Below are 135,071 nucleotides of genomic sequence, written 5' to 3' on the forward strand. Positions count from 1 at the left end.
ACAGCAGTATTTCTCAAGAAACGACAGGATACATATGGATTGTGCCTAATGTCATGTGTACTCAGCTTCAAACACCAGCTGTGGGAGCACACTGGAGCCAGAGTAAATGGTAATGTGTACACAACCTAAGTCTGGGGGTGTTTTCAAACTTTTCTGCTGCTGCTTCTCTTTGCGAAAGCAGGGAGACCTTATGCAAGAGAAGCTGATCTGGACATAACGATTCCTTGCTTATAATAATGACTGCATTGACTTGTATTATTTATGCTTAATGACTGCTTTAAGCTGATTATTTCTTTGGTGGGGTGGGGCAGAACAGTGAGGGGGCCTGTCCTTCCCTTTCAGGTAAACAGGACTTTATGACAGGAAACCAGAGCAGGCTAATGTAAACAACATATTTTGCCTACCTTTGTGTTTCAGCTCAGTAGCTCGATACAACCACATTTCTCCACAGACACGTCTTCCCTTATTGAAAGGTAATGGTGGGAACCAACCTAAGGACATGCAAAATGCAAGATTTTTTAATCAATGAGAAGCTATTAATTTAACCAACTCTTCCTGTAATAATATTGAGACAGACTGTCTGCCTGTTTTTACATTATAGCTAGCTTTGCAATCTGTGTGGAACGTAATGAGGTGTGTAATTTTTGTGAATTTATTGATTGTGAATAAGTAGTAAGAATTTAAAGCTGACAGATTGTAGCACTTTTCTCACTTAGTTCTTTAAAAATTAGCTCGTTTAGTATCAGCTGTTGACTTTTGCCACCGCATATGGAATTCATTTTGATGGGGGGGGGGTTGGCGGGGGGGGGGAGATAAGTTATATTCGAATAGAGTCTTGCTCTTATTCAACAGATCAGGGAAAAGCTTGAAATGTATGTAAAATCTCCACTGCTGCTTCAAGTGCTCCATTAACAGCATGATCCTATGCATGCTTTCTAAGAAGAAGAAGAAGAAGAGTTTGGATTTGATATCCCGCCTTTCACTCCCCTTCAGGAGTCTCAAAGCGGCTAACATTCTCCTTTCCCTTCCTCCCCCACAACAAACCCTCTGTGAGGTGAGTGGGGCTGAGAGACTTCACAGAAGTGTGACTGGCCCAAGGTCACCCAGCAGCTGCATGTGGAGGAGCAGAGACGCGAACCCGGTTTCCCAGATTACGTGGCTACCGCTCTTAACCACTACACCACACTGGCTCTCTAAAAAGTAAGTCTCATTGTGCTTACTCCTAGGAAAAGGAATACAGGATTGCCGCCTATATAATGGAATATAGGGGTACAGCCTGGTGGCATTACAAGTGTTGGCTTAATAGTGTATAAAATAATGGATGAGCTCATCTGTACATACAGAACATAAGATGAGTTTATTGGTTCAGGCCAATGGCCATCTAATCCAGCATCTCCCAGTGGCCAACCAGAGGCCTATGGGAAGTTTGAAAGCTGAACATAAACAACAGCACTCTACTGTTCGAGCAACAGACCCTTGCTCCAAATCTCTTATTTATGTCACATTAGGCTGAAAGAGATGAGAAATAAAACCATTTTTGTGGTGGCAACCTCGTCATGAAACTCCCTTTCCTGGGGAGCCTTTCCAGAGCCTTGTGATTTTATTGATTTGTTTTGACAAATATTGGCAGTCTATTAACAATGTTCTCTGGCTGGTTCAGTTCTCCGAATAGGGAGTTAGCTACCTCTGGTCTAGTTGTAATGGTCTAGTTGTTACCTGCTGTCAGGGATTGGGCTCAAGAGAGGGAGATGGAGGAGGAGGAGTGGTGGAGATCACGCCCCCCTTCTCCTGACGCTGCAGGAAAGGGGGAAGGCAGCGCTGAATTACAGCAGGGCTTTGAGGAGTTTGAGGAAGGTCACAGCTCAGAAATAGACAAACAGAGAAGTTGGGCAGTGTTGGAAGAATAGGGGGGGGGGCTGCAGAGGGGCAACTAAATGACACATTGTCACTGGAGAGCATTTCTGATCCCCCTTCTCCCAGAATGTGACGTTTGTTAAGAGTACAGGAACAAAGGACTCGGAGACATTTGGCCACAAGTGGCCGCCGTAAAGGAAGATGCTGTTGCTAGGATGGAGGGAGGAGGAGCCCAGTTTGGAGCAACACCATTGTTGAGGCTTGTTGCGTTCTTTTGCCTCTCGCTATTCGGATTGAATAAAACTCATTAAAAATACAGTCATACCTCGGGTTGTGAGCGTGATCCGTGCGGGAGGCACATTCGCAACTCGCAGAGCTGTGTCTGCGCACGCATGCGCATGATGCAATTTGGTGCTTCTGAGCATGCTCTTGACATCATTTTGTGCTTCTGCACATGCAGCGAAACCTGGAAGTAACCCATTCCAGTACTTCCGGGTTTGGTGCAGTCCACAACCCGAAAATGCGCAACCCGCAGAGTTCGCAGCCCAAGGTATGACTGTACCTTGTTTTCTCTGCTGCAACTGGGGGAGGAATAGCTTTCCTAAGCCTTGGCAGAGCCTTGACACCTGCTTTACCCCTTCAGGCAGGGAAACATGAAGAAGGACCTCTGGTCAAAATGTGGACAAGTGGAGGTGATCCTTCAGGAAACTTGGCTCCAAGTCATTTAGAAAATGGGGCAGTGGGAACAGTTCACAGAAGCTGACAGCATCAAATTTGTGTAGGAGTGGGTGAATTTGTCCATTTTGGTTTCTCTTGTTTTCACATTGTTCCAGTCTTAACATTCAGTTCTCCACATTTCCACCTCGGTCTGAGTTTTCTATTTTTAAAGCATTTCTCCTAATATGCACATTTTTATTTTTTTTTTTGGTATGTGATTTTGCCTATTACGAACATTTTTGCAAAATATTTCCCCTAGCACATGCTAAAAACATTTGTGTTTAGATAAGCCTACCCCGATGCTTAGAAAGCTGAGGTAATTTCAATCTGTTTTTGTATTTTAGCTTTTGTACGTTTTAAAGTAGGGGTTGTGGGTTTTTCTTCATCTCAATGTTTTTGCTCTCAAAAAAATGCTTTGACATTTATTTAATTTTTTACAAGCAAGCAGTGTATACATTCTATGAAATAATAAATAAATATATATATGTATGCATGTCATTTTCACGAATATACGGTACACATTTTTATGCACACTTTACCACAGTACATGGATATTTGTACACATTACTTGTCTGGAGAACTGCACAGCAAAATTCAGAGAAGTGTGGATTTTGAAGGATGGTTGCATTTCAGCTCTTTTACTGTTTCAGAGAGCATGAGTTGCGTAGATTTGCCTTTAAAAGTGAATCAAATTTCTCCTTCATTGCTAGGTATGATACACGAGGCAATATCAGCAAGCCAGCTGTAGTTTAGAGCATAAAATGATTCCAACTAATAGCTGAATAGGCAGACTTTAAAAAAATATGAGCACATACCTAATGTATAACTACATCATTTTAAGAAGAAGATTTTCTAAATCAGTTTAAACTGCTCTCCCCCCATCCATGCTAAGTTATGGCATATTTCTACAATAAACTTAAAAATAAGTATTCAAAGAAGGAACCTGCTGTCAGCAGATGGTTACAGGATTTTGCAGTTCTTGATTGATCTATTATCTCTGCAATATTTCTCTGATCTTTTCATCTGCATTCTGCACACCATCTAACACCTTATGACATTATGTGTGATAGCTGTGGTACTTCTATAGCTAGCACTTATATTTTCTGACAGGTACAGATCTGTCTCGAAACAATTTTTGCAAAGTCTTGAACATTTTAATGTATTTTTGTCAGGATTTTCAAACCTGATATTAAGTGAGTAGTCAACAGCTGTTGATTCAAATTGTGTGCGCGTGCGTGTTTTAAAACACACACACACTTTCTTTCTTTCTTTTCTTTCTTTTGCTTTTTGATGTATCTTTTCTCAGATATCAAGGAATGCCAGCACAGCTTTGCAATTAACTCACATATTACTTTCTGCATAATGTACTTGAAGTCCTAATTAAAGAGTTTAATCAGATAGAGTTAGCTCTGCTTATGTCCATTGAACTCATGCACTCTGATGGTAGCTGATTGGTACACTGTGTGTTTATTTAAGCACCACATGTATGCCCAATATGTTTTCATTTGTGTAAGGGACATACATGCAGAAGTATGTTGTCATGATTTCTTAAATACACTTATATGCTGTCTTTTATCATGATGAAAGAAGGGCTTTAACTCATTTGTGGAGTATCTGCTTTGCTTGAAAAAAAGTCCCAGTTTAAATCTCTGGCATCTCCAAGCAGGTTTGGAGAGATGGTAATCCAAAATCCTGGAGAACCCCTGGGCCAATAGTCTGACTTTTGTATAAGGCAGCTAGGGTTTTAGTGCATTTGCTTGAAAGCAGAGCTGTTAAAAAGACATACGGTAATCAGCAGATCAAGTTGATGGACTATGCCGAAATGGCAAAATTAACTGGGAAGCTCAGGAAACAAGAAGACAAGAAATTGAAAAAAGAATGGGAAATGTTGATAATGTATATACAAAATCATTGCAAACAGGTCAAAACATTAGCAGGATTTTAAATACACTTGTAATGTAATAGAAACTACAGATAATTTAGGAAGATGAAAAATTTGGAGAAGTATTGATGTATGCAGATGAAAACAGAATTAAGAGGACCCATGGATGGGATGGCGGGAAATCAGGAGATGCAGAGTACGGTAATCTTGATATGTGAATATGTATGACATTTTGATGTAACTTTTTCTTTTTTCTTCTTTTTTCTTTTTATTTTTTGTTCTTCTTTCTTTTCTTTCTTTTTGAAAATCAAATTAATTTTTTTAAAAAGACATAATCAAACTTTGTACTTTTGTCTCTAGTTGTTCTGAAATAAAAGTGAGGTCAGAGTTGCTGAAATACTTTTTTGTGAAATCTCTGGCGCTTCCCCTTTTTTCATGATGGGTTATTATTTTCTCATAAACATATACAAGTGCAGATCACTTAATATCAGTAGACAGAGGAATAACATGGTGGAAATTGTACCACTGATGAGCTAATCAAAAAGATTTAACGAGATTGCCACTGAGTCACAGATTTGAGGTTGCCTGTTTACACGACAAATTAAAACTGAACAGGCTACTGTACAATGCTGACCTGATATATTTAAAAGAGCACTAAATGAATAAGCAGGTAAAACTATTATGAGATGAACAAGAGTTAATGTGACCAGGCATATAATATAAACTACATCTAAAAAATCTGTTGGATATAAATCAATGGGTCATGAAAATTTAAGGAAATTTAACTTGCCTAACTCCCTTTCCGATTTAATAGGATCCATTAAATAGGAAACAGTATAGCTAGCTAATGAAAAGAACACCAAAGTTATCACGTTCTGTTGTGTCCTCCCTGGGTCCTTTTGTCCTTTGATTGCACTGGTAGATAATATTATTTTGTTCCCAAGGAAATATGTCCCTTTGATTAGGTTGTAGATATTCTCTCATTTGTCATTGTTCTATCGAGCTCTGCCATATAACAGCAGGAACCCTTGATTATTTAATTGCTTGTAAGAACTCATTAAATCTTACTATCAATCATGGGACATATGGTAAATATCACCCAATGGTACAAGAGATTGTTACAGAGACCTGTCACTAGGGCATACCATTTGCTTTTATATTATGAGTCTATTGTTTGGTTGCCCGGCCACAATTATTTTTAATTACTAATGATTTACAGAGAATAGTTCATCTACTGATATGAGCATGTTCTTAGAAAGAACACAAAAAACACTGGCAATTTAAAAAATAGGCATTTCTGGACAGCTGATATAGTAGCTAAGAGAATTAACTTTGATCCATGAACTTGCTGGTTCAAGGCTCACCTCAGCCATAACCTCACTAAGTAGGGCTTCTTCTGCAATGCAGGAATGATGAATATGGCTTTGCAGGTCTGTTTTTAAGTATTACTATGTTAGCATATGTGATGCATTTTGAGCATGCTTAAATTATTGTACATTTTCATTCGCTTTACGAATGCTGGTCCTAGGCCAATGAATATCTGATCTTTATACCAACTTGCTGGCTTGAATGTGGATGGAGAGTTGAATAAAAAGTAAAGCCAAAGAGGTCACAATGACAGACCAAAGGTTTCCACCTTCCAGGAAGTTAATTGCTGATACCATATTGGCCTGAATATAAGCTGCACCTTTAAAATTAAAGGGAGGAAAAGAAAAAAAGGCAATACACAAATATAAGCCGTTCCCTTAAAATTACGCAGGCACTCACACCCGTAAATGGCAAATGTAGAAGAAAATCCTACAGCAATATTGTAAAAGCCAATTTTTGTACGGTCACAAATTTAAGCCACACTTTAATTTTTCATGGTCAGAATTTTTTTTGGGGGGGGGGGAAGTGTGCCAATACAATATTTCAATTAATTGAGCATATTAATATTATTATTATTTATTCAACTTATACACTGCCCTATACCCAGAGGTCTCAGGGCGGTTCACAACAAGACCACAACATATAAAATCAAAAGCAATAACCCAATAACGCTCCCCCCCAAGCCACATTCTAAAAGGGTGTTGGATGTCAACCAAAGGCCTGGTTAAAAAGGAACATTTTTGCCTGACGCCTAAAGGTGTATGTCAGGGGTACAGGGACAGAGGCACAGGAAATGGAGAGCGATGGAGAGGAATCCCAGGACAGCGAGGAAGAGGATGACAATGACGCAAGGGATTCCATGAGTCTCTCCAGCGAATCAGAGGATTCCCAGAAAGGGGCGCCTGCGGTCAGGGCAAGGGGAGCCCCAGGGGGAAAGTGTCAGGAGCGGGGGGCCAGCAGGGGACCCCAAAGCGGCAGCTGGGAATCAGGGCCAGCTTCCCCACCAGAGCGCAGCGAAGGGGGGGGGGAGGTTCCAATGTGTCAGGGGAAACAGCTCCGGCAGCAGAGAAGGAGGAGGGGTCAGAGCAAGCCATTCTCCCGGAAGGGGAGGAGGGCAGTGAGGGGAGTAGCATAACTGTCAAAAGGAAGGTTAGAGGTTGGGCGCGCACGCCAAGTTCAAATGTGGAGGCGCGCGGAGGTACAGGGAGCCCGGAGGAGGAGCCAGGTCCCAAAGCACGCAGGAGGGGGGAAGAGCAGTCTGAGGATTCAGCGTCAGGGGAATCCAGGAGGAGTGGAACCCCAGCGGGCAGAAGGACCCTGCGGAAAAGGAAGGAGAGAAAGAGGTGGAGCAGCGTAAGCCTCTTAAACTGGTGTGGGGAAGGGACTGATTCAGAGGGGACTTCTACCGTCTAATGTTAACAGACGTGGGGGCTGCACGCCTCGCTTGTGGAACTTACTATGAACTGCAATAAACATCCTTGTATATAAGAAGAACTTGGCGTTGGTCTTTGGTGAGCTGAGACCTGAGGCAGCCCTGACAGTGTATATGTGATTTCTGAACATGAAGGAAATCTAGAGAGTTCTGAGGAAAGAGATCGGGTTGTACACAGCCCCCCCCCCCCCATCCCAAATCTAGGACTGGAGTGAGTAGCTTAATTTTATGCCAATGACCTTTTACTTTGAAATAAGAAATAAATACAAATTGGTGACGCTCTGGTTAAACATTCAGTTTTATCCATTTCAAAGGCAGTTAAGCAACACAGTCATCCTACAGTCATCCTAGATCGCACCTTTTGCCTTCTGCTGGGACATGCTAGGCCTGATGAGTGGCTTTTATTGATAATTTGAAAGTAGTTACCAGATCACTTGCCTTTTTTTCTCTGGTACCAAATCGACTGCTTCAAAAGTGGGTTGAGGACTATTGTTTTAACCACGTTTGAGATCATTGTGTGAGAGATTTATCACAAACAACTATTTTGAAAAAGGGTGCCCACTAATAAGATATCATCCAATATAATATTATAGTATTATGTTAACCTCAAATGTAACTTTAATCACAAATTGTTACTGTGTCTAAGACATCAAAACATTTTATACAGTGTGAAATGCTTTCAAATTTATGGATGGCAGTACTACTTAGGAGGCAATCATACTACAGAGCTGATGTATATGCTTCACTCTTAACAGTCGAATGGCTTTAACTAAAGGGACTCCTACCATCATCTATTGATGAGAACTTCTTTACATTGCAGTAACATTATTACTTTATGGAGTTGGGCCAAAGAGGTCAACTCAGGAGTAATGAATAATGCCTTTCAGTAAAACCAGAAAATGATTGTTTGTGTGGCAATCTCTCGGTGAAAGTTTTCCAAAGAGGCTGTGAGCTTATGCCACAAAGTACAGAAAGTCTTCCAGGAAAGAAGTGCTGAAGCTTAGATCAGGGAGCAGAACCCATTAAAAGCCATTAAAGAAACCCAAACTATAGTCTGAAGGTAAAAAATGGATTGATCTCCTGCAGCTGTAAAAGCAATAGAATTTCCATTTATTAATTAAAAGTGCATTTTATGTAGTTTGATGTGATAAATTGTTTGACTGTTTAGATTAATTCTTTCAGAAATGCCCCAAAGGCTATTAACATTGATAAATTATGCACTACTCCTTGTTAGGTTTGATTGACAGCTTTCACAGGTAGGCTGCATTTTTCTTTGGGGATATAGGCGGTTATCTGTAGTTAGCAGCAGTGAGAATTGCAGCTTGTCCTGCTTTCTCAGCTAGAAAGAAACAAAAGATCCCAATCCACATCAACACTCTTTTGGGTGCGATTCTCGTTTCATCCTTTGAGGATGAAAGGTCCTTAGTCTTAGGCTATCCCGTCTGGAATCTCCCATCTTGCCCGGTAATGTATTCTGGAGAACAAATGGATGATTTGGTACAAATCTCATAGGAGCCCTGTTCACATATTACTCACACAGGGATTAGTCATGATTCACCTTCAACCCCGATATCATGGAATGCAGCTAGACGATGCCAGAGAACTTGTGACCCTCTAGATGCTATTGGACTCCAACTCCTATCATCTATAACTATTGACAATGCTGGCTCATAGAATCATGGGATTTGGAGTCCAACATCATCTGGAGGGCCACAGGTTTTCAATCCTTCCATCAGGGCATCAAGGCAGATGCTCTTGCATTAGGGTAACATGCTCTTTGAGGTCCCACTACGTAAGATATCAAATGCTGGGTTAATATTTGGGAAATATTCAATGACTGGCAAATATTAAAGAGCAAAAATCTGCATTTTTGAGAATTTTGGGGAGCAAATTCATTTCAGCTCCAGTTAGAACTGATTGTTTCAAATCAACCCGTGAAGTGTAGCTGTATTCACTGCCATCTTTTAGATGCCCATTCAAAACGATGTTTATCCAGGTAGTTATGCAGGTATTGAAATGCAGTTTTACAGGAACGCCAGTGTAATTTCAGGAGGGATGGTGCCACAAAGATCTTGAGTGTGACTGTACAATGCATCATTTATCAAACAATCCATCCAAAATTGGTTCGGAAAATGCAATATTTAGGGCTTTCATGTTTAATGTACTGTCTCTTATTGTTTACATTGTTGATTTTAACCAACGGGTTGTACATCCCCCTGTGTGCAGTTTAGTATCTGGCATCCACTGTCATTTGAGGCCAAATGTACCAGTGGCAAATGTACCATTTTGGCAGCAGCACATGGCTGCCTATTGATTCTGAATTGTTAGCTGTTGCTGGCTTGTTGGCACAATTGAATACTAGTCCCAAATGAGTATTTTGTGCTGTCGAATGCTTTCCAGTACACAAGCAGCCAGCCAAGAAGAGAATGATAATTCTGGAACCTTTTCCTCATGTTTTGTGCTGCTTTTTAAAGTCCAGCATGAGTTGGACCATTGTAAAGCTAAACTTTCATAATACAGTGTATATTTCTAATTGTCAAGTGCCTGTGCTTCCAAGAAACCTTTATATGTTTTATAATGTAATAGATAATATTGGGGGGAGGGGGGAACATGCTTTGTCTTGTCCTTCTAGTTAGCTAACCAAGCTGAAACAAAGAGAAATGGATGAGTGTTATAATAGCCTAATTCATCCTCGCATCGCACATATCAACACATTGCTATTGACATTTCTATGAACTGAAGCCCCATTGAGCAAAATAGTTTTGCATGTATATTTAAGGTGAAAATGCATTCATTCTGCTCTTTCTCCCAAGGCAGGGGTAGCCAATGTACTGCCCTCCAGATGTTGTTGGACTTCAGCTTCCTTCAGCTGCAGCCAGCATGATTAATGGTGAGGGATTATGGAAGAGTTAAACAGCATTTTGGAGGGCCCTATGTTGTCTACCCTTAGAGAATCTCAATGCAGTATATCTCACTTTCTAAATCCAATAGACGAACCAGTTCTTCTTAATATGGGAGTCTACCTATAAAGACTGAAAGAGTCAGATAAATGCATCCTTCAAATATCTCAGTTTTTTTACATGTAAAAAATGTGACACAGTCAGAAAGCATGTGAATTTGGAGTTGCATCATTTTTCCCATCAGGCATAAATGATAGAAGATAAGAACAGAGCTGGAGTCAACACTTGGAATCTTTGGGCAACACCCACGGTCTCATCACCTCACCCTTGATCTTCCCTTTTGAATCAAAATTCTTCCTGGCACTACATGCTCCGTAAGGTAGATAGATCAAGCCACCATTTAAATTTTTCCCAGTACCTCAGAGTGCCACGACATCACAAGAATCAGATGATATTTCTATTGCAGCTAGACTGCCCATGACTGCTTAGAACAGGGTGGATAATCTTAGATATAGGGTCTGAATTTGGCCCTCTCGTCCTCGCTATCCATCTCTGGGGATTCTCTTCCAGTCAACCTCCCCAGGACAACACTCCTTACTCCCCCTACTGTAGACCCTAATCAAGTGACCCTGCCTGTCTGGAATGTGTCCTTAACATACCCCACAAGTGTCCTGGAAGAGCTTTGTCATCTTGTTTTTTTATCGTGAGAGAATAGCGGCCATTTTGGCTGCTGCGATTTTGCGTGATTTTGCAGTGAGACCCCCTCCACCATAAAAAAATGCTTTCTTCGGGGTCACAACACCCCCAAAGTATGTGGCTTTTGCCACTGTGTCTGAAAAAAAAGCTTTATATGTGTGTGAGGGGTAGGAAACTGTGGCGCAAAATCGCACGGGATTACAGCAACCAAAATGGCCGCCATGCTCTCGCGATAAAAAATGGGAAGATGGAGCCTGGGAATATGGCACCCAAGATTTTGGCCTCAAAGTGGAGAATGGAAAGTGTTCACATGTTTGTGTAACCCTTTGGCTTCGGTATTGGTAGAATCCAGCCTAGGACAAAGACTAGAGACACATCCATTGTTTTGTTTACTTATGCATCTGGCTCTGCCTACCACAGACATGTGGCCCCTGGCAGTGGTGAAGCTACGTGCTCTGGTTTCAGTGGGACTTACCTTCATTTACTTCTTTGTGCTGGATAAGGACCTTCATGAGGGTGTCTTGTGTTGTGATGGTATGTGCCCAATGACACAACTTGCCTTTCCACACTCCCTTTCTCCTAATATGTGCACCAGCACTTCAAAAGTCACCCTAGTTGCTCAAAACTCTCTAATTGAAAAACTCCGCAACTCTCTGTGACCCCCTTTTAAAGTACGTATCAACAAACAACACAAACAGGACTTGTCAGCGCAGCAGAAAATAAAGCTGCCTGTTACATGCACAGTGTATCTTTAATGATGTTTAAAAAGGAGCTAAACATCTCCATGGGAATTCTAAAAACACTTATCTCTGAGGCAGTTATTTAGCTTCACAAGGCTTTGTTGTTTAACAAGCTGGAGAAATGGGTCACCTAATGTTATATTAATCAGTAAATTAATATTTTAATTTGATTTTCTTTATAGTTGAGATGCTTGCAGCATCTCCAGTGTTTTCTCTCTGTATGTGCTGGTGTTAAGTGGTATCATTATCATATTGTACCTTGGGGTGGTGAGATAACAGGGTCCAGTGATAGCTCTATTCTTGGGAGAAAAGGAGGCTCATCATAACACATGTGCGCTTTTTAATGGTGTGCGAGGACTCTTACAAATCAAAGTTCTTTCAGATGACTCATAAGCTTTCTAGCCTAGGGATGGGGTAATAATTTAGAAGGGTGCTAGAATATGCTCGAATTACAGCGATCTAGAAGGGTGACCATTTACATATTTCTATTTATATATTGCCCCCAAGAGGACCTGCACGACCAAAACAGTGGACATAGTTTTGCATAAAATTTGCATATGCTAATTTATATGCATCGGTGAAATAATTACTACAATTCACATTGAAATACAGTATATCTCACTGTAGAGGGGATGATTGTGTCTGTTGGGCCTGGCTCAGTCTACTGTCCAGGAGCTTACAGCTGGGCCCCTGCTGTCCTGTCTTAATGTCCTTTATCTTTATCATTGGACCAGAGAGCCCTTCTGACGAAGAAGAAGAGAGAAGAAGAGTTTGGATTTGATATCCCACTTTATCACTACCCGAAGGAGTCTCAAAGCGGCTAACATTCTCCTTTCCCTTCCTCCCCCACAACAAACACTCTGTGAGGTAAGTGGGGCTGAGAGACTTCAGAGAAGTGTGACTAGCCTGAGGTCACCCAGCAGCTGCATGTGGAGGAGCGGAGACGCAAACCCGGTTCACCAGATTACAAGTCTACTGCTCTTAACCACTACACCACACTGTCACACTGGATTGTCTTCTCTAGAATAGGACTCATGGTCATACTAAGTGGGTAGAGGTCCTATCAAACATGCCAGCCTGGAATTCATTCATGTCCCACTCTTTTCTTCTCTCTCTCTCTCTCTCTCTCTGCTGACCTTTTGCACTTTCCTTTGGAGGGTGAGGGGGAAGAGAAATTGGCTGCAAAGAAAAGCCACCTCATTGGACACAGAGCTGCTCCACAGGGAGAAAATGAAACTCTTAGCATATTTTCTATCAGTGGAATCATCAGGTTTGACTGCACACCCAATGATTCCCTGCAGGGAATGGCATTTTAAGAGCGATCCAAACCCAGGATACACCAGAAAGAAAGAGTTTAGATTTGGTGGGTCTTGGGCTTTCCTGGGACTGAGCTGTGTTAAGTCTCTTGTTTCTGGCTCAGCCAGGCCTCAGCCAGCAGAATTTGAGACAGTGTAGTTTATCCTGGCCTAAGTCCCCCAAAAGCACATTGCAGGGGTGTGGCAGGATAGGACCAGGGGATATTTGTGCCTATTGCAAGAGTCCTTTCAGCTCAGCCATGTGACCTGGCAATGCAGTGAAACTTAGGAAGTGTAAGTAAAATTCCTCCAAATTTCTCCTAAACAGATTCTGGAATAAGGGTAATATGAGCTGGTGTAATTTATGCCAGTTTTCTATAGTTAGCATCGCTCTGTCTGTATGTAACTGGTGACCAAGAATGAAGCCACATGGGACCTTTCCGTGACTGCAAATAACACACATCTTTGTGCTGGGAACCACACTGCACAGCATTAGCATTCTGCCAGGATTTCTGGGATTTGTAGTCCTAGAACCCAGCAGGAAATGATGCTTTGCTGGGGCGTGGATTGAACACACGGTCAATGTTTTGTCCCAGCATAAAAAGGATTTGTAAGGAGGGTGGAGTTGTCAGTAGTAGATACTTCTCAAAACTCACTCAGGGCTCCATTTGCTTGGAAGGTACACAAAGCCTTGACACAGCCCACCCCTTGGGGAGAAGTTGTGAGATGCCCATGTAACCCTACTAAAAAGTAGACAAATTAGCATCATTTGAAGAAAGAAACTACACATCATTTCTTTTCTTTCTATTTTTTTTTATTGGATTATTATGCAGATACAAATGAAATAAAGTATACAAACATTTCAACTGAATACAAAAAGAAAAGAAAACAAAAAAAGAAAACAGAGCAAACACAAAAAGTAAGAACATAAGTATAATACAAGGTAACTATAATAGACATCCCAGAATGTCATTTCTCTACTGAGATACTGACCCTTCTGGGGTGAATCTCTTTTTATTATATTTTTGGTTTTTTTTTACTTCCATCGACCTCACGGTGATTCATTTCCTATAACTAAAGCAATTTCTCTGTATTTCAATATATTCTTCATCTTGGTATAAGGAGACATTTTCCCACTTATGGGTTTATTCTAAACACAACCAAATCTGCATGTCATTTCTATGCCTCATAGCTGAGCCCCATTTTGTATCACTTCATTATCAATCTCCTTTAGTCTAAACAATCCTATATAAGATCAAAATATCTTTGCAGCACAGATTTAATCTCTTTAACATATCAATGCCATTGCATTGTTCTCCCCATTGATATTTTTGGATACTGAAGGTAAATCAATATTATTAATATAAACCCCAAATTGATTCACTTTTCCTATTAAAAATGTGAAGGCTGAAAAAAAGTCAGGAGCTAATGATTTCTCTTAAGTCTGCAGCAACCCTTTAATTAAATCGGAAGTGGGTGGGTGGGGGGGAATACATTTAAAGAAATATCTAAGCCTCACTTAGGTCAACCAATTTTTAGAAGTGAATGTTCTATCATTAATAAACTGGAGGAAGATCAGAGTAATAAAAGAACAAAAAGATGGAAGTGTATTGAAATGATTAGGAAGGACTTAATAAAACAATATGCAATCCCCAGCTTTCAGTGTCATTCAGAATCTAGCATTTCATTACTTCAGCTGTATTGACATTTCATAATCTATTTAAATTATGCAGGGATAAAGAACCTGTGGTGTCCCAGATGTTGTTGGACTTCAACACCCATCAGCCCCAGCCAGCATGGCCACTGAACAGGGATGGTGGGAGCTATAGTCCCGCAACATAGAATAGAATCATAGAATCATAGACTTGGAAGAGACCACAAGGGCCATCAAGTCCAACCCCCTGCCAAGCAGGAAACACCATCAGAGCACTCCTGACATATGGTTGTCAAGCCTCTGCTTAAAGACCTCCAAAGAAGGAGACTCCACCACACTCCTTGGCAGCAAATTCCACTGTCGAACAGCTCTTACTGTCAGGAAGTTCTTCCTAATGTTTAGGTGGAATCTTCTTTCTTGTAGTTTGGATCTCGAAGGTCTCCTGTTCCCCTCCTTGTAATAACAGCATTTGTGCAACAATCCTTACCTGTCTTGACCCCACCCAAGTACCAACCTTGACCGAGCCCACCTCTGACCCCTAAGCAGAAAGATGAGAAGCTAACATGGATAGAGCACTTAGAAGTAGCAACAGAGGTGGCAACCAGTTGCTTGCTAGATAACACTAATTCCAGGGTATATGCAGAACTGAACTAAGGCCTCAGCCTTTCTGAGGGCCATATTTAATAAATCAGGCTGGTCGATAAATAATTTTGCGCAGCTGTCTTCACAAATTCTAAGCTATTCCTCCTCAACATCCTTATAAGCATTGATTGTGAGCTGTTGAAGCAGCACTTCATGTTCATTTCCTTTGATGTACTTTTATTTTACACGGGGGAGCATTTGCACCAGTCTTGTATTGTTGGGTTCCTGCCTTAAGCCATGTGAAAAACATTTTATATATTTATAAAAACTCATACCTTCTTGAACACAGCAGTAACTTCTGCATCCAGCCTTCAGCAACTTTGTGCTATATTTCCAGAAATGCGGGCCAAAAAGGAAAGGACGCAAAACCAGTATTTATTTTAATTGATATTTTAAAACTACTGGCAATCTGTTCTAGTCAAAGCAGTATGGTACAGTATTCATTTATAAAAATGCCAGGTGTAAAATGATGGCAAGCATGTATATTAAATTAATCACTTAAGTGTTGGGGGGGGGGAAGGATCAGAATTACTACACAGAGCTGAAAGCCTCTAAGTCAATCCTTACTGTCAAGCTTAATGTGATACAATATACTTGTACAGAGGAATAGGAAGGAAATGTCTACACCGCATGCTGAAATAAAGAGAACCAACTAGCCATTTACACTCATTTATTTAGTAACCTTCGGGATGAGATCATCGAATATCATCTCCCTTTTGGAATCGTATAACACACATTCCACTATAACAGTGTTCCAACTCATTACTCTGTACAGCTCAGTGTCTCCAGCAGACCTTTATGTGGAAACTGTAGAAAGTAGTTCAGCTACGTCCCAAAGAACAATATTATAGAGGGCGCACTGCATTTTAACTCTTGCTAAGGGCCAACTTTAAACAATGCTATATTCGTCCATAGATGGACAAATATGGTATAGACCTGGGATATCCAACATGGGGTCCATGAGATGCTGTGGACCAGAACTCCCATCAGCCCCAGTCAGCATGGTCAGTGGATGGGGATGATGAGAGCTGTAGTCCAACAACACTGGTAGGGCACCATTTTGGCTATCCCATGTCTAGATGAACTTGGGATAAGGCAGCTTCCTGGATGCCTTAGTCTAAGAAAATCATTGAAACTAGAGCTGAGCCAATATTTTCCAGAAGACACTCCCCCCGCCCCCGGATAATATCCTTTTCTTTTTCTCAGATCTCTAGAAAAACAAGGCCACTTGGCATAATTTTCTCCACCATGTTTTTTTTTTAGCGGCAGGTGTCATTTTCTTCTCCAATGCCCCAGAATGGATACTACACCCAGGGCATCCTGGAAGATGCCAAATGATGGCTGCAATTACAGTTCCTGCTACTGCTACTTGCAGAAATGATGTGAAAAGAGGTCCTCCCAATTTCTCTGCCCACAAATAGGGTGAAGAATTTTGAGTGCTTATTTGTGCATAACTGTAACCAAGCAAGCATTGCTACACATACATTCGGAGTGAATTTACACTGAAAGCTGAACACAACTTGATTTGGGTGAACACTTTTTCATGTTCACCTCTCAGTCTAATATCTCTAAGAGCCTCTTTCACATACATTCACCATTGCATGCATCCCTATGTTGCAATCGTACACAATCACGCTCCACAAGTCATAGAGCTAGCTGTTCTTGTGGTCCTTTCCCATCACTGCCCATCTTGGTGAGGTGCTGACTGAGAGGGAAAGGTCTATGGCAGCTTTCCTCAATCTGATGCCCTACAAGTTTTGTCATCGCTGACCATTGCTGGCTGGGGTTGATGGAACTTGTAGTCCAAAACTTCTGGAGGGCACCTAGTTAAGGAAGGTTGGCTTATGCAATTGACCCAAACAATGTGGTTATGGTAATTCACAAACATAGCGCAGCTGAGTAGGAATCACAACATGAGGAACTGCTTCCCAATCTCTGAATTTCCTCCTCCACAAATAATAACCTGTAGCCAACCAGAGCATTGCTGTCAACTTTTCCTTTTTCTTGCAAGGAATCCTTTTCGGAATAAGGGAATTTCCCTTAAAAAAGGCAAACGTTGACAGCTATGAACCAGAGTAACTGTTGATAATAGTACAAGGAAGGAGTAAAAACCATTTGCCTATTGGAATGACTTAGGTTGCTTTGCAGTGCAAAGATGCTTTTGCAGAGCTTTGTAGATTGCACATGGTTGTAACTGGTCTTCGTATCTCAGGATAATGCTTAATTTTATGCAGCATCCGTGCAATTAGAGATGGGTGAATAATTCATAGTGAATAAATTATCCCCCCACCAACGAATTCATTTTTCTTTGTTTATAAAATCTTTGTGCAAACTCTTGTATCTTGATTAAATGTGTTCAGTACAAACAACTTTTCATATGAGCTGTTTGGGAGGTTCGTTTTCTTGCAAGCGCTGTTCTGTTATAGTCACAGTGTCAATTCTGTGGCTGTCAATTATAGTGTACTTATTTTACCTTATTTAAATTACCGTATTTTTCGCTTTATAAGACGCACCAGACCACAAGACGCACCTAGTTTTTGGAGGAGGAAAACAAGGAAAAAAATATTCTGAATCTCAGAAGCCAGAACAGCAAGAGAGATCACTGTGCAGTGAAAGCAGCAATCCCTCTTGTTGTTCTGGCTTCTGGGATAGCTGCACAGCCTGCACTCTCTCCATAAGACGCACACACATTTCCCCTTACTTCTTAGGAGGGGAAAAGTGAGTCTTATAGAGCAAAAAACACGGTACTTGCCTGCTACTTATTGGGCAGGAATTTTAGAGCAGGTTACAACTAAAACGGTTCCAAGTTCACAATGCTAGAAACAAGCCAGGAAAGTCACAACCAACTAACTACAAACATCATTGCTGGTATTAAGAGTCCACTAAAAACCCAGGCAACTAATGATGTCTTCAGCTGGCATCTAAAACTTTGAAAAGTAGGCAACAGCCATGTCACAAATGGGAAAGAGTTCAAAAACTGGGGCACCACCACCAAGAAGGTTCTCCTTGCATTGCCATTTAACAGACTGAACAGGGATTAGACTGAAAAAAATCTTTGACTAGCCCAACAAAATAGTTAATGTGTGCTCCCCATATATATCACAGACTGGGCCCCTTGGCCCTCCAGAGATGTTGATAGGAGTACTCCACCTCCTATCAGCTCCAGCCAGCATTGCCAGTGGTCAAGGATAATGGGAGTTGTAGTCCAACAACACCTATAGGGTCTCTGGTCTCCCATTCCTGATATATGTTTATATATGTATCTGTTATGCATCTCTACCAACTTTTTCACTTGGCCTCACCCACCTTTAGCATGGAGCCCCCTGGATGGTTTCCAGTGGCGCAGTGGTGTAAAAGAAGATAAGCTGGTCCAGAATAACTTGCACAGAAGCACATGGATGTCCTGAAATCCAGAAAACAGGAAGGCACAATAAACTTAGATCCAACTTCTCTGATTGGACCAGTTTGAAGGTCAGGCTGCAACAAAGACAAAGCCTTTGTATGTAGAGCCATTGTATGTATAAACATATACACCTTAACCAGCTTTAGCCTGAAAACAAACCCACTTGCTTTATTAAATCACCATGCCTTTAGTACATTAAAAAATAAAATAAATGGATGAAATTGGTGTTAGCAGATTTCGTCACCATCTGTGAGTCCTATTGGAATCACTTGTTCTTAAAATGCATCCTTAATTACTTCTACACATAATGCATTTGTCAGAAGACTAATTGGAAAAATGACTTCACTGAATGAGTCATACCATGACCTCTGAGGTCCTCATTAGACTTCCTGAAAAGACTAAAGCCCAAGGCTGTCATTTTAAGCACAGCTATTTACTGGTAAAGATCTTCCACTAGTAATGTTGATAACCAACCATGAACAGTGGTGGTGTGTGAACTAATGCCTGGAATGTTGTTACTTTCTTTCTTTCTGCTTTATTTTTTAGGAAACTTAAGCACACATGATATCCTTACACATGATATCTTTCTCTTGTTGAGAACCCTTCCCACCTTGGAAGATGTGGTTAATGGGAGCTCTTATGCTTAAAGATTGTCTTCAAATTAGTAAATCTATTTAGGAATGGCATCTATCAGTCTTCAAACAGGTTGTTAGGGAGCTTCCTGTTACAGATGGGTGAATATGTCAATTTATGCTTCACACAGTTTCTCATTTTTCCAATCATAACTTCAGTTCTCAACATTTCTACATCAGTTTGCATTTTTTTTAAGGAAAGTCCTCTTGAAATGTTGTCAGCATATTTGTGCAAATTTCACCTGCTGTACACAATGTTATATGCAATTTCCTCTAAAATATAAATATTGTTGCAAAGCAATTTTCCTCAATATAATGCATTTTGTATGTTACAGTGGTACCTCGAGTTACAGACGCTTCAGGTTGCAGACTCCGCTAACCCAGAAATAGTACCTCGGGTTAAGAACTTTACCTCAGGATGAGAACAGAAATCACACGGTGGCGGTGTGGTGGCAGTGGGAGGCCCCATTAGCTAAAGTGATACCTCAGGTTAAGAGCAGTTTCAGGTTAAGAACAGAACTCCAGAACGAATTAAGTTCTTAACCCGAGGTACCACTGTATTTTCACTGTCAGATGCATCTATCTGCACACTTTACCACGATATATGGATTTTTGCATATTGTACATTACTTGGCGCGCGCTCTCTCTCCTCTCTCTCCCCAGGCTTCCACCAGCAGATTTATTTTCATAAGCCTCAGAGGCAGTATGGACATGATGCTTAATTTTATCCTGAAAGATCACCAGTTTGACCTTTTATGAAGGTCCACTAAATATTTATCTGCATCTGAAACTTGGAAGGACTGCACATTTCACATCTCTATGTCTCTTGTTGCTCAACACACCTCATAAAATGTTTGACCTTGAAGTATGGATGGATGAAGGGAACAGTTATACAGTTGACAGGTTACTACAGACATGCAGGAATGAAATAGGAGGCTGGGCGGAGGGGAGAACACAACACTCTCTCGCACAATCTTTAACCAAACATTAGTCTGGGAGAGAAGATGAAGTGAGGTTACTGACAACAAGCTGTAGATGTTGACATTCTCATCACCACAGAGCAGGCAGAATTGCATCTACACAATGCCTCTTGCTTACATGATAAAAAGCGGAGGGGGGGGGGAACAGATTTTTCGCTGAAGAAAATGGATGGAAGCAAACCATTTCCCAGCATCTTAAACTGCCAGAGCAGTTTTTGACAACTTTGAATTGCCTCAAAATTTTGGATTAAGAGAAGGATAACTCCCCAAATGGATTAAAAGAAAGATAACATCTCCAAACTCCACAGTTGTTCAAAAATGTACACTGCCATACAAGGCATTTTATAGCATTTTATAACATTCAGACCATTTATTTAAGTTATTTTTTAATGTGTTTATTTTAACTACCTTGAAAGCTACTTTGTATGTTACTTTTTCAGATAAACTTAATCCAAAATGTCTGGAGGGCTTGGTGAAGACTGGTGTCGTAGATCTGAATTGCATTATATTTCTGCAACGAAGAACTTCTGCTGTAAATAGTTCGAATGTGGGACTTCGGTTTGGATGATAAATTGTGTAGGCTGTTGGGTCAAACCTTTCACTTTTTGAAATGAGATGCCCCATAAGTGAAACTTAAGCCGCAGGTGTTAATATTGCAGGAACCTGTTTGTCTTACAAAATAAAACCATGTGAGATAAGAACCTAGTGCTTTGTATTTCCCAGTTTCCTGTATTTTTTTTACCCTCCCCTTTCATTTTTGTTTTTAAAAAGTCCTTTTGTTGGTTTTGTCTGTTTATAACCAGTATCTATATTTTAGTATTTTACCCCCTTTGAATTTTGTTTTATTTTAAGTGACAAGATTTCATCTCAGTTTGTTAAAGAGAACCAGCTGTTTTCCTCCAATATAATTTTCTGGAGCTGTTGTTTGCCATAATTACACTGCAATTACACAGTCATATCCATAAAAGCAGATGAGGGTTTTCTATGTGTCCTTCTAAGTCATTGGAAGTCACAAAAATGATAGATGTGGGTTTGTCATAGCTTGACTGTTGCCCTCTGTTGGCAAGATGTCAAAACTTTTCTTAAGCGTGTGTTTTAGGGAGAGAGAGAGGGGGAAAAAGCAGGAAGAAATAACTTTTCAAACATATTCACATATCCTGCCTTAGTCATGGGCTCTTCCCGATGACAATGGAATCTTATGCGGTTAGACTATGTCCAGTCTTTATTGAGCGTCCATTCTGATTTGTTTTCAGAGAAGTTAAATAGAAACGAAAATTTTTCCTGATTTGCTTGCATGTGTTGCATGTCAACTTGTTAATCATTCATTCATCCCACACTTTTCAGTGCATTTTTTCCATCACTTTCCTAATCGGAAAAGTTTCTTTGTTAGAAAAAAAAAGAGTGGATTTGTTGTGACAGGGTGACAGAGCAGTGCAATCCACTTTAAGTACTTTCTTTCTTCCTTTCTTTGGTGAACACTCGTAGTTGAGTAAGATTGTCTTCCATAAACACGGTTTTAAAAGTGAGTCCATAAGTGACTGTGGAGGCCAATTCTGGATCCACAAGTCCTTCCACAGTGGGGACATAGGTTTCTGGGCAGGAGTTGATCACGGTGTGGATTTGCCAAGTGTGCCTCCCTCTTAGCATGTTTTTCCCTTGTGTCCTGAGTTTGAGTGTCTTCAAAGCCCATGACACCTTTGGTAAAGGCTGTTCTCCAATTGGAGTGCTTGCAGGCAAGTGTTTCCCAAGCTAAGAGCCATAGTCAAATGTCTTGTGCTAGAGCGGGATGTCCGTGGTCAATCCTGGTTGATCATGGGATCGTCAGCTAATCCGCCCCCCCCCATGAAAAAAGCTCAACAACTCTGGCTCCCTAAAAAAAAAAGTGGGAGTAGATCACAGTCTCTCGGAAGTTGTACAGCCCTGTGCTAGAGGGGCCCAGTGTAAGGATACCTGATTGCACAGTGGGAATCACTCCCACTGTTTCCCGTCTTCCATGTGCATAATGTGCCATCCCCAAATCTATTCCAGAGAGTGAGGGAAGACCCCAGAAGATATTTGCTGGAGGGAGAGAGTGGGGAGAAGGTTCTATCATGCAAGGAAAATCCTCACACTAAGGGCACCTTAGCCTTATTACGTCACCGAATACAAGCCGAAAGTTCCAGAATGTGCTTGAACCTCTCTCACAAAACATTGACAGTCTGGAGGTGACTGATAGGAACTCTTTAAAATAATAATAATAACAACAACAACAACAACAACAACAACAACAGCAGCAGCAGCAGCAGCAACAACAACAACAACAATTCATTTAACAGAATTTATACACCACATACTCATCAAAACTTACTGATTTACATAAAATATAAAAATGCTGATAAAACCAGGTGTTTAAAAACAAGCTGAAATCATCATCATCATCATCATCATCATCATCAAATAAAGGGTTGTGTTCAATGCTAGTCTGACTCAGAATATACCCACTGAAGTTAATGGACATGATTAACTTAGGTTCATTAATTTCACGGGGTTTACTCTGAGTTGGGCTTAGGGGCCCAAATCAGCATATATATATATATTTAAAAATACACATAAAGAGAAGAATTCAATGTAGTGCTTTAGCAGTGCTCCATCAGCACAGTACTCAAGGTTGTTTAACAATGAACCACACTTCACAGGGAACTCTGGGAGGAGAATAGGGGATTTCTAATAGCTCTCAGCACCCTTAAACTGCAGCTCCCAGAATTCATTGGGGGAGGGAACGACTGGTTTAAATTACTATCATACCACTTAAAATGGATGGTGTGAATCACTTGGGGAGCCTACATGTTTGGAGTAGGTTCCCTGCTTCCTATCTTCTCCACCAGCATGTGGACTGCAGAATGGCTGGTTTAGAGAGATGTGATGGCGTGGGCCTCAGTGGGCCTCACTCTCTCCATGAGGACCTTAATAAGGGCTTAAGTTTCAGCAATGTTCTTGGAGGAATGAGATTTTCATCATTATTTCTGACAAATGGGAATGCTCCTTTCTAAGGTGGAGCGGGGTGGTTAGGGGGCGAGGATTTAGTTGGGAGATAGGCTTCTGTAGGCCCCTACAAATGTGAGCTTTGTGGAAGGAGGCACAGGAAAAAGAATAAGCGCATTAAATCCACAGGTCACACCATCCTTTTAAACAAGAGTTGAGAAATATGATTTTTTTTTTAAAAAAAAAAAAAGCAACATTTATACTGGCATGAAGTACTTTGGCCTTGCAAGCAGCTGAAATACCAAAGGATAAATGTGCCTCTGTTAGCCTACCAACTCTCAACATGCTACTAAACTCACATAAATAGTGGAAGAGATTAAAGAAAATAATGGCTTTAGTTTTATCGCTGAATGAATAAAGGGCCCTTCCACTTATTTATCATTTTCAATTAATGCATTTCCAGTTACCACTTGGACGAATGAGTTATGGGTAAAACAGTAGCCTTTCGTTCCGAAAGGCTGATTTACACATTACAGCCAGCACATGTAACATGCTTTGAATTGCTTCACGTGAAAGCTATTCCCACGTACTGTTTGTACTTCGTGGCTTATCCCACAATCTTTCCCTCAATGGTATTTATGTATGTGACTACAGTGGCAAGGATTTTCTATGCACAGAAATGGAAGGTGGAGAGAACAAAGGAAAGGAAGAATGGTTGATGAAAATCTTGAAACCTAAAAAAAATGTTAAGTCAGATTATGTATGTATGTATGTACATATTGCTTAATATCAAAATAGGCTGCTAAGCAGTTTACAAGTATACAAACTAATTACAAAAACAATAAAATATAAACATTCATAATTGAAATTACACAACAAAACAATTAAGTCTACTTTGCATTGCCACTCTCCTGTAGTAGTAGTAGTAGTAGTAGTAGTAGTAGTAGTAATAATAATAATAATAATAATAATAATAATAATAATAATAATAATAATAATTTTTATTTATACCCTGCCCTCCCTGGCTCAGAGCGGCTAGGCAATCAATTAAAATACATCCTAAAATCAGATCAGGATCAGAATAAAATCCAATCAGATGGCAACCCGCAGATTAGGGTTGGGGACCTTAAATGCTCACCATTTATACTGAGATTATATACTGTTTATATATATATATATAAACAAAACCAAACAAAACCCTGATAGTATTATTTAAAATTTAAGGTTATGAAGAAAGGCACTCTGTCTAAATGCCTCATCCCAGGTCTTCAAAGGCTGGGAAGGTGCCTGAAAAAGCTTTAAAATATTACACTCTCATTTTAAAAAATGTATTTGTCGGTTTTCACCAAACAGCAACTGCTCTGGTGGTAATTGACAGTCAAAATTAACAATTTTTAGATCTTTTTAAAAAGCAGCCTTTCACATAATGGAACATTGTGTTAAATCTGCTACAGAAGCTTAGATCTGAGGGCAGAAACATAGTATTTGTTATGTTCTCCTATTCTCTATCTTAATGCTAGTACTTTCTCTTATACTTATATTGCCTACATCCCATCTTGCCACGTAAATTGTTATAGGTTGCTGCATCATGTTTTTTGAGTTGTTGTTTTTAAATGTAATGGGTTGTGTTAGTCTATTTTTGTCCTGCCTTAAAAAACCCCCACCTTGCTTGATTTTGCTGCTAACCACCTTGTGGCTTGTGCAAAGGGTGCTATGCAAGTAATCAAAATAAATAAACAATTCTATGTAAACTGTGCTGGGAGCAAGCTCCACTGAGCACAGTGGGACTAACTTCTGATTAAAAATGCACAACATTTCACTGTTGATGGAATAGGGAGATTAGCACTCACCAAGAGGAGTAAACCAGCATTGTACCACCAACTGAAATGCATTCGGAAATCCATGGACACAGGCATTGCAGAACCACACAGGGTTCTGGATTGAGTGGGAGAAACGAGGGCATTTGTTTTATTTTCTGTGCAAGAGCAAGCCCTTCAGTGCTATATTTACCGGTAGGAAATTTTAGAGTCTGGACTCTATGGTCTTCAGGTTGGGCTCCCTCTTTAGATGTTGTGGACAAGGGAGGTCCTAGCCATTTTCCTAGTTGAGGAAAAGGACAAGGTGTCCTTTTTCATGTACAAAAGTGAGCAGGCTTTGGGTTCAGTCAACCAGCTTCAAATCCACCTGATAGTTTCCTCATCCAGCCCACATGTTACCAGCTTCTCCACAAGAATATTGCAGGGGAATTTGTCAAAAGCCTTGATGTTATAAAGCTGGATGTGCCTATGAAATATGTCTTGATGCTGTTGAGGGTGGGAGATCATTGTTTGCCAGGAACTCAAAGAAAGGATTGAGAGATTTCCATGAGCTAGATATTTTCCCTTTTTTGCACACAATCAATCAACCAAAATGTGTTGGTCTGTTGTCCAAGCCAACGCCATAACACTCGAACCCCGAAACTCACCCCACCAACTTCATTGTTTCCATTCCTTCACCCCAGGCATCCTGAAAGTACCTTGCAGTTGTTTCAGCCACTGAATCAGGATATACACTACAGCAACGATTTAATAATATTCTAAGCATTTTTTACTTCCCTTTTCAGGAACCACTCCAGGTTAATCAAAGCAATGATTTTAATGACTTCTCCAAAGTTCCAAGGTGGATGACCCTTTGCTATTTTACCCAGAAAAGTCAAGGATTCCATGGTATTTACCTCCCTGCTTACCATCGAAGGACCAAAAGTGTCAAGATTTGCCATAAACCTCAGGACCTTAACAATACAATTTAGGCATCTACATCTGTTCTGTTTAGAAAATCTGGCCCCACGGCCATATTATTAGAGACATGTTGCCATGACTCATCCTCTTCAGAACACACTTCTTGAAAGGTCATGGCATAGAATAAGTTAAGATGAGGACAGAGGTCAATTGCTAAACAATTGGCCATGGTAGAGTGTAAGACAAAGGCAAGCCGAGGCTTTAATTTATAGATATAAAGACAAGATAGGGTAATTGGTTCTTAATAATGTCATCGCTAGCTCTTATTAGGATAATTGTTCCAAAACCTTTTATTAATAGGGCCCTCTAAAAGGGAGATCAGTAGATCCATTGTTTCACTTGCTTGGAGGTATTCTAAGAAACATTGGAAGAAACATTCTAAGAAACATGGGAAGCTACCTTATACCAAGTCCTTATTTTAACCAAGCTCAGCTACAGCTTTTTGAGGGGATGGAACTGGCTGTCAGCTCCCTGCTCCTTAGTAAAACTCAACAGGGAGAAGGGTGGAGGGAAAACAGACTCGGACTGCCATTGGTAGGGTTGCAAAATCTCAGTTTTTGAGCTGTTAAGGACGGCCAGTTCCTAGCTATGTCCGGATGTATGGCAATCCTAGGTGACTTCGGTTCCACCTACTGTTGGCTTCACTGCCTACTGCCCTGTGAATAATAATAATAAGTTGTAGTAGTACCCCACCCATCTGACTGGGTTGCCTCAGCCACTCTGGAAAACTTCCAGCAGATATAAGAACACAATATAAAACATCAAACATGAAAAAAATTGCTACATAGTGCTTCCTTCAGATGTCTTCTAAAAGTTGTATATTTATTTATCTCCTTAACATCTGATGGGAGGGTGTTCCACAGGGTGGGCACCCCAACTGAGGAGGCTCTCTGCCAGGTCACCAGACACCACTTAACTCTACCCACTGCTTAGGTGTGCACAACAGAAGGGACTCATTTATATACGCAACTGCTGTATGGATGTGTGGAGATTTTTTGACTCCTTGTTTTCACTTACTTTCAACTCAGGATACAACTAGATGAGATGATAAGAGATCCATGATTTCATTCACAGTGGGTTATTTAGACTGCAATTGCATTTGCAGGTGGTGGTGAGATTCGGATCAGGACCTCAGCACTGAGAAAATAGTGTGTGTGTGTGTGTGTGTGTGTGTGTGTGTGTGTGTGTGTCGAGTTAACTCCCCCTTCTCAAGCAACCACAGTCCTGATCTGAATTGCTCCTGTGGAGATCTAATCACAGATCTCCCACCAACACGTCAAGTAAAGTTGTGACCTCAATTGTTGTTCATTAATGGCAAGAGAGAGATGCAGAGTTTATCTCTGCAGAGCTTGCACAGCCAGGTTATTTAAGGCATAATAGTTCCCTTCCCTGGGTTGGGATGACCTAACACATTTACTTTAGGGAAAGGGAGATAACAAGTGTTATCCTACTTCAACTCTAGGAACAAGAATATTGTTCTCTCCAGGTGACATTGCATCACAAATCTCATATCAAATTGACCATTGGGTAACATATATAACATTTACTCTTCAGTTTCAAAATGGAGGTCATTGAGCAGCATTAGAGGGGAAATTATTACGACCACTTGATGACTCATTAGTTCAAGAGAGGTGCATTTTTAAATTAAAGATAATAAGAGATCAAGTGACAAATCTGTTGGTTTAATTAAAGCCATAGCATGATCATTTGATGGATTGAATTCTGGTGTTCTCTATACAGGAAGAAGGTTTCTTTAATATTTAGAAATTTTCTTCATTGCCCTTTGAGCAGGAAAAAAATAGTGTGCTGTTCTATTTATATATTTTAATCAGTAACAGTATTTCTAGGCTGGGCTGTAACAAAGTGCAGCAAGGAATAACACACCTTTAAATGCAATAAACAATAGAAGCAAAATTCAGCATAAAAGCACAAGATGAGGCTAAACACAAATTTAGAAATTAATCTAAAAGCTGATAAGGGTTATAAAAAGTATGCAGTGAAATCCTAGGCATGTTTATGAAGTAGACATGTCCTAGATGAGGGCAAAATCAAACCAAACTGTCTCTGTGAATAGAGGAACAGAATTGCGAGGGCTTCTGTAATGGAAAGGGGGGCACAGAAACATAATAGCTGCTAAGTCTGGATAGCCTATGATGAGAAGAATCACAGAATCGTATGGCAGGAATATGTAGTTGTCCCATACAGGGATTGAACCTGCAACCTTGGCGTTATCAACACCATGCTCTAGCCAACTGAGCTGTCCAGACTCACTAGAACCCCTTCTGTGAATATTAGAGGGTATGGTGGGCTCTGAGGCCATTCTGAGCCTAAACAATACCCCAATCAAAGCACTGAGTAATCTCACACCCCAAGCAGAAGAACTCGTGGCAAATGAAGAAATAATTTTTAATGGCCTAAATATTAAGACGAACTTCCTGTCCGTGCATATAGAAGACATAAATACACAGTGCTCCAGGCAGCTTGACTGATATTGAGCATTATATTACAGCCTGCACTTTAGAGGAAGTACTGCCACTTATTAAAATGTATTCTTCGGTTTAGTCATAGCTTAGGAGTTAATAGTGAATTAATCATCCATGCACCAGGGGAGAGTGTTTTGATCAATACTCAAAATATATCCTCGCTAACACATTTGATGGGTACCTCTTGGATGCAACTGCTTTATGCACCAAGTCCTCTTCCTCTGCCCCCAGTAAAAGAGAAAACCAATAAGCATTAGAGTCTTTACATGCTATAAAAGGGTAGTCTCAGCAGCAGCAGCAGCTTTGACTGGTCTAGCCAAAGTGTGCCCACCTATTCCATCCACAGCCAGGCTGTTTGCACATCTAATCCATTATTAACATAGTGCACAAATAATAATGGATCTCGGATTAATTTTTCATGAGCCACACGAAGCTCTGGAGATGTGCCTACCACAAAGAAACAACTGCATTTATGTAAATTAGTAAAGAGACAGGAAAAGAGAAACGACACCCTTAGCAAAGCTGGGGCAAAGAAGCAAGAACATCACTTTAATATGTTTAAACATTGACATTAACTCTGTAAAGGTCCCGGTCAACACACACACACACACACACCGCTTTCTGGTTTGCTACTAAGACGCAAATTGCAATAGCAATGTGGACAACCCTCAGGGTCTAGGGTGGTATATAAATTCAATAAATAAATAAAAATAAAAATTAATAGATGTGCCAATATTCACAAATGGTGCTTTCAGGTGAGAGTTAGCAGGTAGCTGTTCCTGCACACCCCAACATCCTTGCATAGAATACAGGACTTGCTGGTTTTATGTCTTCTGAATGGAGTTCCGGGATCTCCAAGGTCCCTTCTAGCTATGATTCTTATTCTCTGCATACATAAATGCCTGATTGGGTGAGGGGCTCAGTACACTCCCCCAGTAAGGAGCTCCATTCTCCTTACAACTTCATTGTTGGATTTACATTAGTACTTGAAGGGCACTTTCCCCATATACCGTACTTTGCTGTGTATAAGACGAGGCTATTTTTAATTATAAAATAAGGTAAAAAATATGAGGCTGTCTTATACACGGATAGTGCATAGGAGGGACGTGTGATTGGCTGCTGCCGTGAGCCTGAGACTGTCATTGGCTATTGGGCGTGTTATCGGTGGCTGCGGCAAGGGCTGTTGTTGATTGGCTGTTTCTGCGAAAATTTGGCAGGTGATTGGTGGCTTCTGCCGGCAAGGGTACAGACGATAAGCAGCCATTGCAATGTTCACACAGGTGAGCGATTTTCATCAATCCCTCCCCCCCAAAATGCTCAACAACCCTCCCCAAACAAAAACAACTCTTATACATGGGGGCGTGTTATACATGGGAAAATATGGTGTGTGTGTATGTGTGTGTATATTATATATATATATATATATATATATATATATATATATATATATATATATTAGAATCCCAAACAGGAAATTTAAAATAAGGGTGGAATCCTAAGCACTTTGAAAAAGTGAACACAATCAAAATAAATTGGGCTAATATCAGCTTAAAATTATTTAGAGTTGAAGTATTAATTTGAAATGCACTGTTATTTCTTTTCCCAGAAATCTAAAATGCGGGACAAAGACATACACCCCACTAAATGTGCTTTCCCTCTTCTGAATCCTCCGCTCCAATATTTTTCTGATGTCACCACAATCTGTACTTGGGTGACATGAGTGTCTGATTGAAATTTGGGAGCTGGCATTGCATCCAGAGATAAGATTACATTTCCCACATTCTATTTTAGCCTTTATGTTCAGGTTATGGTTGTGAAGTGCTGGAACTTTAGCTGGAGACTGGATGGCAGAGTGAGGTGCAGATCCCACACCAAGTGAGCACATGGCGCCATGTGGCACCGAGCCTGATGTGTCATCCATTTGTTTGGGAGGCTTTGTGCAAATAATTAAGCGTTGCTATGCCAAAAAAACAAAAACAAAAAACAACTGTGCTGAAGCAGAGCAAGGCAATAATTGCAAACTTGTGAATATCAATTGTCAGGACTCTGTCAAAGGCAAGACTAAAAAAATGATTGTTCACCTAAGGACTTTAGACTGTAACTTATCATTTAAGAGTGTGTAGAATTATCTTAACATGTTGGGAACGGTTAATCAGAGCCAACAAAAGGGGGGACAGCAAAGTTACCTATTCCCACCCTACTCAGTTTCATTATTTTAGAAAGCTTTATTTGACTTGTTCTCCATTCCTGGCCACCCCAAAGTTATGCAATCTGGGTTGGAGTGCTCAGCTTATTTGATTCAAAGTGAGAGAAAATTCCATGACCAGCAGTTTAAGAGGATATGCAGCTCAGTGGTGGAGCACTTGCTCTGAATACAAAAGATCCCAGGTTTCAATCCCTGGCAACTCCGCCAAAGGCTGGGAAAGACATCTGTCTACAAACTTGGAGAGCCATTTTCAATCTGTGTAGATCAGGGTAGTCAACACCATGTCCTCAATATGTTGTGGACTGCAGGTCCCATCATTCCAGACCATTGGCTAAACTGACTAGGGCTGATGGGAACAACACCTGGTAGCAGGGCCAGATTTAGGTTTGATGAGGCCCTAAGCTACTGAAGGTAATGGGGCCCTTTATCTGTCCAGCTGTCCTTTGTCAACAAAAATTGTCACAGTTTTTTGTGTTGAACATATGCTATATGATAATTTATGGACCTAATAGGCATCTAAGGCCATTTGCACATAACAAAATATGTATTTTACCAAAGTAATTGTTGAACTGAAATATAATTAAGAAGTATATTAACAGTGAAATAAAATTAAAAAGAAGTCTATTAATAGTGAAATAATTATTAAGCTATAACTTAAAATGATTGGGGGGCCCAATACTTACATCACAGGAGCCTACACAACACAAAACACTGTTGCTGTATGTAGGTTTTATTTTATTTGTTTTTTATCTTATATTTTGGAAATGTACATCCAGGTTTTTTTCCTTTAATTTTTTTGGGGGGCCCCAAGAGAGTGAGGCCCTAAGATATAGCTTGTTAAGCTTATACGTAAATCCAGCACTGCCTGGTAGGTACCACATTGGGTATCTGTCATTCAGACCATACTGAGCTAGGCAGAGGTTGTGGTTCAGGATTGCAGGGAGGTTAAATCTCATTACTATTTCTGCAGCAGCTACCCCTTTAATCCATTGGGAGGGGGGAAAGATATTACAATGCTGGAGCTACTAGGAATAACAGCATGTAGGATTCTCTGAAAAGGGCCCGATCCTACTTGTTCTGACCAGTTTGTAGAATCATAGAATCATAGAGTTGGAAGAGACCACAAGGGCCATCGAGTCCAATCCCCTGCCAAGCAGGAAACACCATCAGAGCACTCCTGACATATGGTTGTCAAGCCTCTACTTAAAGACCTCCAAAGAAGGAGACTCCACCACACTCCTTGGCAGCAAATTCCACTGTCGAAGTACTCATGTACTTCTTAAAACCCCAATCATGTTAATAATGGAACATAATATTTTCCTGGCTTAAATATTTGTTCACCTTTCCAATCTCTTCCATGAAATCTCTGGGAAAGGACCACATCTAAGTAGGAGTCCATCTGCCTTGCACATAGAAATCCCTAGGTTCAATTCCTGGTGTCTATAGGTAAGGCTGGGTAAATCCTGAAACCTCAGAGAGGTGTTGCCAGTCAGAGTAGTCAACACAGAGCTACATGGACCAATAGTCTGACTTGGCACAAGGCAGCTTCCAATGTTCCCATGTTCTAGAAGCATGTTGGTTTCGTTCTGCTATTGTCTGGTCTGGGAACAGAAGATCCGGCAATGTCTGTGCTGAGTTTTCGTCCCCCTCCGCCTTATTTCTCTTCTCCCTCCTTCCATCCCCACCTCTTCCCTTCGACTCTCCACACAGAGAAAGAGACATGCAACGGGCAATTCCTAGTAATTAAAAATGTCTTTAGAAGCATAACATTTTCCCACAGTTAACTTTCCGAGTTTGTACTTCCTAAGTGCAGATAAATACCCCCTGGAGCTCTGCCAACGTTTACAATCTTGTGCCATCATCACCAGCCAGCTGACTTTGCTTGAGCTGCTTTAAACTTGCCTGCGCGTACGTGCGTTTCCGAATTTGGAGAAAAGAAAGAAAAAGTCACCTGTAATTTCTTTGTGTCATCAGAACTTTGATGTTGCAGACCTATAGAGTTCCATTACATCAGGAAGGTGGCGGAGGGGGGAATATGGGGCGGGGGAATTTCTAGGATCACTTAGTAAAGTACATCCAGCCTCATCCTCTGACATGGTTCTTTATCAGTAGGTAATAAGACAGATAATTTAACTGTACAAGCTCTAATTGGTCTAATTCACTAACTGACCTCTCACCACTTGATTCACTAGTACAATTGAGCTCTGATAAAGCCTTTAATTGTAAATTGCACACAGCTGTGAGCTGCTTCTCATGCTGGCACAAAAACACTATCATCGACTGTTTCATCTCTGCGACCTGCTAATTTGGAGCATATGTAACTGTTTTTAATGCTGAAGGCTTGACATACCACAAACAGCAGATGTTGCAGCTGCCCCTGAGACGCTTTATTTAATTCAATTACGTCTTTTGGAGATATGTTTAAAAAAAAAAAAAGGAGGAGGAGGAGAGAGAGAAATGAGGCGAGATGTGAGAGGGCAAGAGAATGTTAAAAAATGGGGAGCCCCTGGTTGAGGCCCAGGTGGCTCGATAGGCAAATGATTGGGTGAATGTCTAAATGATCTTTTTAATTGAGTAGACTGACGGCTAATCAGGGTCATGAAGTGTTATCACACTGATGAGCAGAGTGGAGCCCTGGGCTGCTCTGCAATTAATGCTGCTTTTGTGAAAGAAGAGTGGGGAGAGGGGGAAGAGGAAAGATAATGTTATACCATCTGGCAATTGTTTATGATAAAAGCAGCAGTTTGCTACAAATTCAAGTTAAATGCTATTCATAAGACTGTTTCTGCTGCTCATGCTATGACTGTGGCTCAGGGCAAGGGCGTGCAGAGCCCAGGCCTTTGTCTAATGCGCCCTGTCTCACTCTATCTCCCAACATTTGGGTCTGTATGGGTTAATTCATCATGGCGTTGCTTGTGGAGATCCTCCGGGAGGCCAGTAGACTATAGTTTGCCCTAGACTTTAGGACTGGAAGCACAATCATCACGCCAACATGCTGGGGTGAGAAAACACCCAACATAGTTACTGTTGTCAAGGAGAGAATGGCCTCTTCCAGTGCCATGAGGATGCAAACTTAGGTAGCATCAGCAAAGAGGAAATGCACCACCCAAAAAAGGTACCTGATAACAGCGCCTGAGTAGGCACTGATTTATGGGCACCAGGAGGGCTGCACTGAGGAGGAATGGTGGGAGCCACCCCCTCCCCCTGCTCCTGCTCCTGAATCTTCCAGGAGCAGGAGGGCAGTATAGATTTGGAACATTGGTTTGCAGAGGGACATAGTTCAGAAGACAGAAGCTGGGAAATACTGGATGGGAGAAGAAGCACTGGGACAGAGAGGGTTAACAGATTCACAGTCTCCGGAAAGCATTCATCCCCCCTTCTCCAAAGTCATGGAGAGCACAGAAAGCACAGATTACAAGACGTAGAAGTGACATAGACTAATAGGGATGGCAGGATGTGGGTTCCTTAATGGGGAGCACCATCATTTCTAGATGTGTTCTTTGTTCTCTTGCTGTGGTTATAAAAGTTTCTAACTGGTAAGAAGGCTCCTTTTCCTTTGTTCTGCTTATCTACTACCATGGGGGAGGAAGCCAATTCCCTGAAGCCTGTCACCACACCTTTTAGGGGCCCCACAGCAACAGATCAAATAATATTGATCTTGAAAGAAAATTACAACCAAGCTTTCTTTGTTCAATGTTATCCCGCTAGAGTGCGCACACGAGAAACCTCCAGATACGAAGCTTTCTGTGAGTTAGTGTGAGTTTCCGCCATCTCCAGCTTCTAGTAGAATATTCAGGAGTATTAGGAGATAATTTGTGAAGGCCTCCCCCCCACCCAGTTTTTGACTGCTTAGAGGCCTGGTATGTTAACAGAATGCACCAATGCCAGGGATGTGGCCAGATGAATGTGCTCAGTGGTGGGTATCTACCTTGTATGCAGAAGGTCGCAGGTTCAATCCACAGGGTCTCCAGATACAGCTGGGAATGTCTCCTGTCTGAAATCCTGGAGAGCCACTGTCAGTCAGTAATAGATAATAATGAGCTAGATGAACCATTGGCCTCACTTAGGGTCAGGCAGCTTTCTATGCTCCTATGGGGTATTGCCTCTCAGCACAGTCCCAGTTTACCTCTCCTTCTCCCCAGTAAGAGGTTGGAACACATGAAAGGGGTGACAATTTATATTGTGTTTCTATCCGAAAATTTCACTTTCTGCTTCTTTCTTATGTGTTAAGTGTACAGAAGCAAAATCATATCGGCATGGGGAAAGTTTTGCGTCCGTCAGCCTTGAAAGAGAAGTAAAATAACATTAGAAGTTGAAGAAATGTGTTGTTTTTATTGCATCTAAGAGGCATATTTCATTAAAGTAAAGTCAAGACGTATTCATGTGCAAGCCTGGGCTTAATACAGAGATTTTAGCAAGATGCAAAGAGTATCTAGGTATTATTTTGCATTATCGCATAAAGTATGGGTGTTAAGTCAGAGTCTTCTTTCCAGCTCTGTGGTCTTACCACATAGCTGATAGGCTGCCTGTGTTGTCAAAAAATACTTAACAAGCCTTCCTTCCCATAAATTACAACTCTAATGTTTATATTAAATTGCGTTTTGTGTCCATATATATCACAGGAAAGTCTAGATACTATTGCAAAACATGTAAGAGTTTCTTTTAGGGGGAAAACCCAGGAGCATGTTAATGTTTGTTACAATAAACAAATTAATTTAGAAAGTACACAATAGGATAATTGCTGCATACTCATCAACTGCCCTCGAAAAAACAGGACAATCTGTTTTTTCTTGCGAGATGATAGTGGCCCAAATGGTTGCTGTGATTTCACAAGTTTGGGCCGCATGTTTTTCAGGCATGGTACTTTTGAGGGGATAGCAATCTTGTGTGGCGCCCCAAAACTTGCATTTTTGGGTGCTGTGCCCAAAGAAAGCACTTGGGGGGCACAATTTCACATGGGTCACATGACACATGGTGGTTCAGACCTGGAACATGGTGTCCTGGATTTGGGCTGCGTCGTGTTGGAAGATATGTCACTGTATCTGTTTAATTCTTTTCTGCAGTTCTGTTGATTGTAATCGCTGGGGCTCAAACTAGTGGTGGGGTCAATTTCCCTGATCATGCTTAGCACAGAGCTCAGAAAACCAAACTGCATGACCAGGCCATGACAGCCCCAGCCCCCAGGGATCATAAGGAAGGAATAAAGGCTCTGACAACGTGTTATGGAATTAAAATTAGGCCACAACTTTATTAAACTTCCGAATGTAGGAAGACCTTGGCTTAGGCCTTGGGTGTGTATCCTCCCAGCCTCCCAGCTGAAGGGAACTGGGGCTCATCAGGGTAAATGGGATATGGGGGTGCACTGCGAGATGTATGTGTACGCAGGCAGCGCAGCCCATATCCCCCCACTCAGGGTAGTTCACTGACAGCTTTTCAGTATATGGTCAGTGACACGCATTATAAGAGGGGACTCTTTTAAGAGGGGACCCTGGAATCGCCGCCACAGGGGGGTGAGTCCTCACTTCATGCCCCCCCCCCATTATAGGGAAGAGAAAACCAAATTATTAGCTAGATTTCTTCAGAGCCCAGTTCCAAACCTAACCCCACTGAGTTCCTGACAATGGAACTCAGGGTGTAGTGAGATCTGATCCCACTTTCAAGCTCTCCAAACACATTTGCTTCACCTGCCTATCCAGAGCTGTCTCCAGGCACCCCCATTAACAGCACCGGATCCACAAGACTGGATTCCCCGTACAATACAAAATCCTTAAAATGCTCATACCATTAACACAGTAAGGACAAGTCCTACCCCACCCCACTGAAATATGAGCACCCAAATAAAGTCTAGCTTAACTAACAAAGACCTGAGTAAATAGAAATGTCAGTCTGGAGCTTTAAAAAATGGCAGTGATGGCACCAGGTGCATTTTCCTGGTGAGAGCATTCCACAAACAGGGAGCCACCACTGAAAAGGGCCATCCTCCTGTGGCCTTTCCCCTCAACACCTCTCTTGGATGAGGCACAAAGAGAAAAATAACCATGATGGAATGAAGCAGGTGGAATCCTGAACGGAAGCACTCTGCAGTGCAACAGTTTGTAGCAGCTCCTTCTTGTTCCCTTTAATGCTGTCTGTAACAGATTAATAATTTTGCCTGATAACTTGTTCAAGCTGATTCCAGAGTAGAAGGCCCTGTCTGTTGTTGTTATATGAATTTCAGAATTTATAAGAACCAGTTTTCAAGCTAATTAAGCCAACACATTATTTGGAGTGGCTTTTATGCTCATTTGTCCCGTAAAATGAATCAGGGATCACGTTTCTCAACGTTGGAGTGGATGCAGATCTCTCTATTTTGGAGTCTTTCTCTTAGTGCTGTCCACAACAACAGGCCACTGTGAAACGGCAGGGGGTGGGGTGGGAACGACACCTCGGTCATACATGGCCATATAAGGCTCAGCACTGGAATAAATCTTCACATATAAAAAATAAAATGAAATCCGGATGGGAACATAATACCAAACGGATTAACTCAATACTTTGCAATAATTTTTCATAGTTCTTGGAAACTTGAAGTCTAAGATATATGTAAATTCTGTCAAAGTGATAAAAAACATATACTCAAAGGAATGTATCTACTGAATGAGCATTTTAAGTTTGCATCAAAGTGAATGGTGGGGTTTTCCATTAGCACAAAAGCCTGAAAGGCAAAGGCAGGGGACCTGTCTCCCCTCAGATGGGGTTGGGAGCCCAACTCCCAACATTTATTTAGATAATTTGCATACGTCTAAACATTTGTAGGGGCGAAGATGCTAAATGGTTTACAAGTATCCCATGATATTACAAGCAATTTTTTAAAAAATAAACCAGAAAATGATGAATACATTATAAAAACTTCACAATCTGCAGCTGAACAGGAAAACAATTCCTAAACAGTAGAAAAAGACCTGAGTTGGGATGGGGTGGCAGATGCTTAAAACAGGGATGGGTAGCTGCATTCATCCTGGGAGCCCCATTCATCTTGTCCAGCTTTCTAGGGCCTATACCCCACAGGTGGGTGTGGCTACCCCACACTCTCTCAGGGCACAGAGCCTTTCCACTTCTCAACTGATTTCTGCATATAAGTGGAAGGTGGTGTAACTGCCTGCTCTTTAGTAGACAATCAGTCTAAAAGCAGGAAAGGGTTGATCTGCCCCCCATCAGGGTATTGGTGTAGTGGAATTCTACTCAATATTGATCCAGAGTAGAACGTCAATGTAGAGTTAGCAGAGTAAAAACTTAAAAACATCATAGGATTCCCCCCAAAATAGACCAGAGACAATTGTATTTCATCCAGCAGAACTTTACTGCTACCGAAGGCAAATGAGCATAATGGTCACAGATCCAGTACATTCATGATTGGCACTGTTGCAGCAGACTTAACTTAATCCCATTTGCAGCAGACTTAACTTAAACTTACAATAACTTTTATTATGTCTAAATCTTAACACCACACCAGAAGAAAAAGAGAAAGAAAAAGTGAAACCCAGGCTCCTTCTGGCCTTACTTTTATAGTCACCATGACCTTCACAGAAAGAGATAACAGAACCAGCTTAAAACAGCTGTACTCAGCTTCTCTGAAGGAATAACCCAAACACCATGAAATATTTTTCACACAGAGAAGCTTCCAGAACCCTCCGGAATTAAGTAGAATAGGAAAGTTCTCTACACATTAGATCAATACTTTCTGCACTAAGAAATGCAAACAGACAGTTGGGATGAGCAGTGAGGATTAAATTTATATGCCCACCCCAGCGCGATGTCTACTTTTTTTTTTATTTTTGCCGCTGCCATGAAAACAAGTGGGACCACTGGGAGCCAGAAACAATTGCTCAGGGGGAGAAACCCGGCCCTCTGGATCAGCCACGCCAGTAGAAAATATCCAACCAGTTATCCTCCTGGCCGTTGGCCATACTAGTTGGGGCTTATGGGAGTTTGAGTCGAACAACAACTGGAGGGCCACAGTTCCCCCACACTTAGCAGTAATGATTTAAGATCCAGTGGGACTCGTCGAAACTCTATCTGATTACCTCACTGGTTTATGGGGCCAATGTGTTTCCTTCAGTGTGTACCCACAGGGGTATCCTTACTGATTAAGCCCCCCCCCCCCCAGAATAGAGTACTGCAGAACCATATATTTCAATGTGGGCTGGTAGCTATTGCATAAGTTGAGCGAACTGCATTTTTACTACAATCTCCTACAGAATTACTGAATTGTTTTCCATCCATTTTGGTGTGGCAATGGGTGTTGGGTTAAAAAGAAAAAAAGTATGAAAGGCCACAGGTTCACGGATGGTGTAATTGCCAAAGGGAGGGGTAGCCCAAACTGTAGCATGGCTACAGCTTCACATTTTTATGCTTAAAGGTAAAGGTAAAGGGACCCCTGACCATTAGGTCCAGTCGTGACCGACTCTGGGGTTGCGGCGCTCATCTCGCTTTATTGGCCGAGGGAGCCGGCGTACAGCTTCCGGGTCATGCGGCCAGCATGACTAAGCCACTTCTGGCGAACCAGAGCAGCGCACGGAAATGCCATTTACCTTCCCGCCGGAGCGGTACCTATTATGCCACTTGGACTTTGACGTGCTTTCGAACTGCTAGGTTGGCAGGAGCAGGGACCAAGCAACGGGAGCTCACCCCGTCGCAGGGATTCGAACAGCCAACCTTCTGATCGGCAAGTCCTAGGCTCTGTGGTTTAACCCACAGCGCCACCCACGTCCTTATTTTTATGCTTATAGGAAGACAAATGGGTGCACAGCAAAGCAATCTCACAGCTAGCTTCTCAGATACATCTCTTTGCATAGGACCACTCAACCCTATACTTGTTAGGGTATGGACACTGGGTACATGCTGTGGCTTCAATCCTTCTCTTGAATTGTGTAGCTCAAGGCCTGGGGGGTGTCCAGTGGCCCTTTAAATCTCATTTTTGGAGCCTCGTGCCTCTAGCTCTCCTGCAATATATCGCTTCAAATTAAACCACAATGTTAAAGAGAGAGAGAGAAAGAGATCTTAAGGTCTTTTCATCTGTGCTAATCCCTGCTTGCCACTCAGCAAAAGGTCACAGAGGAAACAGATCTCAGCTCAGCTGCAGCACAGCCAACTTGGCAGAGAAGCCTGGCTGGGCCCCAGAAGTCCTCTGTACCCTTTGGGCAAAGTGTATGTTGAGGGATGCATAGATCTCGTGTGTGTGTGTGTTGGCGGGGAGTTGATGTTAATAAGCTCTGCTCATCATGCCGATCTTGATGCCTAATTCATCAGGCACTTTCAAGTGTGATCAGATCATCAACAGCCCCACACTGAATTTTTTAGCTCCAGGCTTGCACATGTTAATCTTCCCTGCCTGGCAGTGGTGAACAGAGTTCAGTAGCCCAAGTAGGTTTAGCAAATATAACAGAAATCCTGCTCCAGTCATACACGTTCTCACTCTCATTTGCTTCTTTTAAATGGTTAACATTTTAATTTCCTTTTTTGATGTAAATTAGTAATTAATAAATCAAATGATTCCAGCTGCTCTTCAGCCAAGTGCTCCAAATGCTCTTCATCTGACTGTGGTCCCATGCCCGGGCACAGCTGGCTTTTATGGCCAGGAGGTGGACCAGAGTGAAGACTTCTCCACTCCAGTCCTCCACCCAGACTCTGCCCACTAGCTTGTCCCTGACAGGGCATTTACATTTGTGGATAGTAGGTTATCCCATCATCCCTAGCAGCCAGCCAGGGAATGCCCAAACAGCTGGTCACATTGGAGGAGGTCTACACTGCCCAGGGGAACGAGGAGCCACTCCAGTGTATCACAACTGCCACCCACCCCTGGGCTGGGTAAATGGCCATTCTATCAAAAATTTAATCATCTTAATATTGTTTGACTCTTTAAGAAAACGGTTTCAAGTAACGTTCTCATTTGAGCCATTGACCTATCATATATTGATTTTAGAACAGAATGTGTGTTCGCAACCACACTTGCCCTCAATCTATGCACTGCTGTGCACATTTTGGAGCTGGAGAACTGCATCACAAAATCCAGAGAACTCAAAAATTAAAATGCGAACTGCGCTGAATTTCTCTCCCTCCTATATTTTCAGTCAGGTGCTTTTCCCCTCTCACCTGCTACCAGATGCTTTTAACTGGAGATGGCAGGCATTGAACCTGGGACTTTCTGGGGGCAACGCTGAGTTGTGATCTCTTTGGAATCTGTCTCTTCATGTACTGGATATGGTAATCAGGACCTTTGTTGATGGAAAGACCTTCTTAGACCTTGGGCAGGCAAATCCCTCTATTTGTTTTCCATGAAAAAAATGCCTATTTGCTAAGCCGGTTGGAGGACTGAATAGAATGTACTAGTTAAGAGTCCCCTAAATAGATTGTAAATTTTGCAGCTAGCAAAACCATCATATTAAAAAATGAATTGAATTATGAACTCTCCCATTAAATCTAGCTAAAAAAAATACATCAGCTCCTAAGATAATGGAAAATTCTATAAATGTGAGTTTCACTGACTGGGTTCATGATTTTTCAATTATGCCTTTAAGAGTCAGTATATCTTAGGCTATCCTTATTTTATTGAGCTGCAATCAAGCACAGCACAGCACAGCACAGCACTGAGGACATTGTGGAGTCGTTACACTTTAAGCTAGACCTACAAACATATTTTGATGCAGGAACCGTATTCTTAAGAATCCTGAAAACCAGACTTTCCTACCTTGGTGGGTTTTCAGCTCATATGCCATGCAAAAAGAAGGTAGAGTCAAAACCTTTTGCCTCTTCATTTGGATTTTAGTCCAGAGGTAGACAATATAGTCCCCTCCACATGTCATTGAACTACAACGCCCCTCATTCATTTTTCCTAATGTATAAAATTTTCCCTAATACAATGCATTTCTGAATGTTACTTCTACCAATATATGCACACTATATCCGAGTATGGGCATTTTTGTTCACCTTACTTAGCTGGATAACTGCACTGCAACATTTGGAGAAATGCAAATTTCAAACAATGGCTGTGCTTCTGTTCTTGGAGGGCACTACATTGGCTAACCCTGGTCTAGCCCACTGGCTCCATCAGCCTCAGAGGGCAGACCAGTCTAATACAGTGGTGCCCTGCAAGACGAATGCCTCGCAAGACGGAAAACCCGCTAGACGAAAGGGTTTTCTGTTTTTGAGCTGCTTCGCAAGACGAATTTCCCTATGGGCTTGCTTCGCAAGACGAAAACGTCTTGCGAGTGTTCCGATTTCCCCCCCGCTTCCCCCCTTTTTCTAAGCCGCTAAGCCGCTAATAGCCTTTTAGCCGCTAAGCCTTTAATAGCCGCTAATCCGCTAAGCCGTTAATAGCGCTAAGCCACTAATAGGGTTGCTTCGCAAGACGAAAAAACCGCTAGACGATGAGACTCGCGGAACGGATTATTTTCGTCTTGCGAGGCACCACTGTAGATCCCCAGCCTCTGCAGGGAGGGGAAAGGTGCTGAAAGCTTAAACCTCAACAGGAAGTGATCTGACCATGACAAAGGACTGATGTCGATATCCCCCACTTTCAGAGCACCCGCTTCCTGCCCAGTTAAGAAAACAAGGTCCAAAGTGGGGCCAGCCACATTGGTTGGGCCAGTGACATGTTGGGACATTCCCATGGTCGTCATGGCAGCCAGCAGTCTGGGAACCCTCAATACTGCCTCCGAGACCAGCTCTGTCAGGGAGACTGCTGGGCAGCTAGATAGCTGGGCAGCTAGGTAAGCCAGCAGAATCCGTAATCTGTCCTAAGTTCCCAACACCAGGAACACACACTCCCCCACCAGCTGGACAGAGAGCCTGGAGAGAGAGAATTTATGTAGACCACAGCAATCTCCCTCCCACCTGATATTTCAATATATGTGTGGAATGTTTCTGTATAATTTTCCAACCAATCAGCCATGCCTTCATTCAGGATTATCCATTCCATTCTCTCACTTTTGGATTTTTCAACTTTTTTTGCCCACTGTCCCCTAAATATCTCCCCCAAACCTTGGGGTTTCTCCAGATCACCTGAAACCTTCATCCTACATGTGTATTCTACATACAGATTGGCTTTTGGAGAATTAGTTCACAGCTAACATAGGATGCTAGTCAACGGAAATTAGCTATTATAAGCATATATATATATTTATATCGCTTTCTTGTCCAGATCCAGGGGCTCTGGTGTGCGGATGGAGCTTGGAAATGCACAAGGAGATTCCACAATCATGTTCTGCCATGTTGTCAGATAATTGCACCTTGTCAGATAACATTGTGTCAGACAATGTTTTATGTATACAATTAGAATACATGCATGGACAGAGTACTCCCTGATGTTAAAGGGGATGGAGAAAAAAATATATGCTTGTGCGAAAACCTGGGCACCCTGGGAGACCCTGAATGCTTTCGGATGGAGATGGAGATGCTTTGGACTACTAATGTGGACCAGGTGCTTGAACATTCTGATCAATGGCTTAGCTGAAGATTGTTTTCAGATGCAAAGCACTTTCATAAAGGGAGATTCAAAAGCCAGTGAGCTTTGTTAGTACACTTAGCTAGAGTGCTCAACTCACACTGCAGAGGCCTTAGTTGAAAGACCTGGATTTTTATTGACTTGTGCTGTATTTATGATGTTCTTTGTGTACAGGCTACCCTTTCTGTTTATTGTTTTTAGTTTTGATTGAATTTTTGTTGTTGTTGATGATGATTTTTTTAATTTGTGAACCACCCAGAGGACATGCTTACTTAGATTGCACATATCTGCTGATAAATAAACAAAATCCCCATTTAGTCCATGTGCTGGCTAGAGCACTGAACTTACTGGGTGACCTTATGGTGTTGTCTGGCCAAAGGCAAGGTGGTTCTTTTAAAATGAGATTCAGAAGCAATACAAAATACACAAGTGAGTGAGAAGATTAAAGATTTCATTCTATAACAGCAAACAATGTATACATACCAAGCAAGCACTTCAATCTGCTACTTGGAAGCCCTCGAGAAGCGGCGAAGCAACTCTCCCAGTAGCCTCAGTTTGCACGGCCCTAAGGCCTATCAGTCCATGCATGAGCTTCAAAGAAACTCTGCCCAAACCGTCCGATTTTATAGATAACCTATGTAGCTTGCCAGACTGGCTACGTGCAGCTCATCCATTAGCCACCCCCTCCCAATGACTCACTTTCTCAAAACAATGCCCAACATGAAAGAAGGTACCCAGCACTATCCTCCCAAACTGATTAAGGCAGTTGTATGTGGGGCTTCATCTCCTCCCAACCTTCTCAGAACATCAAAGACTGTTCTCAAACCATCAAAAAACTTCACAAGAGTGAGGGAGGGGGAAGGAACAGAGGCAGGAAGGGCTCCGTGTCAGACCACTAGCTCCTCGAAACATTTTGTCTTTCAGATGCATTTCCCATAAAGGTGGCCACAACATACTTCACAGGGCAGCTATTCCAGTGCTACTCTTGGAAGGGGGACTTGCAGACTAAAGCTTACTATATGCAGACATGGGTGGCTTGATTGACACCAAAATAAAAAAATTCCTTCCAGTAGCACCTTAAAGACCAACTAAGTTAATTCTTGGTATGAGCTTTCGTGTGCATGCACACTTCTTCAGATACCTGAAGAATACACTTCACCTGAAGAATACACTTCAGATACACACTTCTTCAGGTATCTGAAGAAGTGTGCATGCACACGAAAGCTCATACCAAGAACTAACTTAGTTGGTCTTTAAGGTGCTACTGGAAGGAATTTTTTTATTTTGACTATGGCAGACCAACACGGCTACCTATCTGTAACTTGATTGACACCAGCAGCCTTTTCCCCTCCCCAACCAGATTGCTTTGTTTACTATCTAGCCTCATGAAGAGTTTGAGGAAACTCAAAAACTTGCATACTATTTTATTATATTTTGGCTGCCTAATCAAGGTATTGTTCTAATACGGACTTTGAAGAAGTGTATTTTAAAGCATAAGTGGAAAGTCTATGGTTCACCAGATGATTGGCTACATCTCCCAACATCACTGACCATTGATCATGAAGGATTGAGAGCACCATGGGACCTCCATGGGGACAGCAGTCCAAACTTTGGATCCACCATATTGAAAGAAGTTTAGATGGAGTGAGGTGTTCCTCCATTGAGTCCTGCCCTGCGAGACCACTCTTTGCCAGTGGAGGGGGGCGGGACTCATGGTGGGGAAAGCTCCAGAGGTGAGGAGTGCCCCAATGCACCTATCCCAATGGCAGGTGAAAGCTACAGCAGTGACCCAGTGGGACATTTCAGGGGAGGGGAGGGAACAGACATGTGTTGACCCTGCTACCATCAAGTGATGGCAACAGGTCCAATCCAGGTCTCTTCTCTTCACTAGCCTTCCTCCCCACTTTATGACGTAACTCAGAATCAACTCAGTTTTGCAATTCTGACTTTCAGTGTTCAATCTGATGCTGTGCATGTCTACTCAAAAGAAAGGCCCATTGGATTCAGTGGGACTTATGATCAAGTGAGTGTGCATGAGATTGCAATGTTAAGGAATTTATTCTCTGACCCAAAAGTGGAAAAAAATGTGTGTCTTATAAACATCCCAGATTTTGACTTTGCAGGAAGTCTCTCTCTCTCTCTCTCTCTCTCTCTCTCTCTCTCTCTCTCTCTCTCTCCCTCCCTCCCTCCCTCCTTTCCTCTCCTCTTTCTTGGCAACAGTGTGTAAAATATCCTGAAGATCAGATTTCTTATGAAAATCTCATTTGAGTTCCCTCCTTAGTATCTTTCCTGTTTACAGTTCTGAGGAAGAGTAAGAAACTCTCTCTTTAAAAGTGAACTCTCTCTATCAAGCATTCAAATGTTCCGCTTAGAACTGTCAAGCCACACATAAAATATTGATACCTCACATTGGCAGGGTTAATATAGTGCTATTTTAATTGCAAACACACTGTGGGTGATTAGTCAAACTTAGTGTGTCTTGAATTCTAAGATAAAAAGATCCTTCTGGCTGGACCACCTATGTAATTACTATTATGACCCTTCTCTGTTAAGAAGATTGGTCTAGCAAGAGTATTAGAGATCTTTCATTAACCTATTCTGAACCATTCTGCAAACTGTTATTGAATAAAAGACTCCAGCATCTGAGAGCAGACAGGGAAAATAATTCTTCTTTTGCTGAACTGTAGAATGATAGGCGAGAAAGTTAAAGATCTGTATGAAACGAAGTGATAAAACAAGCCTTCTAATACTTGGCCGTAATTTATTTTTAACCTAGCTCATTCAGGATGAATAGCATCCTTTTTTTTAGGATGCATTTCCATGGCTAGAAAGAGGAGTGCAGTATTATGTTAACTGATACAGCTGGAAAATGAAAGCAAATCACATCTGGAAGTGCTTTTTTGTCTTTTATTAGTAATCTTCTTTTGTGGTGGTGTTGGGGAGAGGAAGAGGGAAGAGAGGGACCTGAGTGGTTTTCTTCGCATTTAAGCAAGTTTTTTTCTGAGAGCGAGATCATTCTGGACATCCAAAAAACTGTGTGAATGAATGGGAGAAGCAGCTTTGTATTGCAAATGTGCCAGGAAGTCAGGAGGACTTCGCCAGGCACATTTGCTACCTATTAACACACTTTAAACACCTTTGGTTGTTCTACAGTCTGGTTACAGGGTAGAGTGATGCTAATCAATGTTAATGATTGTGAGAACACTCCAGGTGAGCTCATCTGAAAAGTGCATACATTAACATAGTGATATGTGAATACTCCTGTAAACCTGACACTGTAAGCAAGGGGGTAGATTCTTCCCTTCTTCTTACCAGCTGCCACCCCAAAAGAAGAAAAACACATCTGGATCAGACTGAAGTCCATTTAGCTCAACTTCCAGGCATCCCACAATGGTGGCGGTTTACCCCACTGTTGTTAATACAACATTAGGCTTCCCAGACAATTATCCTACCTATGAAAGCAAAGGCAGAAAGAAGGGAAACATCTCTCCTTTCACCCTGGGCTAAACCACCCTGGCTGAATGCCATCACAACTAGTGAGTGATGGAAGGCAATCTCCCCACTCCTTAGTTAGGGAAGCTGTGAAGTTGGATACTTGACCTGTGCCTACCAGCTCCACTCTGTTCAGCATACAGCACAGGTGAGGGAATGATGATATTCAGCAAGGTGGTGATATCATGTGCATCTAGACCAAGAATGGAGAACCTGTGGCCTTCCACGGGTTGTTGGACAACAACTCCCATCAACATTAGTTGTGCTGGCTGAGGATAATGGGAATTGGAGTCCAATAATGTCTGGAGGACCATAGATTCCCTGGCCCTGTTCTAGACAACACAGAGAAGCCTACCACTACTGCTAAACAGAAGCTTCCTTCTGCTTCTGCTAGATTGAAATTTGAACATATATTGGCTTGGCAGCTCCGAAAGAGTCCATTGATCATTTAGAGTTATAATGTAGTGCAACTCAACTCCTTCTACATGTCTTCTCATCAGCACTTATTCTTGGATAATGTCTGACGGCGCAACAAGCTTCTGTGCCCAAAGATTTACCGGCCCTGTTTCACCATAGATAGATGTTCCACCTCCTTCTTCAATAATACACTATACCTTATGTTACCTCTAGAGAGGTCCGTCAGTAAAAACTTAAAGCTATTGTTAATCATCCGCTAATACCCCCGAAGGGCACTTCAATTGTTAGGAATTCTAGAGATGTGATGATTACTGTTGTGCTGAATTATTAACAGGTTTGTATCAAAGCGCAAGCTTAAGTTGCTTTGGTCTTGTGTAAAAATTCCTCTGATCTTTGGCAATCATAATTTATTTACAGCTTCCATACGTTCTACCCTTTGCAAAGGAATAGGGACATCTTTTAACTATGGCCAAGAGGCATTGGATTTTTATACTCAGCACTGTCTCCATGTTGGGAAGTGCAGCCAGCTTTCCTATGTGAAAGGCAGGTTATCTAAACATGTTCTTCCCCTGAGAGAGACAGATTCATAATATTTATTCTGAAATACAAATACTGGGGCTCTTTGCTCCATGAGAATTGTCCTTAGGTATAAGTAAATACAGTTCAGGTTAAAATGAAATCAGTGCATAGCGATTGCTAATGTTTACATTTGCAGGGAGGACATGTGAGAGAGGGAATATGTTATAGAATTAAATCAGAGTCTCTTTCACGGAGAGAAAGCGCCTTCTGGCATTGGGGTTGCAGCGAAAAAATTGGCTGTAAAGTGTAAGCTTATACAGAACACGTTTGTGTTTGTTGTGGAGGCTTTCCCAAAAGCTGAGTTTGGTTCAGAAGAGCAAATTAATACCAAATACCATACGCACACAAACACACACACAACATCTTAGGAGAGTGCATTTAGCTCAGGTCTATCAAACTGCACCTTGGTTTTTGTTCTCCAGGCAGGATATGGTATGTGGGAAGGGCCAAATAACATCACGGTACTTTTGACTTGCTCACCTGAAAGGGGCACTTACTAGAAAGCATTCTTATTATTTCAAATCTTTTTCCCCCCAGACACATTGAAAATAAATGTGGGGTGTGGGAGGGAAGAGGAACACATCTCATGAAGTCCTGGGTGTTCATATAATCGTTGTGCCGCAAGGCACCTAAACGGCTTTTTGGGTCCAACTGATAAATTTTGTAGGAAAGGTGAGATATAATAGTAATGAAAACCATAAAAGTAAACCATTTGCAAGGGAGAGATTATACATGTGATCAGTTAGCATGCTAAGGAATGAAGCCAGCCTTATTTACTAGATGGGGCTGCTGCATTTTCAGGTGGGACTTCAAAGAAACAAATGGACAAGCACTGAATTCCTCATGGGCAACACAAATTTGTAAAGCCCAGTTGGCATTGCCGATCTCTAGTGCCTACTGGTCCCCAAAGGTTAGTAACCTCTGCTCTAAGAACCATCCAAGTAGCTGTGTCTTTCTCAATCTAGCACGAGCCTGTCCTAACAAAATACAACCAGAGCCGTCTTTCCCATAGGGCTTAGTGGCTCGTTGCACCAGGGCGCTGGCTTCTCAGGGGCACCCCAGCGAGTGGGGGAGCTACGCGGTTTGCCGGCGGCCTCCCCTTTCCTTGCACACCGCCAGCTGTGCCCCACCAACCATCTTTCCTTCCTACCCTCCTCGGCCCGCCCCCCTCTGCGGCGGGCACATTGGCGCTACTGCTGCTGCTTGTGCTGCTCCCACAAGCGCTCTGCGGCAGTGGCATGGGCTGTGGCGGATGAGGAGGCACTCCTCGACTCTGAAGCAGCGGCTGAGGATGGGCTGCCTCCTCCTCCTCTCCCTCAGCCATGTGAATCCCTTCAGCTACCGCCCACCGAGCCACTGTCGTCATCTGAGGAAGTGGCGGGAGTGGTGGTGGTGGGAGTGGCTCCCGAGGGGCCTCCTCCGTGTCACCGGTGCCAGCCGCCACCCCTCCACTCCTGGGCAGGAGTGAAAGTGGGTTGTCGTCAAGTAGCAGAAGAGGAGGAGGCACCCTGGAGCCTCGCAAGCGAGCATGGGGATCCAGCAGTCTGGCCAGCTGTGCTGCGTCCACCACATCGGCGGTGTCTTCTGTGGGCAGCGGCTCCTGGGGCTATGAGGTGGTCCACGAGATGGGCCCCAAGTTCTAAATTCTAGGGAAGGGAGGGGGCGCCGGAGGGATCTTTGCACCATGGTGCCGGATATGCTTAAGACGGCCCTGAATACAATAAGGGGTTCTTAAAGCATCGCCCCATTTTCTTAATACAATCTTCACCAACCTGGTGCCCTCTGGATGTTGTGGCTGGCTCTGGCTGGAGTTGTAGTCCAAAACATTCAGAGGGCACCATGTTGGGGGGCTAAAGATATGGAATCAGTTTAGCTGAAGCAGTTCCCACCTCCGTTTTTACCTCTGTAGCTAACACAACAGCAGCATCCCAAGTTCCAGCTGTTATGTCCTATTAACTTCAGAGGGATCCAGCCAGCAGAATGCAGATACTTTGATTTAGCAGTTTTGCGGATCAAGCTGTTATTAACTTAGCAGAAAGTTCAAATGGTCTTTTAATGTAAAAAATAATCAACAGCCTTGTGCAGCTCTGAAGTGATGTTCCTCTGCTGATAACCTGTTAAAGATTGCAGAAGCACCCAAAGAGAACAGATGCCTGTTTCAAATGGGAGCATGGATCAGATAAGTTTCACCTTCCAGGCACAATGTTAGTCTCATAACCACACTGTAGATCTCACTTCAAGTTTGCCTCATTTAATTAAACTATTTACACGACTAAGCAATAACATCACTGCAGTTCTCCTGATATTTGGGTTATCACCCAAATTAAATTATATCACTTCACGTTTCTCACATTTTACGACTATGTTTACCTGCTGTTACAAGATTCCCTACTCAGCTTTGAGCTGAGTTTCAATCTCAGTCTACATTAGTATTAATAAGAAACAACAGCTCTAGAACTCAGGTGTGTTCTATTGAACCTGGACTATGGAATTCAGGTTTCACAAATGTGTTAGTAATTTAAAGCAGAGATATGGAATTGATTGCCCTCCAGATGTTGTTCGCTCCCATCATTCCTCACCATTAGCCATGCTGGTGAGGCTAGTGGGAGTTGGAATCCAACAATATTTGCTATGGGTAGGTTCTGTGTGGGGGCCTAATGATGGGATAAATATGGATTTCCAGCACTAAGTATATTTATTTAAAACCTGGTTTGTATAAACAGCAGCTCCCCCTGTCCACCATAGGCTGGATCTAGACTAGGGGGTAGACCAATCTCTCAATTATGGTTTTTCTTAGTTTCTCATTTTTCCAATCATCAGTTTGCCCCATTTCTGCATACTTTTGCAATTTTCTAAACTAAAAAGTCGGCATGAACATTCACATGTGCTTTCATGCACATTTCTGCCAATATTTGAATGTTCGGATACAATTTTGCCTAGTATATGCATATTTTACCAGCTATTTTCCCTTATCAGAATGCATTTTTGTACATTATTTTCTTTAATATGTGCATTTTTGTATGCACTTTTCGCTAACATACACATTTCTGTATACTTTTTGTTGTTGTTGGAAAACTGCACCAGAGAAGTCCGTTTCAGTTCAAGTATTATTTCAGGAATTTGGCAGCTATGCTTTAAAATGTGAACCAAACCAGTTTCTCCCCAATCCTCAGTTACAACCACCTAATTCCATGAATTTCAATGGTGATGAAGTTCTATGAACTTAGCTTGGATGCAGTCCACAGTTCCTTTTGCTCACCTGCAACTAACTTGATATGAAGTCTATAAACTGGAACTCTGGTATTTTTGTTACAGACAGACAAAATTTTCTTCTAGAAATTAGTACTGGAACTTCCTTTTGGAGCCTTAAGCTTCATGTTGGGAATGTTATTTAAGTTTTTATCAGTTCAAGTTCCCATGTTCTTAGGTAATGTGATTCTATCTGTGTTGACACATGATTATGCTGAGCCATATCGATTTGATTTTGTTTTATAAATATGCCTATATTTATTCTAAACTGTTCTCAGCTAATTCCATCCACCCCCCTCAACCGAGGCTTTTAAAGAACGATCTATATTTTGCAGGCGTCTTCAATTTCCATTGTTATGTCTGATCCCAAATCACTTTGCTTGCAAGGATTGGTACATGAAATGTGAGGAAGTCCCCTTCAACACTGTGCAGTGTGAAGGCACCATTTGCTGCCCTGAGCCTTTCTATTGCCTTTCAATGAAAACATGTATTTTCTGAACTAATAGGCTGGCTGTACTGAAGTTGCTTTTTCATTCAAACCTGGAGTTTCTCAGGAGTTCCTATAAACAGATAGCATCTGCTAGATGCCTTTGCTTTTGGCTCACTATTGTTCATACATTTCAAGCAGCAGTTTGTTTCAGGTATGAGTATCTGAACTTTATTCTGCCAGCCCAATGCTGCTGTGCCATCAAAATTAGATTGACTGCAAAGTTAGAAATCAAATACAATCTAGAAATGAAATAGTAGCTGGAGGTCAAGATTGATTTAATATTTGAGACTTCAGGACAATATATATATATGATTTATTGGTACCTGTAGTACTGTTGATTGTAATGAGATTATAAATTTTGCTGATAAGAGCACAGTCTGAGGCAATCCTCAGATGGACCAGTATTACAAATTAATAAATGTGGGTTTTTATTTGAAGCTCATTCAGCTGTTAATGGATAGATCATTGTCATTCAACAGAGCACTTTGACCTCTATAGTCATGTAAGTCTGTTTAGCATAACTGGTTGAATTCCATAAGGACATAAGAAGAGTCCTGATAGATGAGGCCAAAGGCTCATACAGTACAACATCCTGTTTCCACAGTAGCCAATCAGATGCCTTTGGAAGCCATCAAGCAACATATGAAAATGACAGCTTTCACCTAGCATTGCTCCACAGAACATGTCAATCTGAGGCACACTGCCTTTTATCAGGAAAGTAGAATACAGTCACCATAACTAGACCTCATTGATAGGCTTATCCTCTGTGAATTGACTCAGACCTCTTTTTAAGTCATCTAAGATGGAGGTCAGTGCCGTCCCACTTTCTTCACAGCATGCAGATTTTTTCTCAACCATGTTTTCATTTCCCTGCTTTTTTCCTAAACTAAAAAGCCCACAAGTTGTAAACATTCTTAAAGGGGACTTGTTTCAGGACACTTTTGTCCTCAATTTTGCCTGATACACACTTTTTTTTGGCAATGTGATTTCCCCCCAAATAATGTGCTTCATTATATGCAATTTTTTTGCCCACATTACCTGGCTAGAGAATTCCATTGCGAAATTTGGAGAAGTGTGTGGATTTCGAGGGGTGGGTTGTTGGGAATACTGCCAAGGAGATATAGTCCATCATGGCACCAAGCCGGCTGCCGGACGTCCATCGATCTCCTGTAGTCACGCAGATCCAGCAATTAGCGACACGAAGCCTCAGAAATAGACTGCCACATTCCTTGGGCTCGTGCACACTCTTTATCAGCAGAAACACAGCCAGAAAGCTGCACCGCAGAAGAGCATATTTACAGACTTTATTTTGCGTTGAACAGAACAAAGAAAAACATGACCGTTCTGAGTCAGTGTCTCCGACCAACTGCAAAATCGAAAGGAATAGCAAACATAAACATCCTGTGAATAGGACATGCGCAGACTCTGTGACTCACAAAGCCTGCTCCCTTTTAAGGTGGAACGGAAATATCCTAACATGGGTATGGGTGTGTTTCAGTTTGTCTATTGTTTCAGGTTGTGCGAATTAGGTAGGTTCACCTCTAAATGTGAAGTGAATTTCTCCCCTATCCCTAACTCCAAGACCCTTTCCCAAAAACTTTCCTCAATCTTCCAATCAACACTGTAGCCGCCGGGTCAACTGTCAAGGTGCGACATGGAGCCCTGCTCTTGGAAAGGCAAAGGTGGAGGTGTGGGCAAGACCACTCCACAGACTGGCATGAAAAGTATGATCAGGAAAATACCAAGGAAGAGCAACTGCTTGAGGGATCACCATACATACGATACATAGTAGTGATGTCTGAAGGAATCATTTCCTGTTCCACCTTGTATTCATCCCATGTAGCGCTGTAATAGTTCAGCTGCAATTAATCTTCTACCCCAAACTCCTTTATCTGTCTCACTGGCCACTGAGATGAAATTATGCAACTTACATAGTTTACGTAATTAATTACGTAAATTACATTATCGCTACGTTATCCCACCCCATTTATTTCAATGCAAAGTAAATGCAAGTCATATGCAGGGGGTGGGGGGTGGAAATGTAATCAGTCATGTATTGTTTGCTGACTGGAGGCAGCAACAACAGTGAATATCAGTTGTACTCACTGGATCTGTTTCCATTCAGGACATGGGACGAATAAGCAAACTGGCCATTTCTGTCCCCCTCTCCGTTTTCACTGAAATTCTCCAAAATCCCTAGGAGCAAGTACCTCAGAATTCACAGGTACTCTTTGCCATGAGAAAAAGCAAGTTATGAGATCAGAGCAATCGAGTGATGAACCTGACAGATTAATAAAGAATAATTTATTGAACTTACCTCTTTGTGTACATCACTTTTCAATTCTAATCAGCAAGTGCCAAAATGGTGTTCCTCTGCCTCAAAGAGAATGACATATGGTTTTTCTTTCATTTTAAAAACACAAGTTTCTAGACCTCATCATTATGGAGAATGGTTCCAAATTGAATGCACAGGACCCCCCCATAAACATTCTTGTTTTCTAAACATCTAGTCCCAATTGCCTGCCCCCCCCAAAAAAAATAGCCTACGCTGGCAAACTTGTGAGAATAACAAAAACTATGTGTTTACATTAAATCTGAATTTTCTAGATTCCTAATGGAAAGTATTTTTGTTGTTTGAAAAATATCAAGAGGGACATCCATTTTAATATATGCTTGCAGTTTAGTCTGTTTAAAGCGATTAAAACTACATTTACAAACACACTCTGGTTGTATAGCTTACTGAGAGGGAATCATCAGCTTGTCTGGTGAGATTTTAATCATTTCATTTTTAATGTAAATATTTGGCTAATAGATATAAAAAGGTATTTATTCTCTCTACAGTTGGCTCTCCTCCCCAGGATTAGTATAACGTGACAGATGGCTGATGTCATCTTTGCTTGGAAGAACTCAGCTGGCAATAATAGCATGGTACATTTCTAGGGATTTGTGGTACTGTGTGCATAAAGCAAGATTTTTAACAAAAAAAAGAAGCCCAAAAGGGAATTCCCAAAAGTAAATATCTGCCTGCGCTAGCCTACTGTTCCTTGTTGGAATCTATATAAAACTCCATCAATATTGACACTATTCTTGAAGATGAATTGCAAATGCTACATATTGCAATGCTGCGGGTCTTTTGGCTCAGCGTCTTTGCTTCCCCTCCTGCTTTTGAGTGAGAATAACAAAAACTGGTGTTTCTGTATGGAAGAAAATCTGTTATGTATATTTGGGAAGTTTATTCATTTATTCATTTCAGTTATTTATATCTCCTCGTCCAGGATACAAATCTTTACAAGGCGGCTTACAGGAAACTGATATTTTGAAAACGCAATACATTATGTCAGCATATAAAACAGGGGCGGTGAAACTTTTCCAGCCTGAGGGCCACTTCCCCTCATGGGTAATCTTCCAGGGGCCACATATCAGTGGTGAGAGTGGCAAAAGTGGGCCTGCCCAGGCATGTACCGCTCTCCATCCTCCGTCAAGGTATGCAAGAGGTATTCTCACAATTCAAGGAAATGTTCTGGCCAGGTAAAATCACGAGAGGAGGGCACAGAACAAGGGTTGTGAGGAGTGTGGCTTGGGAAGAGGCCTGAGGGCCTGATAGAGAGTTCTGGAAGGCCAGTTATGTGTTCCTTTATGTGAAACAGCATCTACTGCACCCTGCATGGTGCTTTTGTGCTCATGCGCACTCATTACATATTCGTGTACTAGAAACAAGATTAGACCATTACGCCACTTAGAAAGTTTACTTTTAGACACCCTGTGGAGGTCGTCTCGATCATTAAACCAACTTTCGGAACTGCAGCTTCGTGAAGGGAGGAGGGGTCTCTTAGCATGCTTTAAATGTATATTGCAGACGGGACCTGTGACTTGTTGGGAGTTGATAACCTAACAACATTTAAACAAGGCGTGGGCAGAAAAGAGGCACAGATGTGCAAAAATAAATAAATAGGGACAGCTAGAATATAAGACAAACAATCAACATTACTGGGACTTGATACCGGAAAAGTATTTTTAAAGGTGGCTTCTGAGTTGAGACACTTCTTTCAGTTCAGGAAAACCTTCTGTTTCCTGCAGCCAAGCTGGTGCCAAACGTATTGCTCTGCTTTCCTTTGGACCGCAACAGTGAAGCCGAGAGATAGGGTCTTGTCATTTGGGCATGCCAGGACTGAGCATACACACTGCTCAGACTTGTGCCCCACATTGGTGCTGCTAACACAGCAGTTTGGCTTCACCCCCAGAGGCGCACAACATTGTCTCTTGAGACACATGGGTGCCAGAATAAGCCATGGAATTAAAGTTCAGGCCTAGAAGCTGTGGATCTTTCAGACATCATCTTCAAAGAGGGGTGGTTTTCTGAAATGGTAGGATATAAATATGGATCCAGTATAGTAATTTTCCCAACACTTGCAATACATATTTACTCATTGTCAGGCTTCGGGGAATCGGCTTCCTCCCCCTGTGGCAGTAGATAAGAAGATCAAAGGAAAGGAACATCTTACCAGTTAGAAACTTTAATAATCACAGCGAGAGAACAAAGAACATATCTCCTAGAAATGGTGGTGCTCCAAATTAAGCATCACACCTGGAGCCCCACTTGGATTGGAGAAGGAAAGTTGGATAGATCCCCTTATGCAGGGATGTTCTGGCTTCTGGGATCTGGATTTGGGTCAGGGGGAGATTGGAGTTGTGGGGGCCTTTAGCTTTGGAGGGACTCTGGAACACGCTCTGAAATATCTTTTGGACTTTAGTTCTGACTATGGAGAATGGGCTGACCTGTCGAGAAGGAATAAAGACATTGTTAGGTTGGAGTTTCCCCGAGATCTACTCCTCAGTGCCAAAGGAAGGAAATTAAGAACAAGATCAGCAGAAGATAAAGTAAAGTGCATGTATAAATATGAAGAAGATCTGCAGAAGGGACATGGAAAAGAGTTAAGAGCCTCGGAGAGAAGATCACCAGGTTGATGGACCATATGGAATTGATAGAAAGGACTGACAGAATCCGAGACCAGGGAGAAGAGACGGTGGAAGAAGATTGGAAAAAAGTTTTAAAAAATTTATTTAGAGAAATGTTGCAAAATTAATGAGTGTCAGAAAAATGTTGGAATGAAATTATATGGCTTTAGTAGAAATGTTATAAGGAGTTAAGTATAAATAAGTTTTAGGGTTTTAATGATAAGATAAGGTTAAAATAAATTAAGATAATTAAATGACAGAAAACAGTGAAAGATGGAAAGGATTTGCTGAAATAATTAATAACTAGAACACAAAAAGGGAGGTGTGAGGAGGTCGATGAAACAAGTTAATGAAAGATAAAGATATGGAAATATTGGATGTGTTTTTAATTTTTTGCTTTTGTTTTTGTTTTGATGTATTGTGTCTTTTGTTTTTTATATGTACTGTAATGTATTGATTTGTATTGTTTACTTTTTCTCTTTCTTTTTTATTTATTTCTGTAATTCTTAAACTTTTAATAAATATTATTTAAAAAAAACAAATTAAGCATCACACCACCTTCCGTCCCTATTAAACTACATCGCTCCTACATCTTGTAATCTGAGCTTGTACCCGCTGTGCTTTCTTCTCTGAGACTTTCTGAGCTCTTCTTGACCTTGGGCTGAGTGGAGGAATGCTGTCCAGAGACTGTGAATCTGTTAACCCTCTCTCTTCCAGTGTTTTTCTCCTAGCTGTTCCCCATGCAGTATTTCCCAGCTTCTGCCTTCTGAACTATGTCCCTCTGCAAACCACTATTCCAAATCTATACTATCCTCCTGCTCCTGGGATGATTCAGGATCCGGATCAGAAGCAGGGGGAGGGGGTGGCTCCCACCATTCCTTCTCAAAGGGGCTTATGACAAAGATAGCAGCAATATCTCCCCAAAATCAACCATTGTGGCACGAGTTTCTGCCAACCTGCCCAAAATGTGGTGTGGATATTGAGCAGGCCAGGTGCTCCATTCCTCTCATTTCCAGGTGGAAATGGTTGAGGTGGAACAGTGAAGTGGGAGGCATTTCCATACAAGGAAACAACTAATGCAGTTACTAACGAGGCAGTTACCAATGAGGCAGTTACCAATTCTGATAAGCTTCTGTGTGAGGCCTGTGTATTCGTGCAAATGTTTGGGTGGCTAATAGAATTAAAATAATTCAACTGTCTGCTGTAAGTGGAAACTGATGAAAATCTACTGTGATGATTATATTTTATTTGATCTCCTGTAGTGATGTGAATTTGTTGTAAACTACCCGGGAATCGTAGTGATGAAGGGGGGTAATGGAAATAACCACAAAAATAAGTAAAAGTGCAAACACATTTCCACTGCTCGTGGTGCAACTGGTGACACCACCACTGCCCTATAGGGTAGGAGGGTGAGCACGCAACTAATAACCAATACCATGCAGGTCTGTGTCCCCTCTTCCCTTTGCCTCCACTTCACTAATCTGCTTCTTCCTGTACCGCCTGGCCAATTGGAAGGAGAGGAGGACAAGAATACAGCAGCATAATACTGCCAATTAGATAAAGGGATGAAACGTAACAGTGTGGTGCTGTCTTGTATTCTTTCCTCTCAGTGTTCTGTAGCATCCAGGCCTGTAGATTCGGTGACCCAGGTCCAGTAAAACAAGGCATTATCTAGAGATCTGACAAACCTACTCTAGGAACATGGGAAGCTGCCTTCTACTGAGTCTATTAGTTCATGCAGCTTATTATTGTCTCTATGGATGAGCAGATTCTTCAGGGTTTCAGGGAAGAGATCTTTCACAGCCCTGCTTGGAGATGTAAGGGATGGAACCTGGAACTTCCTGCATGTCAAGCAAAGGCTCTTTGACTGAGCTGCCTGCTCTATTTCTATTACGGGAGTCAAGTCTAGGGCTGGGGGAGACCTTGGTTTTAGTTGGCATTCAAAAGTGAACCTACCTAATTCATACTTTCCAAAACAATGTGTTTTGGACACTACCATCCTTCAAAATTCGCATGTCTGCGAATTTTGCAATTCAGTTTTCTAGCCAAGTCACCTGTGCAAAAATGCATGCACCAGGGTAAAATGTGCAGAAAAATGCATATATATTAGTGAAAAATGCATATAAAATACTTTGTATTGGGGGGAAATGCTTTGGAAAATTGTGTCTATAAGACAAAATTGCATACCAAAATGCATATATATATATATAAAGGGCTGTTGGGATCCATCTGTCTTGGGAGACAATAGAGGACTGAACCTTTAGAAATGAAGCCAAACAGTTAGAAGGTTACAGTGCCTGGTGTGGCTATAGAGACCGATGTGGAGAGAAATGTTTTCTTTCAGCACTCCTTCCTCCTCTGGTCACTGCTATGGTTGCATGTCCTGGCTGCTTGTCTCCAGGCACTGCAGTCATCAGCAAGGGATTCCCATATGACGGGGTTAATGTTGCCAGTCTTCATGTCACGTTTGCAGATACCTTTGTAATGCAGAGTTGGTCTGCCAACAGGCCTGCTGCCTGAAGCCAGTCCTCATACAGCAAATCCCTGGGGATCATGCCATCTTCCATTCTGTACACATGACCAAGCCAGTATAGACGTCGCTCTGACAGGAGTGCAAACATGCTGGGAATGTGGAATTTGTGCTAAAATACTGATGAATTTTCATGAGAATGATTTTTTAAAAAAATCGCAAACTGATGTGGAAATGTGGGGAACCAAATTTAAGGTTGGAGAAATGAGAAACTGAAATTGACAAATTCGCTCATGCCTATTCAAGTCAGACCTCAAGCTTCATGAGAGCTAATTACTTCTTCATCAAGTTGCTCTTCTTCCATTCTCTTTTGTCATTTTTGCAATCCCTTCACACTCTATCAACTAGTGTCTGTCCGATGGCTATAAGCAACTCCTATAGCCAGTTGCCAGGAACGTACAAAGACAAGGAAAAGTTCTAACCATCCACTTTTTATTCAGTATTTACAGAGGGAGGCTATAGAACCCAACCTCTTGGATAATGTCATTGTCCCGAGTAAATCTCCACCCCGCTTCTCGCCCTCATTTGTCATCAGCATCACCCCCTCTATGGTTGCTGCTTACGGTTGCCATCTGTCTTTGAGCTCTTTGCTCTCCTACTTTTAAGGCTCGCCAGGTTCTGGGAGATGGTGGGTCTGGAATGCTTCCTAGTGATAACATGTCAGCCAGCTGCTGCTCCAGCTCTGCCTGCTCCTCCTCTCCCATTATCTCCCAGCTTTCCCCCTCATCTGCCTCTGAGCTGTGACCTCCCTCAAACCCCTGTTGTAATTCTGAACTGTCTTCCTCTTCTCTGGAAGGGTCAGGCTGGGCAAGCGTTCTCCACCATTCCTCCTCTGTCCAGTCCCCGACATCATCAAACTAATGTTTGTCCTTTGGCAGCAAAGATGGAACGGTGTTGTTACTCTCAAGATTAGCCCAGATAAAACCTCGACTGCTGAAATACACCTTGAGGTCTGTGCTAGATTTAAGATTAACACCACTGACATTTTCATGCCAGTTATGAACTAAAATAACAGAGGAATCTGGGGCAACATCTGACAAAACAGCACAAAGTTCTGTTCCGGCCAATATCTATTGCTCCACCATCTATTCCCAAATTAATAACAGCCGTGAGTGTATTGCCAAAGGAAAAAGGTATCTTTAAAACATTAAATCCTTTCAAAACAACATTGTGATAAATGAAATGCATGCATTGTTTTTGCAGTACATTTATTCTGATGTTTCAAAGTCTATGTTTTGTTCCAAAGGGTATCATATTACAATGATATATGTGGCAGGCAGGGTGTGAAAGAGACTAATGCCCTGAGACAAATGCTTTTGCTTGTCATATTAAGCTCTCTTTATATACCTGAGAAATTCACAAATAAAATATGGTCATGACTTTTATTTGATGATATTTTTTATTTCTTTCTTTTTTTTAAAAAAAAGCACCCTAAAATGAAAATCCTGCACATGCCTTGCTTAAGAAACATTTCATCCGAGAGGTAAAAATAAAAATTATAAACTAATGAACAATAACCGACCTGTGCTGCCTTATTAGGACTTGTTCAAATTCTGGCCATCATGCTAGCAAATTTTAATCAGGTCAGCTTTATAAAAATGGAGTGCCATTCCCAAAAAGGTGCCTCTGGCCCCCTCACTATGTAGTTTTCCTCTTATGCTGAAGACACACCTCTTTACTCTGGCCTTTGACTCCTGAGGCATATTTTTCAGGACCCAGACTGTAAACTTGCATTTTTTAATGGTTGTAACCCACCCAGGGACCATATGGTTAAGGGCAGATAAGAAATCTAGCAGGAGAAGTAATAGTAAAAATAAAAAAGTGGTTGTCACTCTCTGTCTTTGTTGCACTCAGGGATAGCTCTTTGAAGAAACCAACACAGAAAAAGAGAATTCGGTTAGGCAGACTTTTTTTTCAGCGGCACTGTGTAGTTCTTTTCTAAGTGTGATTAAATAATCATAAGAACGCCTCTGAGGGCTAATCTGCTTTATTTCCCAGATTTTCACCTTGGGGACATATTGTCCCTTGTCACTGAAACCTCAGGGACAGAAGGGGACTCCACAGGATGCCTCAGCAGGAAGCCGCGATCCTGATGAAACAGTGTTCAGCTAATGAAGGCATGGCCCATGGCCTCTGCTGGTATGCCATATGTTTGAAGAAATGCTAATGACTACAATTCAAATACCTTTTTCATCTTAACTATATGTAAATGTGTTTATAAATGCTTGCTTATAAATATACTATCACATTTTAAAAAGCTAAGTGCTAATGTTGCTTTCAACATCTATAATACACAATAATTAAAACTTTAGCAATTCTGCTTAATTATACCTTATGGGAAACTGTACAGTAATTTATAGAAATTAAGCTGAAAACAACAACAAAAGATCAACAAACAACAACAAAAAGAAAGCGGGGAAGAACCTGAATAATAAATCTCTTAGATCATTAATATACAAGGGGTGGGGGGAGCCTGCAACAAAATTGCTGAGAAGAAGAAAAAATATGACAGAGGGCCCATTTCTCACAGAACAGAGATCTGAAAGGAGAAGATTGGCGAGAGACTGAAAGTCATCTGTTGAAGAACAGTGTGAATTATGTCAGTTTATAGAGACCCCGATGTGTCGGGAGAATGTGTGTGTGTGTGTGTGTATAAGAGTTCCCCACAAAGCAAAACAAGTGTTTGGTAACTGGAGAACTTTGTTTCAGCACAGAGTGCTTATTCATCATCCCTCCCTCCCGCCAAAGCTTTATTTTTGTATCCTCCACTACAGGTGATCCTTAGGAGCAAATGGTACTTTGCGATGAATCATCTCCTACACACCATTGGCCAAAACTGACATCTCCATTGCAGCAACAGAAACGTAATTTTGGCAAAGCAGTTGGTTACTATTTTGGTACACAGGGTATGCTACGGCTCCTCTCCTCTCAACCACACACATACAAACACGGCACACTAGATGATCTATAAGTGGCCAGAGAAATAAGAACCTGTACTTACATATTTCTGGTTATCATGTGTTGTGTGTGCAGTATTGCACACTTAATCCTTTGGGTCACACAAAACTTATTTAGGAATACCAATCATATATTCTGATAAACTACTGGCCACAGATGATGTTATTCACAACTACTTTTTAGGAATATCTACTTCGCAAGAAAGTTTTGTCACTGGCAGGGGTAAATGTGGTTCGGAATCTTTGCCAAAATGGTATTGTGCATATTAGCTCCCCAAAGGAAAGGATGAGCAATTTTAGATGCTAAAAATAAATGAAAGGAAGGCATTTGGTCCAGAGAACAAATTATAAGCAAACCCTGCCAAACAGAACATATAAGAAGCTACCATATACCAGCACAAACCACTGGTCCATCTAGGTCCGAATTGTCTATGCCCACTAAGCAATGACTACAGCATGTCACATGGGAATATTGAGAAATGGAACTTGAGACTTCCTGAATGCAGTGTAACCTCAACAAAATAGGACAGTTCAATTCTTTACTGAGCTGGAAAGTTGTTGTTTGCAAGGTTCATAACTGCTCCCTGAGCTTTACAAATTGAAACAGAAACAGCTGAATCACCCATTTTTTATTTTTTTATTAAAAAAAATTAAAACCTGGAGGCAGACAGCCATCTCAGAAGGTCCTTTGTAAAGAAGAAAGTCTTTGCCTGCAGACAGAAGTCCAAGAGATAGAGGACTAAACAGACCTCTGTATGAGCAGAGGCCCAAAAGGTAAAAGGTAAAGGTAAAGGTAAAAGTAAATGGCAAAGGACCTCTGGATGGTTAAGTCCAGTCAAAGGCAACTATGGGGTTGTGACACTCATCATGCTTTCAGGCTGAGTTTGTCCACAGATAGCTTTCCGGGTCATGTGGCCAGCATGACTAAACCGCTTCTGGCGCAATGGGACACCATGACGGAAATAAGAGCGCATAGAAACGCTGCTTACCTTCCCATCACAGCAGTACCTATTTATCTACTTGCACTGGTGTGCTTTCGAACTATTAGTCAGATATAGGCAAACTCGGCCCTCCAGATGTTTTGAGACTACAATTCCCATCATCCCTGACCACTGGTCCTGTTAGCTAGGGATGATGGGAGTTGTAGTCCCAAAACATCTGGAGGACTGAGTTTGCCTATGCCTGTCTAGGTTGGCAGGAGCTGGGACAGAGCAATGGGAGCTCACCCCATCCCAGGGATTCGAACTGCCGACCTTCTGATTGGCAAGCCCAACAGGCTTCTCCAAAATCATGTTTCCCATAGTGGTCAAACAGATGTCTACAGGAAGCATGAAAGCAGGACAGGAGTGCACTAGCCCTCTCCTGCTGTTCTTCCCTAGGGACTGGCATTCAGAGTGATGCTACATAATTCAGAACATAAGAAAAGCCTTGCAGGTTCAGGCCAAAGACCCATCTGGCCCAGAATTCTGTTCTCACACAGGCTAACCAACACTCTCCCCATATGTGGTTCCCAGCAGCTAGTATTCAGAGACATATTGCCGCCGACTGTGTAGGCAGAACTTAGCCATTGTGGATAGTAGCCCTTGATAGACTCGTCCTCCGTGAATTTTTCAATTCCCTTTGGAAAGCTATCCGCAAGCAATAATAAATGTATTTATTTGGTTGCAAGGGTGAATTCCAGGAATGCAAGAATGGGCAGGGCAGGGTCTCCAATAAACTTTTTGTATCTTAAACCCTCCCCACAAATAAACATGTGCTTCCTAAAGCACTTGCATGCTGCCGTTCCTCCCAGTCACAACATTCGGAGCTAAGCATCAGGGAGCCAGAGTTCATTTCAGTGGAGGAACCCTGAAAGCTAATTATCTCCCGAGAACTTGCTAGAATCTTAAGGGTTATGCGCAAGATGTTAACTAATCACACAGCTCCCAGATATTTGTAACATGCAGTGTGAGGTTGCATTTAAATGAGAGCTAGGCATGATTACTGATGTGTTGTTTGTTAGTGCTGCACAGCAAGCAAAATGCTACATTACACAGTGCCAAATTCACAATACTTGCTAGTTTATGCTTCAGAGAGAAAAGAAAGCATGCAACGATTAATCAGGGTGCAGTGTTCCACAGGCGGTATTCAATAATAAGAATAATAAACTAAGAAGTACTTGGGGGAGAAAATAGACTACAAAATTAATTACAAATTGAAAATATCATGCAAATGAATGCAAGGCAAAGAGGTGAGATATGAATATTTTTGTACAAAATATGATTCCAATTATTATCTTATTCTTTTGACTCATAAGAGCATCAAGAATAGTAGGGAAAGGACCTACAAGCTGCATATTACATTAGTTTAATACTAACAGGTAAAAATCATGTTGTGAGTGGGTGGCCAAACAAGTGCATTTTATGATCACGTTAGCCATAAACCATTGCCTTCATTGTAGTAACATGAAAGCTTTTATTTGTGTTACATGAAAACAGGATTGATCACATAGCAAAATAAATAATAAGCATAAATAAAACCTTAAGAGGTCACTTTGGCAAGCCTAAGCTTGTTATCAAAGTCCTTTCAGTTTCAGTAGAGAAGTTACACATGACCATTATTCAGTTCCTTGTATTTTGTTTACTGAAAGCTAGTGAGCATTAACTGTTGGCAGAAGTATTGAGTGTGCATGCTCTGCACATGAAGAAGCTGCATGTACAACATCAGGGCTTTCCTTCAGCCAGAATTCGCAGGAACTCAGTTCCGGCACCTCTCAGGCGGGCGCCATTGCCATTGTAAGAGAACAAGGGAGACATTCATGGTGAGTTCCGGCATCTCTTTTTCTGAATTTTTAACACTGTGCAACACCTTTTGTGGACCCATACCTTTGTGTGTAAGTCATGGCTGCCCCCAAACTATTGTTTTAAGAGTGCAGGGAGTTGTTAGGAGACCACATTTCTCTTGAAGAGCTACAGTACTCAGAGTGGTTAAAAAACCCTTCTCTAGCTGTGAGGGGAATATGAGTCTCTCCTAACAACTTTCAACACCCTTAGCAAATAAAAAATAAAAAATAAAAAATTGCTGTTATTTTTTACCTATGTAATTTTGAACTGTGATAAAAAAGGTAAAGGTAAAGGGACCCCTGACCATTAGGTCCATTCGTGACCGACTCTGGGGTTGCAGTGCTCATCTCACTTTATTGGCCGAGGGAGCCGGCGTACAGCTTCCGGGTCATGTGGCCAGCATGGCTAAGCCGCTTCTGGCGAACCAGAGCAGAGCATGGAAATGCCGTTTACCTTCCTGCCAGAGCGGTACCTATTTATCTACTTGCACTTTGACGTGCTTTCAAACTGCTAGGTTGGCAGGAGCAGGGACCGAGCAACGGGAGCTCACCTCGTTGTGGGGATTCGAACCGCCGACCTTCTGATATTAATGATGTATTCTTAGTTTTAGATTTTGATTTATGTGGAAATTGTTTTCCATTTGGTTTTGTATTTTTTGATGTGGTTTATTTATTGTTTATGACTTTTGTAATTATGTAAATCTGGTCATGTTGTATGCCGCCTTGAGCATTGTTTTTAACTGTGGAAAGGCGGCATACAAATAAAATGATGATGATGAAAATACTGCTTTAAATATATAGTGCAGATGGGCCTTAGTGAAGTTGCTGGGTTCAACCCTAATTTTAACTTTGAGAGTCCTAGGTGGCTTGGAACCACCTGCCTGCCTATTAAAAGTCACTTTCAGAGGCCCTGCTTAGAGTACCCCTCCTTTTGAAGCAATGCCCCCTTGGTTCACCAGACTCCATCCCCAGTGACTTTCAGAAAGAGATGAACTTTACCTCAGCTTTTTAGACAAGTTGATTCTGTTTCCCTCAGTTTTTGAACCACTTATGGTGATTTTTACTTTGCCATATTTTGTTGCCTATAGTTGCTCACTTTTATTATGGCGTCTTTATATTGTTAGCCCTCTCGTGAACCAGCTTTGACTGAGAGGTGGAATTTAAATATTTTCAATAAATGCGTAAACAAATAAGGATTTTGAAAGGGAGGAAATAATATGAAAACCTGCCAAATATATGACGAACTATTATCTGGCCAACATTTCTGAGCAGATATTTGGTCAACACTTGCATGTTCCAAATTATTTTGTCCTTCTGAAACGTGATTTGAATAATCATGCCCTTTCAGAGAGAAGAAGAAGAAGAAGAGTTTGGATTTGATATCCCGCCTTTCACTCCCCTTCAGGAGTCTCAAAGCGGCTAACATTCTCCTTTCCCTTCCTCCCCCACAACAAACACTCTGTGAGGTGAGTGGGGCTGAGAGACTTCACAGAAGTGTGACTGGCCCAAGGTCACCCAGCAGCTGCATGTGGAGGAGCGGAGACACGAACCCGGTTTCCCAGATTACGTGACTACCGCTCTTAACCACTACACCACACTGGCTCTCTCTAGTTTAGACTTTTGCAAGTTGGAAACTTACGAGAGCGGTAGGATTTTGGGGAGGTGGGGAAGCTGATATTTAAGTCAACAATACCTGTTCTGAATAGCCAGGGAATGTGGTTATATCAGTAAATAAAGACTGTAGTTACATTAAAACTTGGTAAATGCTTCCAGAGAAGATGAAGTATGGGGTACTAGTCCATTGATCAACAAAGCAGCATCTCTTCTGAATGGAGAGCTAAGGCTGTGTCATTGTGACTCAACCCATTGCTATAAAAATCAAATAAAAATCAAATCAATCAATAAGCACACTACTTAGTGGCAGAGCACACAGCAGAAGAAGAGAAATCCAACAGACTGATTTACCTTTAACCCTGTGTCAACTTGTCAACCGTTTTAATCCCAGAAGGGTAAATCAGACGATGTATAAATTATCCTCAGCCGTGCTGACAGCTGCTGCCCCTTGTCTCCCGATCTAGGCAAAATTCACAGATTCAGTTTCATTATTATTTAAACAACAAACAAAACACACACTGTTCTTTGCAGTAAAGATGCAGGGGGCTGACACTTTATGTAAATATATGCTATATATTGGGAAGAGCCAGTTCATCTGCCTCTGGTTCTCTCCATCCCCTCTCCTGCTTTAGGATTGCAGTCTTAAACTGAAGATGCTCATACCCTCAAACAGAGTGCTAAGGCTCAGGAAGGTCTCCTGCCCCAGGAGAATGTTGGCAGCTGTATTACCTAACAGAGTTATGTTTCAGCTCTGGGTTTTTAGCACTGTCTGAACCAACAAGAATACTGACCCAGGGTTTTGGAGGTCAGGTCCCTGACACCGAGTATGAGGTTCATAATTGTGACATGGTGCTAATCTGACGGACGTAGAGTGCTGCTGGATAGCAGTGGGAAAGCAACATCAATGAAAGTAATTCAAAGGCAGCCTGCAAGCATAGATGAAAAGTGCATCAATAGTGAGATGCTGCAGCAAAACTTTACAAAGTGTGAACGATTTGTAGAAAAGATAGTGGCCGGATTCAACTAACACGTTTCTTCAGTCGAAGCCATATGCAAGGACCTCTGCCTGAGGAGTGGGGTTTCCACTACTCTACTCTCCCTGGGTACCCCCCCCCCCAACATTGGCTTGATGGACTTGAAGGTAGTGTGGGCCTAGGCAAAACATCACACATATATAGATATATTTGCTGCTGCAGATCAGTGTGCATTTTTCAATACAGGAATGTTTTAACTGCATCTACCCATAGGACATATTTGAAACGTTAGAAGTGTACAATTATCTGTAGCTGGAAAAAGAAAGTGTGGGTGTGGTCTCTACCCAGGTTTACCTGGATAACAGAAAATCTCATCAGCCAAGATTTGAGTAGTGGAGACTTTATTGTTACATGACCAGACCTATATTACTGGCAAATACGGTTCTGGAAAAGCCTTAGTTGGTATAGCAGGAACACAAAGCTCCTTGCAGTACTTTGGGCCTTTTTGAATAACCTAAACCATTTCAGTATGGAGAGTCTTATGTAGATAAAACTCAGTATTCTCCCTGCCACCACTATCACTTTGTACATTCCCCACTTTGCACAACTGCTGAAGTCTTCATTTACACCGCACAAATTATCCTTAGCAGCAGGTAGGAAGCAATCAGCAAGGTGCAGCTGGCAATAGGTCTATTTTCATTAGTGGATGAATGGAGCCAGGGGACATGACATTTGTCCAGTATAGTATGGGAGGACTCTATTAGGAAAATCGACCCCGGAGAATGGTTAGGCTTGCTGAGGTAAATGAAAAACAGGAACGCGTATAATAGATTGTAAATGTTGGTTTTGTGCATGTTTATGATGATAGTGGGGGCCGGGAAATAGGAACCCTGAGATATTGTAAAATGCTCTGTAAGAAGTTGCACACTTTCAAGCTGTTTTGTATTTAGTTTTCCACCTTGAAGAAACACGGGGCTCAGTCCAATCCCATCATGCATGCAGCCCTCATGGGGAGGGAACAAACCTCTCTGTTTTCTATTTCAGCTGTCTCCTGAACTTCTTGTGCTTTCTGTTGGACATTTTCTAACTGCTGCAGAAACTGATGGAGCACACATAGGGCTGCTCCTCAAGCTAGCAGATCATCAGCTGATGACTGGCTCCTGACCAACGTTAAGTCACATGTCACATAGCAACACAGGAAGATGCATTGTGTGTTCAGACCTTTAAACCTCCCCTTTAAATAAATACAGACAAGACTCAAATTGTGGTTTGGTTTTTGGCAGAATTTAGGCCACAATTTTATTGATTACAGCCAATTTCCCAGCCAATCAGCCAAGTGGGGAAAATTCCTGCCATGCCCCTGTCCCAACGACAGACGACACACGACGGCATAGCACAGCCCTAAATAAAGGGAGAGGTGGGTGTGTGTTCCGATGCACGCACCAAAAAAGGAAGCTCTGGGTCACGTGCATATAGAGGTCCCTTGATCTGTTTAGCTTGCCTCCCATTGGCCTGATTAAACCCAGCATCAAGGGACCTACCAATTGGGTGTTGTGGCTATTCAATCAAACCCACCCACAACACAGGGTTTGGTTGCCAGGTCTCACCGCAACACGTGCCCTCTTTAAAGGAGGACCCGATTTACCATTGGTAAATCTAGTATAGCATTGTCTACACTGACTAACTGTGGCTGTCCAGGGTTTCAGACAGAGGACATTCCAAGCCCTTTGTGGAGGTGCCAAGGAGTGAACTTGGGACTTTCTGCATGCAATGCAGAAGCTCTACCAGCGAGCTACGGTACTTCACTGGGTTGTCTTGTATGTAGCTGCTGAGTCTGTTTTCTGTCCATCAGTTTGTGATGCAGCAAGCTGGCACTGAAGGGCATCGAGACAAGCCACTATTGGTTTTGAGATGGATGAAATGCCCCCTTCTCACAGTTCCCCTCACAAGAGTTGCTCATGGCATGAGGATGAGGAAGAGTGCCTTGTGAGCAGCTGTGAAACTCCTTGCATGCATGGCTACAACTTTGATGACCTTCCTGTTTGGATGCTGCCAGGAGACGGGGGCAACTGGCAGGCCCCCAGCTGGCTCCAGCCTCTGGCCAGAAGCCGGGTGAAACTCCGGTTCTCAGAACAGCATCAAAACTGTGACTCAAGCCTCAGAAGCCTTCAGAAGCTTAAGCACGCAAGCCAGCAGAGATAAGAACTCTTTGCAATGGAAGAGGTGGACAGAGACATGTGTAAGCATATTTACAACATTTATTCAGCAGCAGGACAAAGGAAAAACATATCTGCTTCTCTTCGTGTCCAAGCAAAACAGCAGTATAGCAAAAGCAACATACAACGGAAGTTCCCAGCAGACTGTGCTGGAAGTAAACAGGCATGTGACACACAACACCATGTCTGTTCCTTTTAATGTGGAATGGAACTATATCCTAACACTTCCACCACCAACTTAAAACATTTTTGTTTATCCAGGCTTACAGCTGATTCAGTTAAGCCTACTCTGGGTCACAGGAGTGTGTTGTCACCATTTTATATGTGTTCTACTGCTTTAAATACTGTATTGTTGGGTTTTTTGCATTGTTTTATTCATTCAGTTGGAAATAACCTTGTGACCAACCAGTGGTGAAAAGTTTTTTTGGGGGGAAATAAAGGGGATGAAAATTATTTCCCCCCCAGGCGCTTGTGGGGCCGGCAGCAGGGAGAAGCGCTCTTCTCCCCGCCGCCCGCCTGCAGACCAGGTCCGGGGACAGCGGGAAGACGCGCTGCACCTCCCAGCTGTCCCCGGAGCTTGCGGGGCTGGCAGCGGGGAGAAGCACGCGTCTCCCCGCCGTCAGCCTCCAAACCACATCGGGAGACAGTGGGATGGCGGCGTTCCGCCTCCCCGCTGTCCCCCGACCTTGTGGGGCTGGCGCTGCGGCTCTCCTGAAGCCTGGAGAGTGAGAGGGGTCGGTGCGCACCGACCCCTCTCGCTTTCCAGGCTTCAGCGAAAGCCTGCATTCGCCCCATAGGACGCACACACATTTCCCCTTCATTTTTGGAGGGGAAAAAGTGCGTCCTATAGGGCGAAAAATACGGTATTATATAAGCAGAGAGACGTCGACACAAGTAAAATAAATGCTACTCATGTATAAAGAAGAGCAAGGCAGGTAAAGTGCCATAAATCTTTATACGTGGTAAAAAACTGCTTTTTAAAAGTTTCTTTTCGCTGATGAAATGAGCTCTTTACATATAAATTATATTGTAATAACAGAGCTCCCTGGTGGAAAAGAGTTCCTTCTCCTGCTGGCAAAAATTAAAATAATCACAGATGGCTAATGATCAAAAATACTGACTGACAGCTCTGAAGTGCAAGGGGTACAAAATATTCTCAAAGCTGCCATTTGCTTATGGTCTGGGCTGGCTTTAGGCACTCACAAAATCTGGGGTTGTGTGTGATGCTGGTCCAAAACTTTTATTCATCACAGTAATAGGTTATTATGATAGCATGTTCTCATGAATGCACAGCATCATGCATACATGTTCAATTGCACTGGTGGTTTTTATGTTTGTAATATCAGAGCAAAAAGGTTGATTTCTCTGCATGTAATGTATTGCCTTATGCATAAATGTAATCTGGAATCTAACAATGCAAATGGCAAACAATCTATGCCTTGGTTGGTCTGAGATTCAGAACCAAGCCAGAGTCCCAATGACTGTGTCTGGGACATAATCGTTTGTACAACGAATGAGATGCTTGGGGAATGAAACTATGGTATTTGAACACATTCCAGATAATGTAAGGAGACAAATAAAAGTTGAGTGAATGGGGCACTTGAAAAGTTTGCTGCACTCTTAAATCTAGGAGCACGCGATTACTTGTGGACCTGGCATTGCTCCTGGGGCAGCGAGCGGCAAGTTTACATGCATGAGGGGAGAGCAAGGACGTTTTCTTCATTGCTTCCCCATTGCATAGCTTTTGAGCGATATTTGCATGAGAAAAGATGGACTCGTCATGCTCATTGGGTTGTTTTTGTCATGGAGAGAGGATTCTTTAAAAGCATTTAAAAACCACTTAATGATTTTAAAAATCTGTAAGTGGTATACAACATTAAAAACAAACAATATAATTAGAATGAAAATACAGCCTGGAACCAATAAAACCGTAGTATATAAAACAAAACAAAAATTCCACACAGAAAACAGGGTCCAATCTTGTGGGTCCAGGAAATTCTGGGCAAAATAAGTATTTAGAACATATCTGAAGCAAACCCCCTCAAGGTATATACAATCTGTTCTCCTTTTCTAATGTAAAAGTAAGAGAGCGAAAAGACACAGACCAACCTCTGCAATTCATTGTTTAAGAAGATCTGCATGGTACAGATTCCCAAATTTGCAAGGAAACCCACAAGAAGAAATGTTACCTGTTTACAGGGATGCTGAAAGGTGCCAGTCAGCAACCTGAGCAAAACAACACTTCTAAAGAGTTTGTGCTGTGTGTGTTCCTTTTATAAATAAATAAATAAAAGCTAAATGAATCCTCACAAGCAAAACCATTTTGTGGAACCGAACAACAATAAATAAGTATTTTAAAAGCGTGCCAGAGGCAACAGAAAACTTTGGTGTTCATTTCCATTTCTTTCAAGTGCTTTTGATGAATGGTGTGACAATAGAATCCTAATTAAAGTCAAAATCCTGAATACTAAATAAATTAGAAGTGCCACTACATTCATCTTTCCTCAATGATAATGCCGCCACTTCTGATTCCTTGTGATGCTCCCTCACCATAATCGCCCTTAGCGAAAGGCTTCACCACCTCCAGGCAAGGAGCCGAGATAATTTGCCCTAACAAACAGAAAATGAGAGACAAAACATCCTAGCGGCACCCGTGTCCTGCTCTCAGTTCATTTCTTAGAAAGCTGCAAATCTGAAGCACTTGACATTTTTCTCTCTTTCTGGAAAGCAATGAATAAATGCATGTCTGTTCACAAAGGGCTGACGACCAAGGTCAGAAATGATCAAATCTGCGTTCCTATAATTGGGTACTAACATCCATAAGACTCGCATAAGTGAAACTGGCCAGGTTTTCTGAGGTGCTGATCGCTCACACCTTCGGTTGATTTTGTGAGAAGCATGCATGGATTGAACAGCTGGTCACATTATGTTTTGGTGTATAACATCAGGCAAGCAACCCAGCTTTTAAATGTTTTTCCTCTCCTAAGTGATGCAACACTCTGGAGTCCAACTTTGACCTTCCACCCTCTTCAGAGAGAGTCTCACTTGCCTGCATCAATTAGCAAAGGGGGTGGGACAGAGATTATGAGAACATCTGCAACCTTGCATGGGGAGAGAAGCAGTTTAGGTTTATTCTCAGCATATTATAAAATTGGCAGGTGGAGCTGTGTTTCAAGATATTATTAAAGATTTTCTCGCTTCTTAGAAGCTACAGACTTCTCTCTCTCTCCCCTCCTATTTTCAGGGCACGTGTAAACCACAGTTGAAGAACATCCAAATCCTTTGGTTCCCTGGGAAGTCATCTAATAACAATAACAATAACAATAACAATAACAATAACAATAACAATAACAATAACAATAACAATAACAATAACAATAACAATAACAATAACAATAACAATAAATTATTTCTACACTGCTCATCTGGCTGGGTTTCCCCAGCCACTCTGGGTGGCTTCCAACCAAATATTAAAAACACAATACAGCATCAAACATTAAAAACTTCCCTAAACAGATGTCTTTTAAAAGTAAGATAGTTGCTTATTGCATTGACATCTGATGGGAGGGTGTTCCACAGGATGGGTGCCACTACCGAGAAGGCCCTCTGCCTGGTTCCCTGTAACCTCACTTCTCGCAGTGAGGGAACCGCCAGAAGGCCCTTGGCGCTGGACCTCAGTGAATGATGCGAGTGGAGATGCTCTTTCAGGTATACAGGACCGAGACCATTTAGGGCTTTAAAGGTCAGCACCAACACTTTGAATTGTGCTTAATAATAATAATAATAATAATAATAATAATAATAATAATAATTTATTATTTATACCCCGCCCATCTGGCTGGGTTTCCCCAGCCACTCTGGGCGGCTTCCAACTGAATATTAAAAACAGTACAGCATCAAACATTAAAAACTTCCCTAAAGAGGGCTGCCTTCAGATGACTTTTAAAAGTAAAATAGTTGTTTATTGCTTTGACATCTGCTGGGAGGGCGTTCCACAGGCCAGGCGCCACTACCGAGAAGGCCCTCTGCCTGGTTCCCTGTAACCTTACTTCTCGCAATGAGGGAACCGCCAGAAGGCCTTCGGTGCTGGATCTCAGTGTCTGGGCTGAACGATGGTGATGGAGACGCTCCTTCAGGTATACTGGACCGAGGCCGTTTAGGGCTTTAAAGGTTAGCACCAACACTTTGAATTGTGCTCGGAAACGTACTGGGAGCCAATGCAGATCTCTCAGAACTGGTGTTATGTGGTCCCGGCGGCCACTCCCAGTCACCAGTCTAGCTGCCGCATTCTGGATTAATTGCAGTTTCCGGGTCACCTTCAAAGGTAGCCCCACGTAGAGCGCGTTGCAGTAGTCCAAGCGGGAGATAACTAGAGCATGCACCACTCTGGCAAGACAGTCCGCGGGCAGGTAGGGTCTTAGCCTGCGTACCAGGTGGAGCTGGTAGACAGCTGCCCTGGACACAGAATTAACCTGTGCCTCCATGGACAGCTGTGAGTCCAAAATGACTCCCAGGCTGCGCACCTGGTCCTTCAGGGGCACAGTTACCCCATTCAGGACCAGGGAATCCCCCACACCAACCCGCTCCCTGTCCCCCAAAAACAGTACTTCTGTCTTGTCAGGATTCAACCTCAATCTGTTAGCCGCCATCCATCCTCCAACAGCCTCCAGGCACTCATACAGGACCTTCACCGCCTTCACTGGTTCTGATTTAAAGGAGAGGTAGAGCTGGGTGTCATCTGCATACTGATGAACACCCAGCCCAAACCCCCTGATGATCTCTCCCAGCAGCTTCATATAGATATTAAATATCTAGATATTAAATATGGGGGAGAGGACGGAACCCTGAGGCACCTCACAAGTGAGAGCCCAGGGGTCTGAACACTCATCCCCCACCACCACTTTCTGGACACGACCCAGGAGAAAGAAGCAGAACCACCGTATAACAGTGCCCCCAGCTCCCAGCCCCTCTAGACGGTCGAGAAGGATGTTATGGTCGATGGTGTCAAAGGCCGCTGAGAGATCCAGCAGAACTAGGAAACAGCTCTCACCTTTGTCCCTAGCCCGCCGGAGATCATCAACCAGCGTGACCAAGGCAGTTGCAGTCCCATGGTGAGGCCTGAATCCCGATTGGAAGGGATCCAAATGGTCCGCATCCTCCAGGCGTGTTTGGAGTTGTCTGGCAACCACCTGCTCAATCACCTTGCCCAAGAATGGTAAATTTGAGACTGGGCGATAGTTGGCCAAATTGGCTGAGTCTAAAGATGTTTTTTTAAGAAGCGGTTTAATGACCGCCTCTTTCAGCGGGTCTGGGAAGGCTCCCTCACAGAGGGAAGCATTCACCACCCCGCAGAGCCCATCGCCCAGCCCTTCCCGGCTCGCTTTTATCAGCCAGGATGGGCAAGGATCAAGGAGACAGGTGGTCGGTTTCACTTGTCCAAGCAGCCTGTCCACATCCTCGGAGGTAACAGATTGGAATTGATCCCATGTAACAGGACTAGACAGAGCTCTAGCACTCTCCCACCCTGGCCCTGCTCCCACGGTGGAGTCTACCTCCTTCTGAATCTGAGCGACTTTATCTGCAAAAAACTTTGCAAAAGCATTGCAGGAGATCTTGGGGTCCCTACCAGGCCCCGGTGGTACAGGTGGTTCTGATAGATTGCGAACCACCTGAAAAAGTCTCCTGCTGCTGTTTTCTGCAGATGCAATGGAGGCGGTGAAGAAGGCCCTCTTCGCCGTCGCCATTGCCACTTGGTAGGCTCGACGTTGAGCTCTAGCCCATGTCCAGTCTGATTCAGAATGAGTTTTCCGCCACCGCCGCTCTAGCCGTCTCAACGATTGCTTCATCACCCTCAGCTCCGTGGAAAACCACGGGGCTGTCCGGGCTCCATGCAATCGGAGAGGGCGCTTCGGAGCCAGACAGTCAATAGCCCTGGTTAACTCCGCATTCCAGCGGGCCACCAAGGAATCAGCTGAAAGGCCATCAACTTGGGAGAAAACATCCCCTACCACTCTCTGGAAGCCAATTGGATCCATTAAGTGGCGGGGGCAGACCATCCGAATCAGTCCCACCTCCCTGCAGAGGGGAAGGGTCGCGGAGAAGTCCAGTTGCACCAGGAAGTGATCTGACCATGGCACTTCTTTTGTTTCGCTTTTAGTTAATGTCAGATCACCAACATCCGTAGAGGTAAACATCAAGCCTAAGGCATGTCCTCAGCTATGAGTTGGGCCAAACTTATTCAGGGACAGCCCCATGGAGGCCATGGTTTCCACGAAGTCCTGAGCGGCCCCTTGTAAGGTCGTGTCGGCATGGATGTTAAAATCCCCCAGGACAACCAAGCTAGGTGTCTCCAGGAGCATATCTGCCACGACCTGAAGCAGCTCGGGCAGGGAATCCTTGGTGCAGCGGGGAGGTCGGTACACCAATAGGAATCCTGTACTGCCCCTATTGCCCAACTTCCAGAACATGCACTCAGAAAATTGGGTCTTCCCAATAGGACGCCTGGTGCAGACTAATGACTTCCTAAAAATCACTGCAACCCCCCCTCCCCGCCCACAAGGCCTGGGTTGCTGTGCGTAAGAGAAACCTGGTAGACAAGCAGCGGCAAGGACAGGCCCATCTGCTTCATCCAACCAGGTCTCTGTCACACATGCCAGGTCAAATCCTCCATCCACAATCAGGTCGTGGATGGCAGTGGTTTTATTCATCATTGACCTGGCATTGCACAGCAACACTTTCAGGTCATGTGGGTTTCCCTTGCTGATTACTGTATCCTTCCGGTCAGGACCAGACCTGGAGGCAGGGATAGTCCTCAAACAACGACTAAACCTGCCTCCTCAGTAATGACATGGTCTGGTCTTAGCGTAACTCCTCCTCCGGCCTGTGATCACTGAGATCGGGTGTCCCAATACATGTACTGGGAGCCAATGCAGATCTCTCAGGACCGGTGTTATATGGTTTCAGCTGCTGCTCCCATTCACCAGTCTAGCTGCTGCATTCTGGATTAATTGCAGTTTCTTAGTCACCTTCAAAGGTAGCCCCACATAGAGCGCATTGCAGTAGTCCAAGTGGGAGAAAACTAGAACATGCACCACTCTGGCAAGACAGTCTGCAGACAGGTAGGGTGATTAATTCAAACTGCTCTAACAGCACTTAAGTCACCTCCCCGGAGCACAAACCTGGGCAGAGTGTATGGAGGTCCTGGGCTGCCAAGATGAGAAAACCCATCCTCTTAGCTTCGCTGATGTGTTCCAAAGGAAAGCAGAGCAAAATGTTTGGCACCAGCTTGGCTGCAGAAGTTGCTGGAAGAAGGTATATAGGACACCATCCAACCGTCTTAGGGACTCCTCTCTGGATTTGTGTAGGGTTTACTCCTTAGCCTTTTCTTTTCCCATAGATGTCCCGCAAGGCAGCAGAGGTTTAAGATCAGAGTTTTCCTTCTCCTAACCCTAACCCTAACCCCTAATGTACACCTGTAATTTTAGAAACTGTAATTTGAGAAGAAACACAGTCTGTGCCACTGGTAAGGAAGACTGTAACTTGTATGCCTGCTGAGTTAGATATCCACCTGCTAACTGTTGATGGGCTGAAGGTCCTTGCTGTCCTATCTTATGGTTCTTTCTTTTTAAACTAGATTTGGACTGGACAGCAATTTAACTTGAGGACTCCTTCAAAGAGACCAGGGCTGGGGAACCTGTGGCACTTGAGATGCTGTTGGGCATCTTCACTGGCCAGTGGTCAAAGAAGCTCAGAGTTGGAGTTCAGAAAAATCTGGAGGGCCACAAGTTCCCAACACCAAAATAAAGGGTTGACTTCTGACATAGAGAAATGTCATTTTTAATGTAGGACACAGGGCCACCACCTTATGACTAAGAGCAATCAGCTAGATGGTATAGTTTGAACATGGCTCTATCCTTAGAGAACCTTCTGAGCAAAGCTTACTTCTTGCAGCAAGCTGATCCCATGGCACTATCCTAATAATGAAGCCTGAGGTTGGTGGGTAGAGCCAGGGGGTCTGTAAGGGATCCCCGAGGTTGTCGTCAAACGCTTCACACTCTGGCAGGAAAGCGACACCCTCTATGTATTTTTGTGGTGTTTAATATTTATGCGACACATTGCATGCTATTTATCAACACAGATAAGTCAGCTTTCTTTATCATTTAGCTTAACAGAGCAAAAAAGCATTTAAATAATGTGTCTGCAATTGTATTCTATGGAGATAATCAGTAGCTTATTAACCTTAATCATAACAACACATTATCGCTATTTGGTTTCATGTCACCTAATTTGCAGAACAATGGTGAAGAGCATACTCAACACATATGAATATATTCTCAAGATACTGGCACTGCATAAATTCAGTGACCCTCACTTGAAATGTCAGGGACTTAAGAATAAGCTATATCACACAATAAATGGAGAGACAAGGAAACAGAGGAGGGGGAGAGGAAGAAATCAAGTAATCAGAGAGTTCGCAAAGAGCAAACACTTGATAAGAGTCAGAACAAAGTGGGATCGTAATCAGAAAGTCAACCGGAATGCAGAGCAAAGGTCAGCAACTCTTAAACATGTTTGTGTAGCTTCAATTAAACTAACAAGCAATGACATCTGCTTAGGTCAGGTTTAAACACTGGAGGTTTGGTAAATGAACTGCATACTCGCTCCTGGCTTTAGGGTAGGGTTTTGAACATTTATTTGTGAAATGACAGAAAAGAAAAGCTGGAGTGCATTGAAGACAAATACCACCTTCAACTCTTTGCAAAAGAGGGCCATGGTAGCACACCAGTTGGGGCCATGGTACTTGTGGCCACATTCAAAGCCACACACTTGAAGCACTGCGATTCCAAAAAAGAATTCTGGGAGCTGCAGGTGGCTAAGGATGCTCAGAGTTGTTAGGAGACTCCACTGCCCTCCCAGAGCTATAGTTTCTGGAGTGGTTTGACAAACAATCCCTCTTCAGAAGGAACTTTGGGAATCACAGCTCTGGGACAGCAGTAGGGGTATCCTAACAATTTTAGCACCCTTAGCAAACTGCCGTTCTCAGTATCCTTTGGCAGAAGCCAGGTCTGTTCAAAGTGGCCTCATAATTCTTTCAATGTTTGGTGTGAATGTGGCCTCAATATTCTTTTGGCGATGAAATTCCATCATGGAGTTTCATCCATGAAACTCTGCAATCCACACACTGCAGTCCAATAGGAAACAGAGTCCACAGTGGTGGTGATATGGATGTGAGGAAGGAAGAACCACAATGAAATCAGAATGTAATAGGAGCCCTTGTGGGAAGAGGGCAGGTGTAGTGAAAGGGTCTAAAGTATTGTGTGTTTAGCCCAGGGGTGAGGAACCTCAGCCTCTGGGATCAAAGCTGCCCCCCCCCCCGGACCTCTCTATCTGGTCCTTGGAACTCTGCATAAGCTAGACTACCTATCCACAAACCACACACCTCAATAATAATAATATTGCAATAATAATTTATTATTTGTACCTTCCCACCTGACTGGGTTGCCCCAGCAACTCTGGGAAGCTTATAGCACATATAAAAACATAGTAAAACCTTCAACCTTAAAAAGTTTCCCAATGCAGGGATGCCTTCAGATGTTTCCTAAATGTTATATAATTACTCATCTCCTTAACATCTGATGGAAGGGCATTCCACAGGGTGGGCACCATTACTGAGAAGGCCCTCTGCCTGGTTCCCTGTAGCTTCACTTCTCGCAGTGCAAAAACTGCCAGAATTGAATTGTGCAGTTCAAGCAACCTGTTTATTCAGCACTCACCCCAAATAATAATGATAATTTTATCATTTATACCATGGTCATCTGGCTGGATTGCCCCAGACACACTTCCAACCCATATAAAAACATAATAAAACATCAAACATTAAAAACTTCCCAATACATGGCTGCCTTCAGATGTCTTCTAAAGTTGAGTAGTTCTTTATCTCCTTGGCATTTGATGGGAGGGTGTTCCACAAGGAGAGTGCCACTGTCGAAATGGCCCAAAGCCTGGTTCCCTGTAACTTCACTTCTTGCAGTGAGGGAACTGCCTTGAAGCTGGACCTGAGTGTCCAGGCTGAATAATGCGAGTGGAGATGCTCTTTCAGGTATACTGGGCCTAGTCCATTTAGTGCTTTAAAGGTCAGCACGAACACTTTGACTTGTGCTCAGAAAAGTACTGGGAGCCAGCATAGATCCTTTAGGACCAGTGTTACATGGTCCCAGCAGCCACTCCCAGTCACCAGTCTAGCTGCCACATTCTGCATTAGTTGTAGCTTCTGAGTCACCTTCAAAGGTAGCCCCACGTAGAGCACATTGCAGTAGTCCAAGTGGGAGATAACCATAGCATGTGCCACTCTGGCGAGACAGTGCACTGGCAGGTAGGGTCTCAGCTGGCATACCAGATGGAGCTTGTTTCATACGCCTCATGGTTTTGCCTGGCTGCAATGCCTCCTTGAATTCTGATATCTTGCCACACTAAAGGCTTGGTTCCTGGTAAAGTCTGACTGAATCTCAGCAGTGTGAGGGATCACCAAAAGCACACCATGAGATTACAAGGCACACACAACCAAAGCACTACTGTCCTGCCCATCTGCTGGCTACAGGTGGGTGTGGTTTTGGAAAAATGGCCTCCTGGGCCAAAGTGGACCCCCTAGTGGACTAAGTTTGGTCCACAGGACAGAAGTACCCCATCCTTGTCATAGAAGGTTTCCACTGGTGGAGACGGTGGTTTGTACAGCAAAATACATTCCCTTTAGGATTTATGATTCCCTTTAGAAACAGAGCATAAAATTCAAGACTGTATATCCAGTTGAATTTTCTCTTCGAAATGCTGACATCTGTCCCTCATTACGAATTATGTTATGTTGCTCACTCATTTGAATAATAAAGTTGGTTTCTTATCAAATTTCAACATGTCTGAGCTTAATAAAGAAATTATGTTTTTATTCAGTGTTTCTGTTGATATCTTAAGTATCACATGAACTGCTATATAGTGACAAAACCAAATGCACTTTGGCGGCGATTCAATATAAAAAATGCGGAGGTGTTGATTTTATTACCGCTCTGGCAATACATTTGAAAGTGTGCTAATGACTATTAATGGCCTCGTGCACAGCCAAAAGAATTATTGAAGTCAGTTTTCTCTCTCTGATCTTCTACATTAGAAACAGATTCTGATATATTTCTAATAAGTATCAAGGGGCCTTTTTTTTTTTTTTTGCTTCATAAACAAACACAAGTCCTAATTAATTAAGCTTTCATTTAATGTGTAATTAAAAACAGAAGAAAACTGCACTCAGCGGATGAACAAAGCTTAGTATTTGTTTCACAAAGTGTCACTCTGAGGTCAAACCACAGCCATTGTTGAATTAAAAATAGAGCCATTCCAACTCATTCATTTGGGTAGCTTTTCATTGTAACACAGGAACACAGAAAGCTGCCAAGTTAGGCCACTGGGCAATCTAGTTCAGTATTGTCTACACTGACAGTGGCTTTCCAGGACTTTGGACTGGGGCCCCTCCAAGCCCCACCAGGAGATGAGCCTGGGACCATTTATGTACAAAAGAGATGTTTTACCCCTGAACCACAACCCTTCCCCAAAATGCAATATTAATACTTAGAAGCCACAGAAATGACTTCTTAAGACGTTCCAGACAGTGAAATTCAAAGACTTGAAAGAGCTGTATGTCCACTGCCAGTGTTGTTTCTGGGCTCAATTTAGAGCGTTGGTATTGGCTTCTAAAACCCCTAAAACCAGGCAAAATCCATCTTCAAATATCTAAAAGGCTGTCGCATGAAAGATGGAGCAAGCTTGTTTTCTTCTACTCTGGAGGGCAGGACCCAAACCAATGGATTCAAGTTACAAGAAAAGACTAAACATCAGGAGGAACTTTCTGGTGGTAACAGCTGTTTGACAGTGGAACAGACTCCATCGAGAGGTTGTGGGCTCTCCTTGGAGGTTTTGAAGCAGAGGAACTGGCTGGACATTGAGGAGTGGTGGCTGGCTTCTGATGAGTGGGCACCAGTAAAAGGAGGGATGGAGACTGACTCAGAAGAAGGGATCAGTGAACTGGAGAAACCAGTTGGGAGATGAGAGTCAGAGGCAGGAGAAGCTGCAGGGTTGGAGGGTGAAGAGATAGGTCAGGGTGGTGTGGAGTCAAGGGCTTCCACACCTCCTCCTCTTGCTCTGACCTCTCCTGCTCCACTGTCCCCCAGGACCAGGGGAGGATTGAAGAGGGAGGAGCAGAAGGTTACACACAGGCAGAGTCTTCACCTACTTGCACACAGCTCAGGTGGGGGAGACACATAAGCTGAGGTTGGGGGTGGGGCCTCTCTCTTGCGGTCATTGACTCATTGGGTGCACACCTAGAAGTAGCTGAGAGACGTAGGGTTGATGGACTTGGCTTTTTCTAAAGAATACTTTTAACAATAAAGAGTTAATTCCTCCCTTTGGAGATTCTTGCCTGACAGATTGGGTGGCCATCTGTCACTGACGTCCAGTGAAATGTGGGCATGGTTAAGTATGTATCAATGCAGACGAGGCCAAGATTGTCCAAGCAGAACCTAAGCAGGAAGAGCAAATAGTCTCTCACGAATTTTCGAGGGGCGTTTACGGAGAACTTTTACAGGAGCCATAAGCAATAGCGGCGGGCACATTGGCACCTGCACGGTGACCTCCGTTTTCATTAGCAACCTCCTGATTTATAATGGATTCATTAAGTTTTAGTACCTCTTAATCTTTTGTTGTTTTCATTATTGTTGTGCATTGCTCCTAATGAATGCATATTTTATTGTCTTGTTCAATATTGCATTCTCTCTTATGAGCCTTTTGGTAGCTATTTTGATAGAAAAGCAGGATACAAAAATTATATAATTATAAACAGACAAATACTAAACTAATGATCTCTCCACCCCCCCCCCACCCACCCCCACACCATATTCTGAACAGCAACATGTTTCTGATATTTTTCCTCCCTTGAAGAAGTTTTTCTGATTCCCCACGGGACCTAGATCAACAAGGAAATAATTGAGAAAATGGAAGCTTCTGTTTTGAAAAAGCGCAACTGCAGCAAGACAACAGAAAACAGATGCCAGTTATTTGCCAATGGCTGCTGAAGAACAGAGTAGTTTATGACATTTACTTTGCCTTAGCAGAGCTGAAGTTCATGTCAGAGAAACACAGTCCATTAAAAATGAGCCACCAGCAGCTTCTGAAATGGACAAATCCAGAAAGGTTGTGACATACACGACGGGCTTCTTTTACATGGTCAGGGCACTATCTGAGTAAGTAGCCAGTTCAAAGTACGGATGTCAACGCAGAAAGAATTGGGCAGTAATTAGCAAAGATGGTGTTGAAGTTTGCAAGAACCTGTTTCAGTTTAAAAACTTCTCCAGCTCGTAATGCTCAGATGTATTTTCAGGCACGCAACATTTCCTACCAGAAATTCTTCTCTGGCACAGGGCATAAAGCAAGAGACTGCATCTGTGCAGCCTGCATTAATTAGACTGTATTATTTAAAAGGAAGTGCATGTTCAGACATTGTTTAGTGCTAATGCTTTACTTTCCATTAAACTTATTATTATTGCATTTACATTTGCTTTATACAAAAGAAAAAGTCTCAGAGTGACTTGATAGATTAAAATACGACGAATGAAGAGTATTTGAAAACCAGAAAACTTTAAAACAATGAACAAAACAAATGTGTAAAATGCTCATCTAGTGAAATATTAATATGGGCAGGTCTTAGCCCCTCACAAAAAGATGAACTCCACTGTAAAACTTAGAATTGTAGAGCTGGAAGGGACCACGAGGGTCATCTAGTCCAACTCCCTGCAATGCAGGAATCTTTTGCCCAACCTAGGGCTCGAACCCATGGCCCTGAGGTTAAGAGGCTCATGCTCAACTGATTGAGCTATCCCAGGGAGACACTCAGATTGCATCTTACTTATCAAATACCTGGGTAAGCAAAGAAATCTTAGACTTGTGCCTAAAGACTGACAAAAATAGTTCCAGGTGCAACTCCCTGGGGAGAATATTCCATAAATGGGGGCCACTGCTGAAAATGTACACAGGTTATACATTGACAATAAAGGTATTATTATTATTATTATTATTATTATTATTATTATTATTATGGTACTCATCTGGCTGTCTTTTGTATCTCCCTCAGGTAGAGCACATGCAGGAGTCTCCAAAGAAGACATGGCATGGCTGAAGATCTCCCTGTCACATGACCATTTATTTCCGATTCCCACAAATTCAGCACCTGTCAGAGACTGGGCAGAGGAGGAATGGTGAAGACCGCCTCCCCAGCCTGACCCTTCCAGGGAGGGGAAGTGGAAGACAGTTTAGATTTACAACAGGGGTTTGAGGGAGGTCACAGCTCAGAGGCAGATGAGGGGGGAAGTTGGGAAATAAAGGGAGAGGAGGAGGAGGAGGAAGCAGCACGGGGGAGAGACAACTGACGGACACAGTGTCTTTAGAAAGCATTCCAGACCCACCCCTCTCTCCCAGAACCCGGCGAGCCTTGAAAGTAGGAGAGCAAAGAGCTCAAAGACAGAGGGCACGTAGAAGTGACGAATGAGGAAGTGGGAGAGACAGGTGTGTGTGTGTGTGTGTGTGTGTGTGTGTGTGTGTGTGTGTGTGGAGATTCACTTGGGACAACACCATTATCCAAGAGGCTGGGTTCTATAGCCTCTCTCTGTAAATACTAAATAAAAAGAAGACGGTAAGAAACATTCCCTTGTCTTTGTATGTTCCTGGCAATCAGCTGGGAGTTGCTGACAGCAGCCTGACAGTACAAATGCAAGTTCCTGGCTGGAGCTCCCGAGTGCAGACCCCCACCCCGCCTTGAAAATGGGACATGCAGTCAGCACTGAGCAGCTGATTTCAAGCGTCGCTGGGTTCAGCTGCATGGGAGCTCCCTACTGCAGCCTATTCCTACCAAAATCAAGGACTGAGATCTGTGCTGAATTTAAATTCAGCACTAATGGTAAGACCAGCTATCAGCAGGTCTTTGCAGCCTGGCTTGAAGTTAATTCATTTCCATAAGACAGGTCCTTATAAAAATATATATCAACATGGCTTAAAGAATCCCAGCTAAAATAATATAACAAAGAGAAGCAAACCCATGAAGTCTAAATTATAACTTTTTCTTTCAGAAATGTCCCAGATGTTTACATAATTCTTGACATTGCAGGTGAGAAGCCTGTATGGAAGGGTAATAAACTGGTGCTAATTTTGCACTCAGTAAAAACTGGAAAGCCTATTTCAGCCTCAAGATACCTAAGCTTCCACTATGATATAAGATGATATAAGCCCCCCCCCAATGCAGCTTGGGGTCCCCCCCCCTTCTCTTCTTTTCAGGAAAAATAACACAGCTTATCAAATTACATCACCATGTCCTCCAAGGGACGCAAAAGGACATGTTAACTCCAAAAGGCAGGTAGGATCGTGGGATGCCCATATACTAAATTATGGTGAAGGCTGACCATTGTTTTGAATCATTATGGCTCTAAAGTACACTATTTTGTGATTCAATTGACTTGTAAGTGGATACCTGTCATCTCTTGTCAGCTCAAGAGTAATGTTCAGCTTGGGAACAGAGCAGAGTGAAGCTGAGGGAGAGAGAGGAATGCTTATAAAGCTTTAATAGAAGGTTTTTCTCTTTATAGCAATGAAGAACTAGCAGACTGGAAAGCTCAGAGGATTGATTGCTGGCTGTAGGAATGTTCACTTCTAGATAAACATTCTGAATATGCCCCATATCTACACTAACATGACAGTTCTTTTTCTTAGCCTAGGGGGAAAATATGATAGTAATCTTTTTTCTACATGAATGATTGCAAAAAAACCCCACAATACCTATTACAATTGCCATTCATGTTAACAGGCTACCATGGAGAATTAGGACAAAACTCACAAACCACAGCTGGAAATGAGAGTGAGGAATATGTGGTCCTCCAGATGTTGAAGAACCACACTTCCCTTCACCCTTGATCGTTGGCCATGCCGACTGGGACTGAAAGGAGTCCAACAACATCTAGGAACATTTGAAGAGTCCTGCTGCATCTGGCCAAAGGCTCATCTAATCTATCGCTCTCTTCTTATAGTAGCCACAACAGCACTTTCCCTACTTGCAATTCCAAGTAACCAGCATTCAAAAGCTTAGAGACAGTGGAGGTGGGACATAGAATTTGGGAATTCCCCAAGTTTCATTATGAGCTGTATCTGTCCTGATAAGATCTGGAAGGCTGCAGGTTCCCTGTTCCTGCTCTATAGTGATTGTCATGAAATTCTACTCAGTATTGATCCAGAGTAGAACCTCAATGTATAGTTAGCAGAGCAACAACTTAAACACGGTGCAGGATTCCCCCAAAATAGACCAGAGGCAATTATATTTCACCCAGCAGAGCTTTACAGCTACTGAAGGCAAATGAGCATAATGGTCACAAATCCAATACATTCAGGATTGTCACTGTCCATAAGAAATCCAGTTGTAGCAGACCTACCTTAAACTTACAATAACGTATAATAAGTCTAAACCTTCACACTAAGCATACTATGTGCAGAACACCACACCAGAAGGAAAAGAGATAGAAAAAGAATGTGTGAAATCCAGGCTCCTTCTGGCCTTACTTTTATAGTCAGCATGACATTGACAGAAAGAGATAAGAGACCCAGTTTAAACCAGCTGTACTCAGCTTCTCTGAAGGAATAACCCGAACATCATGAACCTTCTGTTTGTTTCTTTCACACAGAGAAGATTCCAGAACCCTCTTGAATTAATTAGAATAGGAAATATCTCTGCACAACAGAGCAATACTTTCTGTACTAAGAAATGGATATCATGCATTTCTTAAATGATATCACCAGTTTGGAAAACATACAAATCGTCAGGGATCCTGGTGAAATCCTGAATGCATTCCCACCAGATTTCCATCTCTTCACCTTTATTTTTGTTTTACTGTTTTCCAAGTGCATATGTCAATTATGACATTTGTAAGGAAAGATTGTATAGAGTGTGGTGGCCATGTCCCTGCTCTCTCACATAAAGTGTGGAAAGCCATAGTTGAAAGTTGACCCTCTACCTATTCCTTACTGCAATCCAAATCTTATCTGTTTGCACAGGGTGTAGTGATGGGGATGGGGGTGGAGATTTGCTTCAGTTCCCATTTAAAGGCAAACCTAGCTAATTTGCACTTTCCAAAATAATACAGAAACAGAAATGCCGCCATCCTTTGACAGTCACACTTTTCTGAATTTTGCAATGCAGTTCTTTAGCCAAGCAATGTGTTTGAAAATGCAAATACTGGGCTAAAGGATACAGAAAAATGTGTATATTAGTGAAAACAACATCCAAGGTGCATTTATTTTAGGGGAATTTGCTCTGCAAAAAATTTGTGTATTGGGCAAAACTGCATGAAAATATGTGCATATTAAGAGAAATTAACAACCAAATGCTGATGAATTTTCAGGAGGATTTTAAAAGAAAAACACACAAACAGATTTGGAAATATGAAGAATTTAAGACCTGAAAAATGAGAAACAGGGAAAACTGAAATTATCAGTTTCACCCATCAGTCCGGGTGCATGATAGCATGGTAAAAGGAGGCAGGACCGCACTACACACCATTCGACCATAGAAGGCAGAGGCCAACAAGTGCAGAGAATAGTTAAGTTGTCTAGCAGAACATCCCTGGGGGAAGAGGTGCCATAAAAGGAACATGCCATAGAGCAGCATTCTCCTCTGCTTTTCCTTTTCACAGGGAAGGTAATTCCTCCAAACATGGCTAGCATATAGTGGGGGGGGGGGGGGCAATCAGGCTTACTGGCTGCTCTTAATGTCATTTGAACTTCCACCCATGACGAATGAAATGCAGTTGTGGTCTTTATATAGAATGAATTACCTATGTTTCTCTCTTTAGTTTTCTTGCAAAAGGATGTTCTTGCACTTCTTTTTCCTCCTTTCCCTGGAATTAAATTATGATAGTAAATGGTAAAATCATTGATTGGAAGTGCCAGATCCCAAACGTTGTCTCCCACTTCTTTAATTTACACCCCCTCCCTGAACCCCTCTTAGTGGAATCGATCTAGCATTTTTTGCTTGCTCAGAACGGAGAAAATAACACAGGCAGCTACTTTATGGCACGTGAGATGATTGGCTGGTTATCTCTTGATTGGCAGTGGTGCTCTAGGCTCTGAAGGCAGAACCATGTCATACATCTAAAGCACATCCAACACACATTTAAAGCACATGACTTCCTCCAAGTCTCCCTGGCAACTGTTGTTTCGCCTTCACAAAGCTACAGTCCTCATTTCCCTTAAACTACAGTTATCGTTATTTGTTTGGGCAGTGCTATTTTTCTAGAAAAAGAGATGCCAGAACTTACCATGAACTCACCTTGTTCTCTTATAATGGCAATGGTGCCCACTTGAGAGGTGCCGGAACTGAGTTCCGGAGACTTCCGGCTGAAAAAAGCCCTGCTTTTGGGCAAGGTATGTACTTTAAATGTGTGTTGGATGTGCTTTAAATGTGAGGTGTGCATCTGTCCTTAAGAATGAGGTCTTTCTCAACCATATTACCTCACATTATTTTAAATGGAGATGTGAGGGATTCAAACTGAGGTAGGAAGAGCAAATGCTCTGCCACTGAGCTGAGCCTTCTGGTTACCTTTGGAGGCAAGAGAAGGCTTCTGTTTATGAAAGAAATCCGTACCACACAATGGAGTGATAGCCAGCAACCTGGATGGCTTGAAAAGAGGATTCATGGAGAATTACCCTGTCAGTGGCTAACAGCCACAATGACTACATTTTGTCTCCACTATGTTTCTACTTCTGCTTCTGTTCCAGAAAAACATCTACTTCTGCTTCATTGACTATGCAAAAGCCTTTGACTGTGTCGACCACAGCAAACTATGGCAAGTTCTTTAAAAAATGGGAGTGCCTGATCAGCTCATCTGTCTCCTGAGAAATCTCTATGTGGGACAAGAAGCTATAGTTAGAACTGGATATGGGCTGCAAGAAGATCAAACCTATCCATTCTGAAGGAAATCAGCCTTGAGTGCTCGCTGGAAGGACAGATCCTGAAGCTGAGGCTCCAAAAAGACCCTTATGTTGGGAAAGATTGAAGGCACAAGAAGAAGGGGAGGACAGAGGACGAGATGGTTGGACAGTGTTCTTGAAGCTACTAACATGAATTTGACCAAATTGCAGGAGGCAGTGGAAGACAGGAGTGACTGGAGTGCTCTGGTCCATGGGGTCACGAACAGTCAGACACGGCTAAACAACAACAATGTTTCTGATTACCAGTTGCTGGGATGCAAGGCAAAATGGGCCACTGGCCTGATCCTGCAGGGCCCTTTGTAACGTTCTCCTTCTGATGCAACTGTCAAATCCATTCATTGGATCCAATGGAGCCTTGTTTGCAGGGATGTCACAAATTTGCTCCTCTTAAATTCACAGCTCTGTTGGCACCACACAGGTTTTTGTGTTAATTAAAGAAATGGTATTAAGAGCTATCGCTTTTGGCACTTTCCTTCTGTGCCACTGTTTTATTTATAGCTCTCTTCCTAGACCATGCCACTATTTTATTTATGCTATAAATATATAAATATTAATGCAAGGAAAAAGTTTCCATTGTGCTATTTAAAAAAGGAGGGAAAACGAAATAAAAGGACGCTCTGTGTGATCCATGCTTATGAATGCCAAAAGTCATATTTAGCAGCAGTTGAAACCCAGGATAGCTGAATGCATTCGCTCTTTGCCATCTCCATCATAACTATGTTACAAACTGGGTAAAAAGTATGGGGGGGGGGACACTTCATTTTCACTATTTTCCTGGCATTCATTCTCCCTTGGTTGCCTCCAGAGTATCAATATTTTGTGGGAAGGATTCAACTGTCTCCCAGAAATTAAATTAAATTGATCCGATTTTAGGGTCCAATTTGGCAATTTGAATTAGCCTTGGCCCAGTTAGGAAAGTCATCGGGAAAGACACTAAAAGGTGTGGGACTTAAATTGATTGATGGAGAGATGTGTAACTTCTGTGCAAACAAAGCAGGCTGAATACTTATTGCAATATAACCTTTCCCACAAACAATCCAGAACAAATGCTCCATACAGAGCTGATACAGTGGTACCTCGGGTTACAGACGCTTCAGGTTACAGATGCTTCAGGTTACAGACTCCGCTAACCCAGAACTAGTGCCTCGGGTTAAGAACTTTGCTTCAGGATGAGAACATAAATTGTGTGGTGGTGCGGTGGCAGCAGGAGGCCCCATTAGCTAAAGTGGTACCTCAGGTTAAGAACAGTTTCAGGTTAAGAACAGACCTCCAGAATGAATAAGTTCTTAACTTGAGGTACCACTGTATTATACAACCTCTACACAGGCTTCCTGCAGGCAAATCAGGATCCAAGCTCAATATTTAGATCATCTGGAGGAGCCATTTTTTCTTTGGCCCCTTCAAACTGTAGTTTGCCGACACTTCTCTACCCTCCCCATGGAGGGAAAATAGGCAGCAGATAAGCAATGTTGACTCATATATTGTCCCCACAATGGATACTGTAGAAGGATGAGGTCTTCATTCTGCTTTATTGGATGTCTACAAGTTCTAGTGCTATGAGAGAGGGAGAAAGAACTTTTCTTTCTCCATTTTCTCCACATTTCTAATATGTAACTATTCCCTGCATGCAGTCTGCATGTGCCTCACAATTGAAAATTATTTCTAGTTTGTACACCCCTTCCACCACCGCCATTTTAAGGCTTTAATGTTGCACATTCAAAATGTAATACGTGAAGCAACCATCAGTTACAAATCTCCTATTGAGCACACATAATTCTGAAGAGGAAGGATCTTGCAGGAAAATGGTTGCAAACAAAAAAAATGCTGATGTCTCAAGCAAGTAACTCAAGCTACGTGAGACGGGAAATGCTTCAAAGATCTCTAGCCAAATAAACATGGGTGAGGGATGTCCTGAGAACTTTAAATATGGTACATTTGGTGAAGGAAACTTCTCTACTTTTTAAAGAAATGTATCCACCTTTGTATCTAGGTTAATTATTCTGGGTGGAATAGGTTTACTAACTGAGGCTTATTTGTTTAGTTATGAAAATATATACCCCACTCTTCCTCTCAAAGGAGCCCAGGGTGGCAAACACATAAATAAGAAAACAATTAACCTATCTAAAAAAAATAAATTCCAGTTCAGGCACAAACTGGGAATGACCTTTAATTATTGGAAGAGGAAGGTCTTCCACTGGCGTCGCAGGAGGGGGGAGATGATTCCCAAGGGAGATTGCCACAACATAAAAGCCCCAAATCCTGCTGGTAACATGGTATCTTGAAGGAGGCCCTCACTTGCAGAAAGTGAGATGATCTTTCAGGGATCCTGGTCTCAAGCTGTATAGCGCTCTGTAAACTAGAACCAAGGGACCTGTCCCTTCTTACTAGGGCCAACATTTAGAACAGTCTCGCTGCACCATTCAGAGGCCAATTCCTGCCTTCATTTATCACCACCTCCCATGGTGCTGCACGACAGGGCTTGCCATAGACTTACTTCTGAGTAAAGCACAGAGGCTCACACTGCGAGTTTTGGGCATGTGACATGAGGTCACCCTCGATACCTATCCCTTTCCATTCCTTTTGCATTTATCTATTACATCTCTCATCTCCCTATCATCTACATGCAACCTGTCTATCATCTTTGCATATATATTCAATTACTTCTCCTCAGAAAATGGAGTGTGCTGTCAAGCTTCACTAATTTGGGGTGTGTTTTAGTAGGTAAGGGAAGCTCTCCGGCTTGACTTTTATTTTATGTTTCCTATACCTTGACTGAATGGAAGTACATTAGCTGAGTCTCAAAGCATTTAGCACATACGTTTTTATCTAATGGTTGTAAATAATACATAAATACTCCAATTTTATCTTAGCTTAGGACCACATTTAGTACTGAGCCCAGTTTTATTAACACTTTTTATTGGATCTGTTAATAAATTAAACACACCATTTCTCTATAAAGTGGTCAGCTCCCCCTAGCTGTCAGTGGGGGGAAAGCAGCACCGACTCATAGGACTTGGCCACACTTCTCTTTCCAAGCGCAGTCAGTGCTTTAAAGCTCTGTCCCCAAGTGCCCTTCTTTTCGTCCCAGTGCTTACCCCATGAAAGCCCACTCTGCAACCTGCAGAAAATTCAAATTGAATGAGCGCTAGAGTGTTTTGCACGGGGAAAGTTCTGGGGCAAAAACAAAACAAAAATCCAACACTCAAAAACAGAGCTTATAAGTGTGGACTTGTACCTGGAAAGAGCTGGAAAAAGATACGTGTGGCTAAGCCCATAGACCAAATATTTTCAGCATAGGAGTTGCATCTCTGGCCCATTTGGTATTCCCAGTGAGAAGTCTGGTAGGCCTCTTAACATTTGCACCTAAGTATCTCACCCCCCCATTGCAGCAGTGTAGGGTGAGGATTGGGGCGCGGGTGGCGCTGTGGGTAAAACCTCAGCACCTAGGGCTTGCCGATCGCATGGTCGGCGGTTCGAATCCCCACGACGGGGTGCGCTCCCGTCGTTCGGTCCCAGCGCCTGCCGACCTAGCAGTTCGAAAGCACCTCCGGGTGCAAGTAGATAAATAGGGACCGCTTACCAGCAGGAAGGTAAACGGCGTTCCGTGTGCTGCGCTGGCTCGCCAGATGCAGCTTGTCACACTGGCCATGTGACCCGGAAGTGTCTGTGGACAGCGCTGGTTCCCGGCTTATAGAGTGAGATAAGCGCACAACCCTAGAGTCTGGCAAGACTGGCCCGAACGGGCAGGGGTACCTTTACCTTTAGGGTGAGGATTGGTGTTTTGAAAAAGGAGAGGAGGGGGGAAGCCTCTTCTGAATTGCAGATTTCCCCCCAACTCATTGCTCCAAATTGCAACCTAAAAATGTTCTAAACCAATCATTTTCAAGTAGCCCCTTTAATGCCAGAACAATCAAACTAATTTCAAAAGTGTGCAGGAAAAAGTTTTTGTTTTATGAGAAAAGGGAGTGGGGAGTGGTTTGCAGAGGAGGAATACAGAAGTGTGTGTGTTGGGGGTGTTTGCCTCAAGTTTTGATGATACGCTTTATAGCCAGGTGTTCAGAAGGACTCATCTCTCCGTTAGTTGCCAAATTGAAGGAGAGCTCTTCCAAATTGCTGAGGTTCTGGCAGTTCTCAGCAACTATCTTCACCTGCAACCTCTTGCTAGGCAAGCTCAGTAGATGGAGAGCTGATTCACATGGACCCCTGCCAGACTCATGTTTTTGTCTTCTTGGGAATTTCAGGGTTAGTACCCCAGATAGTAAGGGATGTGGGTGGCGCTGTGGGTTAAACCACAGAGCCTAGCGCTTGCTGATCAGAAGGTCGGTGGTTCGAATCCCCGCAACGGGGTGAGCTCCCGTTGCTCGGTCCCTGCTCCTGCCCACCTAGCAGTTCGAAAGCACGTCAAAGTGCAAGTAGATAAATAGGTAGCGCTCCGGTGTGAAGGTAAATGGTGTTTCCGTGCGCTGCTCTGGTTCGCCAGAAGCGGCTTAGTTATGCTGGCCACATGACCCGGAAGCTGTACGCCGGCTCCCTTGGCCAATAAAGCGAGATGAGCGCCGCAACCCCAGAGTCGGCAACGACCGGACCTGATGGTCAGGGGTCCCCTTTACCTTTACCTTACCCTAGATAGTAGGGCCACCCGCACATCATCAGAAAAAGGTGGAAATGCATTATCAAAAGAGGAGGCAGGTTTGAATAAAATTTGCTCATGTTGCTTCACATGGTTCAACGCAAACTTAGAAATAATTGCTGTAATTTAATTAGAAATACAATATAACTCACCATGGTGAGTGAAAACTGTGACCAGCTGGTGCCGGATTACCACATAGGCCCCACACGTTTTTGGGTAACCCATGACAACTGATCAAAATAGTGTTGAAAATTGAAAATTACAATCAAGCTTTCTTAGTTCAATGTTATCCCATCAGAGAGAGTGCCTGAGAAACCTCCAGATACAAAGCTTTCTGTGAGTTAGCCTGTTGTAAGTTCAAAAACATATGAGGAGATAATTTGTGAAGCCCCCCGCCCCAGAAACTGACTGTCATGGGACCTCCACTGGGTTTAATCCGGCACTGTGACCAAGTGACCTGTTTCCTAGCTCAGTGTGCTGTCCACGTGCTGACGAGAGTTCCCTGGAAAGAGGGCTTGATGGTTAAACCACTCTAGGAATTGTTGCTCTAAAAGGAAAACAGGAATCTCCCAACAGCTCTCAGCACCCAGAGCCAATTACAGGTCCCAGAATTCCTTGGCAGAAGCCACGACTATTTAAAGTAGTATCATAGTGCTTTAAATATATATTGTGAATGTGGCCTTTAACACATAGGAACAGAGGAGCTGAATGGGGTTAGAATCTCCCTTCATGCTACACACAGAGGCATTGGTGGTGCCAGGTGCAACATAATACCTCTCCTTTGAGCTTTGAACTCTCATATCTTCTTTTGAATTTCTGAACAGGGCTCATATCTTTCTCGGGAACTAGGACAAGACAAGGATGAGCTCCATGCAAAGGCAGCAATCACTATTTCAGCTGCAGCGGGCTGGTTTTATTTTATTTTAGACTTACCGTTTGGAGTTAGACTGCATAAGGTGGACAAATTTGATTTAAAGGATATCCAGAATATTAAAAGTGTGCAGGGAAACTAAATTACAGTGAGGTGGAAAAAAAGGAAAGGAGCAAGTCACAGGGGCCCCCTCAGGCCACACAACAGTCAAAACACAGTTTAAGATCTTAATGCTGCCTGTTCCAACTTTGAATACACTCCAATCATAATTAATTTTGATGATCTTAAGCTAAATTAAAACCAATAGGTAGCCCTGCATGGGGGACAGGTATGAGGGCACCATAATTGAGCCACCCAACATCGTGCCCTGTAGGTAACCCGAACTTAATTTAAAAGCACCCTTGCTCTACAGCAATAGAAGCAAAATGGCAGGTGATCACCCAGAATCAGAAGTAGCTGTTGTACTCATGCCCAGTCACAGCAAATTTGTGTGAACATGGTGCTTTTCATTAGGCAATCAATAATATATTTTATTAGTTCCAGAACACTGCACACAGCCCACTTGAACTCATCTCACTGCACTGTTTTGAGTGTGAATACCACAATTAACCCAAGGAAAAAAATAAATTAGTTTTTCTGAAATCGGGAGGTTTTCAAGTTGCAAAAGTCCAATTACAAATTAGCAAGCTGTGAATAATCAGATTTTTTTTTAAAAAGTCCCCTCAGCCTCAAAGCTGCAAGTGCTTGAGTTGAAAAGTCCCCTAAGATTTAGAAAGTTAGAAGTTGTGCAGTAATTGATGGCAAATGGATGGGCAACAGAAATGTTATTCCCCCCACTATTGTTACATGCTGCACCAGATCCTCTTTGAACATCTATGCTGCCTGTAAAATGCATGGAATTAGCATCCACCACCAAGATGAAGGACTTCCACCACCATCAGTAACTACCTGCAGATACAGCAGCTCAAAGATTGGGATGGTTGAGCACCAACACACCTCCAAGAGGCAGTGAGGAGACATTGTAGGAGACATTTCCCTGTGGCTACTCTCAATGCCACCCTGGAAATATCTGGATGTCAAACCAGGGCAAGGGCTGGAGACTACAGGATTCACCATGGTTCCTCTGTTCTTTGCTATGTTACAGAATCCGGTGTGACCAACAGCCAGCGTGCACCGCAGTGACGTCTCTATACGTACAATACCTTCGAAATGCATGCATGCAAAAATACTGCTAGTTCACTGCAAAAATATCAGTTGTACAAAGAGGCAAAAAAAAGTGAGAAAAGAACCGGGAGCCCATGCAGGGCAGATTAAGACAAGCTCTCTGCATGTCTTTTATTTCTGGGATAGTAAAAGTTTAAAACTGAGTGCATTTTGGGATATAAATAGACGAGAATATACACATAAAGGACTTTAGACAACAGCTCAACATGGGAACTGTAAAATACCATGCATTAGCGTTTACTAGCATAGAATCACACTATTATGTTTCTGAATAACCACGCAGTCAGTCACTGAACAAAGGACTCTGTATTTGGAAACTGTAGTTTGATTTGATCCATTGGCAAAACTTGCCAAATGCTGCTATTTTTAATGATGTAATTGTTGCACTTGTGAGTTAAAATGGCAAGCATTGGGGGGAGGAGATGGATTCAGTTTTAAATGATGCAAACATCACCACCACCCCCAAAAAAACCCTACACATTTAAAAGCATTTTATTGCTTTTGTACCAGGGTTGGCGTAATGTATAAGAATAAAGAGGTTAATCGTTCTAAGAAAGTATAGGAAGGTCTCTAGAAGTACTTGCACTCTGGCCCTGGGATTTGCCTAAGTTTGTGATGTGCTGAGTTTCCACAAGGCATCACAGAGTACCAGTCCATTATAAGGAAGAGGAGCCCTTCCATATCCCTTATAATCTTTCATTCCTTGATTGCCTACACAATGAACTGGAGTGAGGGTTCATTGTGTACACTCCTTCAAGGGCTCTTGTTATGTGCTAGAAGGCGGGAATGTGCATTTGAATCAATAAATAACACTGTTTCCATAAATAGTATTTGTGGATATAAATCCCAGGGTGCATCAAGACACATCAATGAAGTGTTCAGTGCGTTGTAAACTTTGTATGAGAAATAGAGTTGGCAAAAACAGAATTCCACAGCGCCATCTGGTGTCACAGTGTTACAATGCATATACAACGCATTTAGGGAGTGGGTGGCGCTGTGGTCTAAACCACTGAGCCTCTTGGGCTTGCCAATCAGAAGGTTGGCGGTTCTAATCCTTTCAACGGGGTGAACTCTTGTTGCTTTGTCCCAGCTTCTGCCAACCCAGCAGTTCAAAAGCACACCAGTGCAAGTAGATAAATAGGTACCACTGCAGTGGGAAGGTAAATGGCATCCATCACAGTGTCCCATTGCGCCAGAAGCGGATTAGTTATGATTGCCACATCACCCGGAAAGTTGTCTGTGGACAAACTCTGTCTCCCTCAGCCTGAAGCGAGATGAGCACCGCAACCCCATAGTCGCCTTTGACTGGACTTAACCGTCCAGGAGTCCCTTACTTTTACCTTTACCTTACACAATGCACATAAAACGCTTTTTCTTTGCCAACATAGCTGAGTCCCCGGACTCTAGATAACATTGACCACACCTTTGGAATTCTATAATATTTAATTTTCAGAATATATAACTTCCAAAGTGCACCTTTACTGCTAAATTGTTTTATATTGTTATGGGTTTGTGGCTTCCAGACCCTTCTAATTAATCCCTGGATCCAGCAAGTGTTAGAATTTAATCTAGGCTAAGGGGGTTAAACTGGGTGCCCGACCCCTTTAATACCTGGATCCAGCAATATTAGAATCTAATCTAGCCAATATAGCTTCCCCTGAGGTGATAGCCTGGGTGGTGGTCCATTAAGTGAGATTAAGGGGTTCAGCGAGAGATGGCCAATGTGTGGGGGACCCCTTCATCAGCATATAAAGCCAGAGTTTAGAGTTGAGAGAGTGTGATGTAACCTAGAAGAAAAGCAGCAAGGGTCTGTTCTTTGCTTGAATCTAAGGCTGTGCCTATGGGAGAAACAAGACACTTTGGTGGTGTTAATGTTGTGAACCTCTCCACTGCAGGCTCAGGTTGTATATATGTGCAAATAAGGAGAACATCCTAAAGACACTACAGTCTCCACTGGGCCTCATTCCCAAAAGGAAACATGAACCCTGCCTAATCGTCTGAAACCCCTGGAATCTTGCCATAGCCGTCAACTTTTCCCTTTTCTTGAGAGGAATCCTATTCGGAATAAGGGAATTTCCCTTTAAAAAAGGGGAACGTTGACAGCTATGAATCTCGCACCACTCAGAGATCGGGCTTGCCTGCAACAATATGGAAGCTTTCCGGTAGAATATACTGTTAACTTTCAAGTTTTTGTCCAAGAGTATCTTATAGCACATGGATGGGAATGCACAGAATTATAATGAGTTATATGTTCACTGGTTTTCTGGGGGCCTGAACTTAAGCATTCTTTCCCCATTGTTACTCCTCTTAGTATCTGATTTTATTTTAATTTCCTACCTTCCGACTTTACAGCTTGCTTGAAGGTGAAATATTAATGGTACAGAGCCCTGCGGTTGTCATCAGTCAGTTAGTTAACATATACGACTTAATACTAATTTAATTTACGTCTTGTTATATCGGCAGCCTTTATTTATTTATTTTTAAAAGACCCTACCAGAGTTATGTTATAAAGAGCAAGAGCATATCCTGGAAACAAAAAAAGAAATGGAAATGGCCTCCATTCTAACACACACATATATGTTATAAATTAGGATATTGTTAGCACTGATGGTTTGTATCAAATTCAGTGACCTACTTAGTGGTTATTCTTTCATTGTTTTAAAGGCATTGTGAATTAGAGCAGTATAGTCCTCTTTGCACCACCAGATCCTTGGAACGATGTCTGAGCTGTTAACCTTAAGTTTCTAAATGAAAGGCACGGAGATTTAATGGCTATGATGTCATTCCTCTATATCACATATGCCAGAACTCTGGACAGAATGTATTGGAAAATCAGACTCCATATGAAAACCATTTATTAGCTACTTAAAGTTGCAAAAGACCAAACCATACCTGGATAGGAGAATCTGGAATGAAGTTAAACTTTTTCCATACTACTGATTGTCCTGAAGCTGTATCGAAACATTAAACTTATAATTTTCATCAGCCTCTGATTTGCTTAATTTAACACAGGGGATGAATCAGTGAGTAAAGCAAGTTAAAAGTGAAGAAAATGGGACCTGATCTCATTTAGGTCTCATCTCCTGTAGGCTACAGTCCTAAACAGTGCTATCCTATTCTCCTCTGGTGTTGATACTGGGTGGGTGAGGTTAAGATAACCCCTATGCCATCAAGCGAATTTTCTTATGCCTGCCAATTCAACCTCCATTGTGGCATGGACAATTGCTGTGAAAGCTTTTCACATTAGTTCTCTACAACCAACTTTTTAGCATGCACGCATGATATATATAAATAGATACGCCAATTGCTTTGCAGCGTACGTTATTTACATATTCATTAATACAGGTGCCTCTTGTTTCTGAAGTGCTGTTTGTTGTCAAAGGTACCCTCTATGTACTAAGATTACCATTCTAACCATGCTTACTCAGAAGTCGATGCCAGTGAGTTTAAAGAGGCTTATTCTCTGGTTAGTGGGGTTAGGATTTCAGCCTTAATATGCTTCTTATTGTGAATTTTAAAAACTAATGGGATGCCTCGCTCATTGCTGGTCTTTTCATAAGGAAAAAGTGGTTTCTTTTGTTGACCTTGATTTTTATTTGTACTCCCAAATTAAAGTTCTAGTCTCTTCATTAAAGTGGGGACAACCAACTGGATTTGACTGCACATTTTTGAGCACCCCATATTTTCCTTTTAAAAGTAAGATTAAATTTAAACTTCATTTCTCCCCCAGAAGTTGATTTATAACTAAATTGTTCCTCCCTGGTCCAAATCACTTTGAAGATAAAGAAATGTAGAAAGCAGGGGCCTTGAAGCTTCCACGCTTTGGAATGAAAATTGCACTTTATGCAAATTCATTTCCTCTTTTCTTGACAATGCATAAATGGCCGCACTTCCTGCTCTAAAGCCTCAAGGGGTTGATTCATGCCTTTAAATTGTGGTTAGGTCTCTTGGTTGCCTGGATTGAGGATAGAGAGGGGTGAGTATGTTTCAAAATCTCTGGCTTTTGGATAGCAAGAATGGCTCCACCCACTTTTTCCTCCTGGCCCTGCCCACTAATGGCACGAACCCCTGGAATATTGCCTACAAGGGAATATAGCATTCAGGCTGAAAAGTATTCCCCATTGCTGAGGTATAGAATGGGGAACCGAGAGTAGAGTTTCATCAAAACTTCTTGCCCTCTGCATCCACTCATTTTATACATTAAAAGGTCCAACCATCTCCCACCCATCATTACTCTGCCACCATTAACCTGTTCCAGCAGCAAGAATGCCCTCAAACCCTCTTCTAAAAGAGCAGTATTCATTCTTGATACCTGTATTATCTTAGTTATCAAGCCATGTAGTGTCATGGAGGAAGAAGTGATTGAAAACCCCAAGGCACAGTAAGCAATTAAAAAGGTAAAATTGAATTTGTATTAAAGAAAGGCAGAGTCTATATGGCATTGAAACTTTAAAAAATGGGGAGGGTGGCTCTAAATTGGCAAAGGGTGTAAAAAGTAGAAAAACACAAGATGCTAAATGTTTCCACCACTTGTTGAAAAGTCAGCGGAGTTATTCAGGCTTTGGGGGCCCATTTGTTTGATGGGCTCCATTTTAGTTGCTTGCGGATGCTCCTGCTTTTTTAAAAAAATGCTGCTTATTGTATTGCTTTGAATGAACCTGCATTTTAGTTGCTCGCAAATGGCTGACTTTACAAGAAATTAGGCTGTGTATACACTATACCTTTCAGTCACATTTGAAGCCCATTTGAAGGATTCAACACAGGAGTGTCGGGAGAATGTTACCTGATTTGGTGAAACCCCTGGAGGATTTCTTCTCCACATTTATTTCTATTTGTTTAACTGCAGTGGGGGGGCAGAGAAAATCAGAACCCATAAGACAACTGAGGCTAAAAAGCTAAAAGGCCTTCTAAAGGCTAATCTTTTAAAGACAGTGTCTATTCTAAAGCACTGACCTCTTTGGAGAATACACAGTAGCAAATGTCACCAACCCATGAGAAGTCCCCTTTAGATTTTATTGTCATTTCAATTATAGAGTCATCTCCATTTTGACAAGAGGGAGCTATTTATTGATTCAGATGTTGACAGCTTACCTGTTACTCACTATGCAAGAAATGAAAACGTGATTTACATTAGCATGGCTTCTATTTAAAACTGCAGGAGCTCTAGCCCAGAGTGGCTGGGAAACTCATCCAGATGGGCGGGGTATAAATAATAAATTATTATTATTATTATTATTATTATTATTATTATTATTATTATTATTATTATTATATAAGCTTATGAAGAAGACTGCTGGTCTGCAACAGCGAAGTGGTGGTGCTAGCGGTGTTCTTTCTGATATGCTAAGGGGCATCATAGGTATGACACGTGATGTGCTGCACATGTCTGGAATCTCTAGTGACTGTTATTCTGAAAGGGAAAACCAGTGAGCTCATGTCACTGTGCTCTTTCCATTCTCATAACAGCCAACAGGAAAGCCCCGTTGTGCATGAAGGCTTCTCAGGACGCCAGCCATAAATAAAGTATATATTACATTGTTGACTCATTGCAGTGCTGAAGTTCTGATCTTCAGGCAAAGTTTTGTGAGCCTGGCAACTCCTCCCATGTCTTCTTCAGTGAACAAGATGTATTTGGCAGCTGTGTTGGGGAATCCATTTGCAAGAGGGTTTCTTTTTCTAGAAAAATACATGGAAGCTCTACATCAGGGATGGGGCCCCTCAGCTACGAGGACCCTATGCAGCCCTCCAGATGTCTCTACCAAGCCTTATAAAGGGGGCTAGGTACATCACTGCCAGCTCCTTAGAGCAAACATTGGTTAGAGGGGTAATAAATGAAATACAATGCTGAGCAACGCAGACATCTTTTTCAAAACTTTCAAATTTAACCCATTATGCTTGCCAGGCAGAAGTACATGGGTCATAGGTTTTCTGCCGTGTATATGCTATACCCTTCCCTGAAGGGAAAAAAGGACTGATTGGTTCTCAGTTTCTAAGGTCAAAATCCAGTTTATTTTCATTTGTGTTGGAAACTAACCTAATCGAGTTTAATGAGCATGGGTCCCTGTATTCAGAAGACTAATTCAGCCAGATGCCCTGTACCAGATCCTTGGATAACATTAACAGGGTTCGTTGCTTCGTGCATTTCAATGGAGCAATGCCCATTTGCACCAGCTCAATATGCCAGACTTGTGCCAGGCAGTCAGAATGTAGAAATGATCAGACATCTATGAATAATCCTTATCGATCTTTTCCTTAAAATACATATTTACAGAAATGTGAAAGTTAAATATAGAAATCACAGAAAGTCATAGGTCATCCCTCTCTCCCCCACAGCCAACAAAAGCCGAGGCGTTTTGAAGCACTTGAAAACCATCTGGAAAATGTCAGCTGGCGAAACTTTGTTCTTCCTACATTCTGAAAATTCAGAAAGGGGGGGGGGGATTTATTAATCCTTCCAAGAATCTGCACTTCAGAATGATGCCTGGAGAATGAGCATGAGTAATCACAGCCCCAGAAACAATATTACAAGAAAGTTGGGAGTGTTTAGAAAAGTTAATGGCATCTGTGCCAATAACAGTGATAGACTATGTGACAGAATGGATTTGGGGCCTGTAAGTGCATATTGTGTATATATTGATGTGTATGTATTATACACATGCACATGCAGAAGTAACATTCTGTTTATCTGGAACTGTTGTTTTAATCATTTTTGATTACCCTGAGGCAGAGTGACATTTGGTGCACATTTTTTTAAAGTTAAAGAGATGATTTTTTAACACCTTGTAGCAGGTGGAGGCAAAACACAGCCAAGTGCTTATGAGATTACAACTACACACGTGTGAGATATGGTGCTGATGGTAGCTGTCTAACAACAGGTTTCAGGGGAGGAGGCAATCACTCCTCCTCTGTCTGTTTCTTTCTGGATTTTCTGTCAGTCAGGGCCAGCCCGGGTCACTTAGCTGCCTGACTGTCAGGGCCTGGTTGGCTGAGGAGGAGAGCTGGGAGCCACCAGTCCAAGAGCCCCTCAGGGGGGACTCAAACTGGTTGGATGAAGAAGCGTCGTGGGAGCCTACTTCCCAAAAGCCCCCCAGGGAGGGCTCTGAATATGACACCTTAGGTTTCACATGATTTTCCCAAAGACTCAAAAGTTAATCATAGAATCATAGAGTTGGAAGAGACCACAAGGGCCATCGAGTCCAACCCCCTGCCAAGCAGGAAACACCATCAGAGCACTCCTGACATATGGTTGTCAAGCCTCTGCTTAAAGACCTCCAAAGAAGGAGACTCCACCACATTCCTTGGCAGCAAATTCCACTGTCGAACAGCTCTTACTGTCAGGAAGTTCTTCCTAATGTTTAGGTGGAATCTTCTTTCTTGTTGTTGTTAAACTACTTCTTCTTCTTCTTCTTCTTCTTCTTCTTCTTCTTCTTCTTCTTCTTCTTCTTCTCCTCCTCCTCCTCCTCCTCCTCCTCCTCCTCCTCCTCCTCACAACATAAAATCACAATTTAAAACATGAAATACATAATTAAGAAATACCCAATAATCCCCCCTCCCCAACACATTTTAAAGGAGCATTTCTTCATTAGAACAGAGAATTTTGCTGACCATTTCCATTTCATCCACAATGATAGATTGATGTAACAAATTGCATTGAACTTTTACTTTCCACTCCACTGTATTCAGATAACATATATATATATATAGTCTATCTTAAATGTTTTCAATAATAATTTAAGAAACAAAGATGTACTGATTTTCCAGCAGACTTAGAAAAAAATGCAATCTTATGTAGAAATGGTGAGAACTGAACTTAAATCTGGAAAAAAAGATGAGAAACGGAGAAAAACCAAAGCTGGCAAATTTGTCTATCCTTATCTATCTATAGCTGACCAAATCTGAAACCATAAGCATATGAAAATAATTTATCATAGACTTCATCTTCTTATGTTATCTCTACCACGGCAATGCTCACCAGTTTGGCTTGGGGAGTTCTTCCCTCCCAACTGATACCCCTGTAACAAATGTGGTCCAATTCTAATGAACTTAAATGTGACTTGGCATGATGTTAGTTAAGTAAGCCATATCATGCTCTTTGGCTGATCACCAGGTTATTGCTCAAATTTTGACCTCGCTGAAAACTGAACTGTATTGGTCATGGGAAAAGAAAACTCTAATATATGTTCTGCAATGGCAAGTTCTGCCTTGACAGGACAGTTGAGTCAAATGGCTTTCTTCCCTACTTTATTCTCACAATTTGTAAGGCAAGTTCTCCACCCAGTGGCTACAATACGCTTTGAAAGCACAATCCAGTATCTGACAGGCCGTTTCCTGAGTTCCTTTCTGGCTAGGGAAAACCATTAAGAAGTGGAAGCAATGGGGTGGGGGGTGGACAGAAAATAACCTAGCTTTTTTATCATGAAAGACTACATAAATTCATCGCAGATCTATGAAGATTCAGAGCTGACTCTGAGGGAGAAAAGACAGACATCATTTAGATTCAGCTTCTAGGTTTTACATCTGCTGCATTCATCTGCATTGTCCTATAGGGGCATAAGAATCTACCTTATTGTCCATTGATGTCAGTAGTCTGTATATTTACTTGCAGTAACTCTCCCACGTTTTCGGAGAACAGTCTTCCTAGTCTGTACATGGAAGTGCCAGGAGTTGAACCGGGCACCTTCTGCATTCAAAGCAGATGTCTTACCATTGTGCTACAACCTTCCTCTATATGTAAAACTGCATACAGTGGAACCTCGGTTGTTGAATGCCTCCATAGTCAAACATTTCGACTTTTGAGCACCGAAAACCCGGAAGTAACTGCTCCAGTTTTCGAATGATTTTTGGAAGCCGAACGTGCTACATGGCTTCCGTTTTGAGTTTCCCTATTGTATTGAGGCTTCTGTATTGAGTTTTCAGTTTTCGAACATTTCAGAAGTCGAACGGTCTTCCGGAGCAGATTATGTTCAAAAACCGAGGTTCCACAGTATTTCCGAGCTGGAAAAGGATCCAAACACTTCTGACACCATTATCTAATTTATTAAACTTGGATTAGAGTATTGAGTTTATACAATCCCCACGGCTGTGCCACACATGGGTGTAGCCAGGATTTATGTTGGGGGGGGACACCCATTTTTCATCACCCTCTGACTCTGTCTAGCAGATTTGGAGTGAAATGTCTCAACAATAGTTGTTTTAAATGACTTTCTTTTGACCCCAAGTGCTCAGAAAAACCTGTCAAAACCTTTCTACAACTTCTACTTCTAGTTAAGCATTTTTATTTATTTACTTGACTGGGGGGGGGACAGTTGCCCCTTTGCCTACATCCATGCCACATATTACTTTTCTGTCCTTAGGAACAATGTACCCTCTGTATAGGCCAACAGAAATACCTATTTTGGTTGCAAGAATTGGAGGAGGTAACAGGGCTCTGAGGTCAGGAATTTGTTCCAGGTTCAATCCCAGTTATCTCATGGGAGGACTGGAAAAGAAAGCTGTGTGTAACTCAGGATAGCCACTGCTGGTCAATGTCAGAACTTGCCGTAGCTATATTTTCCTACTTAATTTGCTGGCCAGTCTAGTCTAGCCCCCTGCTCTCACAGTGTCCAGCCAGGTATGCCGGTGGGAAGCCCACAAGCAGAAACTGAGTTCAACAGTACTCCGTTCCCTGGGGGGTTTCCAGAAACTGGCATTCAGAAAGATAATGCCTCAATCAGTGGAGGCAGGACATATCCGCCAGGCAGGGTTAGTAGTCAGGCCCTGAGCTTTGTGACCAAGTAAGGGTCAGGATGTGAACCATGATCTTTTGCCTACTGCTGCACCACACTGCCTTCTTTATGCACCATGCAAAATCTCTTTTCAACATAAGCAGCTAAACTTGCCATTAGTTGGGCAACTCTTGGCTGCAGCTCTTCGCTTCTTTAGAAGTTCTGCTCTGTGTTTGCTGAGGAAACCGTGACCCGTGAGGCAGCTCTGCCACCTAGTGGCTGTACAATGGAAGTCACCAAACTAACTTTTTCTGAAAATGCGTAAACCTCTTGGGGTTGTTGGGGGCGGGCGGGTTTCCGCCGTAATGTTTTTATCGGCTTTTAATACAAAAATAACAAATAACAATTGGGAGATTCCATGCAATTGCATAAAGCAGTTCCACAGCTGGTAAATGGTTTGATTATAATTATAAATTATTTATTACCCACCAATATAGATTAAAGAAAATTATTCATTATCCAACACTTTATGCATGGTGTCACCTCCATGTGGAATTTAGTGTTGTTGTTATTATTACTACAATCCTTAAACTTTATATCCCAGCTTTCTTTCAAGGTGCCCTACCTGGCTCTCCTCCTCTGGATTTTATCCTCACCTTTTGAAGTGGGTTAAGCTGAGAGACACTGACTGACCCAAGGACACCCAATGGGGATTTGAACCCAGGTCCCCACAGTCCTAGTCCAACACTCTAATCACTACACCGCACTGGTTCTGGTACTACAGCAAGTGGGGGGGGCATTTATTTATTTCATCAGCTTTTCCTCTAGAACAGGGGTCAGCAACCTTTTTCAGCCGTGGGCCAGTCCACCATCCCTCAGACCATGTGGGGGGTCGGATTATATTTTGGAGGGGGGGAAATGAATGAATTCCTATGCCCCACAAATAACCCAGAGATCCATTTCAAATAAAAGGGCCCACTCTACTCATGTAAAAACACGCTGATTCCCAGACCGTCCGTGGGCTGGATTGAGAAGGCGATTGGGCCGCATCCAGCCCATGGGCCTTAGGTAGCCTACCCCTGCTCTAGAATCACTTATGAGCCGACGGTGCGTGCCTGGGCTGTCTCCTTTGATTGCATCCATTAATTCCCTGGAATTAATAGGGGCTTTCAATCCATCCAAGGTAGTCAAATGTGCAATGAAAGACATCGATAATGCATCGCAAGGAGGAAGTGGCTGGTGTTGGTCCACAGAGCAGGATTAGAAGCATCGGGTGAAAATTGCCAGTAAGCATAAATCTCCTACAGCTAGGAAGGATCTGTTTGACAGTGGAACAGACTTTTCTCAGGAGGTAATAGTCTGTCCCCTCATTTAATCCCCACAACAACCCAGTGAAGTTGGTTAAGGTGTGTTATAGGAAAATCCTTGGATTACCAAACAAAGACACCAGCCAGGAACAGAGGAGCAAAACAGCAGCCAGCAGGCCTGGTCTTTATTCAAACAACTGTTGCAACAGGCCTTCCACCCACCGCATGGGAGAAGCAGGAAGAAGCCCAGAACAAAGGATGGCTCCCACTTTTATCAGTTTTACAAAGATACCTACAACACCCCTAAAAGTACATCATGCATACATCACAAATACATCACCAATTGGGAGGGTCTGGTGACAGAAATCTGAGCATCAGGTTTGTCCCCATCATTCCCTTGACCTCCACTTCACACCCATCAAGTAAGACAAAGGAAGTTCCTGGTTTCCCAGACCAAGTTAATCACACCTCTTTGTCCCAACCAAGAACCTAATCCATTCCTGGATGGTTTGCCATTGTCCATGGGATGACTGCCTGTCTGGCACCCAATTGCCAGGATGCCAGCGATTACCTCTTATGCAAGAGGCTGCTGTATACATGATCCCAAATTTCAGGGATTATGGCTGCCCACATCCCAGACTCCGCCCTTGGTAGCCATTCCTTTCCTGAACAGAACAAAATTGGAATGGTACAAATCCATACTGGAGCAATTTTATATACCTTTCTAAAGTTTTCCCACTGAGCCAGTACGTAGTTACATTTATCAGTGAATTGTTACATTTGGTAATGTAATGCAGAGGCTCTTTGAACAGAGACAGGGAAAACTGTGATGAAGTGTTTTGTGGGGACATTTGCCAAAGTGATTGTGTTGATTCTGGTAGTCGGGCTGTGTGTGTGTGTGTGTGTGTGTGTGTGTGTGTGTGTGTGTGTGTGTGTGTGATATCTGCTGGAGGAGCAACCCCCCCCCAACATTTACATAAATTCCTGCAACAGGTGAGAGACTGGCCACCCAGGATCACCCAGTGAGCTTCATTTTTTTTTTTTATAAAATTTTTATTGGTTTTACAAAGTTTTTTTAAAGACAAACAAACACCTAAAAAGACATACAAACACGTATAATTTCATAACATTTTTTTCATAAACCTCTTTTCCGGGACTCCCCCTTACCCCCCCTTTCTGCATTCCAATGTCCATAATTTTTTAGCAACTTCTAAATATTCCTTTCCAGCCTCTGTCATCTTAATCTTTTCTGTAGTCTGTTCTTATGTCACTGTATCCCTTTTTTTCCCCTGCAAACCTCAACATTCTAACATTCATCAAGTTTATAATAGTCCTTCAGGTATCTCTTAAATTTTCTCCATTCTTCTTCCGCCGTCTCTTTTCCTTGATCACGGATTCTGCCTGTCATCTCGGCCAATGTCATATAGTCCATCACTTTCATCTGCCATTCTTCCAGAGTAGGTAGATCTTGTGTCTTCCAATACTTTGCGATAAGTATTCTTGCTGCTGTTGTAGCATACATAAAGAAAGTTCTATCCCTCTTTGACACCAATTGGCCGACAATGCCCAAGAGAAAGGCCTCTGGTTTTTTAGGGAAAGTACATTTAAGTACCTTTTTCATTTCATTATAAATCATTTCCCAGAAAGCCTTAATCTTCGGGCATGTCCACCAAAGGTGATAGAAGGTACCTTCAGTCTCTTTACATTTCCAACACTTGTTATCGGGCAAGTGATAAATTTTTGCCAGCTTGACTGGGGTCATGTACCACCTATAAACCATTTTCATAATGTTTTCCTTTAAAGCATTACATGCTGTAAATTTAATACCAGTGTTCCATAACCATTCCCAGTCAGCAGACATAATGTTATGACCAATATCCTGTGCCCACTTAATCATAGCCGATTTAACTGTTTCATCCTGTGTATTCCATTTCAGCAGCAAGTTATACATTCTTGATAAGTTCTTAGTATTGGGTTCTAACAGTTCAGTCTCTAGTTTTGATTTTTCCACCTGGAAGCCATTTTTCCTATCCTGTTTGAAAAACTCCATTATTTGATGATATTGAAACCAATTTTGTACTTTATGTTTCATTTTCTCGTAACTTTGTAATTTCAATTTATCTCCCTCCTGTTCCAAAATTTCCCAATACTTCGGCCATCCGACCTCCATATTGAGTTTCTTCACTGCCTTAGCCTCCACTGGTGACACCCATCTGGGGGTTTTGTTTTCCAACAGATCTTTGTATCTTATCCAAACATTAAACAATGCTTTTCTGACAATATGATTTTTAAAGGCACTATGCAGCTTAATTTTATCATACCATAGATATGCGTGCCAACCAAATGCGTTATTAAAACCTTCCAGATCCAAAATGTCTGTGTTCTCGAGGAGCATCCACTCTTTCAGCCAGCAAAACGCTGCTGCCTCATAATACAGTTTTAAGTCCGGCAGGGCAAACCCCCCTCTTTCTTTAGCATCTGTCAGTATTTTAAATTTAATTCTGGGCTTTTTGCCCTGCCAGACAAATTTCGAGATGTCTTTCTGCCACCTCTTGAAACATTCCATCTTGTCAAGAATCTGCAAGGTCTGAAACAAGAACAACATTCTAGGCAATACATTCATTTTAATCACTGCAATTCGGCCTAACATTGACAGTTTCAGATTTGACCATATTTCTAGATCTTTTTTGATTTCTGACCAACATTTTCCATAATTATCCTTATACAGATTCACATTTTTAGATGTCAAATAAACCCCTAGATATTTCACCTTTTTGACCACCGTCAACCCTGTCTCCTCTTGGAATTTCTCCTTTTCGATATCTGTTAAATTTTTTCCTAAAACTTTAGTTTTTTGTTTATTCAGCTTAAATCCGGCTACCTGGCCAAACTGTTGGATTATTTCTAACACCTTTTTCGTACTAGTGTTTGGCTCTTGCAAAGTCAATACTAGGTCATCTGCAAATGCTCTTAGCTTGTAATGTTTAGCTCCGACCTGCACTCCTTTAACCTGCTGGTCATTCCTAATCATATTCAGCAACACCTCCAGAACTGAAATAAAAAGCAATGGGGAAATTGGGCACCCCTGTCGTGTTCCTTTTTCTATCTTAAGTTCCTCAGTTATTACATTATTTACAATCAATTTAGCTTTTTGTTCAGAATATATTGCAGCCATACCATTCTCAAAACCTTGGCCTACCCCCATCCCATGAAGATTCTTTATCATAAAGCTCCAAGAAATATTGTCAAAGGCTTTCTCCGCGTCCACAAAAATCAGTACTGCTTTAGTATTTATATTCACCTCTAGCTTTTCCAAAATGTCTATTATATTCCTTACATTGTCTGCTAGGTGTCTTTTTGGGAGAAAGCCTGCTTGGTTCTTATGAATCTTTTCCATCAACACTTTTTTAAATCTTTTTGCCAGAATGTCTGCAAAAATTTTGTAATCCATATTAAGTAGTGATATTGGGCGGTAGTTCTTCAGTTGAGTCTTTTCAGTCTCTGTCTTTGGTATGAGTGAAATATATGCTTCTTTCCACGATTCAGGTGCCTTTTTTCCCTCTAGAATCTCATTACAGACTTCTTTTAATGGTTGAATCAACCATTCCTTCAACGATTTGTAGTATCTAGAAGTCAGTCCATCTGGTCCTGGAGATTTGCCCAATTGCATATTCTGAATGGCAGCCTCTATCTCTTGTTCTGTTATTCTATGATTCAGATCCAACTTACTTTGATGAGAGATTTTTTGTAGTCCATATTTATCAAGGAATTTGTCTATATCTTCTTCATTTTGCGGTCCTTGAGTATAAAGTTTTTTAAAATAACTCAGAAAGCAATTTCTAATTTCATTAGGTTTAGATATATTCTTTCCATCCACTTCTAGGCTTGTAACTGTATTTAATTTCTGCCTTTTCTTCAATTGCCATGCCAGAAGTTTGCCACATTTATTTGCCGATTCGAATGTCTTTTGTTTCATTTGCTTTATCTTCCATTCAATCTCTTGATTCATCAATTCCACATATTGTGTTTGATATAACTTAATCTCTCTTAAAATCTCCTGGGACTTTGGTTTTACTCTTAATTTTTTCTCTCCTTCCTTTATCTTTTCCAAAATCTTTTCCTTTTTCTCATTTTGTTTTTTCCTCTTTATTGAGTTTTGTTGAATCAAGAAACCTCGCATCACAGCTTTGCTTGCGTCCCAGATCACTCTTTTTTCCACATCAGCCCTCAAATTTATTTCAAAGTAGTCTTTTAAAGTTTTTTGGGCCTTCATAAGGATCTCCTTATCTCGAAAGAGGGTGTCATTCATTCTCCATCTAAATTGACCAGTTGTTGTAAGTTTCATTTCCATCTTCACAGCGTTGTGGTCGGAGCAAGTTTTTGGGCAGATTTCTACCTTCTTAATCTTTGGAGCCATGCCACTAGTAATCCAGATTTGATCGATTCTGGTCCAGGTCATCATTGCTTGGGAGAAAAAGGTTCCCTCTCTCTCCAGAGGGTTCCTTGTTCTCCATATATCTATCAAGTCCATATTTTCCGTTATTTCAAAAAAAGTCTTAGGAAGTCTCCCTTCCTTGGTAACTGTTAGTCTTTGTGCCTTGTCCATGTTAGTGGAGACCACACCGTTCATATCTCCCATAATTATCATATTGTAATCCAAATAGTCCGTCAGAGTTTCATGAAGTCTCTTGAAGAAGTCAGATTTGCCTTCATTTGGTGCGTAGATTCCAACAATCAAAATTTTTTCTCCTTGTACTTGTATCTCCACTGCCAAATATCTCCCTTGTTCATCTTTAAACATCATTTTTGGAGCCCATTTCTCTTTTACATATATCACAACTCCTCTTTTTTAAACTTTGTCTGATGAGATAAATTCTTGTCCTAGTCTTTTGTTTATAAGTAATCACCCAGTGAGCTTCATGGCCAGGTCTCCCAGGTCCTGGTTGCGCTAACCACTATACTGTGTTAGCCCTCGATGACATTAAAAGAGGATTCTGTATCATTGAAATCACTGGGATATGTTAGTCAGGACCAGGGACAGGGAAGAAATTCATTTGGTTCTCATTTAAATGTGAAACCTACAAATTCACTCTTCCTGAAGCAATACATCAATGAAACACTGCTCTCTTTCAAAGTTCGCACTTCCCTGAATTTGGCAATGCCATTCTCCAGTCAAAGAATGTATACAAAATATTGGTGAGAAGGTAAAGGTAGGTCAAGGACCCCTGGACGGTTTAGTCAAGTCAAAATCAACTATGGGGTGGGACACTCATCACTGCTTTCAGGCCGAGGGAGCCAGCGTTTGTCTACAGACAGCTTTCCGGTTCATGTGGCCAGTGTGACTAAACCGCTTCTTGTGCAACAGAACACCGTGACAGAAGCCAGAGTGCACAGAAATGCCATTTACCTGTTAAAATGCATCACATAACTAAAGCAATGTACAAAAGTGTGTTCTGTTATGGGAGAATGGGCTTGCACAAAGCTCTGATGGAACTAATCTATTTTGAGCAAGAGACAGCCAGAATGTAATTCTGGCAAAACTAGGGGGGGGGGGAGTGATCTGTCCTTTGGAGACAAAGTCTTGCCAAAACAGCTCTGAAATTGTTAAGGGTGAGTAAGCCCGCTCACGTTGCTCTTAGCAAAAATGAGCTTTAAGCTACTACATAAAAGTTATTTAAGTTTGTGACGCCAAATAAAAATATTTCCCTCCATCTGTTCCTCTATGCTCTGGGTGGCAGTATAGCTCTATTCTGCATCGTTCCTTATTGCAAGAAAACATGGATGAGACTGATGCACTGAGGAGTAGGAGGAGGAGAGCAAACAGGTTAACTATGCCTACTATGGTTGGGGGGAAGCAGACACTTTGTAATGTGCAGTTGATTATATTCTCGCTTTAAATGAAATAGTGCTTTCTTACCACTTTCTTGCCTGCATTGTCCTGTGGATGCAGAGCATTATTGCTCCATTTCTATTGGGGGAAAGCGAGTGCTGAGAGTGTTGTGCTGAAGGAGCACATTGTTGCGCTGAGCTTGGGTTATCCTGGTTGTTCCAGCCCATGGGATGAATGAGGTCTGGAAGGCAGGTCTCCCCATTTGGCCTGCAAAGCAGCTTTTGCTAAGCGAGGCCCACCTGCTTTACCTGTGTGACAGGTGAAAACACAGAAAAGGCTGGCAACCTGCTCAGCGGCTGAGCTAGCCACTCAGGCACCCAGAGCAGCACACATGCCCTGCACCCAGGGGCGGGTCGAGCCGCCTGGGGGGCAATTGGTGCGGCGGCAATCGGCGCAGTGGCAATCCACCCAGGGAGGGGATCAGCGCGGCAGTATTTCTTCTCCCATGTTATTTTCTTCTTATTCTCCCTTTCTGCTTTTAACTTTCCTTATCAGTCTGTCCCCCTATCGGATTATACCCCTTTCTTTTAACTAACCTATAAGATACAGGTTATACAATGTCAAATAGAATTAAACAATACAATACAATGCAGTACCGTGCAGAGCTAAAGGGAATTGTCACAGTTCTCTCCTGCTGCAAGTTCTTTCTCCTCCGTCTGGTGGCGCTGCCAGCCGAATTTTAAGTCATGACCTTCTAAGTCCAGGATGTCGGCATTATCCAGTGTAATCCAGTCTTTTAACCAGCACAAACAGGCTGCCTCATAGTACATTTGCAGGTCTAGCCAAATCAGGTTGTTCCTCTGTGGGCAGCTCTTCCCAATTTTCACCGATGCATGTTTTGCTGAGAAACTGTTTCCAGGGCCAAAGCTGAATTGAAATCCCTCTTTATTAGATTCAACATCTAATAACTATCTTGCAGTGATGCAAAGCAATTCACACTGCCTTCCACGTGCACCAATATGCCTATATGGAACAAGCAAGATCTGCACCCAGTGGGACTAAACCACACTGAGCCTGTTCCGTCTGGGCCTCTTAAACTTACATTTGATACACCACAGTTTCCTTAAAAATTTAAATGGATGCAAACAAACGTGAATGACATTTCAGAGAGTCAGCATAGTTAAATGTGGAAGGGGAAACAAAGCTTTCCATCTGTCCCCATCTCACTTACTGATGTTGAATTTTCTTCTTCTGGGTCTGGAATACCCTAGTTTTCTTAGAAAAGCTCTCTTTCGGGAGCTGGGGGCAATCTCAAAGATGCATCTGCTCAGCAAAGCCTTGCACTATTGACATGAAGGTGTATCTTCCTTCTTCCTAGTCTCATGAGGCCACTGCAGAGATACGGTGAAAAAGCAAAGAGGTTATTGAAATGAAGATGTTATCGCTCAGCTCATGCCTCGGGAGCCTTCTCTGCCCTCTCCATTGTGGACTGGAGGTGCTATAAATAAATCAGCTTTTGCCACAGGAATCTTTCTTGCAAAGTGCAAAGGAAGCTCCTGGGAAGCCTTCATCTCTGCTCGGCTGTGCTCACCAAAGCTCTGGTGCAGAATTCAACATGAGTAATAGGATAATTAATCCACCAGGGACTGCTCTATGTGGAACCAGGGGGCTTGTGGATACCCAAGAATAAAGAAAAACCCTCTCTATAGAATATTCAAAGCTTAGCATAAACCATTTTTCTCCCCCAACCCCATTCCTCTCTTACAGCCAAAGAACATATAAACTGGCTGAAAGAAAGAACACACACACATCTCTTGCATCACAAGGACTTGTTTCGGGGGCTGCCTTTGAATTATGATTTATTAAATCTGCATATCACCATTCATCTGAAGATCCCGGGACAGTACACAACAGCAAAAATACAAAACGACAATACAAGATACATAATAAAATAAAAAGAAACCAATAACGCCACTGGCGCAAACATATCTGACAAACCAAGGAATGTGAAGGAATGTGGCTGAAGAGGAACATTTTCACGTGGCACTTAATGAAGGTACCAGGCAAACCTTCCAAAGGAGAGAATTCCACAAATGGGGAGCCACTGTAGAAAAGGCCCGTTCTCATGTTGCCACCCTCTGGGCTTCTCATGAAAAAGGTACGTGAAGAAAGCCCTCAGGTGATGATTGCAGAGTCTGGGGAGAGGCGAGCCTTGAGGTACTGCCATCCCAAACTGTTTAAGGCTTTATCGATCAGAACAGGATTGGTATAATATGCTCAAACAATCTTGTCCTGTGAGCAGCCTGGCTGCCAAAATTCTGCACCCGTTGTTGTGACTGATTTAGGTTGCTTATATTTTACATGGTTTTAGAACAGGGGTCAGCAAACTTTTTCAGCAGGGGGCTGGTCCACTGTCCCTCAGATCTTCTGCGGGGCTGGACTATATTTTGAAGGGGAAAAGAAAAACAAATTACTATGCCCCACAAATAACCCAGAGATGCATTTCAAATAAAAGCACACATTCTACTCATGTAAAAACACGCTGATTCCCGGACTGTCCATGGGCTGGATTGAGAAGGTGATTGGGCCGGATCCGGCCCCCAAGCCTTAGTTTGCCTACCCATGTTTTAGATTGTTTAAAATGCTGTCAGCTGCTGTGATAAAACAGTATTTTGAACAGCATACGCACACAATCACAATTAAAAGCTTTCATCACAAAATACCACCATGGAGATGGAACATTTATTTCCATTAATCCAGTGTCTTGCCTTTTGATTTTGTGACCCAAGCCCCGGCTTACACAAAGACATGCTTGAAACATAATCTGATTTCTAGAAATGACCCACCCCAGTTATTCCTCCTGTCTGACCCACTTGACCTCCCTCTTGAACCTCATTAATACAGCAAGAACAAATTTATTCTATCCCAGAGGCATTTGGTGCTTCTCCATAACTGAGAATTTCATCCTTCCCTGCTGTTGCTGAATCCAGTGTGTTGGTGTGTGTGTGTGTTTGTTTTTCAGGAAACACACACACAAACCTATCTTTCTCCTTGTCAGATTTGTGCACTGCAATTCTAAATATGAATGCAAGAGAAATCAATAACAGACTCCCCCTCCATCTTTTTAAAAGAAAAATAATATTTGCTAACGAAACTGTCACTGAAACAATTTTCATCTTCTTAAGCAAGAGTGATCCACAGAAAACACAACACATTCATCAAGCACCACAAATTTATCATATAAACTCCAAAGGTACGGTTGGTGATAATTTAAGCACTCTGGAGTCTACAGACTCATGTGGGTCCATGCTTATTTTCAATCAATAACGATAATAGATGGGATTTGCTACAGATTCCTACAAACACTGACTTTTGTAAAATCCATGAGAAATTATCATAATATAGCCTCAGCTATTGCTGTTGTTCAATCCCCCTTAGAGATATCTAATGTCTTGTAAAAGTTAATGGAGTCTATGAATTACAGGCCCGAGGCAAAGGGAAGCCTAAAGATAATTCATTTGACTGTCTAGATCCAGAGAGATGCACCAATGCCTTGCAGAAGGATACCTCCGTAAGCTACACAAGAACCTCCAATGCAGGAATCTGCTATTAAGACCAAATGATACCATGAAACGGCAGCTTGAAGTCATCCTCTCTCTCTCTCTCTCTCTCTCTCACACACACACACACACAGAGAGAGAGAGAGAGAGAGAGAGAGAGAGAGAGAGAGAGAGAGAGAGAGAAAGTACATTTGAAATTTCCCAAGCAGTCTCAAACTGTGCCTGCACACCTTTGACCTCTTGTTCTGCTCTTCTTATTACTCTGCATGTTCTTGGAGACCGGTGGGGGGGGGGCTTGTTACAACAGGAGAGAAAGACTTTCTGGATTCTTCAGCAGTCCCTTGACCCACCCACCCCTTCTCTGCTTCAGCCTCAGAGTCCCTGGGCGGCTCCCAACAGAATATTAAAAACACCAAACATTAAAAACTTCCCTAAACAGGGTTGCCTTCAGATTAAAGTTACCAGATTTTTTTCAACGAATCTGGGGACACTTTTCAATTTCAGTAGGAATGATAGGATTTTGTCAGGGGACTGCTTTGTAAATCTGGGGACTGTCCCCGGAAAACGGGGACGCCTGATAACCTTACTTCAGATGGCTTCCACAACTCAGATAGTTGTTTCTTTCCTTGACATCTGGTGGGAGGGCGTTTTACAGGGTGGGTGCCACCACCGGGAAGGCCCGCTGCCTGGTTCACTGTAACTTTGCTTTTAGCAGTGAGGGAACTGCCAGAAGACCCTTGGCACTGGACCTCAGTGTCTGGGCAGAATGATGGGGGTGGAGATGCTCCTTAGGTCTACTGAGCTGAGGCCGTTTAGGGCTTTAAAGGTCAGCAGCAACACTTTGAATTGTGCTCAGAAATGTACTGGGAGCCAATGTAGGTCTTTCAGGACTGGTGTTATGTGGTCTCGGCGGCCACTCCCAAACACCAGTCTAACTGCCGCCTTCCCTGGCTGGTACCTCCCACCACCTCTCTTTGTCTAGCCAGTCCCTGAGAAACAGATAGAGAAGTGATGAATAATGGCAACAGGGATAGGATTGCTGAAGGAGATTTTTATATGGAATTGCACTGAAGCTTTGAAAAACTAGGAGAAAGGTGGTGTTAACAGGATCACTGATTGACAGGTTGCACAGCACATCTGCTATGTGTGTGCTTCTGCATGATTGATATATTTATATGGTCTCCAGCTCCACACTCTGCAGTTGGGCAACTCGGGAAACAGCTCTCTTTAGTGGTGCACCATTTGAATTCACTGGGGCTTGAGTGAACATCCCTGTGGTATTGGCCTCCTGTAAATAAGATCTTATTTTTTAAAAAAAAACAGAGGGGGGGGGAGGACAAAGTAACAAAAATGTGCTAAAACTTTGGCCAGAACCAACAGCAAGCTGACAGCTTGGTATTTCTGAGTGCCTGTTAAAACAATGCCGTGTGTACTTTGCTAGATGACATGTTTGCACACGATTAAACTTCCATGAGTAAATCATCAGGTCTGGTAGTTAAGAGGAAGTATGGCTTTGAATTTTTCTTTTCCCCCAAGTGAGTTTTGGAGAATGAATTCTGTCATTTCGTCCATGCCTCACCTGGAGAAATAACAATATTGTCAACGAGCAGAATACAGACTGGAGAAATATAAAGGTGTTTCTTCTGCTAAAACAGGGTAGGCACTGTTCAGAACCAAGGCTGTTGAATATATTTGCTTTTTTCCCATGAGAAATCGGGAATATGATGGCATAGCTGGGAAGATGCTCGTTCTCCGTAGGGGGACGGTGCCTTTTCCTGTCCATTTATTTTATTTTACTTTATTTATGAAGATCATTTATACCTTGCCTTTCAAAATGTAATGTATCCAAAGTAGCTTACACAATGAATAATCAAATAATCTCCAGCATCCCATAGTGCCAAAGACCCAGGTGACATTCATGGGTGCAGCCAGGAATTTTGTTTAGGGGGGCAGGCTTTTTTAGGGGGGCAGAACCTCAGAGTTGTATTGGTTTTTGTTGGTTTGGGGGGGCAACTGGCCCCCCTGCCCCCCTCGGCTACGCCCATGCTGATGTTGTGCTCTCTCTTGCACACATACCCAAACAAACAAATAAACAAAGCTGCATGGAACAAAAGCTTTTTTCAGAGAGGAGGCTTGAAGGAGGTATCAAGAAAGAGAATTTCAAGGCTATGGAGTGAAAAAGCCCTGTTCCAGGTACTCATCAGGTCAGGAGAAACTATCAATTTGGGTTTGTCTCAGTTTCTCTTTTTTCCAATTCCAAATTCAGTTCTCTGCATTTTATCATCAGTTTGCAATTTTTAAAAAAGTTCTCAGGAAAATTCACCAGCCGTTCAGTTCTAATTTCTCCCTAATGTGCACCTTTTTGCAAAGCAATTTCCCCTAATATAATGCATGTTGGTGTGTTATTTTCACTAATATACATAGCTTTATGCACACTTTAGCACAGTATATGAATTTTTGTACACATTACATGGTTGGAGAACTGCCCTGCAAAATTCAGAGAGATGCCAATTTCAATTCACATTTGCGTTTCAGTTCATGCAAGTGAAAGTGTGAATTAGGCAGGTCCACTATTAAATGCAAAGTGTGTCAAGTTTTTCCTCCATCTCCACTTCAGTCTGATCTTCACTAGAAAAAGCCTAGAGAGCAAGGACTCTTGATTCCAACCCAAGCAAAGATTGTCCTGTTCAAGAGCAGATGCTGTATTGTATAAACCTTAATCACACTCATTGACAGCTGAGGGCTTCATTTTCAGTTTCTTGCAGACTACCAGGTACAATGCAATCTGTTGGATGGCGACAAAAATATCAGCCTTCTCCAGGCTAAGCATCCTCAGTCCCTTCAACATTTCCTCATAAGACTTGCTTTCCATGTTGCTGAAGATATTGATTCCCATAAAAATGAGGCCAACGGCCCACCTCAAACAGAAAAGGTCTTCGCCTGGCAATATAAAAACATCTGGGCAAGGCGTTTCACATTTAGGCATTGTCACAGAGATGTCCTGTGTTTGAGAAAGTGGCGGATACTACATGCCTAAAGGCTTCTCCCACCAACTGGGGTGTAGTGTAGTGGTTTGGGAACTACTGCTCTATTCCACTAGACTCCCAAGCAGCAAATAGTTACCAATTAAAGCTCTTTGAAAGCCTAATTGCTGCATGGGAATGAGGCAGAAGGGAGTGAGAATGCAGATTGGATGGAGAGGTCCCCCAGGTAGCATCTGGTACACAGGGTAGAAGTTTGCCATTCCTGTTTCAAGGGATCACCTGACACACACTAGCCTGTTAATTCAAGAAGATGCCTTTTGCTGGAGTGGCTGATCTTCCTGAAACATTCTCTTTTGTTCAACATTGTTTTCTTAGCACACAGAGTGAATCCCTGCCTGATATCCCTCAGGTCACCAAAGGATGACAGGCTTTGGGCATGTTGTGACCTTCATAGAAGATAAACTCGAGGAAAAGGGATAACTCTAATGGCTCTCCTACTTATTTTTAGAACAATTCAGCCATCATAATGCCTTCTTAATGGTGTGTGTGTGTGTGTGTGTGTGTGTGTGTGTGTGTGTGTAATTACATCTTCATCCACATTTGCTTGAGGCAAAATCCCAGGATGTACATGGATTTACTCCTGTTGGATTGACTCAACTGAGTAGTGTGGATCCAGAACAGGGGCATGCAGAAAGGAGGGCGACTCATTCTATTGCATTCTCTGATGCTTCCTTCATAAGGGAACAGGGATCAAGTTATCTGAGGGCAGACAGATATATTCACAGCCCAGGCAGGACATTGATTGCTTTCTGCTCTTTCAAGAGAAAGAAGGAAGGCCACATTCTCAGTTCTTCCAAACAAATTTTGTCCCAGCTGAATACATTATAGAGTGCAAATTGCCTCAAAATGAAATATATATTTCCTGCTGGAGTTGGGAGTGGAGGAAGAGAGACTCTAATAACTCTGCTTTATTTTTTTATAAGATATTTATTAAGATTTTCAGAATATTACAAAATAAAAATTAAAAAAAAGAAAAATACAGAATAAAAATAATTAAAAGCAACTCAATCTTTCCATTACTTATTTTTCATTAGCTTGTTTCCCGGACCTCCTCTCGCCTCCTTTTTTTGTGTTCCAATTCAGTTTGTTGGTTCAGCAAATCCTTCTCCTCTTTGTTTATCCTAATCTTTAATCTTAATATATTGTAACATTAAAACTTTACCTATTAGTAATCCATTTTTCATATTCCCTTATAGTATTGCAGCTAAAAACCACTTAGTTTCTATCCAACATCATTCTAACATTCATTAATTTTACAATATTTCTGTAAATAGTCTTTAAATTTCTTCCAATCTTCTTCCACCGACTCTTCTCCCTGGTCTCAGATTCTGCCAGTCATTTCCGCCAGTTCCATATAGTCAATCACCTTCATCTGCCATTCTTCCAGAATGGGTAGATCTTGTGTTCTAATAACTCTGCTTTAAAACTGTGTTCCACATCCAGAAACTCTTTGTTTCAGTAAGCCTTCATACCAGTAGAGGACACAGTTGACAAATCGTGTTCACAGTGCTCTCAGTTACATTTCTGAGGCATGCCCTGTCCATCAAAGAGATAGAGTGCCACACTTCATCTTAGTGATAGAACACCTACATAGAAGTTTCTTTTTTCTTATTCCAGTACCTTAAGATTACAATCTACAAACCAATTTTACTCAAAGAATTCCACCGCTGGTGTTGCATACCATCAACAAAATTGCCAGCCCTTGATTTCTTTGTTTTGAAAAAGAGCAGACCCTTTTCTGACTAGCATCTCTGTCTCATACTCCATATGTGAAGAAGATTTCTTGGGCAAGAGCAATAATTCAGCATTAGGGCACAAGTGAATCCATCTCCAGCTTTTCCAGAGAAGGCTCAGAAAGGATCCCTGCTTGGAACCCTAAGTAGCTGCACCTAGTTGGTGTGTGCCAGGGCTGTGAGATCTGTGGCCTAGGAGATGTGGTTGGACTCAGACTCCCATTAGAACAAGTCAGCATGGCCAGTGTTCAGGGCTAAAAGGAGCTGTAGTCCAGTAAACATCTTGGGAGGTGGTACCCCATTCCTGGTGTAGACATGTGGCTCTTTTACACCTTTGCCGCGGCTCCGGAGCGGATACTAGCGAGGGGAGGAGGGGCATTGTGCGCCCCGACACTCCCCACTGTGGCGGGCGCTGTACTGGCTGTGACATCGCATGTGGGTGGTGCATTAGTCACGCACCGTCCCAACGTCACCTTCCCGCCCGCTACATTGTAAGGGGCATGTACGCTGGTCACTGCATTGAAAGGGGGCATGTACGTTGGTCACTGTTTTGAAGGGGAGTGAAGAACACACACACACACACACACACACACACACACACACAAAAGGTAACTTGTTAATTTAATGTTTATTTCTATGAGGAGGAGTAATTCTGAGGGGTCAAACAAAGAAATAATTAAAAAGTTATTTTTATAATGACAAGTTTTGCGGCTCCCAGTTTTTTTTTCTTCAGAAACGGGTCCAAGTGGCTCTTTTTGTCTTAAAGGTTGCAGACCCCTGAGCTAGATGGACCAATGATCTGATTCAGGACCCTGTGTTTCCAAGTTCCTGCCGGGGGGGGGGAGGGTTGATGTGATTACCCTCTGATAAAAAGCAAAGGGAATTGGAGAAAAATCAAGGCCATGCTCACACCATACATTCAAAGTGCCACAATGCCACTTTAAACAGAGATTCCAGTGCCTACAAGGAATCACTTGACCAGAGCAAATAAACAAAACATGAAAATAAGACCATGGGGAAAACAGTATGTGGAAGATAGCACAATGCTTATTTTTTCAACCCCTGTTGCTTCAAATGGGTCGCATCATCAGCTGCTAGAAACCACGGCTGAGAGTCTTGTCTTTAAACTTGTACTTGCCACGCACACTTCTTCTGAATTTTAAACTTACGACAGCGTTCAGTCAGAAGACCGTACAAGCACAAGCCATTTGAATGTCTCATTTTTCTTGTTGTTGTTCTTCATAAAAGCCCCCCAGCAGGATGCAAATGACATTTTGCGAGGCTACAAGAGGTAGCAGAGTAGCACCCGGTTGCTGTTCTGATTGGCTCCAAAATGTCATTACACTGTGTGATACGGGAACAGAAATTACTTAGCCAGTCAAACAGCACAGCGGGCTTCTCTAGGAGGGTTTCAAAAGAGAGTTTAAATAAAGCACACACTTACGGACGCACGCATGCTCACACACACATGATGTAAATGCAAAAAATCCACAGCGCCAAATGGATCCCTCCGAGTTTACTTACTTACTCAGCACATCTTTTGTCAAGGGTATTGTGTGTGTACGCATAATAAACTTGATTGCATGCTTGAACAGCATCACTTATTGGTTCCACCCCATGAGCACATTATGTAGTAATTTTAGCATCCCTCTTTGTATGTATTCATAGAAGGGAAAGAGGTTTTAGAAAAGGAAGGGACGTGTTGAGAAGCAGCACACATCCACTAGCAGTGTTCAAATCCATATGGGCACTAGTTTGTAAAAACAGAATGAACGGAATTAGGAAAAATACATTTCCATCATTGAAATTATTCTTGATGGGAACCAAAGCCTGAAATATATTTTCCTTCCCAACCCCTTGCTGGTTTTAAAGCACACCAATCTCTTCTTTTTTAAAAGTTACTAGCAGAAGTATGTTCTTATTTCTTTTCTTTTTTTAAAAGAGAAACATTCCAGTTCATACCCTGCTTCTTCACCGTGATGATTCTTATGATTAAGAGTGGGGTGCTATTTCTTTTCTTTTTGTATTTTCCTTGCAACTGCTATAGATTTCTTAATAGTTTGTGGCATAGAACACAGTGTGAAAAGAACCTTTTGATGTGAGAAAGCAAGAAAATCACGGCCATTTTGCTTTTTAAAAAATTATTGAAAAACAGCAACAAATTTTAAAGGTGGCTAGCACCAAAAACAAAACAAAACATGGACATACCTGTCTACAAATTGGTATGCTTACATCACTGAGGAATTACCATGTTTTCAAATTTAATGAACCTATTTGGGGGAGGGGTTGGAACCCAATACACTATAGCCATGTTGGTTTCCAATGCAAGTGTGTGGGAGTCCCAAATATTCTGATATCTGAAACTTGATTTGGATTTTGTGTCCAAATTGATCTGAACCTAATTGAGACCCAAATGTGAATTGCTGAATTAGGTCCAAACCAAATTGATGATTCTTGCACAGATGAGCGATGCACCCCACCTTTGACTGGACACCTTTGACTGGACTTAACCATCCAGGGCTCCTTTACCTTTTTAAACAAATAATGTGTTACAATAGTATAGCCTTAGTATATTTTGGAAGGAAAGAATGCATTTGTGATGGAGACCAAATTAAACTCTATAGTCACATGTAGAGCTGGCTTCAATGGGATGAACTATGTTTTCAAACTTTCTTGATTTTTGAGAGGTGCATGTATTTTGAAGTAGAAATGCAACTAATAAGCAGATGTGTAAACGAAGGGAGAAATTATGACCTCAAACATATATATTAGGATGGGGGGGAGATTTACTCCCAAGTAAATGTGTGCAGGATTGCAAGCTTAGTATTAATGATGGGGAAAACATGGCAGCCTTAAACTCCAACATCCCCATTTGTTCCATCAGGCCCTACTAAATCTGAAAACATGATTAATTATTAGATTATATTCTTCCATCACTAATAATGATTAAAGTGCTGCTTTTGGTATAGTTCATTAATTGCTGGGATTAAAATGGAAAAGTGTCCTTGTGCATTAATAGAAATAATTGCCTTTGAGAAGACTAGGTGCTGTTCTTGAATGCACTTGCTGAAATCTTCATAGAATCCCTCCTCATTTGCAAGATAATCAAAGAACTTTGCTCATTTTACCATGCTAATAATAGATTTTGTTGAAGAGTTTAATTTCTTTCTGCTAAAACATCAATTTTTATTTTATTTTTTTAAAAAAGATGCAGTGCTTTTTAATTGTTAAAAATTGCCTCCTTTGAAAACAACAAATGCAACTAAGGGCCCAATCCTGTGATCCTGGGAGGGCATCACATGGGCTGTAGGATTTTGTCCAATGTGGGTGTTACAGGGACATGATGGGGGAGCAATTAGGGATATTTCGAATTTATTTCCATCCCTCAACATGCGCTGGGAATGGAGGAGGGGTGAGCTCAACAGCATTGAGGCTTGCATACCTATTTTCCCTCACATTGCAACCCCAAGGGGCGGCCTGTGGTGTTTTGATGCCTGAGGGGGGAAAGCCCCTGCAATTCCTCGCCACAGTGCACAGGTGAGGAATTCGACAAGGGTGAGAGTGAGGCATTCCAGCAGCAGCAGCAGCAGTGGGGTGCCACCTCTTGTGTTTATGCTGCCTGAGACAGCTGCTTCATCCCACCTCATCTATGGGCCAGCTCTGGCAACCCCAAAACCTGCCATGAAGGCAGAAAATATGGTAAAATGCCATGCCCTCCCACCAGTATCTCCTGCCCTGTTGGCATATTAGTAGTGTTTTTGATCCAGTGGCCTTTCTTCCTGTTGCTGCTGTTGTTATGATTATATTTATTTGTACAGTGGTACAACTGGTTGCAAACAGGATCCGTTCCAGAGGCCCGTTCGCAACATGAAAAGCCCGCAACCTGAAGCACCATATCTGTGCAGGTGCGCGGTGCAATTTGGTGCTTGTGCGCATGCGCGAAGCATGATTTAGCGCTACTGTGCATGCATGAGTGGCAAAACCCAGAAGTAACCCTTTCCGGTACTTCCGGGTCGCCATGGGACGCAACCTGAAAAAACGTAGCATGAAGCAAACGTAACATGAGGTATAAGTGTACTTCATCTCTTTTCCAGACAGGGACTTGAGGTGGCTTACAGATAAAATTGCCCCTCCTATGACAAGGTGGTGTAAGAAAACTGCCCTATTATTTCCACGTTTCAAGCAATTATCCTTACAAGCTGTATAAATCTTGGCGTGTTGAATGCCATTGTCATAAAAGTTTGTAAGCCATTTCTGTTAATGAAAATGCAAGGGGCAAGGGTCTACCGCAGTGCAGAACTTCGGTGTTTATGTCTATGCATTTCCCCCTCCTATACCTTTGTAAAATAAACTGCCTTCAGACTGCAGTTCCCTTCCATTATGTCTGAAATCTCCACAGAACATCATGTCAGAGTAAATGGCATTTTCTGTATTAAATTATGCTGCGATTAACATAATGAACTGAGACGCTGTTTCTAAAGAGGGTGATTAGGTGCAATTTTTGAGGGAAATTATTGATCGGCCACCAAATTAAAGCATTGGGAAATAGGTGCACAAACAATCTGAGCATCTCACCCATGTGGCACAAAATAAATAACATCAAACATTAAATGCAAGACTTGGTGCATGATATTTCCAGATGTGGCAGCAAGTTGCTAGCAAACAACAGGTTTAACTATCTCTCTTGGAACAAGCACAATGTAATTATTTTTTAAAGTTACCTGGGGCTCCTTTCTTGCTTCCCTTACGCTTCTCACTTTAATGTGATGCCCCGATGCCTGGTATTCTATTACATGAGTCACATCGTTTTTTCTCAAATAGGTCCTTTGTGTCTTCTTGACACAGTGTTTCATAAAAGGGGCAGGAGAAAAATAACCCACAGCAGACAATCAGGGAAGGAAAACAACACTGTCCTTCATGATGTTTATAAATGGAAACTAGGAAATAACAGTTAGTGGGCTCGGTCGGACTGACCATAATCAGCTCCTGGGGCAAGGTTAATTCATCTGACACTGAACGGCTGGTGAACCAGACTTGCAAAAAAAGCAAGAAGGGGGTGGGGCTAAGGTTTGGAAGAAGAAACAGGAAAAAGCAAAGGGGAGCCAAGAGAGCAACTAGAGCTCTCCATCTAAGTCTGCCTTTTTAGCTGCCACTTGCAAAAGGAGATCATAAGAGCCAGTGTGGTGTAGTGGTTAGAATGATGGTAGTAGTAGCAGTAGTAGTAGTAGTAGTAGTAGTAGTAGTAGTAGTAGTAATAATAATAATAATAATAATAATAATAATAATAATAATAATATATTATTTATACCCTGCCCATCTGGCTGGGTTTCCCCAGCCAATCTGGGTGGCTTCCAACAAAAGATTAAAAATACATTAAAACATCAGTCATTAAAAACTTCCCTAAACAGGGCTGCCTTCAGATGTCTTCTAAACATCAGGTAGTTGTTTATTTCTTTGACATCTAATGGGAGGGCAACTCCACATGGCGGGCACCACCACCGAGAAGGTCCTCTGCCTGCCCTCTGCTGGACAAAGATGGGACAGACGGATCCAGTCAGCCAAAAAACTCCCTGGGTGACCTTGAGTCTATCACTGTCTGTCAGACTAATATCCCTCACATATTAGGGCTGTTTGTGGGAACAAAGCAGGAGACAGGAAAGAACCATGGGTACTGCCTAAAGCTCACTGGAGAAAGGCTGGGATCTAAATTACAGAATCATAGAGTTGGAAGGGACCACAAGTTTCATCTAGTCCAATCCCCTGCAATGCAGGAATCTTTTGCACAATATGGAACACAAACCCATAAATCCCAAGATTGAGAGTCTCATGCTCAACTTATCTGGGTTGAAGTTTGAGTTACAGTACTGGGGAATATTCCTCAGTTAGCAGTACTGTAACTCAAACTTCAACTCAGATAAGTTGTTTGGCTTTCTAGAACACATCTGCCCAGAACTTGATGATGATGATGTCTTCGCATGGTATGAATGTGGCCTAACTCTGAGGGCCTTCTGGCAGTTCCTTCACTGCAAGAAGTGAAGTTATAGGGAACCGGGCAGAGGGCCTTCTCAGCAGTGGCGCCCTCCCTGTGGAAGGCCCTCCCATCAGATGTCAAGGAGATAAAGAACTACACAACTTTTAGAAGACATCTGAAGGAAGTCCTGTATTGGGAAATTTTAAATGTTTTATTATGTTCAGATATGTGTTGGAAGCTGACCAGAGCGGCTGGGGCAACCCAGCCAGATAGGCGGGTTATAAATGATTAAATTCTTATTACAGTGGACCCTCTGGATATGTATTAAATTCATTCCGGGTGTCCGTCCGCAACCTGAGAAGTTGCGGCGCCACTTCTGCGCATGCACATGGCACGCAGGGCACTTCAGTGCATGCGCGCGCAGCTAAAACTGGAAATATACACAGGTTTGGCGCATTCGTAACACGGAAGTTACATATCCAGAGTGGTACGTAACCAGAGGGTCCACTGTATTAACTTGTGTCAAGTAACCGTGTGAAGCAAGAGGGCTTCTTGCATCCACAGAGGTCTACAATTCATTTTGGAACTCTGATTTCCCAGCATCCCACATGGAGCCTCCACTTGATACGAAATGCATGCTATCACCTTCCAGTTAGAAGGCAGCTGATCCAGCGATGGAGGGAGAGGAGCTAACATGCTCAGCTCCACTGCCTGCCCCCCTCATGTAGTTACTGCCCCCCTCATGTAGGATGCTGAGGAGGGCTAGTGTGTTGCTGTCCCATGGGACTGTTATGGAGGGAAATGCAATAAAAGCCATAAAGGACATGGGGATATTAGAATGGCCATATAGGTGATAAATATTAATGGCAGCTGCATGACTGAATTAAAAAGAAACAATTGAAAAGAACAGATGGGTTTTGTTAGATTTAGCGTGGCTTTTTTGTAACTCCAGAAAGATACGGTTGTGGTTTCATACTTCCATTCTGTGCATGATTTTAATTTGAGCAATCTAAAAAGCCTCCTCCTTTTCCAGGAGTGGTATAATTATATCTGCTGAGAAGTTAAAATTGGCAGTATATATTCAGAGGAAAAGACTAATTGCAATGGCATTAACAAAGGCTATTATGTAGGGGAATGATAAGTTAGTAGGAATTACTTTGATAAAGCAGTTGAAACGTTCCTGCCCTAACTCTAATAATATGGTGCAGAACTAGCAATATTGTATTTGCAAGATGTATGTTTTTCACCATAGGGAACCACTGAAGTAATTTTTTCTCGGTTGCTACCACCGGACCTTCTGTACTTGCATGTTAAATGATGGACCAGTTCCAAACTAGACCTGAGCCAACACTATGTGTGTTTTACGAGAGTACAAAATGGCCTGACTTTGCAGGCATTCATTAAAAATATGTTTTACGGTGGACATCAGTTGCATCCAAGCCCAAAGGAAACTGTTGTCATCAATATGTTCTTGGGCCATTTTCACACTACAGTCTAATCCTAGGCAAGCTTATTTGAACGTAAGTCCCATTATACTCAATGGTATTTACTTTCATTTCTAAGATTGCTGGCTTAAACTGGTTTATTACTGGTTCTGTCTTCTAAAGGAGCCCTGGGAATCACAGATATGTGAGGCAGGGAGCAAAGATGTCTAGGGATTTTTAACCAAACCAGTTAGGATATTTGGGCAAATCTTGCCAATTTCTGCTTCTCTCCATTTGCGTGTTCAGACCCAGAGACCTACCCCCTAAATAAATTCACACATGACTCAAATTTTAGTTTTGGTTTATGGCAGAATTTAGGCCACAACTTTATTGATTACAGAAGGTGAGTGGTTGCATAGGCTCTGGTTCGACTAGCTCCCTGCTCCCTTGCAGGCAGTGCTGACCCAGGGCATCAGCATAGGTCAGCCAAGGGAGAACATCTGGGAAGACGAAAAGCCGGGAATAGACTATGTTCACCACCCAGATGCCCTCCTGGACTCAGGCACGGGCACAACCCCCTCTTGGGGGTTGACCAAACCAGTTGAGTCGCTGGATTCCTTTAACGGAATACCCTTCACATAGGGATGGCAAGACCGCTCTCCCATCCCTATCACCTGAACCAGTGCCTACCTGCAACCTTACAAGTTGTGACGATTTGCTACGTGGCAGGTGAAACCCAAATGGCAACAGCCAATCAGCCAAGTGGGGAAAATTCCTGTCGTCCCCTTGTCCCAACGACAGATGGTATAGCAAGGTGAATCGCACAATGCCCTAAAAGTAGGGAGAGGTGGGCGGGTGTTCCGATGCAGGAGCCGAAAGAGTCACGTGCATGGGTATATATAGGTCACTCGAACCATTTTGACTGCACCCCATTGGCCAGATTGAACCCAGCAACGAGGGACCTACCAATCGGGTGTTGTGGCTAACCAATCCACCCCACCTACAACACAGGAGATTGGTCTACAGGTCTCACATGCGACAAGTGCCCTCTTTTAGGGAGGACACGATTTCTCATTTTACCAGTCCTGAATTCAGTTCTCCACATTTCTACATCAGGTTGTGATTCTTTTTAAGTCCACATAAAAATTACTCCTAGTACACACATTTTATATGCAGTTTTGCATAACTTGCACATTTTTGCAAAGCAATTTGAAGACTGCAACCTTCAGGTCTGCTCCCCAAGCCCCACCCCCCAGGCTGCTGCGGATTGGCTGCATTTGAACAGAGGGCCTGGCGGTGCCCACAATGCTCTGTGGCAGCTGGGGGGGGGGGAGAGGCAATGGCCTCAACAACATGGCAAGGCTCCATGGGTGCGTGGAGGCGCCATGGTAGGTTACAACAGCCACTCACCCCGGAATCAGGTAAGCGGCCATTCTGTATGCTATTTTTAGAAATAGATGCATTTATATGCATACCTTACCTTTACCTTTACCCTAGTATATTGCAAAATTTGGAGAAGTGTAATTTTTGAAGGTTGACTGGTGTTGGTCCACGTGTTGCTTCTGAAAGTTCAAATTTGATAATTTCACCTTTAAATATGAACCAACAGTGGACAGGGATAATGTTGCCTGTTGTTGGAAGTTGCCGAGCCTATCCAGGATCAGTCTGAGATTAACAAGGAGGGAAGCACATTTCAGTTCAGTTTACGGATTGCTGTGGGATTTAATAGCATGGAAATTAATCCTTTTGCATTTTGATCTTGGAGACTATCCTGCTTGTAGTCAAAAACATGCCAGACAGATGGCTATAGAGGCTGAGCATAACTTCACATTTCTGCAACTGCATGTCCTTCAGCCTCTGCCGGTGCTTAAATTGTAACCATTTTGAGAATGCTGTGAAAAGGATTCAGTTATGTGGGTGGGTTTTGCATTCTAATGTGGAGTTAAAATCTCTGCTTTGGCACATTAGTTGCTTGGAGCTTTTGAATTCACAAATGTTCACCATCCTTCATAGCAACACAAGCTTTAAAGGCACAGTATTCTCTTTTAATCAATAAATCTCAAATCCTCCTCCGTCTCTTCCAGAGTGGTGATGGAGGAGGGTACAGACAGCTTGAGGGTTTTTTTTTTATAAAAAAAATTGTGCTCATGTCTGTGACATGAAAGCACCATTTCAATGTTACATTTTTGTAGTTTCCAGCTGCCTGTTCTTTCTTAAAGGAAAATAAAACATGACTGATATTAAGCTCCATTATGTGAATAGTCTAAATTGCCTTGCTGCTGTTCAAAGGAGGGGAAATAAGGGGGAGAATTAAAAGTGACATAGTACTCACGCAAGGGGGAAAAATAGATCAATATTCACTGGGAGCTTGGGCCAATTACTATCTCTTAGCCTAACCTTCCTCACAGGGTTGTTGTGAGGATAAAATAGGAGGGGACAGAACCTTTTGGACAGAAGTGAAATAAAGAAATACACTTCCTATAGCCAGGTGCTGATTTCTTATATAACAAACTTAAAACTAGCCATCTTGTGTCACCTACTGGAATGTCCCTAGTAATCTTGGTTGAAGAAGAAGAAGAAGAGTTTGGATTTGATATCCTGCCTTATCACTACCCTAAGGAGTCTCAAAGTAGCTAACAATCTCCTTTCCCTTCCTCCCCCACAACAAACACTCTGTGAGGTGAGTGGGGCTGAGAGACTTCAGAGCAGTGTGACTAGCCCAAGGCCACCCAGCAGCTGCATGTGGAGGAATGGGGACGCTAACCCAGTTCACCAGATTACGAGTCTACTGCTTTTAACCACAATGACACAGACTGCTTCTGCGAGTGACACAAGAGATTCTTTTTTCAAAGCAGAAAGTTTGGTCATGGAATACTAATAACTAATACAGCTTCTGTGAGAGATATGCAAGGTTAGTTTAGAAGGAGGAAAAAAATCACACAAGGGCCAAAGATTGGGGTGTACAAAGATGAGGCAGACGACTAAAAGAGAAACAGACTTTTTGACTAAAGAAATGAGTTTGCATAGCTATAGCTTCCCCCCCCCCAAGAATTCTGGGTAGCTGTAGTTTGCTAAGGGTGCTGGGAATTGTTAGGAGATCCCTCTTCGCCTCCCATAGCTTCAGTTCCCGAAGTGGTTCAAGCCATCTTCACAGGGGACTCTGGAAATTGTTGCACTGTGTGGGGAATCACATGCATATATGAAATCTTTACAGAAAGTGGTACCTTTCACTTTTCCTGGCATACCATTTATGTAAGACCATTTTATGACATGGAAAATGCGGCAAAAAGTAGTTTTGCGCATCCTCTTCTGCCTCCCATCTGTTCAGTGGCATGAGGTTGGAAGAGAACTGAACAAGGAATGTGGATTGTAATGCTCTGATGCAAAGGAGATCAGTATGAAATATGGCTGTAAAATCAAATCACCAGTCTCATGAGCTGAGAGAGTTCTCCGCCCCGCCCCCGTCAGCTTAGATTGAACTACAATAATAATTGGTACTAATAAAACAGCTGTTGAACGATGAAAGGGAAGAGTTGATTTTCTTTGTCCTTGCGTGCTGAGGTCCCCCAAAACCCCTACCCCAATAACTCACACATCACACATAATTTTTGTTTAAGGTTTTTGGCATAATTTTGGCCACAACTTTATTTGCATACAAATTGAGAGTGGTTGCTTAGGCATTGGTTATGACTATCTGTCACCCCCCGCCTTGGGGGACAGCACTGACTCCCTAGTCAGTCCCGGAGGAACAAGGGACAGTGTCAGCTGGAGCTGCGTCACAGGCCCTCAGCTACTCCGCGCTTGCTCCTTGAAGCTTACGCGGCCCGCACCCTGCCGTCAGGGTTTGGACGAAGGGGATGGTAAGCTTCAGAATTCCTTTAACGGAATACCCGTCAGCAGCAGCATTGGAGGGGCAGGCACAGCCAATCCATACCCCTCCACCAACCAATTTAACCAATGCCTAACCGCCACAGAGCCTTAGCTCACCGCCAAAGCACTCACAAATGCAACCCTTCCTTCAATCCCAAAGAAACCATAGCCAACCAGGTGTCGTTCCCTATAGGGGAAATATTCACCCTAAAGCTGGCAGCAGCCTTGAAGGTAATCACAGGGTGCAAAATCACGGAACCACCTGAAGCAAAGCCTATTTTACTTTATTATTTTTATTTTATTTTATTTTTATTTTATTTTATTTTTATTTTATTTTATTTTATTTTACACTTCCTAATTAACATGCTTCCCGGTGGTAGTTTGTCTAGGCACTGGTTCCTGACTAGCTGCACCTGACCTCAGCAGGGCAGCACTGACGACTGGGCCCCACCATATCGTCAGTACCAGCAACATTGTGGGGGAGCAATGAATCCCAAGGCAATCGCATCCCGCCAGGTGTCGTTCCCCATAGGGGAAAGATGCACCCCCCCATCTGCCCCAAAGAGGGGAACAGTCTTGAAGAAAATAGCAGGGTGCAATATCACAGAACCACCTAAAGCAAGGACCCATTTTATTTTATTTGTTATTTTATTTTATATGTTATTTTATTTTATTTGATTTACTTTATTTATTTTATTTTCCACCGCCATATTAACATGCTTTCTGGCCTGCTCGGTGATAAGTTTGTCTAGGCATTGGGTCCCGACGAGCTGCACCTGACCTCAGCAGGGCAGCACTGACGACTGGGCCCCACCATATCGTCAGTACAAGTAAACAGCGTGGGGGAGCAATGAACCAGGATCAGACTCAAGCTCACCCCAAATGCTCCCAGGGACTCTTGCATGGCCCTACCCCTCGAAAGGGGTTGACAAAGCATGGCAAATCCTTGGTTTCCTTTAATAGAATATCTTTGCGCATTGGAGGGGACAGGTGCTCCAACCCCCCCTCCAGACCACCTTGAACCAAATGCCTTAAATTATTTTGAGTCCAGGGAGAGCTGCCATCAACTCAATCCAAGCCCTCTTGCATGCAGGAATGCAAACTTATGCTGGAGGAAGACAGCAAATCATTCTCGCCCAGCTGTACCACCAGCCCTGCGGGAGGACCTGCACAGGTCACACTCGACCGCACCAAAGGAAGGACCTCCTCCCAAAGCATTCCCCATCTGGACATCCAGTATATGTCCACATGGGCAGGAAGACTGAGATGGCGCCCCAGTCCAGACTTGTCAGCGCACTTGCCAGCCCAGTGTACAATGCTGTGGCCCAAATGTGCACCGCTGCTCCTATGAGAAAAGGAAATAACAGACAAGCATCAGCACAGACATTATTGTGACACTTCCTGATATAACCCTTGTCAACGTCAGACTTCCAATGACCCGTATACACAATCCTGTCTACAGACAGGCCCCCAGTGTGCAGCCGTTGCAGCAGCCCTATTCGGAAGGAATGAGGCGTGTTCAGTGGTAGGCAAGCCGCAGGCCGTAATAACTGGTGCACGGCATAAGCACATTAATGCCTGGCTAACGGGAACCCATTTTCATGCACTAGGAGTGGGCCAGCCCCCAGGGGAATGAAAAGCCAATTTTTTCTGGTATCCATAACCGTGCAAGGGCCCTCCTCATCTGTAATGGGAAGCCTGATTGTGGCACTCCTGCCCACTAAGTCTGTTTTAGAGTTCCCAACTCTAATGACAAGCTCCAAAGCAGATAAGGAAAAGTCCTGAAGCAATAAGCCTCCAGACTCTCAGCCCCGTGCTGGCTCCAACAACCATTTCCCCAACCCTCAGTGCCCAAAATGCAATGGAATACTGAAAGGAGTCTCGCCTTGATCTTTTACCAGCAGACAAGTATTAACTTGTTGCAGATCCTGCATAGGTAAAATTGACCGACTTCCTGCCCACTGTCCTATGAGGTTGGAGCCTATTCCAACCTTCCAAGGCCCTGCGCATTACAAACTTTATGCAAGGGTCTCTGAAAAATAAAGCTTCAGTATAACAGACATTGCAGCGGACTGAATTCTTATAGTTATAACAGCACGCCCAATCTGCGGCAGGTGGACCAAATACTGCAGGATCTGCTCAGAGGATGGGGGCCAGTTCATCTGAATGGCCGAGGACTGCCAGCTTAAGGCTAAGAAATCCATCCAGGCCTTCCCATAAGGGCTAAAAGCAGAAGGGGAAATGGAAGCTGCTGCTCTCTGTAATTACTAATTGTTGTCAAAATGCCACAGGTGGTCTGGAAAAGTCTGGCAATAGCTGAGTCTGGAGCCCAGGATCTGAAGTGCTCCATCTGAAAATGGGATAGAGTGTCAGAGACATCATTAGAGGATCCCGTAATCAGGAGAGCAGAAAGCACAATATTAAACCTTAAGTGGTGCAGCTCAAAAGCGTGAGCGGAGGGGCGGAGACTCTGCTGGAGCGTGAGGACTGTTTAGCCAAGACGCTCACCACTACCTGGTTATCAGACCAAAAGCAGATCCTGATGGTCACTGAACTCCTCGGGCCACATGTGAACTGCTACTACAATGGGGAAAACTCAAAAGTTAGGTCACATGATTGCCTCACCATACCGGGCTTGAGGCCATGGCTTTGCACACCAGGAGCCCCTGAAATAAAAAACCAAAGGGCAAAGATCCAGCAGCATCAGCATGAACCTGAAAAATCCCTGTGCAAGTATCCTGCCATGGCCAACTACTATTGCATACATATAGGAATTGCAACCATTGCATGAGATCCCATTGCATGAGAAAGGTAAGGGGACCTCAACATTTAGGAATTGCAACCATTGCATGAGAAAGGTAAGGGGACCTCAGGCCGCAGGCAGCCTGGCCTAGTGGGAAGGGAAGGGGCGGCCTGGGGCAACCACTCTGCATGCAAGATTAATTAAGTGACCCAGCAAGATCGGATCTGATGAAGCATCACTTGCTACAGAGGAAGTATTACAAAATAACTTCCTTCAAGGCAGACAGCTTCTCCATAGGCAAGTGGTATGTTTTAGCAACGATATCCAACTGGATCCCTAAAAAAAATGGGAATATGGGCAAAAAGTATTGAGGTATTGCTTGCCAGCTTCCAGCCCCGCTTGGGCAGGGGGCATCTTGTGCTGCCATCATAATACGTAAATTTACAGGGCCGACGCTGGCCAGAACCGCTAAAAAAGTCCCGACAAAACTGCCGCCGAGCCAGCTTCCTTTCCAGACACACACTGTGCAATGCAAAAACACACTCCGTGCAGTGCTCACACAATCCATGCAATGCAACTATACTCCGTGCGATGCAGCTACACACTCCGTTCAATGCAACTACACATTCAGTGCAAAAACGCACTCCGTGCAATGCAAAAACGCACTCCATGCAATGCAACTACCCTCCATGCAATGCAACTA

The 135,071-nt window shown here is 42.5% G+C and overlaps 1 long non-coding RNA gene across 1 annotated transcript; it reads left to right on the forward strand.

Moving 5' to 3' along the window:
- The first annotated feature begins 407 nt into the window (after nt 1-407).
- Nucleotides 408-61,668, forward strand: LOC308570327. The gene is made up of 3 exons (XR_014001128.1): nt 408-473; nt 60,815-60,955; nt 61,591-61,668. It is a non-coding gene; the product is annotated as an uncharacterized lncRNA (long non-coding RNA).
- Nucleotides 61,669-135,071: the final 73,403 nt, after the last annotated feature.

This window comes from Podarcis bocagei (assembly GCF_964188305.1).
Source record: "Podarcis bocagei genome assembly, chromosome: 12".
Lineage (NCBI taxonomy): Eukaryota > Metazoa > Chordata > Lepidosauria > Squamata > Lacertidae > Podarcis > Podarcis bocagei.